General features: G+C 41.2%; 6 protein-coding genes across 10 annotated transcripts; 3 read left to right on the forward strand and 3 right to left on the reverse strand.

Annotated features, from left to right (window-relative positions):
• Positions 1–22,045: 22,045 nt before the first annotated feature.
• TM4SF1 (transmembrane 4 L six family member 1) lies at positions 22,046–26,839 on the forward strand (the record flags this gene model as incomplete). Its single annotated transcript, XM_084212289.1, has 5 exons — positions 22,046–22,222; positions 23,970–24,059; positions 24,149–24,297; positions 25,697–25,877; positions 26,825–26,839. The coding sequence occupies 5 exons, from the start codon at positions 22,046–22,048 to the stop codon at positions 26,837–26,839; spliced, it is 612 nt and encodes a 203-aa protein (XP_084068415.1).
• Positions 26,840–30,863: 4,024 nt separating this feature from the next.
• On the forward strand, positions 30,864–36,171 carry TM4SF18 (transmembrane 4 L six family member 18). The gene is made up of 5 exons (XM_084212143.1): positions 30,864–31,159; positions 32,731–32,820; positions 33,490–33,632; positions 33,729–33,909; positions 34,317–36,171. The coding sequence occupies exons 1-5, from the start codon at positions 30,983–30,985 to the stop codon at positions 34,329–34,331; spliced, it is 606 nt and encodes a 201-aa protein (XP_084068269.1). The 5' UTR covers positions 30,864–30,982; the 3' UTR covers positions 34,332–36,171.
• Positions 36,172–37,376: 1,205 nt separating this feature from the next.
• CP (ceruloplasmin) lies at positions 37,377–55,717 on the forward strand. Its single transcript, XM_084212669.1, has 21 exons — positions 37,377–37,461; positions 37,550–37,610; positions 38,903–39,072; positions 40,378–40,622; positions 41,522–41,734; positions 42,247–42,420; positions 42,978–43,232; positions 44,452–44,617; positions 45,556–45,695; positions 46,249–46,380; positions 46,502–46,713; positions 47,220–47,370; positions 48,987–49,199; positions 49,509–49,716; positions 50,863–51,002; positions 51,471–51,599; positions 52,161–52,267; positions 52,980–53,196; positions 53,854–53,993; positions 54,359–54,521; positions 55,580–55,717. The coding sequence occupies exons 3-21, from the start codon at positions 38,918–38,920 to the stop codon at positions 55,648–55,650; spliced, it is 3,231 nt and encodes a 1,076-aa protein (XP_084068795.1). The 5' UTR covers positions 37,377–37,461; positions 37,550–37,610; positions 38,903–38,917; the 3' UTR covers positions 55,651–55,717.
• HPS3 (HPS3 biogenesis of lysosomal organelles complex 2 subunit 1) lies at positions 54,549–76,256 on the reverse strand. 3 transcript variants are annotated; one of them, XR_014616423.1, is made up of 18 exons: positions 75,976–76,256; positions 74,574–75,068; positions 73,131–73,317; positions 72,103–72,188; positions 70,223–70,415; positions 69,859–69,940; positions 67,933–68,087; positions 66,290–66,398; positions 65,898–66,079; positions 65,348–65,525; positions 64,483–64,713; positions 62,653–62,838; positions 61,283–61,471; positions 60,620–60,727; positions 60,062–60,268; positions 58,681–58,771; positions 57,038–57,592; positions 54,549–55,762 (listed from the first exon to the last, which is right to left on the reverse strand). XR_014616423.1 is itself a non-coding variant. In XM_084212670.1 (17 exons), exons 1-17 carry the CDS (start codon positions 76,196–76,198, stop codon positions 57,465–57,467), a joined length of 3,030 nt encoding a protein of 1,009 aa, XP_084068796.1. In that variant the 5' UTR covers positions 76,199–76,256; the 3' UTR covers positions 54,549–57,464. The 3 variants fall into 3 exon arrangements, 2 of the variants coding, with proteins under 2 accessions (XP_084068796.1, XP_084068797.1); XM_084212670.1 differs by having other exon boundaries at positions 54,549–57,592; XM_084212671.1 differs by lacking the exon at positions 62,653–62,838 and having other exon boundaries at positions 54,549–57,592.
• Positions 76,257–77,110: 854 nt separating this feature from the next.
• On the reverse strand, positions 77,111–80,408 carry LOC311157300 (tubulin alpha-3 chain-like). 3 transcript variants are annotated; one of them, XM_084211921.1, is made up of 5 exons: positions 80,223–80,408; positions 79,401–79,623; positions 78,734–78,882; positions 77,721–78,401; positions 77,111–77,500 (listed from the first exon to the last, which is right to left on the reverse strand). In XM_084211921.1, the coding sequence occupies exons 2-5, from the start codon at positions 79,501–79,503 to the stop codon at positions 77,204–77,206; spliced, it is 1,230 nt and encodes a 409-aa protein (XP_084068047.1). In that variant the 5' UTR covers positions 79,504–79,623; positions 80,223–80,408; the 3' UTR covers positions 77,111–77,203. The 3 variants fall into 3 exon arrangements, with proteins under 3 accessions (XP_084068047.1, XP_084068048.1, XP_084068046.1); XM_084211922.1 differs by having other exon boundaries at positions 80,272–80,369; XM_084211920.1 differs by having other exon boundaries at positions 79,401–80,408.
• An 11,617-nt stretch (positions 80,409–92,025) lies between these two features.
• On the reverse strand, positions 92,026–108,226 carry GYG1 (glycogenin 1). The gene is made up of 7 exons (XM_084212682.1): positions 108,159–108,226; positions 104,746–104,881; positions 102,701–102,875; positions 102,227–102,389; positions 98,663–98,789; positions 95,313–95,532; positions 92,026–94,432 (listed from the first exon to the last, which is right to left on the reverse strand). The coding sequence occupies exons 1-7, from the start codon at positions 108,163–108,165 to the stop codon at positions 94,271–94,273; spliced, it is 990 nt and encodes a 329-aa protein (XP_084068808.1). The 5' UTR covers positions 108,166–108,226; the 3' UTR covers positions 92,026–94,270.
• Between the last annotated feature and the right edge of the window lie 34,582 nt (positions 108,227–142,808).

A 142,808-nucleotide genomic window follows, 5' to 3' on the forward strand; every position in this document is an offset into this window, starting at 1 on the left:
CATTTATGCACGGAGTTTTTGAACTATTGCCAGCTTTTATGTGAGGGACTCTGGTAACTGGGGTGGAACCAGTCTTTGAATGTTGTGTCATCCTGTCCTCTTGAGCAGCATGTTTCTAAAAACTGTAGTATCATAATGGAAGGCACTCCTTTCTGGTGTACTTTGGGAAGGTGTTTCCTTCACTCCTCATCTCCTGAGTCATACAAAGTCCATGCTGTGCAGGAAGGTGAAATGACATAATTTCCTGTGGAAAATTATAGGAATATCAGGCCACTCCGTTTTGGTAGTTTCAGAAGGATGTAAGCAGTGCTGATACCTTTCAGATTTTGTATTTTGATGTATCTAGTAATTTGGAATTGTTGATAGGTTTGTCTTGATCAGTGTTTTGTGTCAATTACTGAACTCATTAGACAGTTATGACCTAAGTCATGAGTCCTTGTTTTTGTGATTTGTGTGACTGCTTCCATATTCTAAATGTAGTTTTGATACCTGGAGCTTGATAAGCTTGTGACAAGTACTGATCCTCCCTTAAACTGAGCCAGGAGGGAGTGGGATGGTACAAATTTATAGGTAGGATGGGATTTACACTAGCCTAGTAGGAAACAAGTCTGCTCAAGCCTCTGCTGTTGCTAGTGAACTTGTGTGTATGCATTTACATATATATACATATAATAATTTATAAAATATATATGATGACACATTGATGTCAAGCAAGAAATACTGAAGGAGGTTCTTGCATCAAATTGCTCTTAACATATGTAACACAATGCATGCTTGGTGTTGTGCAGTTCCATTGAGGGCTGGAGAGAGGCTGGTAAACTGTGCACCAAGTTTCTTTCTTTCAAGAGAGTGCAAAGGAGAATGAGCTGAAAAATGTGTCCCCTCCATGTGACCCAAATCTTCACTGCAGTGAAGGATCACATTAGCCCAAGCTGTTCTTTGGAGAACTCCAGAAAGCCCTCCAGCTCTGACAGCTGTGTAGTAAAGGGGTGCATCCAGTGGGATGTACTGAGGGGGCAGACCCTGCTCTGCTTGCTGGAGATTCAGCCACTCCTTCCCTGTGAAATGCATGGACACACAGTGCATGTCAGTGAGAAGCTGAAAATGGGGCTATGTATGTACAAAAGTAAAAGCAGCCACTCCTTCCCTGTGAAATGCATGGACACACAGTGCATGTCAGTGAGAAGCTGAAAATGGGGCTATGTATGTACAAAAGTAAAAGCCATCGTTGCACCCATAGACACAGCTTAGGCATGGGAGAAATTCATTCCCTTTCCTATTCCCAGGCTCCTCTGTCAGACCTGGGGGCTGTCTGTATGTGAGGCACCCGAGAGCAGAGAGGGGAAGATGCCAAAGGAAAAGCTATCTCTCATGGGTTTCCTTATGACAGGTTTTCCTGTCCCAGCCCCAGCTGCTGGACTCTCCTCAGCTCTGAGGACAGACTGTTGATGTACACAGTATTTCCCTCATATCTTTTTGACCTTTGTCAAAGCTCAGATAAGAGCTTATGGCAAATGTAGCTTGGACTGGGTGGTGTCCTCAGTGACACACAGACATCACATCACCATGAATACAGAAAAGCCAAGTATGCTGATGATGAGTGTCTAGGAGAAGTGGGCTGGAAGGCACATTAGAACTATTGTATTCAACTGTACTGTAACTCAACTTTATACTTTGCTGTTCTGTAGTCATGTTCTGTTTTACATGTCCCCACTGCCCATTCGCCAGCTTTCCTACAAATGCCCTTTTTGACACAGAGCGTGTTCTGGAAGGGTTTTAATTAAATTCCATTCCTTCATTCTCCTGAAGGCATTCTCTGAACATGAATCCAAAAGTAATTGTCAACGAGCAGCAAATGGGCATGTGGGCTCTAAGCAATCTCTAATGCTTCTCTAATTTATATTACTTTAAAGTAAGCTAAAATTACATAACTATATATATGTAATACCTCTCTTTTCCCACTTTACATTTCTTGAATCTTGTGATATTTATTATTGATCATTTGTACGAAAAGTGTGTTGTTATGTATTAATGAAATTGCTTTTTTGTAATCCACAATGTCTGTAAGAGAAAACAAAGGAACTTCAGAATTGCGGTGGACCATCTAAGCACCACTGAAGTACTTTTAATAATGAGGACAAAAATTCCACCTAAGGTATTTTCAAAAATGAGAGAACAAAGGAATTGTTTCCTTTAGGGTTACCTGTTATTTATTTCTCTGTGGGGCTGTGTGATCTGTAGGTCTTGTTACAAGTTTTTGGCAAGTTACACAAATTATTATTTACAGTGATTATATGGCATTTGCAGTTATATATTCTTCTTGTCACTATGCCTGCTGAAGTGCACGACTGTCCATCAGGTACCATCATCCTCTTGCTGTAATTTAGTTTTTCTTCTTCCTCTTGACTTTACAAAAGCAAGCAAAACAAGCAGGAGATACCTGGGAAACTATGTCAGTTGCTTCAAATTTTAGAAACAGATGAATATGCCTCCTATTTTTACCAGATGCATTTATTCTTTCCCTGCTTTGCAGGGAAGTGTCACAGGATGCTATCACTGGCCTTGGTTTTCTGTAACTTCTTTCTCAAAGTGACCATTTGTCAGCTGTATGTCTTCAGAGCCCAGTGTTCATCCCCATTCAGTGTGTTTCAGAGGAGTGCAGCAATATGCAGTGTGTCTCCACGTGTGTTATCCTCACAAAAACCCAGCGCTTTTCAGAAACCAGAAGCTTTGGTCTTCTAGTTTCATTTTCAAGCAGTCGGTGTACCTGATGTTTCAAAAGAAAATTTCAGTTGTAAGTCATATTTGTACAAGGACTCGAAATCTTTGAAAATATGAGAAATTGAAATTACTGTTGCTTGAGTGAAATATTGGCTTCAACTTGAAATACATAATTCCCATCATGTTCAGGGAGGGCAGATTTTAATGATTGTATTATTGGTTTTGACAGACTTTTTATGTCTGTATTTTGAAATTCTCCTATCTCTGTGTCTTTTGCAACAACAAACATCTTTAAGTTTTCATATCACATGCCTGGACCTGGAATTTCCTTCTTTTCTTTTCTTTTATAAGCACTCAGATTCTTATAGTGTGTGACAGGGCCATTCAGCTGGCTTTGTTCTCTCCCACTCTCCTTTTAAGGGCTCTTACAGACAGCCCAGGGTTTTATCACCTGATAGAATGCCAGGAGTGCTGCTGTGGCTACTGTGGCTGTGGTTGCTGCCTTCCTGTTTCCAAACCATCAGTGCTGGTGCAGGTGAAGATTGCTTCTGTCTTTACTGTGGCGCAAACATCAAGTGTACACGTAGCCTTAAGGGAAGGTAGGTGCCAGAGATAAAACCTGTGCATTCTTATCCCTTGCTAGATAGCAGTGTAATTGAGATGAAAATCCTTTTGTGAATTCATTAACTCACCGTAGCTAGGAACCTTATGTGGCCCCAGATGCAGGACAGGAATACTGCTGCAAACTTTCAGCCTGGAAGAGAATACTTACCTCTCATTATTCTTTCTAGTCTTGGAGGAGATGGGAGTAGAGGAGAACCAGCTCTTTCTTCCTACAGCTTGTTAGTGTTGCTGATGAACAGCTTTCCCCACGTGCTGGTTCCTGTGGTAATGAGGAGATGCGAGCTCCACATCCATCAAACCCAGTCTCTCTGCCCGGTTTCATCCTTGCTGCTTTGTTTCATATTCTCCATTTGTGTTGTCCAGCTGAATCGTTCATGTGCTCCATGAAAATCACATGTGTGGCTAATTGGCTCTTTGCTCTCTTGGTTCTGTAAGGGATATGTCTGCCTTAAGGCTTGTGCAGGGAGGCAGAATGAAGAACCAAAGGAAGGAAGGCTATCTTTTCTGTGGAAGTAGAACTGATTCCATTTTGGGTCAAATCTGGAAGACTGTTGCAGTGTTGAGTGTGTTCAAATTTAAGGATTGCTGTGGGTCAGTCCAAGCTGTATGTCTCATGTACTTAGATGCAGTTCAGTACAGCTTTTGATTGACAGTAAGAATGCTGTATACACCATTCTCTTTAATCCATCTGATGAGAGACTGGGGTGCGTAATGCCTCATATTTATCTTACTCATAACTACAAACATGCCTCCAGCTGGCTAGTCCACCTTCTGCGCTGATTTCACCCAGACATTTGTTAAGAGTGGGGTCATAGTCCAGGTTTACAATTCATTTCCTCTTCAGCTGTTTTCCTTGTTGTCCTCGTGCTGTAGTTCTATTACAGAAAGGGATTTTCAAGACTGAATAGTATTTTTTTCCATGCTCCTCTCCTCTGATAGCAAGAATCAAGAAATTCTAAAGGAAGCAGCTGGTTGGGTAATCTGTGGAATGCCTAGAACTCACAGCTGTGACTTTTTCCTTTAATTTTACAAAATAAATAAAGCATTTAGTGTTTAGTCAATACATTAAGAACCTAGTTGCATCCTTGGATGCGCCCATGGCTCCCTCAAACTTCTGTGGGAAGCCTCGCTGTAGAAGAAATGAGGAATTGTCTTACCCAAATCCTTCTTCATCCACAATGAAAATGCTATTATTTTACCCAATATGCTCAGGTTGCTGGTGGCTTGACCTTGGAGCTCCTGGTTATCAGCAATAGGCTCCACAGGCTCGTGGAGGGCAATGTGAGGCTACGTGTTTGTGGCCTTGCCTGCAGTAGTCACTGCAGTAGTGGAGATCTGAGGCTGAGCATTTGCTTTTGCACCACTGTAGTAATTAATTGATTCCTCAGTTAACAAATAAATTTTAAAACTGAGGCAGACCATGCAATGTTAAGTCTAATTTCCAACAAATTTTGTGGAAGTTTGTGTTCTTTTTATGAACTGGTTGAGAAAATGTGTGAGAATTTGGGGGTTTTGTGAATTGTTTGCTGTCTACTGACAGCCTCAAAGACAACTCTCCCAAGAAAAGCCCTCAGAGCAAACACATGCCAGGCTATTCCTGTTATCAGACCCTTAGTGCTTTTTTTTGTCTTGGATTTCTTACTTAGAGTTTCAGAGGGACTATGGGACAGCCTTTACCCCTTCTCCCAGCATCTTTGCCCCTTCAGCTCTTTCTGTGCTGTTGCAGCTTTGGGAAGCTTGCCCTCTCCCTGTGTCTGGAGAATTCACAGGAGTGGGGGTGCCTGTTCCACGCTGCTCCCTCACCCTCCACCACATCTCTGCAATCATGAAATCTACATTAGGTACAGCAACAAAGTGGTTGCTCTGTAAATAGACATCCAGATGGTCTAAGGCGACTGTTCTGTGTTAGACACTGCTTGTGCCTGGTGATTATGGATTAGTTGCTATTAAATTTGCTAGGCTAGGAGTAGAGTTATATTGCTGGTTACAGTATCCACATTAAGCTTCAAATGAACCTTAGCAATGGAAATCTTGCCTCTGGGCATGCCCTGTCCCTTCTTACAGCATAATTCTTGTCATTGTCACCATGCAGTGTCTTTTGGGGATCTGTTGTTGAGTTGTTACTCAACAAAAGGACATTCTACCTCTCCCTTCATTTGATTACACCTTCCTATTTTTTTTTTTGCAGACCAGGTTTGTCCCAGCTTGAAACCAAATTAGATATTACTCCCTCACTGAAAGCCCTTATGGTTTGTAGATGTAGTATGTCGTACACAGAATTGAAACGTGTTAACTTCACAGATGTGTTTTTTATTGCACTCTATAGTTTAAAGTTTCTTTTATTTTCTGAGACTTACATGGACAATTTCATTTTGTCAACATACTGAAGACAGGCATGATACGTGTTTCCAAAAGAATTGGACAGTCTTGATTTCAGAAGTGAAAATAAACTTTAAACCTGTATTTTAAATCAGATCTTTTTGTTTCAAAACAAGTAAAAACCTTTATTGTCAGGAACAAGTTATATTCGGTGACCTTCACTTGGGTTCTCAAAGTTGACACAAATAATTAATTCCTTTTCACCACTTCAGTTTAAACTCTACCATGAACTATAAAAAAGTGGTGCAAGACTGTCTGCTGATACCTTTCTCCCTAAAGCAGGGAATCTACAGAAGAGCACAACAGGTTTTTCTTGTTCGTCACTGAAATAATACCAGCTACACTTATTGAGAGGAAGAATTGCTTTACCATAATACCTTAATTAATGGGAGTCTTTCAGCAGCTTTTGTTAAATTGGTTTTATGTCCATGGCAACTCTTTCTGCTTCACGGACAACTTTGTGTCAGCAAGGCTGAACAGAGAGGAAGATAGGCCTTTTTGTGCGGTTATAAGTGGGCAACTACAATAAATTTCCATACCACGGACAGATTGTTGTGTAGGAAATGTCATGTTACAGATTGCTGAGAATCAAATGTCAGCAAAAAATAAACGGGTAATTGAGAGTGAGCCTGTTGATAATGCAGGTTCATCCAGGCTAAAAGCTCACACAGGATCTCAGCTGCAGGAAACATAATGCAATGGTCTCTTTCTCCCTTTCTCCCTCTCTCTCTCTCCCTTTCTCTCTTGAATTTTTAATGTGTTTAGGAGTGTGATAGAGCCAGGTAACTATTAGTCTATTCTGGAAAATAACCTCTTGCTTCTGTTTCAGTTTGATACTTCTGCATCAAATTTGATGTTGGCTACCATGTAGTTGGAAAACCCAGAGAGACGTTTACCAGAATGCAGTTTATTTTTGAGATTTGTCATGTAGGGGTTAGTGGTTTATTTTGTTTTCTAAAGGCACAAAAGTAATCCAGTTTGAATGCAAAACACTGGGTTTTGTGAAATTGTTAGAACTGTAAACTCAGGGTTGGTTACAAAATTTTTTCTTTTTTTTCAAGCAGCAAAATAAAATTTGGATCTTTTTCACATATGTATTTTCTCACAAAACTATAATGTAGCATGTTTTACAGCAATTTATGTGCTTAGTCTTAATTTATTAAACTTTTTTTTTTCGGTGAATGGTTAAAACCGTGGTCAGAGTTGACTCGCCTTGAGTACATTAGTTATCACTTGTGTTAATATTTAATGGTACGGTACCAGGCTGTACCCTGCTCCTTTCAGAACACTCCCATATTGTTGTGACAGATAATGGATCTCCTGCATTTACACCAGGGATCTGGGATGAAGTGTGCTGTATGACCTCAAAGGTGCAGTGCTTCTGCTTTGTTTATCCTTATGTAAGAGCTGCCATGGATCCTAACAGTGCAAACATTCAGATTCCAAGAGCCTAATTCTAGTCCAACAGTGATTAGCAGGAAATTAGGAATATTTTAGATTTTTTTAAAAAAGAGATAGTTCTAGTTAATTATCTGTATTTCATAGTGAAAAATATGTTGAGCATTTGAAGCTGGCCTGAGGTCAAGGGACTCTGGCAGACCTTAGAATTCACATTTTCTGTTTTTCCTGTCTGTCCCTTAAGCTGTCTATTCTCCCATCTCCTCCTGTCACCATGGCCAGAGATCAGCTGCACCCTGAGATGTGTGTGGTGCTTTCTGCTGCCACTTCCCCGTGGCCATGGCTCTGCCCTCCCAGCTGTCTCCTGGTCATCCCCGTGTCCCCATGCACAGCACCATCACCTCTGCAAGTGAGACACTGATGCAAGGAGTACTGCAGCAGGTGCCTCTGTTCCACAGAAACAGGGATCTGGAAAGATACCACGACTGTACACAGGCTCATCCTCTCTGGCGCTTTGTTAAGACTCTCGAATTTGCTCCTTTGTTGTGCTTTTGGTACTTCACCAATAGCACAGAAAGCACATTTTTGGTAGTGAGGGGTGCCTTGGCCACTCCAGACTGCAGGGCTCCTGTCCTGGCCCCGGCAGCAGAGCGGGGCCTCCTTGGCTGGGAGCACAGCAGCGTCCACCCGAGCTTCCATCAGCTGCAGAGGAGGAGGCATGGTGCCACTGCCCTCTGCAGATGGGCTGGTCTGGCTGAACACAAGTGGAGTGAAAATTTGTAATTTCCACCACTGGGCTAGGTTTCATCCTCATTAGTTCTCTGATCCAGTCCAAGTAAGACCACAGGAATGCTAGGACCAATATCAGGGAATGAGTGTGAACAGGATCTCAGAAGAATGCAGGGAGTTTACTGTTGGGGGCTGCACTGGTGGGCTGGGTTGCATCCAGCTGTTATTGACAAGAGAAGTCCCTGGTTAGATTAGGTGCAAATAGTTTGATTAAACTGTTTTTGAGGTTTCTCTCAGTTTCATTTTTCCCTCTTGGACTTTTAGCAGTCTGGAGTGATTTTAGGACTCCAGAATGAACTTACGTATGTGGTACTAAGGGTCTGTTTTAATAGCATTTCTTTTCAAGTTCAATGTGTAGGATATTGCTATATGTTTGTCAGCTTCTTGGTAGCCAATTCTCACACCATTTAGAGGAGCTGGGAATAACACTACCTTTCTAGCGTGGAGACTAAAATTTTTTAAAACTGTTGAATATGTTTCAAAACCTTAATATACCTTTATAGCCTGGTTGTAGCAAAGTAGGTTCTTTTAGATCATCACCACTATGTGTCATAGTACCACTCCAGGCTGCACTTCAGTAGCCTCTCAGGATTCACCTTGGCTCCTCTGATGGGTTGTTACTGTATGATCTTGTGCAAGGGCTTTAGCTCTTGCCACGCCCTAGCCTTTTTTGAGTAAAGCTATTGTGTACTCTTGAAATGTGTGTATCAATACTAGCTTAAAACTACCTGACTTGCTACATGAATTGTCATCTTAATACAATGAGGTCTTTATTCCCAGCTTCATCTTTGTATTTTGCTGGTTTTACTGACTTATTAGTCTCTTTAATTACAATGTAGAACTCATCCTGTGAATTTGACAACCGCTTTGAAAGTCTTAAGCCCTTTTATATGTTCTTTTGCATGGGATAAAATTGCCATTTCTCTAGCATTGAAGAGCAGAAGAAGCTCTGGCTGAATAGCTGTTTCAGAGCCAGGTTTATGCCCACAGGTAGAGCCAGTTTCTCCCAGACACAGCAGATACACACTTTGATTTTGTCAAAACTCCTGGCTTTTCTTAGTTTTTGTCTGTCTTTAAATGAAAGTCACTAAGCGGCATGGGCTTTTCTATTTCTGATTTCTATTTAGGCAACAAAGTAAGTGACCTGAATTTCAAGATGCTGAAAATCACAATACACTAGTTGAAATCCCCTTGGGATTTGGTGTGTAAACTGCAACCAATTTGCAGCATGAACAACAATTCAGCAGGGACATACAAAGCTGTATGTGTTTCCAGGAAACACATGTAGCCCTCATGCAGAGCTCTTCCTCTGCAATTAGTGGTGATAGTAACTTGGTGCTCAGCCTGGCTCTGTGCTCCTTCACTTTTCTGGGCAGTCCCTGTGCTGTGCTGCTCACACAGGAGCATTGTTTTTCCTCCCTGAAAACAGTGCCCCTTTTGCCTGATGCTCTTTGGAACAAGCTCAGGTGGTGATTTTCTGTCTGAAGCTTTGACTTGACAGATGTATCTGCTCTGCCTTCTCCCTTGTGGAGCCTGTGGAAATCACTGAGGAATTCCCACGCCTGTTCAGCCGTGTTGTGCTGGAAGCACTCACTAAGAACACACTGTGCTTTTTAGATTTAAATGGTGAGAAATCTGCCGCTGGACTTGATGGTGTGCACTGAGTGGGTATTTTCCTCCTGTTCCACTTGAAAATGAGAAATCTTCTGAATAGTGCCGGCAGACCGTAGAAATGATACTTCCTTAGTGGTGGTGCATTTAGGTCATATTTGTAATGATGTGGAAACAGGTGTTTTCAGAACCTCTCTTAGTCTTTAAAAAGTAACAAATATGGGAGTTTTAAGACCAAGGCTTTTTAAAAAATGATCTCTGTTTTCTTGACTGTTCCAATCATTATCCCTGATAACAGGCATTTCTGCTAAATGCATAGCGGGTGTTATAGTAAGAATATTAGGAAAAAACCCACAAAAAATAAAGACCATTATATTTAGTTCTACATAATATTCTAGGGCATTTGATACACAGAGAGTTTGTTCCCAAGTTATTTTTCAGTCGGAATGCTTCTACCCAAAAGGTGTAGATATGATTGAATGTCTAGATATGCCTCATAAGTACTATACTTAGAAAAGCAGAGTTGCATTTTAAAATTTTTTATTAGATATTTATTTCTGATTAGATATTTCAATTTTGCCTGCTTTTTCTTCCTAATATTCCTCATACCTGTGAAAACTTGTGCGTTTCTGTTTTGTAGTGAGGCTATATAATGATAGTTGGGTTGCAAAGTGTGTAGGAAAAGGGAAGGCTTTTATTAGAAGTTATGAGCTGCCTCTTCTCAGCAGGCAGGTCAGCATACTCTGCACACCTGCCTCTTAGACGCAGTACCCTGTAACACCAAGGGAGAGCATTCCATCTAATCCGGGGCTTGCAGGAAAAAGTTCTTAGTCATTCCTTCAGTGGCACACATATTGCCTATTAAGAGGTATTTTTAGAAAGAAGCAGAAGTCCACAGCATGGCTCACAGAGACTATTTTGAAATACCTGGCTACATCCACACCCATGCTTGTAGCCTTTACTTGAGGAAACTTTTTAATTACATCCATGACAGTTGTGTCCAGGTTGAGCAACAGAGGACAGACTCTTAAACATAATGGGCTACCTGTTGGGCAAGTGAATCAACTATTTTCAAAGAAGGAACATTCGTGTGCTGAGCAGTACTGAAACCAAAACATCCAGGTACATAGCATCTTTGAAAGCGGACATAAAACTTCACAAGATTTTTGTAGACTTAGCAAGATAATTTGGGTTAGCTTGAGGTCAGGATGATGAATGCTGGAAGAGGAATGGAAGTGTTTGGTCTGCCATGACGTGGTTTGTAGTGACACCTGCAAAGGCACCTCAGAACTGACACTAATTTCCAGCAGGTGTGGGGATAACTGTCAGAGCCTTGCAGCAGGGAGAGGGAATTCCTTCCATTGGGATGGATTTAGCTGGCTGCTCGAGTTTGTTGTTGGCCAGGAGGAGTGAGTCATGCCTTGATCCTGTCAAAGAAATGAGGTAGATTTTGGAGGCTGGGGAAAATCAGCGTGTGCAGAGGCACATTTTTAAAGTGGAGTGAACATCACTGCTTTTAGAGTACAGATGTAGGAAAAGTTAGGATGCCAATTAAAACGCCTCCTCAACATGAGGAAAGTCCCAGGCCTTCCTCAGCCTCAGGACTTCCTAGACCACATCTTTTTGTCAAACACTTCATCAGTAGGCAGGTGATGCTGCCTTCCTGTGTGCCCCCTCAAGGAGCAAAAGGTTTTGAGAGCAGCAGCAGCCCAGGAGCTGTGTCCCAGAGCTCAGGACTAGAGTAACAGTTTTCCCACAAAGTAAAAGTTCAGGTGTGAACATATTTGGCAGGATTTACAGGGCACCTTGCTTCTACTGATGTCCTCTTGTGAGCAAGCAGACTGGCACTCCAGGCTCTTTATTTTGTTTAGAGATCATGCACTGAAGGTAAAAAAGGGCTTTTCATAACTTTACATATTTCTTATAAACTGTTTTGACTGTTACATATAAGCAAATTTCAAGTGCGTTATGAAAACCACCCTTCTGTAACTCATCTGCAAGGGAAATCTATTCTGTGTGAAGGAACAAGATTTCCCCTCATGTAGGAATAATGACAGTATTAGAACTTTCTTACATTGGATTGGGCAAATTGGGTTGCTACTGCAGAACGCTGTGCTAATTCATAATGCTTACATCTTATTCTAAAAGATTGATTTAGAGAAGTGGGGAAAGACTATCTTGCTTTTGGGAGTTTGTATTATGAAGAAATACATTCACTCTTCTGGTTTTAATATAAATTTCTAATAATGCTTGTTTTGTTTTGTTTAAAGCAGGAAGAAAAAGCTTTTTTTCCTCCCTGTAGTGTGTGAATGCTTGGGAAGTGCCTCCAAATGGAGAAAGAACCATAGCTTTGACTCTAAACATTTTGGAGAGTTCTAATGTTAAAGGTACGTCTTTTATATCCAGTAAGAAATTTCAGAGGCATGTATTTGTTTTTCATGTCTGATCAACTCTGAAAGTATGATTCAGACACAGAAGGATGAATCCATAAAAACTTTCAGCCATTGTTCAAAATGTTCAAAAGAGGTATTCCTTGACACAGGTGAAAGGCAAGGCTCCAGATCAGGTAAACTGTACAATGAATAGTTTTCTACTTCTAATCAAAGTGTGATGTTATTTGAGAGAAGTTCTTAGTATGAGACCGTTTTGAATTCTGTGTTGAAAATATTATGTTTTGCAAGCTACAAAATAAACTTTAAAGAAAATTTCCAGTATGATTTAACTGATTTTTATAAAGACCTTTGTACCTTTTCAGAATTTCTCATAGCTAACTACTGCACAATGCTGTGAGCAATATGATGAAATTAGTACCTAGAGGTATGTGAATAACATCTGGGTACACGGTGTTTTTTGCTGCTCTTTACTGCGCAGTAGCACAGGCTGCGTTACAATGTGTGGTAAATCTATTGCAATTGTAGCTTTGCTGCTGCTCCTTTCAGGTGCTGAGGCTGTGGAGCTCAGCTTCACCTCACTCAGTCTGTGCTGGCAGACGAGGTACCTGGAAAAACAGCCTGCCCAGATCTGGTGCTAAGGGCTGTTCTCAACTGGTTATTTTAGCGATATTTTCTCTTCCCTTACATACTCTGTAGTACGAGGAGAAAATCTGTCACTGGGGATTCTAACCATATCTGTACGTATGGTGGTTGTAGGACTTCCCTCACAAGTATTGAAGTATGTCGCTGTTAAATAATTCAGCTAAAAATGTTGTTCATTTTTTGTAACATTAGTCCTGGGATTTTTATAGCATTAGTCCATGTGCTACTTAAAAAAATTAAAAGTAGTTAGAAAAAAGAAAATAACTATCGTTAAAGTAGTAAAGCAGTAAAGACCTATTAGAAACAAGTAATCTGTGGATTGTAAATCAGCTAAAAAAGTAAAGAAAGGGAAGAGATGCCCTGATATCTTAACCTAATTTTAAGCAAAACCTGGAAAGTGTTCAATTAAAAAAAATACTGTGTAATGACTGCATGATATTTTCCTCTTGCCTAACAGTAACATGAAATAGTCAGAGAATAGTAAAAATGAAAAAGAGTTGGTTTAAACCTTAGATCTCAATCATCATGATCAGAGAAGCAAACGAATGCTTTGGCACAGCTTGGAGCTCCTGAGTCTCTGTCTCTGAGGGTGTTGGTACCTCCTGGCAGCCGTTCTGTTCAGGAGCTGGTCTCTGTCACATGGGGCAGCACGTGCAGTACCAGCACCATCCCAGCCAACCTTTCTTCCTTGGACCAAGGGCAGAAGAGGGAGTCTGTCTTCAGACAAAGAGGATTGCATCTCTCCCAAGAGCTCCTCTGCTTTCTGTGGCACATGTCCAGGCCCAGAGTTTCTGTTCCCAGCTGAGAGCTCAGCACAGCTGCACGGGTGTGTGTGGAGCAGAGCATGGAAAATGACCCTGCAGCGAAGCTCTCCAAACACCCACCACGCCATTCTGCTTCCCAACGAGCTGGCTGCCAGCAGTGATCTTTCTCTTTAAGGGTTTTGTTTCATTAGTGTGTTTGAAGGGCAGAAATGAAATATTGGAGGCTGATGGGGTTTGCAGTCAGGTTAAATTCAATAAGGTCCATGCTTAGTAAGATCTTGTAGCTAAAAATCATCTTAATGCATAATGACAGCTTTATAAAATGAACCGAGAAAAATCCACGATCACAGTGATTACTTATGCAGAGGTAGAATTACCATGTGTGTAAGTAACAGGCTGTGTTAGTCTGGGTTTGTGTACTTTAGATAGATGTGTTTACTTTAATTTATTGTCCGGATTGTATTTGAACCAAACCAATTATTAGTTATAAAGTTGAAATGTCTTATGGATATAGGCATTATATAACTATTAGAGGACTTTGGCTCTATACAACTATTAGAGGACCTTGGCTTCGTGCAGTATTTTGTCTTTCATATGATAACACCTATAATTTCCAAGTGTCTATCTAAACCTTGGTGTGTCTCTATTGCTTCAGATTATCATAGAAGTATGGAATCAGTTTATTAAAGTCCTCTGGGACCGTTGAGTCCAATGATTCCCCCAGCGCTGCCAAGGCCACCCTAACTGTTTCACCCAAGTGCCACATCTACACAGCTTTTTAATTCCTCTGGGGATGGGAACTCTGCCATAGGGCTGGTCAAATCTTTTGGCTAAGAAATTTTTCCACATATCTCATCTAAACCTCCCTTGGCGCAACATGAGGCCACCACCTTATGGCTTATACTATCAATTTGGAATTGCTCTCCTTAAAGTTCTCCAGTGCTGTGCTAGTGTGAGACATTTAGCCTAATACAGTCCCTTGCTTTAAGAAAGTGAATATGGATTAGGATCCTATTTTTGTCATTTGCCTGTTTGAATATATCCTTTGGTTCCAGTAGGACAGTTCACAATACAGGGGTAAGTTTTGTCTTATAGATATATAGTAGTTAATTTTTAACTGACACAGAACTTTTGTGTGTGGTAAGTTTTATTTTCTGTGTTTCAAGCAGTAGGAAATCTAGCTTTGAAAATGTATTGCCATTAGAATTGAGATTAATTACTTTACTGTGGTGGATCCTCAGGCTAATGCCTTGAGGCCTCCACTCTATTCAAATGCAACCGCAGGGGCTTTGGAATAGGACTGGTTCCAGGTAGCTAAGAACTTAGACCAAAAGTGAGAAAGTACTCACCAATAAAACATGTTCTAGTGTCTGTGAACACTGTTTGAGAACATGATCAGAGGGTCCAAACTATACTGCTCTTACATGACAGGATAGTTAATTTTCAAATTTTTAAAAAGATATATTTTCTATTGATGTTAAGCTCTGCCTGACTAAAGGAACTCGTTTTTTTTCCCACAAAGCCTTCTTAATGCAAAAGGAGAACAGGAATGGAGCTCCAGCCTCTTCTGCCTCTTGTCTCATTCTGCAGAGCAGATGTGAAATTCCAGGAGAGGACAGACTGCCAGGTGAGTGCTGGCCGAGGCGAGGAGGTGAGGGTGATGTGCACCTTTACTAGGCTCAGCCTGTCAGCCTTTTGTCTGTAGTTCACAGTCTGAGTTCCACCTTGTGCCATAGTTCCATGCAGAACTATGCAAATGCAATGCTGGTTAAATTACCCTTGCAGTGCTGTGGCTGTAGCTGAGCCTTTTTTCTTTAAGGCAAGGAAAGATAGAAGTGTCTCTCATGGCTTCTAAGGTACTGGAACTCCTTATCATCAAGATAAAATGACTCCATTAGCCGTGCAAAGTTACATAGCCCTGACAACTTTGTACCCTCTAACCAATGGTGATTACTTTTCCTTTTCCTCTTTTTAAGTATAATTTACAATGTTAAGGATGATCTTTGAGATCTTTGCAAGATGAGCTTGTAAATTTTGGGTCTTCATTTTTTTTTGACAGAAAAGTAGAAATGTCTTATGTTTTTCAGATTACCATTTTATAATCTTAAATAATTAAAAACAAAATCCAGATTCTGTCTTGGCAACATTCATTCATTCATTCATTCATGATCCTAATGTTATCAGGATTGAGTTACTAGCAATAAAATTTAATAGAACCTTCTTGTTAGCATTACTTAGGAATGTACTGTTCAGACACTTGTCATGATTTAACCCAGCCAGCTCAGAGCTGCTTGCTGGCTCTGCCCTCGATGGGATGGGGGTTAATAGTGAGAAAACTGATGGGGGAGGGGGTTGAGATAAAAAGAGTTTAATAATTAAAATAATAATAATAAATCATAATGAAAATTGACTGTAAACTAATTTCTGTTGGTATAATCTTTTTATTCATTGCACATTAATCATAGGCTGGATTAATCAGCAACCTACTTTAAAAGTCTGCATATGAAGAATGCTGTAATGACTTTGTAATTGTAATGATTTCACAGGACGCATCTTAATTTTTCTTGAGGCCTTTGTATGTCTCTACGTAGTGCTTCTTTAGCAACCCTGTGTCTTAATCTTAGAGCAGAGTGTAATTTATCAAAATCCTGGGAGTCAATGGCGTATAACACATAAAAGCCCAGGATGTTTTCCCTGACAGGCAAGTACTATTGTTGACATGGTTGCAGTTTCCTCTGCCTGACAGTGCCTGCCTTTTTGGAGGGAAGTTCCATCTGATTCAGGGCAGATGCTGGGGAAGGACTGTGGTATTTTGATTTTTTGAGGGTTTTTTTTCTTCTCACCTTTAGAGGAAACTTATGGTTTGTTTTGTTTCCTTTTTCTTTGGGCTTATGGAGACCAGAGAGCAGGACTACTTTACTGTAAAAGAAAGTCGGTTTAGTTTCTTTTTTAACTTAACATTTATAAGTTATATATATATATATACAAATATATAAAATACATATATTTGGAAGATCTCTCTTTTGGAGCTAACACCTGAACCAAAAGCCAGCGGTGCTGTCAAAGGCTCAGGGTGTTACTCGGTGGGCACGGTCCCTTCGTTCAGTTCCTCTATATTCCCGTATGAGTGCCTTGGGCCGGGCTCCTGGGCCGCCAGGAGCTGGTACTGAGCATTGTTGTCTTCCACCAAAGGCAGATGCCTCTCACCTGGAGTTGGTGTTTCAGGTGCTGCTGTGGGAGACTTGAGAGCTAGAGGCCCCTGCAGGCAAAGGGCCCCGAATGGGCGCAGCAGAGCCTGTCTGGGGCAGTCTGGTTATCACTGGACGGAGCTGGTGGAATTCCTGGGGCAGTCCATCCCTGGGGCAGTCTGGTTATCACTAGAGAGAGCTGGTGGAATTCCTGGGGCAGTCTGGTTCTCACTAGAGAGAGCTGGCAGAATTCCTGGGGCAGTCCATCCCTGGGGCAGTCTGGTTATCACTAAAGGGAGCTGGTGGAATTCCCGGAGCAGTCTGGTTCTCACTAGAGAGATCTGGTGGAATTCCTGGGGCAGTCTGGTTATCACTGGAGGGAGCTGGTGGAGTTCCTGGGGCAGTCTGGTTATCACTGGAGGGAGCTGGTGGAATTCCTGGGGCAGTCTGGTTCTCACTAGAGGGAGCTGGTGGAATTCCTGGGGCAGTCCATCCCTGGGGCAGTCTGGTTCTCACTAGAGGGAGCTGGTGGAATTCCCGGGCAGTCCATCCCTGGGGCAGTCCATCCATGGGGCAGTCCATCCCTGGGGCAGTCCATCCCTGGGGCAGTCTGGTTCTCACTAGAGGGAGCTGGTGGAATTCCTGGGGCTGTCCATCCCCGGAGCGCTGCAGAAAGTCCCATGGGCAGGACCTGACCCCAGGAGTCTGAGGAGATGGCTGCAGGACAGAATGCTGCTCTGGAATAAATACATCTGTATTTCTGAAACACTAAATACTGTGTTTTGGTACACAAATGACACAGCTACTTTTAGCTGTAATTATAGTACAAAGGAATAGAAAAGTTCTAATTCAGGAAATTAGTATTTCCCCATCCTCCAAGCCAATTGCAGTTCATTAGAAAGGCACCATATCTGTGAGTTTAAAAACCCTTGTGAATGGAGCAGCTGCAGTAGAGTGCTGTATCTTTTACCACATGATAGACATGTCTCGTAGATTTACAGAGCATGCAGTCTCAGTTGTGCTGTTCCAGTAGGTTACCTTAAAAAAGACTAAGAATTAATTAAATCACAATCAGCATTAAATGTTATTTTCTTCTTCTTTTTTCCCTTAAATATTGTTTAGATGAAAAAGGATCCTCTGTACATTAATTTGTTTTTTAATCATGTTTTTAATTGTTTCTTTTAAATTGTTTTTTAAAATATTTTTTAAATAATGTTTTGGGAGTTTTCCTAAAAATTCCATCCTACTAAAAATGTGTGCTGTCTTTGTATAACATTTTTGAGACCCCTTGGAGGAACATGACTGTTAAATAGTTGGGTTCATCATTGACAGCCATTTTAAGGAACATCTTGTACCAAAGATTCTGTGTGCTGATTGTATATTGTTAAATGGATTTCAGAATTCCAATTTGAATGATGATAGCAAGGATTGATGGAAGGGTGGGATTGCAGTTTAGGAAATCATCTTTTAAGAATCTTGTGATCATGTCTGATTTGCTTTTCTGGTTGTGATGTCTGATTCAACTGCTACTGATGCTGAAAGATAGGCAAGTAAAGACAACATGCAGGAATATCAGTCATGCTAATGTGAAAGACATATTAAATTTAAACATTCATTTCCCATCCTGCTGCTATGGAATCAATATGTAGACTGTTCCCAGTCAAAACAACAGTTGTAGTATTGTTCAGCAGGTATAATTAAAACATTTAATTGACATGAACTTACTAATGGCTAATTCCAGATGCAAGACTGCATGAGCAATGTATGAAGTATATGCTAAGGAAAAAAACAGGCAAATAATTTGGTGCTTTTCAATTTTCTTTCCTTTTTTTGAGCTTATAGATCTAAAATACATGGTATGATAGAGGTCATCTTTTTGGTTTTTTTCTTCTGGATTAGAAGTTCACTACCGACAGGATCACTTCATGAAAAACACAAATGTAATTAATGACTGGCTTTTGCACCACAAGACCCAAAGCCATAACGCTGGTAATTTTTGTTCCATGTTTCCAATGTCTGTTTTTTGTGGTTGCTGCAGGAGAGGGGAGACATCAGTGGCACACTGCGAGCTGTAAGACCATCTGTTCCTTGTTCTGTGCTATGCAGACTTTGTATGCTCAGCTGATGCCAGTCTTCTGATCCATACAAACACACAATGTAGAAGAGAGGATGCTTATAGTACAGTGATGCTAATGCCTCATGCTTGTTTAACTTTTGCAAGAGCATCACACTTTTAGGGATAGACTAGAAATATAAAATGCAAACCTGTGGGTAAATAGTACAGTCCAAGGGAAAGAAACTTTTGCTGGCCATTTTGCAAGGCCAAGGTTTCACCTACAGGCTGTTGCAGAAATAGAAAAAGGATTTGTTTGTCCTATGTCCTACTTTTATCATAATAACATTGTTGGAAGAATTAATGAATGCAGGCTACAGCATGGTTTTTGTATGTCACCAGAAAACAGTGTTTGAAGTGGTTTATTTGATTGTGGTATTGCAAGTCCAGGGTCAGTAATAGTTGTTCTTAAGTAAGTTTTATGGGTTCTTCTTTAAAGAGAGGGATTTCTGTACACTCATTCAGTGGTAGCTCTGCCCTGATTGTAAGCTTTCCAGGCTCCAAACTGGTAGGTTAAATGGAAAATCTACTTTTGTTGCATAGCTGCTGACTCCTTCTTAGGTCCACATTATTACTAATAAACAAAATGTTCTCTGTATGTGTCAGTGGGTGTTGTTACATAGAAGTGTGAGCACTCACTCCACGCTGACTTCTGTGGTTCAGATCAGTTTTCTGTCTCAGAGTGGTGACAGAGATAGCAAGCAAGCACGTGCATGTGTGTTACAGCTGTGTCAGGAGCAATTGCTCTCATAACAATAGATAGTTGCTTGTACTCATAAGTAACTCATTAGTTCATCTGAGGACTTGTGATCTAATTAATAAAAGTTAATCTGGAGACTTTCTTCTGTCTGTGGCCAGGAGACCATAGGCACCAAGGGCTTCAGGATGAGCAGTTTCCTCTTGTGACTGTCCAGGTCAAGTTTGTCAACCAATGTAGGCTTGAGAGGTGGTGAGGACAGTTACAGCTGCATCACGGTGTTTTTGTGGGTGATTACTGGAAAATATGGGTAATGCACCATTTGAACATTGAGAAATGGATGGCAGCATGGATGGGTCAAAGGGAGCTGGAGTTGTCCTGAGGTCCCCAGGAGCTCTGTCTGCACAGGTGACCACACATTCCCACTGTGTTCCCAACAATTGTCTGAGCCAGCGCTGGCCTCCATGAGCAGCAACCTATTAAACAGTTAAAGACCAAAGGAGAACAGCTTACAGAAGAATACAAGTGGGAAGTAATAACCTGTGTAAATACATACGTTGTGTTGCCCAGTCTTTCCAAATGAGTCTGTGAAGCCCATGCCATTATTTCCTTTGCTGTGTCTCACCTGCAGATGCCATGCAGTTACCACATCCTGTCAGTGCTTCCATGAGAGTCACTTTCCTCCATTAACTTTTTTCTGATGGTGCGTGGGACCACCAGAAATTCTGCAAAGAAAAGTTATATTCTGGTTAAACTTTCTAGTAGAAGTTGTACCATAGGATGTCCAAATGGCGGTGGCATTAGTGAAGCCCCCTTGATTCCCACCTGACCAGATCTTTCAATGTAAAAAAATTGTATTTGCATCAAATACCGTGTTTGTTTTGTTTCTTTCTTTCTTCACACTGTTTTCAAGGTCATTGGAAGATATTTTAAATATAGAATTGATTTTAAATTCAGGGTGTTCTTGATGATGTAATTTTTTAAAAATGAAGTAATTAGAAAACCATTTTATAAGTTGTAAATAGAACAAATTTACAAGTTTTCAAATATATGATTAGGGCTAGGGTTTTAAATCCATGTCCCACAGGCAATATGTTGGTGTGGTTGTTGAGGTGGGGGGAAGGGTATTGGGTTGTGAGTTTTGGGGAAGGAGTGGTTTGGGCTTTTAGCCCAACAAAATAAAGGAAGTTTTCAGTTGAGCATCTGTCTTCTTCTGCAGAGGAAACTTGGAGAATAATGTTTAGGGTTGTTTTAGTCATTAGAGGTGAAGCACACAATAATGGCCAGCCTATGTTTGTACAATTGGAGGATATTTCTCATAATGAAGGAAATCCCAAGGTCAGCATCTACAATACCCGGAGAAGTTACATCACGAAGCCACAGCTGCACCAGCCTGCTCTCTTCCCTTACTTCACCCCTCACCCTTTATTTTTGCACACTCTCAGCATAGGCGTTGCACACATCTCTTGCAAAAATACCATGGTTTTGACTCGGACTTGTGTCTACCGTGTTATTTAGCTATTAAACACAGCCTACCACCTTCAAAAACGAAACCTGAATGGTTTTTTTAAAGTTTCATTATAGTCTTCTAATATCCTGTACATTCCCAAACTCCATTTGCCTAGCTTCTGGTTTTGCAATGAGACTTGCATTGTAGCGCGATGATGGCAGCAGCAGCAGCAGCACCTAGATCCAGTTTGGGCCTGTGCATTTTAGTTACCTCCTGTCGTGTGATGGCAGAAGGCATGGCAGCTCACACCTCTGTGTTGAGCTGTGTCTGAAGAAAAAGGCTCTGGGCTATTTTAGATAAAGGCTAGATCTCAATTTTTATAGTGCACTTTGTGTCTCCATTAACTCTGGAAATTAATGTTACTGGTACATAAAACACAATTTGGAAACCTTGGATATAATTTGTTTCTTTCTTGGCATTTTTCTTTTTGTGTGTGTTTCTATACATGATATTTCAGTGCAAGGACTCTCTTTTATAATCCTTTTTTTAAGCAGTATTTTTCATGAGTGTTTGCTTGGTTTAGCTGTTACCAAACCATTTACTAATTGACTGTTAATCTAAAATCAGCTTGTCTTATAATGGAAAGAACAAGGACAATCCTAAAAAGCTTACCTGTTCCTTTTATTTGTTTTCCAACCTCCTGGTGAGGTTTTCTGTTGTTCCATCAACAGGATAGCAAAGTGGGAGGTTGTTCTACATACTTCTCATTGCCGTAGACCTTTCTGTTCATACCCAAAACTCTGACTCAGTGCTGTTGAAGCCAGCCAAGTCTCTCCCTGGCTTCAGGTTGTTCTGAATCAGCCTATAAACCCGAAATTCAAAGCTGCTTCTAACAAAGAAAACAAAACATTTTTCCTTCACTTCCTAACAGAACTTGTGGTTTAAGCCTGTTGTTCACATCTAATCATGTTCACCAGTGATTAATCCAAGCAGCATATGTTTTTGTGAAATCACCTAGTGTTCACTATTTCCTTCATTGCATTTGGTTCATCTACAATTAATGCATTTTAAAAGGGCGGTGGTGTTCTGCCATCCCTGCCCTCTCACTCTGCAATTGGGAATGGTGGTTAGGAAGGGTTGTAAACGTCATCTAGGTAGTTGGGTAACCCCTGCTATTTAAGGAGGTGAGAATAAACACTGATCTTCTTTTAGGTGTGGACAGGTGTGAGATAGGTTGAATCGGACAAGTAGAAGGAGGATTTTTAAAGTTGAAAACATGTGTTTTGGAAGGTGTGCTAGATGTGTTGGTTATAAGCTGCTCATCCTTGCCCTCCTCTGCATTGTGGCCAACACTTTACTTTATTTTCCCAATGGTGAAACAAGATTTGCTTCAGAGCATCACCTCAGCAGATATGTGGAGTGCCTTCATGGCATTCTAGGCGGAGGCTTTCTGGTAAGTAATAACCTAGTGTCTTCTTTCAAGTTTATTTTGGAGGTACTTGGTACTGCTCTTTCTCTACTGGTTACCTGAATTTATTAATCAAATATCTTTGTCAATAGGTGTCTCTGTAGTTATATTAAAAAAAGAGCTATATTATCCCATAGCTATAATTAATTATTATTGATTGTCTTATCTACGACATTATGTCACTTTAAAGCTGAAAAAATCAAAGGGTCAGGGGCACAAAATCCAAATGCAAAAGTAAAACCAAGCCTCTCAGCAGGTCACAGTTTGCATAAAGGGTTAAATCTTAAATTTTTGTTATATTATTGAACTACTTTCCTTTTAAATGTCCCTAAATAATGAACATTTAGATACAATTACTTAATTTCTGTTATCTGACATGCTGACAGGTATTTCTCTGCCTTAGCTGTTTATTCAGAGGAATTGAGTGGTAGTTGTCAAAGCTTTTGAGTAACAGGATGCAAGGACTAAGTGTGTTCATTACAGGATGAAATTAATCTCAAGCTCTTATTTTCCATCTTTTCAGTTTTGTGGACCACACTGCAGCATACTGTAGGCTTCCTTTTTCATCTTCTTTTAGAAGTCCTCTTAGAAATAGGTTATAGGTCCCTCCCAATTCTTAAGACTCTATGATTTTATGATCTCAGGGTGTCTGCAAATCACAGGTTGAAAACAATTGCATGCTAAGGTGTTTTGTGTTATGAGAGGTGCTTACAGCTGTATTACAGTCCCATTGGGACCTAGAGTGGGATTTGGAAAGACTGGGCTCTACACACAGAATAATACAAATGGAACCAATGGAACTTCTCCTGCAGTGCACTTGAACAACCTCCTCTGGACCTGAAGCATTGGGGTCAGCATCGGGTTTGAGTAAGGGTTTGACAAGTATGAGTCTGTTCAACAGGATACTTATTATTCTAGTTTCATGTTAAGTAGGTCTGTGGCATTCGCAAATAACTCTCTACCCTTTCTTTATTTTTTTTCTGGAGTTCTCTTGGGTGCAGATTCTTAAGTGGACACTGTTAAGTGCTATTATTGCTGGTGGGAGGATCCTCTTTTTAATCAGCTCCTTCTTATTCATTCAGCTCCTTCAGTTCATTCTTGATTTTATGCTAAAAACTCTGGATGGTTTATGCTTTTCATGGATAGCTTCCACTTTGCTACTTTGCATTTCTGTCACTGGGAACTGGTGGTGAAATCTTGGAAAAAAGTAGATGTCTATAATGAGATGTTTGTCTGAATTGAGCAAAATGTTACTAGACTTTCTACTCTAGTCAGACTGGTTTGTCACGCAGGTAACAATGATTGCTCTTAAGTAACAAGTATAATGGCAGCAGCTGTTTATCAAAAACTTTATTTTGTAGTCCTCATTGGAATAAAGTTAATGCCCTTTTTTCTTTTTTTCTCTTTTTGCAAAGCATTTTATTTGCAAATACAGCCTTTAATGAAAAGAGAAATTTTTAAAGCTGAAATACTTTAAATGTAGCAATACCCCAACCGTCTCTTTTCTGTGCTTAAGTAAAATATTGCCACAGTGGCAATAGAAATATACCCATCCTGGGTTTGGTGATGTGAGTAGTGAGATGCCTGCTGTGTTAAATAGGAGTAAAGCTGAATGACCTGCACAGCTGACTGCCAAGAAACAACATAAATGAATGCAGTTTGAAGACTGTATTATATCTGCCCTCTCTGTGCAACCAAAAGGAACAGTGTGGGTTTTTTGCTCCATACCCAGGTACTCATTCCAGCTGCAGTGTTCATTGGGCTTCACGATGACGACTGCTGTGGGTGCTTTGGCCACGAGGGCTGTGGAAAGAGCTGTGCGGTAAGTGAGCCTGTGCATCCCAGTCCCAGGTCATCCCAAAGACAAGGCAATGGCTGTGCTCAAAGTTCATGTTCATGTCTGCTCTGCAGATGCTGTCCTCAGTTCTGGCAGCCTTTGTTGGGATCCTTGGCTCTGGATACTGTATAATCATTTCAGCGCTGGGCTTGTCTCAAGGACCGTATTGCCGTACCCACCTAGAAAGAAACTGGATCTATCCTTTCACTGACTCCTCTGGAGGGTAAGTCACCTGTTCGTGAGGATGTTCTCTCTTCCCAATGTACACATGGACTTTACTCCAGTACCTTTCATCAATGTTCAGTAACCATATACCAAAATCTATTCATAACTATCCATAACAAATCTATCCTTCCCAATTAGAACTTAACAAATGGCATCAATTACCCTTGCTGCCAGAGTATGAAACCAAAGCCATAAAGAAATATATAGGTGATTAAATCTATACATCATATATTGTTCATGTCCATGAACATCTCTAACAAAACATAAAGATTTAGGACTTTGAAGGATTTACAAACCAGGAACAGTGGTTGTTAAGATATTTGTCTTATCATTTATGTAAGAATCTGTTTTGTCAGTCTTGCTTCTGAAGCTGCTTTGCACCAGCATAAAGTGGCACAATGCCTACATGAGTGACAATGGCATAGAATCTCATGAATGAAACTTGAGAAGATTTATAAGAATCTTCGTACACTGCAGGGCAGAGAGGGCAAGAAGCTCCTAAATATCCCTAATTAAGGTTCTCCTGCAAAAAAAGTCTGAGTGTGCTATTCTCCATTAATGCACATAAATCCTGATGTGGTTCATATCACGGCATGCATTTAAAGTGTCAGTATGGCTGGCAACATCAAGGGTGTATCTAGCAACAGCTTATGGCTGATGCCAGACTAGAGACAGTTGGAGTACTAAGAAACCACATAAAACTCTTTGCAGCAGAGTTTGAATTTTATATTTCACTTGTATCTCTTGTATATCTTGTATTTCACTTGTATCATTCCTCCTTCTCCATCCTCCTGACTGTGACTGAGTGTAGAAGAACTAGTTTAAGTCCTTGGTGAAGGCAAGTGCTGATGTTCTCAAGATGTGAGTGGGCAGTAACAGCTGAAATGCTGCAGTACGTCACCAAATTTGTTCTGTGTTTGGCTCATCCAAGGAAGCATATGAGGGCCCAAAGACAGCAACACAGGAGAGAAAGTGAGCCATTTGCCTCAGATCAGTGATGGCTATCTTTAGAAAAAATGCCCAATCCTGCAAAGCTCTTGTGATTGTTTTGAGAAAAACCTTTGCTCTTTCAGCTGTCTTGAGTTTGTGCCTCACTTTAACCAGCAATAGGAAATTCTGCCTTTATAGTTTAGATTATTTTTTTTAAAAAGAAATTAAGACTTAGAAATGTGTGGTTGATATTTCAACATCTTCCGAAACCAAAGAAACCTTGCATGGAGTAAACCATTGCTTTTCCTATTCCCTTAAGAATCTATTTCTAAGGGAACCTAACCTATTAGGACTCCATAGAGTGAATATTCTCAATGCAGTTACAGACTAGACATAATTTGCTTTTAGTATGTGGCAAGTATCCTCCTCTGACACAATGTTAATATGCTCTTAATTGCTGTGTACAGGTACTTGTTTGAGTATAACAAGTGGTCTGAATGCCAGGAACCTCAAAACATCGTGCAGTGGAATGTCACTCTCTTTTCCATCCTCCTTGTTTTGGGAGGAATAGAATTCATTCTGTGCTTCATACAGATAATCAATGGCATTCTTGGAGGACTGTGTGGGTTGCGCTGCAGTCATGAGGAGGTAAGTAGTTTGCAGATATACCCATGCTTCTCAGATGAAGATGTAACTTCTTACTTATACCACTGTGGAGTTTTATCAGCAGTTGCTTTATAGGTATTCTTAAGCAACAGTTCCCTGTACAGCTGTTCCTATAGCCCTGTTGTGATTAGAATTGTCACGTAGTGTTTGATCGCATGCTTTCAGCTGACTCCTCAGCTGCCACAGTAATGTTAATCTGCCTGAGACCTAAGAGCTAGAGGGCTTTTGTCTCTTCAGTGACACATGTGACCCTCATCACACTGCAGAGGTGATATAGCTGAGATACAGATCTCCTGGTGTTTGTGGTCTTTGCCTAAACCATTGTGGCACTGTGTGGTGCTCGTTCTTACTATATTGTATAAGCCTTGGCTCTTCCACAGCAGCTCATCAGCTACTGACAATATGCCGCATATAATGAAAACTGCAGCATCCCAGCCTTGCATAGTGGAAGTAAGATAAGACAAATAATTAAATTGCAAATAGCTAACAAAATCTGCAGGCAGATCTGGAAGGTTTTTGAAGGTGGATTTTTTTTTTTTTTTTTTTTTTTTTTTTGAGTGAGGAAAGGAAATTTTCTCCAAATTCTTTAAAGCCTTGTTAAATAGTTTGGACATATTCCAAAATCAGTATCAGAATGCTAGTGTTGAAATACCCATGGTTTAAAGTGTGAACTAGATATAATTTATCATTTATATCACACACTATAGGTAAGCATGCGTTTCACATTTTTAATTGACACAGTTGAGTGCTGGGGCTCTTTCAAAGCTATTGCAGCTTTCTTCCTCCTGTCTTCCTTGCTCTAACTCCACTATAGAAGAGCTATGCTATGGTTTTCTAAATGTGCTCAGGTTAATTTTTGCATTTTTAGTTGGATACAATATAAGCATTCTTTCCCTTAATATGTTTCTTTCTTTTTGTTCCCCCCACAGACATATGTTTGCTAGAAACCTGACAATGTATGACATCGGTGCATGTGTGTACTGTAATGGATATACTGTGGATTTTTTTTTTTAATATTCCAGGCAAACTGAAATACCCATTGTTGTCAAATTGTGCAAACTGTTGACATGAATTTAAGTGACTTGGGGCCTTTGTTGTTGGAGTCATATGCAGGTTTTCCCCTAACCTGCCTGAACTGAAAGGCAAAATGTATCCTGAATATCTTTTGTTCATTTCATCTTGGTACAGGCAACTGCCTTGACACGTGTCACTAAAGTGGCTTTATTTATTTTTCTCTTTCTACTGACACAACAGCTCTGTACTTTGTCCTGTTTTCCCAATAAAGTTTCTTTTTCATTCCAATCTTGGAATGAACACAAACCAAATCCAGCCTGGCCTGGATAAAAGCTTTTGGTCAGCTGGACCAAAACCAAAGCAGCAGTAAAATGTGGATGATTGAGGGCTTTTCAGGACTTTTCTGAACTTCCCCTGTATTTCACAAATAAAGATTTGTATTAAAAATACCCAGGAGGTGTCAGTGATTCCTTCCCTGCCCATGTTGAAACACTGCTTGCCTGGTCTTGGAGTAAAGGACAGCGATGGCATGAGAACACGGATTTAATGCAGTCAGATTATAACCTGTTTTTCCTCTCCAGCAGGTTCTGCCACAGTGGGAGCTGCTTCCTTGCTTGGTTTGGCTCATTTCACTGACACTGGTGTTTGTTCCTCAATAAGGGTTCAACAACAGCTCTGGGTCAGATACAACAGCACACATGGAGACTTAGTCCAGGGTCAGGGCTGGCAGTTCTCAGCCAGGGAGCCGGGGGGTCCCGGCACATCTGAACCCAGCTTAGTGCCTCCTGCCCTCCCACGGGGGCTCCCCTCCTGATTGCTCCATTACAGGCCTGAGAAAGAACAAGACGTGGGCATGACTCTTGTTTTTTGCCTCAGCTGCCCTCAGGCCTCACTGCGTTCAAGGAATGCAGTCCAAATTCAGGTCAGCAAAGACAGATTAATCTGAAATACCTGACTTTACCAGTTATCAGCCTGAAGGCATTACTGTAAGGTCCTGGGTAAGAGCCTCTGAAGTGTAGCTTATTGCACATTAGAGCGAGTGTTTCATCTGAATAATGTGCTGCCAAGGTAGCATTGCTGCTGTCAATGGCATTTTTCAAGCGAAAATCAAAATGCAACATGCTCCTTATTTTGGAATTTAGCTGTTCATATTGTCTTTGAAAATAAGCAAGTTAGTTTCTATTCATGGGAGAATAAGAAGTTCCAATGGGTGTCAGTGCATCCTTAGACTATTTGTAACTAGGAGGGTGGTCTCTAAAGATACACCTGAAGTTTCTGGCTATCTCAGGCTGTCTGCACATTTAAGACTGCCCTGTACAAATACGCACCTGAAAAAAAAGAAGTGAACTGTGAAAGCAAAATCCTCTATGTGCATCTACACCAGCAAAAGAAATCTCAGATGAAAAGAATTTGTATAAAGAATCTCAGGATACCTGCATTTTGCCAGAGTATTTATTCATACCTAAATACACAGAAGTAGTTGAGGGACTTTAATGCCATTTAATGCCATTTCTTTGTGGTGTCTATCCCTGTCCTGCCCTGCCCTGCTATGGGAGGGAGGAGGAGAATATATGCATGCACATATGTATACACACAAAATACCTCGCAGCTGTGTGATACAGTGTCTTTGTGTGTGAAGATACAGTTTTGAAAAAAAATATCTGCAAGTTTAAATGGGGTGTGGAAGGAGAGAAAGTGGAAAAGAAAGTCCTCAATGGAATAATGTATAATTACCATGCAATTTAAGGATTTTTGCCTGTATTCTTGCATAATGGTTGTTTTTCTGGTACACACAATTACTTAAAGACTGTAACAATTTTGCAATATGTAGAATTCCTACATATAGAAAGATTAGACTAGGGTTTAGACTTCAAACTTCAACACAAATGCATGCAGCACCAATAGATTCCTGTAGCCCTAATGCACAGCATTACTGCTCACTATTTGTATTGTCATGTAAAAAATGACCAGCTGGATTATTTTGTCTGGTGCATAAGACAGTGTTTTGAGAAATTTATCAGTTACATTGTGAAGAAGTGATTGGTTTAGGTTGTATTCATATCAGGCGGCAGAGAAGTCACACAGAGTAAACATGACTTTTCGGTAACAGGCTTGGAATCAGTTCATGAATAATGACAGCAACGGAAAAGCGGTGCTTGCAACACTTGGCAAGATGCTTGAAAAACTGGCTTACAGGTTTGCTTAATTCTTAGTATAAAGTAGTCGTTTCCTGTTCTAGTGGCATTGTGTGCCAGAAAAATAGCGACCCTGAGCTTTGCAGATCTCAGTTTAAAAACAAAGTCATGAAGCAGACTGCTGTACTGCAGACCAAATGCTGCTTCAGTGATCATTTCTCAAGTTTGCTTCTTCTAATCAGAACAGGCTATAATGGAAATGGCATCAAATTTGACTATAAAATAAGATGCTTGCTACTAATTTTGGTCTTTGTTTTTAAGAAAATATTTCAGCCAATTATATGATCTTTGAGTTCTGTACTAAGAAAATCAGTCATGGGGATTGGATGTGCGTGATTTTAATGTAGCTGTTTTCTCTGCTTTCTGTGGCATTGTGTTGATGACATGAGTTCTGTCTCTGCCTATGAGTCTGGAAAGGCAGTTTTGCTACTAATTCTGATTAGAGGAAGACCTGAAAAAAGTGTCCATAGTGGTGAGAGAGTAAAACAGGAAATATGAGAAGATCAAGAATGAGGACTTCAAAATGAAGCCTCTTAGTGAAAGAGGAGAGTCACAGCAGAGAACAAGTAGAAGAATGGTGTAATTGTGTGAGTACCACCCTGCCCATTTCCTTGTGTGATCTCATGTTAAGCGATAGTATGGAATTAGTTACAACATGCAATCCAAACAGTTTTCATGGGAGGATGAGAGAAGCCTCATGTGTGAAGAGCCTGAAACAGCTCACAAGGAAAATACGTTGGGATGTCATTGCTTCTAAAAATAGCCTTCCTGCTTTTGATAGAGGCCCCTTTTTGATTTGTTTTGTGGTGATTTTTTGGTGTTTTTTTTTTTTTTCTTTTTTGGTTCTCTGGCTGCAACTTTGCTTTTGAGTAAAGCAAAAGGTCAATCTTGAGTTGCTTTTTTGGTGATTCACAGGGGCATGAGACTGAAGGCTTGGGTTGTGCTGCAAGTGCTCAAACTGCCCTGGCTCTGTGTTACTGGGATAGCGTTTAGATGCTCAGGGGTTGGGGAATGATGACATGGACTATGGGAAAGCTGTGTGACTTTGGCTTTGCACAGTGCAAACAGCAGGCATTTCAAAACAACAGCCAGACCTTTTGTCCTGCGCAAGAAGTCACGTCTTCATAGGTCAGGCTTGTGGCCGTGCCAGCTCAGCTGTAAGCACAGAATGAAACAACTGGAGAAATAGCAGGGTTTAATTTGCAAAGCACTGGAGCCACATAATGCTGTGGGAAAGAGTAATTGATTAAAAGTGTGAAAATAAGCCTGCCCTGAAGTTTCTAACCAGTGTTATTTGGGCTTCTATAATCTCTGCAAGATGGCCCAGATTCAGCCTGCTGCTCACAGTCAGTAACTCATTGGTTCCCCCTCAGGGTCCTCTTAATAAATCCCTGTAGTATAAGGCAAAGTGTGGTCTTCTGTACAGAGACTGGGCATATTTATCTTCTTACAGCCCCCTTCCCCATGCTGCAGTAAAGTTGGAAAACCTTGCTTTGATCACAAACTATGTTGCAGTTTGTGTTGTGGGGAGGAGGACATTTTTGAGCAGTCACTAGGAAATGAGAGCTTTGAAGTTCCTTCCTGAGTCTGACTCCTAGACATATTTCATTTGGAAGATCACAAAGGAGGATCTTTTAAAAGAAGGGAAATGACCACACAAGGATGTGTTTAACACAGGACAGTGAGTTTGCACAGTGATATTTATCTGTTGTTCTGCTGAATGTTAAGCACTTCTGCGCCTGGAATCACACCCCAGTCACTGGTTCCTGTGAATATGAAATGCTGAATCAAGCTGGGGAGGTTAAAACATTTCTTATATTGAAGGTCTTGTAAACTTTTGTTAGCTTAGAAGAACAAAACTTCCAGAGTTCTCGAGAGATGGCTTTGGAGACATGTGGAAGCTGTTTGAGTTGCCTGCTGGTACCTCTTGCACTTTGGAGTATTGTTGTGAACATCCTCCTATACTTTCCAAACGGGAAAGCTCTGAATCCTGACATTTACCAGCGCCCCAACTATGAGTGGTTTTTTGAAGGCATCTGTTTCTCGGGTGTGATGGTAAGTGCTCAGCCTATGGATTTTTAATGAATTGCATTCTACTGCAAATAATATTGGATTACTCTTCAGTAACGTAATTTCTTTAAAAAAAGAACATATGGATTACTTCAACAAAAGCCACTGCAGGCATAAAACTCAATCAAACTGAAAAAACAGTTAGTATACTGAATGACAAGTTATGTATGTTATTAAGTGCAAATGATATTGCAGGGTGTGGTGGGGTTTCTTTTCTGCTGTCTTTCTGTTTATATGTAATTTATGCTTGTATTATGGATGCAAACAGCATGTTGATTTAATCACCTGCGGATGTTGAATTAGAGCTCTTTTACCCAAATTAAAAAAAAAGAACTTCTGGTTCCGAAGTTTTTAAGAGTTGTCTGCAGTCCACTATTTAGGAGACTGAATAGAATTCACAATGCATCAGGTACTCCTGTTGTCAGACTAAATACAGAGAATTGTCTCATTGTGATTAGCATAGTAGGATTTTCCCTGTTACATTTATAATATGCTCATCTGCAGTAATAAACTACTGTGGAGTTGCCCACTGTTCATGCTCTTTACCATGTTCATAAAGAGCTGTAGCCTCAGGAACAGAAAGCAGTTATGTGATCAAAGTGCATTGCACACAGTCAGTACTTCAAAGGGTCTATCTGCATAAGTGAGTGGTTTATATGAAGGTGCTGAACTGTTGTTAAAACATTAGGCATTCTTTTGAAATTGTGTATTCTCTTTAAAGCAGAAGAAAAACCTTCAGTTCTAGCAGAAGAAAAAAACTACCGGACAGACAATCCAAACAGAAAAACAGTTGCAAATGTATTAAAAACGTTAACTGCAACCATGGCACTGATATTTTGAAGCAGTTTTAGCCTTAAGATTATTACCAATTTATTAAAAATGCACGTATCATTCTGTTACAAACCGGTCAGCAGCATATGATAGTGTTGTGATTCAGAAATATTCTCTTCTCATACTTCCCTTTTCAAACCTATGACTCTCTGGATGGTAGTTTGTGGTTCTGGAGCCCAGATCCTATTTATCAAAGTAATTCTAGGATCAGGCTTAAATAATCCAATAGTCTGAAGAAATCAGTAAGGATACTTGACAAATGGAAGTCCAGGTGAATGTAATCAAAAGTTTGCATTATTGACTTTTTCTAGAGTGAATGTGTTGGCAAGGAAGGCAGTACTCTGTGTGCCTGTGTCAGCAAGAAGGTGTTGAACTGATGTGTTTGTATCAATAAAATATCCTTCTTTTCACTGGTATTGATTCTTTTGTTTGTGACCTTGGTTTTTAGTTTCAGCTTCACTGTTGTAGCTGTGCCCAAGGTCATAGCACTTTGCTGTGCTGGTAGAGGCTGTACTCTTTGTCTTTCAAGTAGAAGACACAAGTACATCAGCAGCCTACTAAAACCGCTCCCGTTCCAGGTGTGCCTCGAGTAATTGTGCTGTCCTATGGATCAGCTTTAAAAATCAAGACAGCAGAAGAGATGCAGTCCCTGCCTTCCAAAGGTGAAGGAGACTTTGGCTTAATATCTGCAGTTATCTCACTGACCTTATGATGCTCTCTTACAGGTCCTTCTTTTGGCAGCAATTCTAATAACACTGGAGTGTAGTGTGTTCTATCGATGCTGCCAGAGTGAGAGCTGTAACAAAACCTACCGGGTGAGGCTGTGTTTTATTTCTGTGCATCACATTAGCATTTGTCTCCAATGCCTTCCTGCTCCTGCCCCAGCACATCCTGCTGCCCCCTCCACTGCTCTGTTTTCACTTCCTTTCACAGAGGATTCTAAATTGGGTTGCAAGGTCACAGAAAGTGTAGCTTCTTACATCTGAAGCATAAGCAGGATGAAAGAAAATTAGACACACGCTTCTCCCAAATCCTTGTAAAATAAAATAAGAGCATAGAATGAAGCACACTAGCTAAATAGCGTCATCCCTTTGCCTGTGTTATTTGGAAGTGTTTTTTTTCAGAAAGTACTCAACACAATCTATCTGGGATGCAGACATATTTAATACACCGCTGCATTCCTCCGGTATTTTGTGAAACAACTTTACAAAAACGCAAGTTTAAAAACCCCACCCAAATAATATATAACTTATAGTTATAGAACTGTATTAAACTCTGTCTTAATCTTTATTTTGTATATGTATTTATTTTGTATATGTATTCTTACTATTCTTTACCTGCTATTTTTCTTTCTGAGTTTTGAAGACTGGGATAATCAAATGTGAAAATCAGCTCCAAGGAAGTAGCTAGACAGACTGAATGATCATATTTGCTGTTGACACTGTCCCCACAAGGTAATAGTTCTCTCTCTCTCTTTCCTTCAGAGTTTTATTTCTATTGTGCTAGCTCTGCTTGGAATTGCTTTCTCGGCATACAGTTGCATCATTTCTACCCTGCATTTGATTCAAGGCCCTTTCTGCAATTCATCAAGTGGATGGAAATATATTTTCAAAGACACTGCTGGGGGGTAAGAAATATTGGTATAACTCTTCTGGAAGAAATTGTTTACCATCTCAGTAGTCAGAAACATTCTTCTTACTTCAGTCTGGTGTTTCTCTAATAGGTACCTCACAGATTACCCTGCCTGGTCTAAGTGCACAGAACCTGCTAACATAGTGGAGTGGAATATTATTTTACTCTCGATTTTGATAGCACTCAGTGGATTGCAGTTGATCATCTGCATTCTCAAAGTAGCTGCTGAGTTGAAACGAACACTCTGTGGGACCTATTCTGTTTTTGTGCAGGTAACAAAACGTCTGAGGTTTATTTATTCAGCATCTCCTTGTCACTGTAGCTTCAGCAATTTCTTTCAGTTGGGGACCTACCCTTTTGATTTATGCATTCTCTATGCTACGGCATATGTTTTCCAGAGAATATGTACTGATAATACATTTGTTTGTTTTGATTCATCCACTAATTTCTTGTGGTATACAGAGGCTGGTGGCTGCTCACTCTGCCCTTTAAGATTAGGACTGAGAAGAAACAAAAGTGGTTAGGAAATTAACATGGATGCCAAGTCCATTACTATTGTATCAGCAGAGGTTGCTGAACACCTTTGTTCTAACATTCAGTTTTACAGATATTCTTACTAATGTGTGGCTTTCACAGCAGCAATGAGAAAGAATAGCACTTTTTTTTTTTTTATTTGCAGGCTGGGATTCTCTGAAAATGACAAGGAAATTGTTGCTTCTTCTCCCCCATCCCCAGAAAAAGAGAGAAATGGCCTCTCCATAATCCATAGCAGTAGATTTGAGTGCTACAGAAAAAATGATACCCTTCTCTTAAATCTCTGTCCGTCAAACCTCTCTGTTTTGGATGAAGTATATTTGAACTGTCTGACATCTACATTTTTCTTCACCTGTCCTGTTGTGCCTGGCAGGGACACTTCATTTTTTTACCTTCCAACTTGTTGTGACAGTAGGAATATTTTAATATAATGGAACTGTTTTTGTATTGAAATCACCTTATTGTTTTTTCTTAATAAGCTGCTGTAGAACTGCTTTTGCACTCCCTTGTCATTGCTTAGACCATATGACCATTTGTTATTTCAAAAGGGCCTGGTTCAAAGCCTAGTACATCAAGAGGGGTTGTTAGTGCACTGGGTGAAGCCATGATTTCTAAATGAATGAATTTAGTTACAGACAGACCATGATGGCAGTCATGGAGGGAGGTAGGCAGAACCTACCTTCTTCCTTCCGTCTTAGAAGTTTGTAACTGCAAAAAGCAATTACTGAAAAAAGTCTATCAAGTCTTTCTGTGGTAAAAAAGGCACCTGGGCCTGACTGACATATTAGACACACAGGTCTGAACTCAGCTGTGCTAATTGGTACATATTAATAGCTGCACGGGTTTCTTTTCACTTTACACTTAGAGGCAATTTTTTTTCTTTTAGTCAAGTATGATGTGACTTGAGGGAACATATGAGGGAACCTTGTGAGCATCCAGTGCTAGCTTATTAATATTCTTCCAAGTACCCTGACCTTGCTACAATGAAAGGCTAATATTCTTGACAATAATGGTCTGATGAAAAAGAATAATCTGTTTGAAATTAGCAGCTAAAAGAGATTTTTACTTTCTCAGAGAATTATTTTTTCATTCTCAGTGAAAATTCAAGGATTCACAATGAAGTGGACATGTGACTCATTTGCAGTTGCATGGGCAGCATTTGGCTGTATTTAGCACTCATGGTTGTTTTGGTTTTTTTAGCTTTTCCTTCTGAACATTATGAGGAAAGAGAAATCAGACTTGCAGTAATGCATGTATGCCTATTACATCAGAACTAGTGCAACTCAGGTACATTCTCATCAAATACTAAACACTGTTAGAAATGCAAACCATACAATAAGTGTACAATAAGCTTAAGTACAATAAGCTTTGGGTAAATTATTTAGAAAAAGCTAGAATATATCAGTAATTTCATTCTGTTTCAAGAAAATATTGAGTTTTTGCCTTCGTATTCCTTTGTCAGGTGGTTTTGAATAGCTGATTTCTTCCTGCGGGATTTCAAGAATGCATCTAAAATTTTAATTGCTTAGTTTCTTTTAAGTTGCAAGAAGTATAAAGTAATTAATAATATTTTAGAATGGGGCTAGTCTTTTGGGAGATGGTTCAAAGTGGCATGGGGTGTCAGGGGTGCATGATACAAAGGCATGATGATAAAATGAGGAGTGTTCCATTGCACACTTGTTTTTCTCTGGGCTTAAATATGTGACATATCATTTATCTTAAATTATAATCCTGTATTTTAATGGATTTGTGGATGTTTTTTGTGAACAGAAGGAAAAGAAAGAAAACTTAAAAATCAGCCTGTGCTCCTACCAAACATCTCAGAGACTCTTGCTGATTTCCTGCCTACAAACTCTGGATCTGTCTATCATTTTTTGTGCGATTGTGCCTGGTGAATTTACATTTCCACTTTATCACAGACATCTCTTAATTTTGGGGTTTAAATTAAATAAAGAGACATGTAATGTAGTTCTTGTTTGGCTTCCTGATCCTGCAACCCTTTTTACCCATAATCCAGAATCTGGCATCTCCATTACCATAGGCAGCTTCAACTGCTTCTTGGTGGTTCTGCTTTTAAAGATGCAGTTTATTGATTTGAAATTGTTAAGAATACTAAAGGCTAACAGCGGGCTGTATTTCCAAATTTAACAGCCAGTTTCACACAGGCCTTTTGGATGTAAGGCACAGTTAACCTTGATCTAATCAATTTAAGTCCTGATTCAATTCTAAGTATTTTATCTTTAAAAAGTGGTGCTATGAGCTGTGTCTGGTAGCAGAACTAAGATTCCTGCAAAGACTTTTATTCACCTGGCTCTAAATCCAGACATAACCAGTGATCCTGATGGTGGTGTTTGAGGCAATGTGACCGTCCAGCTGCAGAACACAGACCTCACTCAGCAACAGGCAGAAGTGGCCCTCGGGGCCAGGACAAGGCTTGCCCCATGTTGGAATGTGGAGAAACCCTTCTTTGCACAAGAATTCCTGGACATAAGATGCTGAAATCCCCACGTAAAACACCCCAGGCACAGGAGGACAAAAGCTGCGGATATGAGTTCATGATCTCCTGGCAGAGAGGAATTAGTCTGAATTTGCAGTAGGAATTCAAGCACTATTTGTCCCCCACAGCCAGTGCATTTTGCCAGAGTATCAGGATTCTGTGTCTGGGACATTAATGCCATTCATTTAAAAGACTGCAGGTGGAAATCACAGTAGACATTCAGTATTGTAGTAAAATACTGTGGAGCCCTACCCACACCTTTGCATTTTAGGGCGTATTACTATTTGTGTAGGTAAAAGTGACTTGCAAAACTACAATTTTCTGATTGTTCCCATTATGGATAGAGGGGTTTTCTACATTGAGCAGCAGAAGACAAATGAAGCTGCACCAGCTCTTTTTAAATGGTGTTTAACTGCAGAGGTTTACAGGCAGCCAGAGCAGCTGCAGGACAGCAGGCAACAGACACACATAATTCAAATGTAAGAGTTGTGAAATGGTGGGGCTTCAATTCAGCCTCACTGTGTGATCTTATGAATGATATATATATATGATATGATATGATATGATATGATATGATTGATATGATATGATATATGATATATATTATATGCATATCTTATTAATATGAATATATATGTGACTTTCTGTCAGAATATGCCATTTGGGGGTTTATTTATTTTTTTTCTTTCAAGGAAAATTTTTGAAGTAAAATATTTGCTTTATCTTTTCAGTGCAATTTTGGGGATTTCAAAACCAGTCAGAATATTTCAGCATCCTCAATATGAGAACTGAGGTACTATGGTTTAAAACAATTAGGGGTATTAATAACACCAAACTGCAGACCCATTATTTAACCAATTAAATAGGGTCTTTTTATTTAGGTCCTGAGAGAAGTTCCTGCTTTTCAGACACCTGAAGATAATACAGACTTCAGAAGCTGAGGTACTTTTGAGCTCCTTAAGAAAAAGATAAGAGGAGTGTGTGTAGGCATACTTTTAGATAATCTGAAAGTTTGGGGGAGGTGTGATTAAAAGCAGGGGTGGAAAATATTACCTGTCAGAAGTGTTTGTTATATTTTTACATTAAAAAACCATTCAGTTCTTTTACAAATCAAGGAAGAGCAATTTAGAATATTCAGAGTGTAAGGCAAAGTAAAGCATGTATTTTTACCCTCAAATAAGTGTGGAGATTTCAAGGGTATTGCTGGTGTTTTTTCTCTTCCTCAATCAAATCAAAATCTGAACAAAAATATATCAAAAACCTACATACTCATGAACAACTTATTTATGAAGAAATAACTTTGAATTAAAGTATTTTAATGGGCAGTAAAAGTTTTCTTGTTTTTACCTCACTTAATTTACAAATGGGGTATGTGGAACCCCAATAGGCTGATCTTTACACTTCTCTACTTATCTTCATCTGTGGCAAAGGAAAAAAAAATCCCTACAGAAATAATTTTGATCATGTGACATCAACCTGTGAAACTCCAGAATTTCATCATAGATTCGGGCAGATTTCAAAATCTCAGCTTTCGCTTTGTCATTTAGAGAGAGGTAGAATCCTTCATTTAATCCAGATGTGTAGAAATATGAAGAAATTAAATATTTTGACAGTGACTGATAGGAATAGTGATTAAAATTTGTGAATTATCTTAGACAATAGTCCTGGTGAATAAGACTTAGATTTTTATGTCATTAAAGGAAAACTGCTATATTTGAGTTATATTTTGAATCTTAGTCTTCTATCCAAAATAATCCTAATTTCTCTGCCCAGTATTAAAATAGCTGCAAAGAATATCCTGCTTATTACAGATAATTTTAAGTTGCCATAAAATGGAAAATTGTAATTTTAGTTTAGAATGAGTGTAATTGTGTCAGTGCTCAGAGCACAGATGATATTTTTTAAGAATTCCCAAGTCTGTAAATCCATTTAAATCTGCTTTCAACTCATGGACAAGATTTGCACTCTACGACAATCTGAATGCTATTTTGTGTGATTGCCGGTTGGCAGAACTAGAAAAAAAAATTCTTTGCTTTTCTGAACTGAAGAAGTTACCAGAATCTTTTGTTTGCTCTTGACACACAGAGACATTGTGCAATTGCTTTTATTGTTTCCACAAAAGCAAACATGAGCAGGGGGGGGGAGGTAAGGATGTGGGGAGTAGGAGAGATAGGGACGTATAAAAGGAAATTGCATGTGCCCATCCTGTGTTTTTATTTCATGTTTTCCACAAGGTCCATGAATGCAAAATGAAGCTATTTCTGCTAATCTGCTTGCTGGTTTCTTGCTGTTGCCACGCTGGGGCAGTGAACCGGGAGTACTATATTGGCATTACAGAGACTGTCTGGAACTATGCACCTGGCAATGCCAGTGCCATCTCCGGGCAGCTTTTTGCAGAAGAAGAGTAAGTAGAGCAGGATTGAGTTCTATTTTACAACTTCATCTGGTTTAGACACCAGGGCTGTACTGAAAACCTGGTGAAGGCAGTGAAGTGAGTCGGTGTCAGTGGATTTTCTGTCAAACATATATGGGAATTTGGATTTTTTTTCCTGGCTTGCTTGAGAATTGCATTCCAATGTTCTGCTAATTCAAAGCATTGGAATATGCAGTAGAGTGTGAATTTGTTGTAATGAAATATTTACTAAGTAGAGACTAGAATAAGCCCCTGAATGTCTAATGGTTTTTAATTTTGAATGTCTAAGGTGCTAGTGCTGAAGAGATGATTTTTGTTTTTAAATGCAGAATTGACAAATTTAAAAACAAATTACAAATTTAAAACTTTCCTGCTGAGGACAGGCTTTCTTTTTAGTTATTGACTGTCAGCAGGGATGGTTTTCAGTGGTGCAGAAGCACAGCTGGGTACTTCCACCCACAGTGGAGGAGTTGGGCTGCTCGTTACAAGGCAAAGAGGGTCCTGTGTAGAGTGAGAGCAGTAAGGAGGCTGAAGATATGTAGGGTGAGGAGGGGGAAAGCATTCTGGAGGTCTGAATAATCAAAAAAGAAAATCCAGATATAAAAGGCATCAGAAAAATATTTGAGAGAGGAAAACTGTTCCTTTCTTCTCTTTTTTCAGTGCCTTTAAAATTATATAGGACTGTATCAAAGCAAAAACAATGATGAGCGAAATCAGACATTAGAAAATCAGAAATCTGAAAAATGAAGTTCCCATTTAGTCTGTGGGTGAAGGATTACAAGATTTCCTGTGGTTTGTTTTCTTTACTGAGAGCCTTTTCAGTTTCAGCTTCTCTGATTCCCCTTCTCCTCCTGGACACTTTTTGAGGGTGTGCTTGTGTAGAGATTGATAGGGGCAGGGGAAAACACAGTGCAGAAGGAATACTCTACAACTAAATGGTGGCTGTTTAAATGGTCCAAGAAGAGCTGTACCATACATGTTTGATTTAGGTTGCAGCTCAAGAGCCTCATGCACCCAGAATTATAGTAACTGAGCCTTTTCTCTCCAAGTGGAGCTCTGGACTAGCATTTTAATTACACCTCAGACCTGCACTTGCCAAGGCACCTACAATTCCTTCCCCATATGCTCAAACAATACTCCACCTTGTAGAAAATGCTTTGCATTTTTGGGCAGTATTAACTTATTTCACCACAAGGCTTGCATGTAGTTTTGCACAGTGCTGCAGAGACCTGGTCTTTATTTGAGACTATTAATTAAAAACCACATGACAGATGCATTTCTGTATTTTCTTTACAGGCAGGCTGAAGTCTTTCTCAAAAGAGGACCACACAGGATAGGAAACACTTACAAGAAGGCTATCTACATTCAGTATACTAATCATTTATATGATGTGATAGTTGACAAACCTTCCTGGCTGGGTTTTTTAGGTCCTATAATTAAGGGAGAAGTTGGAGATTCCATTACTATTCACTTGAAAAACTTTGCTTCCAGAAACTACACACTGCATCCACATGGTGTAAGATACACAAAAGAAAATGAAGGTAAGCTTGATTCCATTCTGGACCAGAATTTATCGAAAGTTAATCGTTCCTCTGAGTGTAAGTGGTATTCTTCCATCAGAGAGAAGACTGGTCAAGTAAAAAGAGATTTAAATTAGGACACAATTTTTCAAGAGTTAAATACAAAGCCAAAAGTGGAATTTGTGAAGGAGGCAATTTTAGATCAACATTTTACCTGAAATAAGAATATTTGTGTTTCAACCAAAATAAGGGTATAAAGGTACATAAGAGATTCAGGTATGGAGGATATATAAAAATTTGATGCTGTGAGGAAAACATTGTTAAAAATAAAAATGTACTCCTCCAAATTCTTAACACTAAATGTATGTATATGGTATATAAGATACACAATAATTTCTTAAAATGGGTAAACAGATACAGCTTAGTAATTTGTTTCCATTACAACCAGTATGTGCCTTGATAGAGACACTCTGTTGGATCAAAACAATGTATTATGTAGCAGTACGTACACTTTTCAGAATTTTTTCTTTTGCTATCATTCCAGCAACTCCTATATTCCTCCAGGGCATATGCAATTTTTTAGAACAGTTTCCAAGATTAATATTTAACAAATGTTTTACAAATATTTGAATTATTATCTTTTTACAGGAAGCACATAGTCCCCTCCAAATAAATTAAGGACTAACTTTAATGGGCCATTAATCAAAGTACTCCTATGGACTTCAAAAGCCAATGAAAAGATTCCTAAAGAGAAAGAAAACATCTACTCATCTGATTTAAAAGTTGTGGGTTTTTAACCTGTATTCAGATGTTCAGTCCATTTTGCTGCAGCACGTAATCAACTTTCAGCATGGCAGGTGCTATCCTAACGCTGCATTGTGAATGTGCTGTGCTGATGTTGACTGTGTGAAATTCTTCAGGTGCTTTTTATCCTGACACCACCAAAGGTTTGCAAAAGCGAGATGATGCTGTGGAGCCTGGTGGCCAGTACACTTACAGATGGGATGTGACAGAAGATCAAGGTCCAGCTAAAGGAGATGCAGACTGCATAACCAGGGCTTACCACTCCCACATAGATGCTCCAAGAGATGTTGCCTCAGGGCTTGTTGGGCCTTTAATAATTTGCAGGAAAGGTAAACCATAAATAAGTAAGTGAGTAAATAAATATATATACAAGGTGATTGATAATTATCATTGATAAATATCAGTGAAATAACTTCCTGGAAGAGGAGAAGATTACAATTGATTTTGAAATAACTGCTTTTGGTCTTCTCTATCAGCCGCCTTCAGTAGTGTAGGAAGTAGTCTGATTTTGTGTATGAGAGTGATTATAATTTGCAGAATACTTTGTTCACAAATCCGTATGAGTGAGACGTGCTATGCTAGCAATGTGCAAGGAATTGTAAATACTAATATAAGAAAGAGATTAACATGCCATATTTATTCTCAGTAATTTTATAGAATCTATCAAAAGGAATTTTTTGTTTCTTAAGTGTGTCTATGAGTTTATGCATAGAGTTGTGCTCAAGGAAAGTGTCAAAACATGAAGTAAACAAGGTCCAGCCCTACTGAGACTAGAGTTAAAACTGACAAAAAATATTAATGTTTGTTACCCAGGTTTTGAATATACCCCTTTATTTTTCAGGTACAATGAATAGGGACACTGATCAACATTTTGATGCTGAATTTATCCTTATGTTTTCTGTGGTGGATGAAAATCTCAGTTGGTACCTAGAGGACAACATCAGAACATACTGTTTTGAGCCTTCCAAAGTGGACAAAGATGATGAGGACTTCCAGGAAAGCAATAAAATGCACTGTGAGAGAATATTATATCAATGTTGCTTGTCACTCATCTCATGAAGTAATATTTTTCTGTCTTGTCTCTTTTAAAGATGAATTGTAGAATTTTATTATTATTTTTTTTAATCAGGGATATTTCTTAGAGGATTCAGACAGATCTTAAAAATTTAAAAGTGATGGTGAGTATTGTACAATCAAATCTTTGGAGTTGTGATATAAAATTCTTAGGGGCATGAAGCTCCTTGCCAGTGTAATTTTCCCAGGCATTCTAAACAGAGTTGTGTTACTTTGTTCTGTTTCTTAGTCCTGAGCTCTGTACTATAATTTCATAGTTTAGAAAAACAGTTCTTACTGTTAGTATAAACAAACAAGATATCTCTGGCTCTGGCATGTATTCCAGAATCATAGCTATGTAGAGGAAGCATACTGGCAGTGATTTTCAAAGGTGTGAAGTTTTCTCTTGAAGCTCTTTTTATTTTGAAGAATAGAGCAATGGTTGTATGATACCTGCATTTGAAGAAAACATCCTAAGGTCTGTGAAGTTAACTGTAATAAATAACAAATTTATTTTAGCAATCAATGGATACATGTATGGATACCTCCCAAACCTCACAATGTGTGTGGAAGACAAGATAAAATGGCATCTTTTTGGCATGGGTAATGAAGCTGATATCCATTCAGCCTACTTTCATGGACAGACTTTAATAGAAAGGCATCATCGAGTTGACACCATCAGCCTCTTCCCCGCCACATTCATTGATGCTGTCATGGTACCGAGGAGCCCGGGGGAATGGCTGCTCAGCTGCCAAGTGAATGACCACATTGAAGGTACAGCACAAGTTTCAGTGATCACAATTTTTTTAGCTTGAGTTAAGAGTTTGCTGAGTCACTTTTGCAGGGCTCTTGACCTGGTGATATGCCAGGCAATATTCTCCTCTAGGTGAAAAAACTCTCAGAGTAATTGAAATGCCTACAAGTGCATTAGATGGGTTTGAGCCTGTAGCCACGGGAATCAAGGGATTCTTTTCCCTAATGGACATCATCATCAGCTGGCAGCAATTAGCCCAGCTGCATTTTTGCAAGCCTCACCTTTGGGAAAAAAACCAGCATCATGTTTGCCTCCTGCTGGAGATAACTAACCACAATTTTCTGTTTGCCAACAAAAAAGTTGGGGCTCATTCTGTCTTTGACAAGGGGCACAGAACAGGCAGGCTGACTTGCCTGCTGACAAATACATGTTCTGGAAAGTGCATTCATGAATAACCAGAGATGTTCTTTTCTCTTCCCTGTATTATCCTGTATTTTCAGTTTCAATAGCCGTATGAAATACTTATAAGTTAATTCCAGGCTTTTGAATGATCTATATTCCTGTAAGAGAGAGAAGTGATATGTCACAGAAGTGGGAAAGAACACAGAACTGAAAATCATCCTCCAAGATCTGAAAACTCAAAAATAAAAAGTGTGTAACCTACAGATTCAATTACACAGAGGTTCCAAGCTTTATCAGATCAAGCAACATCCTGATATGGCTGCGGCATTCTGGCCAAGACTTAAACCCTAAAAATTGGCCTGATTTATAGCTGTAAAAGAGCTCTCTTCACTATATTATTTGTGCCTCCAGCAAGCAGATTTGCTAACTGCTTCCCTCAGGATGCAGACTTGGGAGTTCCACAAGTAAGTTGTTGATTATATTTAGATAGAGGATGGTCAGACTGGTAACACCTTGGCTGAATGGTTCATGGACAGCACTGTGTCCACTCTACCCTAATCTTCTTTGCCATGCCAGAGCAAGAATGCATGCATTTACCAGCAGAATGCCCTTTACCACGCCTGTCTGCCTGCTGTGGATACCACGGCTGCGTTTCTATATCCTAGCTCCACTGACACACCTTCTTTTATAGCATTTATCTATCTTCCACTTTGTGATCTGCATATCCATCAATGGTGTGGGAATTGTCCAGGGAACAGAAGAGCTGTTAGATGCAGGGAAAGAGAAAACAAATTGCAGTTCCTTCTCCCTAAGTTTCTCTACCTCTTTTTCTCCCAGGTGGTATGCAAGCCCTTTTTAAAGTAGAAGATTGTAAGAAATCCACACCAGGTCACAGTGAGAGTACAAAGATAAGACAGTACTTCCTTGCTGCTGAAGAGATCATCTGGAATTATGGCCCATCTGCAGTGAACCATTTTACAGGACAAGAATTAACTGTTGACAGGTAAATGCCTCTAATTAAAGAAGTTTTATTTTCCAAGAAGAATTTATTTAAGCATGCTAAATAAGGTAAGCCATATGGTAGAACTGTCTTTTAAGCATAATTGCTCATTGTCCTCATCTGTGCTTAAATATTAGTGTTAGAATAAATATCAGCCCACATTAGGTCATTTGTTTTCCTTGTAATCTTACCTTAAATTTTGCTGATATGTTAGTAATTTCATTGGGATAAACTATTAAGTCGTATATAGGCTGTGACTCCTGATTATTCAAGATGGTTGATTATTCTGAGTTAGGGAACAAAGCAGGAGATCATGACCATTGCCTTAGATGACGAAACTCATGCTAATGGCATCTCATGTAGGAAACAGATTGCATGAGATAGCTTCGCCCTTTACACTGTGTTTACATATTTACGACCTGGATACACTGAATACATTGATTCCTCAAGTTTTTCATCTGCTTGGTCTTCCACAAGCAATGAGGCACAGTTTGATGTTTGAATAGTGCTTGGAACGGTCCTTTCTTAAAGAGTAGAATTGTTGACTGAATCTTCTTACTTTGTATATAGATGTTACGTATTCTTGGTGTTCATATCTGCTCCTGTTGAATATTTGTAACCTCTAATTAAAAGAAGAGCAAATTCAAGGTTATGAAATGTTGACTAGAAATCATCATTAATGAGTCTCTAAGCATACTGGCTTTGTAAGGGCAGCTCAGCACAGTGGCTTTTTCTCAATGAGAAGTTAGTGAAGGATAATGGATTCCTGCACATCTTCTACGTCACTGTATATAAGTGTGTGACCATACCACTGAAAAGAAACCCAAAAGACAAATTCAGCATGCCATGCCTCTGAAAACAGGGTTGAGGTCCAACTGCATTTTTACAACTGAGCATTTTGACTTGAAGTGTTTGCATCTATTGCAATTTCTTTTACACAGTGAATCTCACACCTTTTTTGAACAAAGTGAGACAAGAATTGGTGGCTCCTACAAAAAAGCAATTTACAAAGAGTACACGGATGGTTCTTTCACTGAACATAAAAAAAGGCTCGCAAAGGAAGCACACCTTGGGCTCCTAGGTAAGAGAGTCTAAATTTTTTTTGTGTCAAAGATTTTATGAGAGTAGATTCACTTCCCCTGGTTAGTGAACAGTGCCCCCACCTCCAAGGAGAAGCCCTTAGCTCCCCCTGCCTCCAGTAGTCGCTAATGCCTGTGGTTTCCCTCAAGGTGTAAAGAAGCTCTTGAGTGCAACACTGTCATGGTACCCAGCTTCCCTGTAGGAGCATGCCATGGTCTCCAAAGGTCAGGCACTTAATTACAAGGCCAGGCTAGGCAGATCTAGTTCTATTGATAACCTTGCTGCTCCTGGCATGGGTTGGTGCTAATGTCTGTAAATCACTTTCCAATGGGAGGGAACCGTCCTGAAAGTCACTGGGCCTCCACGTGAATTGGAATTGGTTGCTGCTGGGCCGTTGTGTGATTCAGGCCATGTGCCAGGGACCTGGTCTGTGGCCGCAGAGGCCCAGGGGCATTCCTCGTGCAAGGGAAAAAGCAGCCAGCCACTGAATGCCATAAATTCAGGGTGCCATTTGATAGAAATATCCCATAATCAGAGCGTGTACACTTTTCCAGGACCTGTGATCAGGGCTGAAGTGGGTGAGCGCATCAGGGTGACCTTCTGGAACAATGCCAGCCGCCCGTTCAGCGTCCAAGCCCACGGCGTGAGCTACCGCAGGAGCGGGGCTGGGGCGCGCTTCGGCGCCGGTGAGCCGCCACGGGCTGCTGCGGCATCTGAGCACCCTCTGTCTGACCTGCCCGTGTGCTACAGGTGAGAAAAGAAAGAATGTGCACTTGGCATAATTCCTAATGCTGATTTCTGTAATAGGTACCGAATCTCCAGCCTCTCATGTGAGTCCCGGCACCACATTTACGTATGAATGGGATGTGCCAGAAGATGTGGGTCCCACAGAGCAAGACCCAGACTGTTTGACCTGGCTTTATTACTCAGCTGTGGATGCAGTCAGAGACACCAGTTCTGGCCTTGTGGGTCCTCTCCTAGTGTGCAGGAAAGGAGCTCTGCTTTCTTCTGGGCAACAGGTCAGTCAAAGAAGAAAAATGGAAACATTTGCATCGTCACAGCTGAATCTGCTTTCTCTTCTCAGACTGCACCACCTCCTCTCCACATTACAGTTTCACCCATGTCCTAAGGGGAATAAACAACATGAAGAAAGTGGGGTTGGTTTTCAATCTGGCTCCAGATAGACAATCACTGCTGTGTGAAAACACCATTGTCATGAGCAGCTGCTGGCATTCAAGTCTCAGCTATGAGGAGAATCTTTAGGAAAATGTAGAGATTTTAAAGATCAAATACAAACTCATTTCCAGAGGGGGTCCCTGCTGATAGAATGAATACTAGCAGTAGATATTTAGTTATCAGATACAGCAATTACAGAGCTTTGAGATTATCAGAATGAAGTATCAATGTATGCATTTACTCTATTTTGTGACTTGTACTCACAAATTATTACAACATAGGATTTTTTTTCCCTGACATTTTCTGTTCATTCATTTCTATTTTCCCTTCTACTATTTCTTCTCAACAGAAAAATGTGAACATGGAGTTCTTTCTACTTGCCACAGTATTTGATGAGAATCTGAGCTGGTATTTGGATGATAATATTTTGATGTTTACACTAAGTCCTGATAAAATTGATAAAGATGATGAAGACTTCCAAGAGTCTAACAAAATGCACTGTAAGAAAATTTATAAGTTAGTGAAATATTCATTTCTTCAGTAAGGTTTTTACTTCAATGGTTTCATGTTTGAGGCGGGAAAGCTGTATAGTGCAGAGATATTTCATTCCTTTCTAGTGGAAAAGAAAAACCCAAACATTTCAGTGCAATTCAGTTTCAACCAAATGTGGTATTCAAAGTGTAATGCCAGCTGTTCAAGGTGTTGTGTTGCAGTAGAGCATTTAGCATGGTTATGTACCACTTCGAGCAGATAGAAGGAGGAATTAGGTCTTCAGCCTGTATGCAACACTCTGAGTGTAACCAGTCAGCATGACAAAAATGGCCACTGCTTTGCAGATGGTGTAGTTGAAAGGAGGTTTTTCATAGAGTTACAGAGAAATTGAGGTTGGATGGGACCTCTGGAGATCATCTGGTCCAACACCCTGCTCAAGCAGGGCCACCCAGAGCCACTTGCACAAGACCATGTCTTTATGACTTTTGAATACCTTCAAGGATGGAGGCTCCACCATCTCTCTGGGCAGCCTCTGCCAGTGCTTGATCAGCCTCACAGTTTCCTGATGTTCAGAGGGAATCTCCCATGTGTCACTTGGTGTCTGTTAGTGTCAGCAGGGCTTCTGTCCCTATCACTGGGTACCACTGGGAAGAGCCTGGCTCCATCCTCTTGGCACTCTCCCTGAAGGTGTTTGTACAGGTGGGTGAGATCCCCCAGGCTGCCCCTTCTTCAGACTGAAGGGACTGAAGGGTCATCACAGCTCCCTCAGCCTTTCCCTGTAGGAAGAGATGGTTTCTCGTCCCTTCATCATCCTTGTGGCCCTTTGTTGCCCTCTCTCCAGTGTGTTCATGTCTTCCATACTGGGGAGCCCAGAACTCAGCGCAGCCCTTCAGGCGTGGCCTCAGCAGGGCTGAGCAGAGGGCAGGGATCCCCTCCCTCCATCTGCCAGCTGGACTTTGCCTCAGAATGGCTCTTTGCTTCTTTAATAGGGCAGAACTCAGTTTCACACTGATTGCGTTTTAGTAGTGCAGAAATGTTTTTCAAGTTTCACATCAAAAAGACGTTTTTACCCTCAGGCCCTAACCCTGACAATAAGTCCTAATCTTTAAGCATATTTGTTTTATGCATTTGGAAAAAATTTCCCCTCAGGGCCATTCCTGTTTACAGACTCTTGGCGCTGAGCATTCAGTGGTACCTGAGAAGCCCAGGATTTGAAAGTTTTGCAAGGGACTATCTAGAAAGGGTTAGTAACTCAAATTAAAAAAACCCTTCTGATTGCCTCCACTGTACAGCTGGAGGGTGTTGCAGAGTATAAAACAGGATCCTTTATGCATCCTGTATACGTGACAAATAGAAAGCAGGGAAAATTCCAGTTGGCCAAGGTAGCAATATGTGCTGTGGACATTGAAAAGGGAAACAGCTGGAAATTAAACTCTGGGGTTTAGAAGTTGTTTTGCTTGAATTGATTCTTTAGCTTTGTTGATGTGACAAAGTATTTTATCATTGATATTTCTGTCAGTCTAAGGCATGACATTACATCTGAAGTCTTTATTAATTAATCTCTATTGCAGAATTAAGTAATATATTAATCAAAGTGGCTTTTGCTTTCTCAAATATTCTATAGCCATTAATGGTTATATGTATGGAAATCAGCCTGGTCTTGAGATGTGTAAAGGAAGTGTGGTTTCCTGGCATTTGATGGGCTTGGGTTCAGAAGTTGATGTCCATGGGATATACTTCTCAGAAAACACATTTGTAACAAAAGGAACAAGAAGGGATACAGCAAATCTGTTTCCACATACAGTTCTTACAGCTATTATGAAGCCTGATTCTGAAGGTAAATGTCTTATTTAAAAATCCTGTTACTAATGCAGAAACTGTTACGCATGAATGCTTTGTGCATAGAGACAAGCTTTAAGTAGCTGGTCTATTGATCCTGCTGCTAAAACTGTGTACAGCTGTGTTTGAAGGGCAGCAAACTGTAAGGACATATGTTCTTAACGCTAAATCCTTGATTTTCCTAGCTCCTTTGTATGCTGAATTTTATTACTACAAGTAGCCATACCGCACAAAAATTTTGGACCTTATATGAGCAATGATCTGTGTCTCGGTCTCCTCAAGTCTTTATTTCTTATATAACCCCCAGGAGTTTTTGAAGTGTCCTGCCTGACAGCAGACCACTACACTGCGGGCATGAAACAGAACTACAAAGTGAAAAAATGCCACCGGTGGAATGTAGATTTATCTATGTATTTGCGTGAAAAGACTTACTACATTGCTGCAGTGGAAGTTGAATGGGACTATTCTCCTAACAGGACATGGGAATTCGAGCGGCACCAATACCATGAGGAAAGGTACTTTGGAATATACACAGGGGAAAAAATTGCAAAAAACGCAAAGGAGCAACTCACTTCTCCTCTGAACCTTTTCCTCTTCCAGACACTTCTAGACACACTTTCTTTTCACAAATATATTTTGGGCTCAGTTGAATTTCTCCTTCCTCAGCAGCGCTGCCATGTAACTGAGCCAGACAGCATAAAGCTTGAGAAATCACACAGATCTTCTGTGGGACAGGTGTAGATTTTAATAGATCCTGGATAATGCATGTGCATTTGTTATTTACTGATGTTGGTAGTCCTTGACATGGAAAGTTTAAAATGTTCATTGTCATTTTATCTATGATGACTATGTCCTGATAAACAAGGTCTTTGTCTCATGTTTACTTGTAGTCTGAGTAAGGCTCTTTTTGACCCCTCTCAGTTTCATGAGCTTACACAAGATACGTTCATGATTGAATTCACTTACCATGAAGCTTGTTGTCTTGGTGGGTTTTTTCCAGTATTTGAATCTCAATGAGAGAGAACTGATTGGATAAACTAATTCATGTCAATTAGCAGAAAAGGATAAACAAGAATGATGAATTTCTGTGCTCCACCTGAATAACATGAGTAGCAGATTATAAGTGTACTTTATTATTAACTTAATTGTATTTTCTTCTTTTTCCCTCAGTTCAAAGTACATCTCCTTGCCCTGTATACCAGTGAACTGTGACATAATTCTAAGAACAAGTAATATGGACTATGCTGTTACCAGACTTTTCCCCCACTATTATGTTCAGTCCCCATGCACTTCAGCTTTACAAGTTTTAGGCTTCATTTCAGACGTACACTGAAGTTGCCAAAGGCTCTGTTTTTCAGCGTGCAAGTTGCTGTGTGTCTTCATGCAATTTGCAGCATTTGCCAGGCCAAGCACTCAGCATTTTTTCAAGTACCATAGACTTGATCTATTTATAGTGGGGTTTTTAACCTTCTAAAGGGGAACCTCCCAGGTCAACAAGAATGTTTTCATGTTGAAGATATTTGCAGTTTATGAGATTACTCTTTCAGTTTATGAGATTACTATTTCTTTTGAGCCAGATTCTTGCTTGATAGTTAATTGACATACCTGCAAAAGATGTCCTAAAATACATGAAGGAATGCTTTTTTTTCTTCTTTTGGCAGCCCTGGAAATCCATTTTTAAATAAAGATGACAAATTCATTGGCTCAAAGTACAAAAAGGTAGTATATCGTGAGTACACCGATCAGACATTCAGTACTCCCAAAAACAGAGCAAAGGAGCAGCAGCACCTGGAAATTCAAGGTAAAGTCATCATGTTCAGTTTTGAAAATGCAAAAAATGGTCACAGAAATCAAAAGATACTATTTGAATAATACTGACTACAGTTCTACTGACAAAAAATTGCCTCAATCTAAAGAGGAAACCTACCTGGAACTGCTACTTTTACTGTAGTGGTTTCACTGTAAGATAAGAGTGCTTGCTCTACAAGGAAAAGAATCCCTTTTGGTTTGCTTGGTCAGGGATTCTAAGTCAACATAAAACTGGGCAGCAACATCCAAACTGACTTCAGGAACACAGTAGGTGCTCAGAACTTGAGATGTAGAGGCCTGTATTTAACATCTCAAGTTGGCATGTCAGAGTGAACATTTTCTTGATACAGTTTCCATCTGACTTACAAGCCAATGCTGTGAATTTGAACACAACAAGCTGGTTCTCTGTCTGTTCTGATGTCTTGTAAAACCAAGTTAATATTTCTCTTCAATCCAACAGGGCCGCTGCTTGTGTCAAATACTGGAGATAAAATTATAATAGTTTTTAAAAACTTAGCATCAAGACCTTATTCTATCCATGCCCATGGAGTGAAAACAGACAGTTCTGTTGTTGCTGTAACTAACCCAGGTATCAAACCACCCTTTTTTATTTCCAGCAGGTAGCATTAAGACTTAGGTAAGATTCAGCAAGCTTTCCTACAGCAGGAAAAATGTAATTTTTGTTTGTCTTGCCTCAAGCTCTTAAATTTTTGAATTGCTGAATATGACAAATATTTCTACAGTTCAAATGCCCCTCCTAATTATTTCTGTGTCCTAGTCCTTGACTGATCAGTAATTTTTTGATACAATGCAGCTGCACCTTTCATGAAAGCAAAAAGATTTGGCTCCATAGGGGAAGCATAAATTATGCTATTATTTCTCAATTTCCTCTGTGATCTTTACAAAATATGCAATCAACTGTTGATTGTGGTGAACTGGATGGTCCAAACACACTCACTCACACAAAACAATTGTCAAGAATAATCAGGGATCTGCAGAAGTGGCCATCAGCTAGCCAGTGCAGTAAATGGGAAGGGGAACTCAAAGACAAATATAAGCTGTAAATGTAAATAACATCTGCTTCATGATGACCCCCTGTAGGTCAGCACATTTAAAACTCCAAAAATTAATTGATACTTATTTAATTCAGGTGATACAAAAATGTATGTCTGGAAAATCCCAGAGAGATCTAGTCCTGGGAGAGGAGATTCACACTGTATTCCATGGGCATACCATTCAACAGTGGACATTGTTAAGGTATATTACTGATATCAGTTTTGTTTGTGTCTCCAATATAGATATAGTCAAAGGAGATGAGTTTGAAACTTTTTCCGTTTTCTCTGCTTAGTTATTTCCCTTATTACCATGCCTTTGAATTTATATGCTTCTTGAAGGCAAGTTGCAAAAATGTCAGGGCAGAAATTCAATGCTACAGACGTTCATGGTTTTGCTTCCTGGTTGTTCTGCTGTTAGTACAGATCATCTCACATTCCCTTCTTAAAGCTAACACTTTATAGCTTGCTCCATATCTAATCAGTCATTTGTGGGAAAACTAAAATGCAACTATGAAACACAACTCTGCCATTTTTTACCAAGCATGAAATAGCTCAACATAGTATTTTTAATGGAAATGAATGCATTCTTGCCATTGTCTCAATAAATACAAACAGTGTCAAGAAGTATATTTTGAATGGAAATCAAGCTCAAATGATAAAAATAGTTTGAAAAAACAGCAGTAAATTATTATGGAAGAAATGTTCATAACAAGAGATGAAAACAAGGTAGTCTTCATTGAACTTGGTTCCTGGGTAGCATATAACAGTGGAGAAATAACTTCGTTTGACAATGGCTTCCCTTCTTCCCACATACTGACAGCTGTGAAGATAGTAAAAGGATTCCTGTATGCCATTGAAAGTACTTCTGTTTAGTTATATCTTGCAATTATGTGGGTTTTCATTTGTCATTTCAGGACACTTACAGTGGATTAATAGGCACACTCGTTGTGTGTCACAGACATTACCTATCATCATTTCATACTAAAAAGAAAGTTCAGTTTGCTCTTCTCTTTATGGTTTTTGATGAAAATGAGTCATGGTACTTGGATGAAAACATTAAAACGTATTCTACCAATCCACACCTTGTTGACAAAGAGGATGAGGGATTCCTTGAAAGTAATAAAATGCACGGTATGTTTCCCAATTTAGTTCATATATCTCTGTGAATTCTACAAAACTATGTATTTGAAAGTACTGCATATAAATTCAACTTTCTCAGCCCCTTCAATTTCCAGTTCCAGGACAAAAGGCCTGAAAAACTTTACTCTGTTTGAAAACACTGTTTGAAAACACTGCTAATGACAGTGAATGGTTTTTTTTTCCACAAGTTAAAAAAACCCCTTAACAACAACAAAATCTCCTGATATATTATTATGTTGAAGTTTTAGTAGAGAAAGAATAAAAGTGAAATTTGAAGTTCTGATTTGATGTCAGTAAACAGCTGCTCTGGATATGTTGGAAAGGCTATGTGCATCCTGAAAGCACGTCTTTGTAAAGCTTACTCTTTTACAAAGATTGACAGGAACTGCAGATCTTGAAAAAATGATCTGCAATTCCCACAGCTCTTTAAAAACTGCAACAATAGCAATGATGTACAGCAAAGAAATTATCTTTATTATGTCTTTCTTTCTAGTTTAATGTGGAATATAGACACAACCATTCATAATGTACCATCCAAAACCATTACTTTTGTTGGGCATTGGCTTTTAAATCATTCAATCTATATTATATTAGAGATAACAATACACAAAATATTTTTTTTCTCTGTCTTACTTTCCTTCTTTTTAGCCATTAATGGAAAGGTGTTTGGAAATTTGCATGGCCTGACTATGCATGTTGGAGATAATGTCAGCTGGTATCTGATGGGAATGGGCAATGAGATAGACATTCACACAGTACACTTCCATGGCCACAGCTTTGACTACAAGGTATCAGGTCTTTTTCTTGCTGTGTAAAGAATGAGAGGTAAGTCAAATATCAAGGAATGTTATCTGTGGTGAAAAGTCATCTTGCAATATTAAGTAGGGCATGTACTTTGACCATACAAGAGCCAGAGAATATCTGCCAGTAGCATTCGTTCACTGGTAACCTCAGAAATTACTTCAACAAGATAGCTGTGAATTTTTCATGGCTGTGGTAAGACAAAAGCTATAGTTTTCCTTCATTTCCACTTAGTTGCTAGTTTATTAAGCTTTGGAGCATGAAGCAGACGTACAAAGTGATGTTTCAGTAGAAATGATACACAGAACATATGTTTAACACAGTTTAACTGTTGCTTCTTTTTGTCTTGAAGCAAACAGGGGTTTACCGGGCAGATGTCTTCGATCTGTTCCCCGGGACATCTCAAACTGTGGAAATGACCCCACAGAACCCTGGCACCTGGCTGTTACACTGTCATGTTACTGACCACATCCACGCAGGCATGGAAGCGACCTACACTGTACTCCAAAAGGAAGGTAAGAGCCACCTAGCTTAGTAATGTTCGTTATGTTTTAAGATGCACAACGGGACTCACAGACAGGCCAGCACACTTAGAACCAGTTCAGGTACCCAGCAATATTCCATGTCTAGAAGCCAAGATGTTTCAGGCAACCTGGTCATACTTCCTTCAGTGCTGCTCAGGAAAATGAAGTAGTTAAAGGACTGGATGATAACTGACTATTACTTCAACTTACCATCCATGAAATCTGAGTGACAGATTTTTTTATTTAAAAAGAATTCTTCATGAGACAGAGTATTTCTGTACCCAGTAGTGACAGACTTCATCTCAATCTTTGTTCAAAACAAGCACTGCTGATAAATACAGCTGAATTCATCATCCCCATACAGCTAAAGTACTGAAAAACTAAAATAGTGTTTACTTTCTCAAGGGCATGTTGTAGCTTTACGGACACTAGTAGCTTGCTCTAGCAATATCACCAGTGAAAAAAACTTGAATTTTGAAGAAAAGTTCTTGTTTCTAAAAAGTTAATACAATTTTAAAACCAACATTTTTCAGTACTCAAAAGACCGAGCACAACACATATTGAGAGAAAGAGAACAGTAGAAATAATTCAAAATATGTGATGCATGTATATATATACAACCATATGATTTACATTTTAGCTATACTAAAAAATACAGAATGCAATGTTAAACAGAAAATCTAATTCTATTTGATAAACCACTAGAATATTAAACAGAACCTAATTCAATTTTATAAACACTAAAACTGATTTACAGAGTATGTTACACCAGATGTCCAGACAATAACAAGGCTAATTTAAGAGTACACAGGAAGACATGTAAAAACAGACTTTCAACTTGGATCAGCAGTACATCAGATTTTTTTATTATTAACCATCCAGACTGCATTAAAATGTAACCTTCATTGCATCTTAAAGTTGTTTTTAAATCTAACTCACAATGTCCCAAACGTACTTGGATGCTCTGTGCTCATTTTGGACTCTGCTGGCCACGTGCACAGACTATTCTTTTGATGAAATGTACAGTAAAGCTATTTTTCTCCTTCTAGACAAGCAGTCTCTGTTCCCAAGATTATTCAATCAGTTCAAGTGTAAAGGCATGCCAGGAACTCAAGAATGATGAAAGCATTTTAACACAGTGATCCTCCAAAGTCTACCTTAATTTCTTGGAAAATATTCTTCTGGACCACTCATCTCTACACAGTTTGGAAGATTTTGCACAGTGGACATGGCTAAGAAAAGAACCACAGACTAAAACAGTGGAATGGATGTAACAGTTTATAAATATATGTTTCTGTAAATGAAAACAGTATCTTGCAAGCAAAACTTATTCTAGGTGTTGGCTAATGCATGCTATTTAGCAGTTGAGGAACATGGAAGAGCTAGTGAAATGTACTTTTTTTAAAAGTTTGCAAATAACCCTGAGTAACAGCAAAATTTGGGGTACCAGTCATCCTACTGTCACATTTTACTAGTATGTCTGTAGTAAATGTTTAGAAAACAGGAATTTGGTTGCACGTTATCCATAGGTTCACTCTGAAAAGATATATAGTATTTTATAATTGAGCAGTTAACAAAATAGTTATATTATTTCTATTTAATTACTTTACAATTTTATTCAGTAGTAACTCTCAAGAAGGTGCATTTAAAAGATTTGGTTTCCTGTTATGAAAATAATTCCAAGGCAAAATTAGGCTGAAATAAGCTTGATGAAATGCAGACAGTGAAGGCCAAAATTTGGTAACTACGGTACTGAAAAGCTTTGCTCTGACAACTCCTGCAGTGGAATCATTTTGCTGTTGCAGCTCTTGGTGAAGGAAAAAGAAAGTGTTTCCTGACAGGTGGAAGCAGCAGTGTTAGAGCATGGCTGATGCTATTCAAAAATAAAAACAGTAAGAGAGAGATGACTGCATTTCAATAACCCAGCTCCTCATGTTAGATTTGTGCCAAATGAGAAGGAAAGATGTATGGGACAGGCAAGGAAAGCAAGATATCTAGGCTTTATGCCTGCAAGAAAGAAATTGCTTCTCTCTAACAAGCCTAAATTGCTTAGGTCTTTTTTAACGGTTACACTGAAACCAGCATAATACCTAAGTTAGATAATTCATTTTACCTGTAGATAATTCACTTTACCTTATGTGAGTAAGTTAAACTACTTTTGATTAATCTTTTTTTTTTTTTTGTTAATGTATTTTAGCTGAAATATAGATGGTCTCTTCTGACTGACTTCTACAGGTTTAAATAACATTGCAACTCCAGTGAAAACATTTTTATAGAGTCACTGTCAGCTAACTAGCCTTTAGATGGTTTAGATGGTTATGGGACCATGGGAGACTTTGTATTTGTGGTAATTGTCAAAAACCCCAAACTACTTTCATGAGGACGTTACAAACATTGTGACAGCTTATTATGACTGAATTCCACCTCTGAAGGAGCAGAAAGATGCTTTCTGCTCACAAGACAGACAAACATCAGTACACACATGCACAAGCACCTGAGATACTTACCAAAAACCCTAGAAGAAATTCAAGGAAATGTCTGTGTTGCGATATCAAGTCAGTTGGGCCCAATTCCACTTGGAAGAGTAAGGTACTCACTTTTACTCATACAGTCGACACATGCCTGAGCCCGAATTCCTCCCTAGGTCCGTGATCCAACTAAAAAAGATTTAAGATTGACTTTCTACTTTACTTTCAGTGAACACTGTATGTTCAGTTGTACTGTAGCGTCTGTATCTCCCAGCTGCTTTGGCACCAGAATTAGCTTCAAAACAGATGCTTTGCCTCAGGTAACAGCTGTCCTTCAGCAGTCGACATAAGATGTATGTGAAGGGAGCCCTGCAGTACCTTATAAGGAGTTCTACTGCTTGCTTCATTTACTTTTTTATTACTGCACACTGTAGTTGAGTGGACAGCAGGTCCACAGGTCATTGTTTTAGGTCAGCAGCTTCCTCTGGCTGCAGTGAAGAAGATGTGGCAGAAAAAATGCTGCAGTTCCATCTTCTGGTAGAAGACTGAGGAAATCCCTTAGCTCCAGTTCCATTGCAACAATTGATAAAGTTTCTGCTCAGAGCAGGGGAGAAAATATTGTTTAGGTATTTTGAGTTTAAAACAAAGAAAAAAATCCAAAGCATTAACAATGCAATTATATTGCACTTGGAATGACATTTGAGACATAGCCATTTGTGCGCAAACACAATTATGGGAAATCTAAAAAGGAAACTGAAGTTATGACTTTGATCAAAAACAAGCCTCTATCTTGACACATCGGGTCTACACATGGCACTAACACTAATGAAGTCTGATCGAGTAGTTCACATGTTTTGTATAAAATGTAAAGCAAACCCTAGAAATCTTATTAATACCCTCACTCAACACTATCTGTAAAACTGGATGCTCTGCAAGAAGCTTCTCAGACCAAGCTGTGTAATTTTAAGTTTTTATGCAATTACAACACAGTTACTGCATGAAAATAAACCCAAAGAAAAACTGCTGGCACCAGAAACTAGGACTTTACAAGAATTGTGCTGCACAATGCAATCCCACAATGCTGTTTTTCTCAGGCATTCCAATGGCATACTTTGAAAAATATATGTGCTTTTTTTAATATTCCTAATTTGGCAAAACCATCACACTGGCCCCTCAGCTATACACAATATTATTAATTTCTTACAAATGTGTAATGATATGACTACAGAACTATTAGGGTGGATTTCTCTACTTTAAGTATTAACATACTGGTTTTAATCATCAATACACACTTAAGCCTCCCCTGTGTTATCAATAACAGCCTATTACCTAAGAACCATATAGTCATTTAGCCTAGGAAAAAACCAATCAGAATTAGTTCTGTTTAGTAGGTTTTTTAATGGCGTCTATTCCTTACCTATACAAAAAGAGTATGATTACAACAATTTACCTGTTTTCAGTACAAAATTTATGCCCTGATTTTTATGAGGCTACACTGCCTACATTGCAGAATTCTGTGCTAATGACCAAAAAGGTTGCTAAACTGTATTAGCTTTAACTGAAGAAAAAAAACCCCTTTTTTTTCAAATTATCATCTCAGTAGTCCTTAGTCTGAACAGTTATTAAGAATGTTAGCTGATGAACAAAGCCTTCTGGAGTCGAGTTACAACCAATTGATTTACCTTGGAGTGATGAAATAAGAACAGGGCAGTCATTTCCAGTAAGTCTAGTTCTCTTGCAAAGTTCAGGAAGCAGCTTGTTCCACCACAAAGCCTAATCCACAAAGTCCAACAGCAAACATATTAATGAACAAGGACTGAAATTAAGAGTATGAAAGATCTGCTAAAAATAACCTGAACTAAGCTCAGATGTGTACAAAAACAGGTCAGTTATTATGAACTCAGTAATTCACATATATAATGCTTTGAAATGCAGTGATTTTGAATATGTTGTGTTTTTCAATCTGCACTGTAACTTTTTTCTGCTTTTTATACAGTGTCTCTCATATCTCCATAGAACACAGAGTTTAGAAGACAAAAACTGTCACCTAATTAGCAATACCAATGCACTTAAGAGAATTTTTCTCTCAAACAGCTTGATGGAAAGTGGTGAATAGCATTGCTCTGTCTCCTGACCCGATCTGTCTCATTCCAACAGCTGCAGTAGTAAATTAGGTTTTGTGCACAATTTTGTAGGTAAGAATGGAGAGAAGTAAAGGGATTTCTTTCCTCCTTTAAAACTGGTAACTATTTTTTTTCACTTGTGTTCAGATGCAGCACTGCAACCTCACATTCTACTCTAATGTGGGAACAATCACAGAAACTATTTTCAGATCTGAATAAAAAGCTCAAATCTGGTTCTGAATAGAGTTCTAGTACATCTGTCTGATAGACGTCACATTTGCTGACTCTGGTCAGCAGACCTCCATACAGTTAACTGAGCTGTGCTGGGAAATGGAAATAAACTCCTGTAGCCCTGGAACACTAGAATAAAACCAGTTCCAAAACTAAAACTGTACAGAGGCGTAATGGGAAAATGGGACACAAAGATACAATCTTTCTGTTCGTGTACTGGTACCGTTCTGATTGCTAGAAGGTCAGAAGATGTCACTAGAACGCAGGAAGAACATATTTAAGTGCGATTTTATTCAAGGGACCATGTTCTCTTGTCAGTTAGCTTATTACTAAGATTTCACATTATAAACATTGACAAACAATTCAGAACATACGCAGTGAGAAACTAGACAGCTTTTCATTTACAGCAGAAAAAGAACATCTCATTCTTTATTCTGAGGCACTGTGCCATCTAAAAAGACTGCTTTCAGTTTACCACAGTGAATAGAGGAAGTGGCAAAAGAAACTGGAGAAAAAATATTCCATTACAATTCCTGAGGACTGAGTTAAGGAATTAAAATGCCAAGGAAGAGGTGGAACGCAAGCTAAGCAATTTACTTTGCCTGAAAGCTAGGCTATGTGATCCATCCAGAGTCCATCTGCACATAGAGCATTTCAGTTTGGGAAAAACCCCAAGTGACAGTGAATAACTGTATCGAAAGTAGCCCACCTGATTGTCACCTTTCAGCTCATGCTGAGCGTAGAACACAACTGCACCAGGACAACTTCTGAGCAGCTGGTCAATGGCTTCCTCGAACTTGCCCAGACGGGTATTGCAGAGAACACGGACAGTGAGGCCGACACTGTCAGCCTCTGTCAGGGGCTCCAAAACAGGCAGAGCTGAAGCTATATTGATTGACTGACTGCATAAAAGAGACTGAAGACAAGAAGTATTGTTTGCATTTAAGACAAACGTTGCAAAAAATGCTAACCATAACCTTAGCAGAAAAGCCCTTACTTGTTTGAATAATCCTGAAATACTTCCTTTAATAAATATTGCTGAAAACTGGGAAAGCAAGTTTAGAGTAGATGCAAATGTAAATACTGTTATCAACAGAACTCTTCAGTATTTTTTTCTTGCATCATTTCAGTCAACCTTTTATTTTGACTTGGATAGCTCAGGGGGGAAGAAGGAGAGTCTTTCTGGCGAAAGTTGTTCACAGAAACGTGAATATTTGCAGAATGGATCTAAGATATAAAGCAGCGAGATGTAATACTTGTTTCATACCTGTAGTCTTGAGATGTCTTCATGGTAATCTTTGTCAGATAAACATCCCACTGACATTATGGAAGCTATCCATGGAACAATCAACCCAAAATGACTACAGGAATTTATCTATACAAGACAGAATTAAGTTGCAATAAAAGAAACATTTCTGTTAGTGACAGTTCCATATGAAACTCATTGCGAGTAAAGAATATTTTAATCTCCAATAGCATAATTTAGAAGAGCACCTACCCCTTCTTTCCTGATTTGTGCATTTTAATAACAAATAAACTGGAAACTTCTATTTATTTTTAACTTCTATTAACATCTGTATTTCAGCTTTCCTGTTCATAATTCTTAGAATTCATCATTCACATGACTTCCTCATTTAGTTAGCTTAGTAAAATTGTAAATAATCCACCTGACAAATTCTCACTGTTTTGTTTTAACCCTTATTTCTATGCACAGCTGACTGCTATTGGAAGTATATTTGCAAATGTCCCCAAAGAGCAAGACTGGCCAAAGACAGAAATACTAATTTGTAATTGCACATCACCTTATTTTATTTCAGTCTTGCTTCTTTTAAGAGATAAACTGTCTAGAATTAAAATATTAAGGATGGTACTTGGATAGATTGAGGAACACTGCAGGCCTAAAACTTCGTCTGTGTGGTTTACAACTTACGAGATCCTCTGTTGTTTTCAATGGCTTAGTCTCAGGAAGTTGCTTCTTTGATATTCTCCAAACATAGTGAGAAGTAACCCTCAATAGGAGCTCCTGAAGTATTTTTTCCTGAGAGGACACTACAAGAAGAGCTTCCCAGAAATCCACCAGGAGCTGGGGAATACTGTTTTCACTGCTATTACACAACATCTAAGAACAAAAACGATAGAGGATAGCGAGTTAGACTATGGTGATTATTAGTAGCAAAAGTTGGAAAAAACAGGAGGAACAGTTATTCACTTTTACTAGAAGCAGAATTTTGATTTCATTTTTGTCCTGTGATTCTATGTAATACACTGCTATGCAAAGTAAAAAGTTCATTAGATGATTTTAAGGTAATCAATTCTGACCAACAGATTTGCTTTCTTTTTCAAGATTTACTCTACTGCCAGAAATGTCACTACAACTGTCAGCAAATATTTACAGACTGCTAACGAGGAACATTTTTACATATGCCAATAGACAAGTAAGTGTCTTGAAAAGTCTATAGTCCATTATACGATCTGCTGCGTAGATCAGCTGAGTATCATGGTAGGATCCACAAGGAAGATGATTTAAGATCTGCTGTGCCAGCAAAAAGAATTTTTACTTGATTTCCAAACGGTTTTAAACAACAACACTTGTTCTAATTGGAACTTCATGACCTGCTTTTTTTGATACAGGTCTTTCACAGTAACATATATAGTCAAGACTGCAACACACGTACATTGAAGAACACATGTTTTAACTCAAGTGTTGCTATTCATTGTAGATAAAGAAAAAAACGTTTGTCTAATCCCAGTTGAAAGAAAGAAAACTTCAGGGACACTCTAGAAAAGCTATTAGCATTTCTTCTTATAAACTGCAGACATGTACTTTTCTTTCGCCGATTTATACAGATCATGAGAACATTATATATCTGTTATGTATTTAAGCCAGATTCTTTAGAAGTATGTTTTAATACTAAAGATTTCTTTAAAAGGAGATTATGGAATTAATTTATCTAAATTCTGAAACATTAACATGGCCTTAGAAAGCTCAATTACTAGGAAGCCACAAAAAGGGTTCTGAGATCAGGGTATTTTCCATTCAAATGACAGGTTAAAAGCAAAGAACTTATGGGGCTGGTTTTTTGCTTTCTTTTTTTGCTTTACTTAACCGGTATTTCATTCCATAAGGTCCAGTTTCTGACTCTGTAACCATCTATCATGACTAGAATATCTCCACCCCTCATCTTGCACTTTCTGAAGAAATGCTGAAATGCGAGTGAAGGAGCAGCTGAGGCTGCTTTTCTTTCCCACAACAATGTCACTATGAAAAAAACAGAAGCAAACACATGATCTCGGGCCAACCTTGAAAAAGGTATCTGCTTCTTCTAGTTCAATTTTACTGTTCTCATGTAAAGCCACAGTGGCAGCCACCAGCAAACCAGGCTGCACCTCCTTGAGGTGAACGGCAAACTCAGTTGGCGCAACAATTCCTTCCTTACGCTGCTGCAGGAGCCGTGGTTGGCCAATGAAGCCGCAAGCCAGTGTTGTCTACAAACATCAATAGATACAAATCAGGTAAAGAATTCAATATATAGATTATTCTACTCAGTAAACTCAGTATTTCCTCTGGCAGTGAAATTTAGATGGAAGCAGTCAGGGAAGAAAGCAAATCCTTTCTGCAATTCACAGAGCAGCTCTCCAGAGACAGAGATCCAAACCACATTCGGGAGCAGCAACTCCTGAAAAATAGGCCTTGTGCCTGAACACTGAAAGTAATATGCAGTTGAAAGATGGAGTTAGCGTGCACATAAAATGGATTTCACTAAGTAATCCAAGACATCTGATATACAGGGTGGTTTGAAAAAATCACTGGCTGACTTTTCAAGAGGCTACTTTGCAGAAGTATGGTTTTTATTTTGATAACACCCCTGAAACAATGATCAAAATGTGCTTCACTTTGTGTAACAAGAAGCTATTTTGAGCTATGCGAGTGCTTCTGAAGGTGAGTACAATATATTATTCCCATTTTAAAGACAGCGGCAAAACAATGCCTAAGTAAAATAAATTAATTACACAAGACATAAGGCAGACCTAGAAGAAATATTAAGATTAGCTTTCTGAAAGTGTTTTTTTCCTACTTTGAAATAAAATGCTTTTTTAAAGGTGAAAAGCAATGGAACATACTTAACAGATCAGATTAGAAAGAAAGAAAATCCAACCAAAAACATTCAAGCCTAAGCCACCTTATTCTCAAAATAACATCCATGCAGCATGTTTGCTCACAACATGGCAATTTCACTTGACCGTGCTGCAAAAGCAGGTGGCGCTGAATATAATTTTTGAAACAGCTCCCCACACTTCTGACCCTGCCACTCAAAACCAGCTAACTTTAAAAAATCTGCAGGACTTTTTCCACCAAAGCACAGTATCTAACTTTGAAACAGCTAACCATTTATTTCAAAAGTGTTTAGACTCCCAATATTCCACTATAAGAAAAAGTCTCTGAAACTGTATTACCTTTTAATATTCCACAGTCTTGATCAAACTCAACAAGAAGTAATTTACAGACCGGTCTCACACAATGTAAACATCTGTGGCAGAGACAGCTCCACTAACAGTTTTGCCCCCAATGATGAGGAATTCTTACTTTCATAGCTCTGAAGTAGGTTCTGATCTGGTCTTAATAAGAGTTAAGTGCTTTGATTCCACATAAGATGTGAAACTGTATACAGAAACTTCAGTTTGGAAGCGCAATGAACAAATATTCTGTTCAAGAAAAATTTTATAATGGCTGTTTGCACACAGATGGTGTTTTGATGGTCATATCACATATTAATTTCCGGTGGAGAGGTGTAGAAATGCTACTATACAATCCTCCCATGCAGCTGAAGAGCACTGGCAGAGTTGGTTACATCCCAGTAAAACAACATCTAATTGATCAAGAATCAAGAGCTTCAAAACTTGTTTATTTTTAAGTCTTCGCCAAGACAAGACTACCCTACCTGTAGGGCAAACTGTACAGACCCAGTGTATGTCAGCCCTCCATTCTACTGTTACTGCAGACATTCAGTGGAGCCTATCAGGAGACAGAGGAGTGACTGGAACTTCTTTTACTGTAAAATGCAATTACAAGTCAAGACATGCCTGGGACTTTGTAAAGCATGAACAGCTCCTGCTCTTGGCATACCTTACCTCCTTATAGGAGTGCATTTCATGTTCATACATTGCCAGGTCTCCCATTTTCAGAGCCAAGAAAGCCTTAGTAAGTGTCAGGACCACTGATGGCATCATCTTTTCTACTTTCTCAAGATACTTCACAGCTGTCAAAGGACATATGTTTCTCATGCTGGGACTGCAAAGGACATCAGGCAGCTGCACAGGGTCCGCAAGATAGAAAATCTGGAGAATTTTATTTCCTGATTCCTATTGAAATAAAAGCAATTTGACAGCTTAGATCTTTTCAGATGTACATTTTTCTATGACATATGAAAGTAGTGCAGTTCTGTTGTTTTGTTTTTTGCGGCAGGTTTGTTTGTATTTTTTAAAAACAGACAAGTTCAGCTTACTATCAAATCACAGCGCATTTCCTGCCTCTCTCTTCTCTACTGGTAAAAGTAAAGGATTTCTAACTGGTAGTGATTCAAACCATACTCTGGCATGCTAGGAGAACATCTACCACCAAAATGAATTGTTTTTAGCTATTGGTACAATTTAGCAATGATCAAAGAAACAGCTTGTTTTGCTACAGATTTGGAAGATGACAGAAATTTGAGGCAGGGCTTTCCTAAAACAGAAGTTACTCTGTGCAAGTGGGAACCAGATCATAGCAACATGCATCATGATAGCCAAACATGTAAGATGTTGCTTGAATGCAGTCCAAAGCATCACAGGTGCTGCTTGCTATTCAACAACAGTGGGAAAATAAAAATAATGTGAAAAAGTGTAAAACTAAAAAAGCAGCTCAGCATTTTCAAAGGGAAAGTGACTAATATTTCATACACAATTCTTAAAATCAGAACAAAATCAGCAGATTACAAATAATCCAACTTATTTCTACCTTACTTAATTCTTCATTTGAGTCTTCATTAAGAGAATGAGTTAAGTAAAATATAAATCCTCTCTCGTATGTCTGTATTTCATCACCTTCTGAAACTAGTCTCTTTAAAACTTCAGCCATGGATAAACCTGACATTCTGTAGTATGGCAAAGCAAGGTGGTAATCCTTTGTGTCAAACCTGAAGGAAATAGAGAGGAAGCAAAAAAATAACAGAACAACTAAGGGCAATGCTTTTACCATCACTCTTCATAAGAACTAAAAGTACATCAAGAACTAAAAGTACATCAAACAGAGTTGCAGGCACATCAGTTAACAGCATATATATTAATCATATTCAACATAATTCTGTTGAATTCAACATAATTCCGAATAATTGAATTCTGTTTAATGACAATAAAGACAACCAGAAGAGAAGACTAGACTAAGCTGGCAGAAAGTTCTGCATGATGTATGCAATACTAATGTAAAACAGCAAAGAATTATGGATTTTCATTTTAACGTTACACCACTGGAAACACATGCCCATGCCACTTTGACATCTATAACATACCTGCTGTAGCAGTCTCCTAAGAAGGCACAACTTTCTCTGAATGCTCTTAGAAGATCTTCTTTCTCATCTGATTTAAGGAAATGAGGGTCCATTATAGCTGCTCTGACCAGTAAGTGAGCCTCACTTAGAAGATGGATGCAGCTCTCGGTTTTAACATTTTCGTAAGTTCTACTATATTCTACCTAGAACAGACACAGCATATGCTTAGGCTGCTGACAAAAATGAAGAATATACAGGAACAATTTTAATGAGGACAGCATCTGTTTGAAATAGGATTATGGACTATTCACAAGAAATATATTATACCATATTCAGCAATGACATGCATCAGAGATTAACTAGCAGTACTTATTTTTAGTTAGCAAATAACAAAAGCAGGAGTTGGGCAATACCATTTCTCTGTAAAGCTGAATTGTTGAAACAGTGTTTATAATATATAAATTCCAACCAGGCTCTGACTCAGAATTTGTTCTGGATTTGATGCTGTCAGCCTTTCTGGAACTAGAGAAAAAAGTTGAGTTGTCAGTGTTGAAATAAACACTATGCAACCAAAAAACCCCCACTCATTTTGTAATTCAAATGCATAAATAGGTATATATGCAGACCAGTAAGTGCTGGAGAGTTAAACTGTGAATTTAAGTAATACTGGCTAATAACAAAACAGGGATAGGCATGTTCACACATAAGAGTCATCATCAGAACTGTCTACTACATCTTCTCCTGGGCTTAACACCAGGGAGTATCAGGAATCATAGAATCATCAAATGGCTTGGCTTGGACCTTAAAGATCATCTAGTTCTAACCCCCCCATCATAGGCATGGGATGGCACCCACTGAACAGGTCAGATTGCCCAGGGCCTTATCTAACCACACCTTCAACAGTTAAGTAATTTGAACCGTTAAGTAATTTAAATTAGCTGTTTAATCTCCTGTAATGACTTAGTGCATGGTTGCCCCTGCAGCTCTATCAAAGTGTTTGCCAACACATGGCATAAATAGGTATCAGAACACTTTTATTCTAAAACTTTGGCTTGGTCTATAAAGCCCTAAGGTTAAACACACTGTAAGAAAACTGACTCTTTTTGTTCTGCTTTTAAATTTTAACTGTACAGATGTAAAGATGTGTACATCTTCATTTTCAAATGATTGTGCTACGTAGCTTACTATTTGTCCATTACATTTTTTACAGAAGGCAAAAAGTGTATCTTCCTCAAATGCCAATTTGATAGAATATTTGAATATTTGAAACAATGCAACTGGCAGAAAATGTGCTTTATACAAGAAAACTACAGTATTTGGAATAGTCATTTTTCCTGACAGGCTTCTCCTTATCTTCTTCTGAATAATGTCTGCTCTAAACTTTATGAAATACTGTGTCAACTACCTCCTCAATCAACTAAAGCCATCCCACTCTTGTTAATTAGCTTAAACTGACTTCAATAAATGTGGTTTCTGAATAACTGCTTAGAATAGCTCCTTAGCTGTTTTATGAAAAGCCTTCAAAAATGGAAAGGGAAGAGCAGTTTTCCTGGAAACTTGTAAAAAGTCACACATACCTCTGGCTACACACAGGCTACAACTGTACCTTGGGGCAAAGTCTGACCAACTTTTGTTGTAGAAAACTACAGTGATGTTCACATCTTACTTGGCAAGAACCGTTAGGCAAAGATAAGACATTCAATTTTGTGCTGCAACATATTTTGTAACCTGTAGCTTTGGCACTACATATTTTTGGTACTCTACATTTTTTCTCAAGACAGATATTTTTTAAATTCTCAGGATCAATTCTTAGTAGTGTTATTTTAACATTTTGTTGATTTCAGGCATTTGTGACTTTATGCTCATTTCTTCTATGTCAGTAACTACAACAGAATTGAAAAAAATAAAAGCTTGATTGCTCTTCTCAGTCACTTAGAAGGAAAGTATTTCTCAAAAGTTTTTCAACGAAGAACCACTCTTAAATTGCAATATCCACAAGTTCAACAATGTAGACAGAGCTGTAAGTACCAGCTCCCTAAAAGACACAAATTCTTACAGCATCCTTCTTGTAGGCTTTCTTCTTTCAGTAATATCTTCTGTGTCTGCCTTAGTCAAAAGAATTATATGGTTTTTGAAATGACAGATAGCTCTTGGTCCTATAAAAAGCTGCATTCTTAATGTACAGACATCCAGTGTGACGGGTGGACAAGCCTACAAAGGAAAGTGACTGTTTTGTAATTTCACTTGTATGTACATTGAGTTTTTAAATAAATCAGGGAAAAAAAGGTAGCTTTTGTACAATGATCTGACATTAAAAACATCCACCGGCTTCCCTAACTTTGAGTGCTTCATTTAAGCAAGAATAGAAATACTCATAAAGGCCTGACAAGAATTATTTAATAATGAGTGGAAAAAAATTATTTCACTCTTCAAAGCAACTGCACAGTTTCAGCTATGTTTCTCAAGATAACTGAACCTGAGGTAGATGCCTAACGCAGAAAACTTTATCCCAGTTAGTTTGATTTTGGCCACTGATTATAAAAGTCTTGATTTCAGTTGCTTATAAAAAGCAATTACAGATAGAAGTATTATATTTGCTTGCCTACTGTTACCTTACATAGCCAGCATTATTTTCCCAATTTGCTCTATATGCACTTTTCATGTAAAACATATGCTATCATCTATACTGGATTAAAAATTGAAAAATGCAGCCTCATTTGCACAGAAATATTCTAAATTTACAGCTTTAAGAAATTAAAATACTACACTTACAAATTAACATACATAGTGAAACAAGACAACACAGCGTTACATGAGTAACCTGCTTTTTGAAGACACCTCAGCATTTCTTGTAAGAGGTGGAGGCCTACAGTGGTGGTCTGGAGGCTCTAGACTGCCCTGGGCTTGTGAGACCCAGAATGAGGCAGCTCTAAACCTGGTTTAAAAAAACAGCAGGAAAAACAGTAATGGCAAATAATAAAAATAACCACCATAACACTTCAAACTCCACACTGGGGCAGGGACACCCATAAGGGAACTGGCCCATGAAGGACTCAGACCAGCGCAGGGACATCCCGGAGGGACTGCAGCCCATGGAGGGACCCACGCCAGAGTGGGCAGACACACTGTGGAAGGCAAGCTGCAGCATGGAAATCTGTGTAGGACTACAGCCTTCACACCTCTCCAAAACTCCTACAGACACAGGAGGCAGCCTGTTGACTAACTGGAGGAACTATGATGGATTTCAATGTAAGCCACAGTAAAAATGCAGAAAGCTGAGACTAGAGAATGGACTGGAGAGACTGCGTCACGTGCTGGTATTAGCTATCCAGAGCAGAGAATACGGGGTTGGCTCTTGAAAATTTTGTAAAACTTCTACTATCCTATGGTTTCTTTATATCTGCTGTCTACATGCTCAGAAGAAATCCTTAAATGCTCCCTTAAAATAAATCTCCATCTATCTTTCCTACTACTTTTATTCATGTGTATCACAATCTTTACATTCAATAGATTTTTACAGGTAAGGAATTGAAGGAAGAGGAAAACTTAAGACCTCCAAGGATCAAAAGACCTCCTCCTAAAAAACATGCCCTAAGTATCTGGTAGCAGACTTGATTGCCTACATGCCTCTTAGAAAAACTGTTTTTTCAAGGACACCTCAGAGAGAGAAACATCATACAATTAAAGAAAACTCTGCACTCTTTGTTCAATTTTATACAGAAAAGCATGGAATTTAGTTTTAAAAATAAGTGATTTTACTGCTTTTCATATTTTTGAAAACATTCTATAATGGTCTAAAATTTTACATGGCAATAGATTGTTTCATTGAGACATCTGTAGACCATCAAAATCCAACATGCCATTTATTTTGGATGTTATTTTATTGGTTCAGCCACCAGAAACGAACAGGATTTCAAACCTTAAGTCAACTAAGCGCCATACCACTACTCCAATTCTATTAGTGAGGTAATGGGAGGTGTACCTTCACAGTTGTGTCAATATATGGATCCTCACCACGAGCTGCTGCTGCACTGCATCGCACTGTGAAGCACTGCAGGTTCTGACTAGAGGAAAATAAGAAAACACAACACAACACAATGAAGAAAAGAAATTAAGATTTGCAAAAGTCAGGTAGCCAAGACTACAGTTAATCAGCTCTTTTTCCTTTGAGGAAATGTGCTTAAAAGCCCAAGGAAGAGGGCATGTTGAAATTGAACTAGCACAGGAGCCTGCCCAGAGATTTCCAGGAGGCTATGAAGGATGTATCAGAGGGGATAAAAAATTTTCAAAGGACAGCAGCACAGAGAAACATAGTAATACTATCAGTAAAACCATAAGCATAGTACCTTGTAATGACGTGTAGGAACTGTGGAGTGAGGACTGCCTGCTCTGACTTCTCTGAATATTGGTAAGTAGAAATTAGTTCTACTAACTTCCCAAGAGAGTAGAGATATCCAACGTGAGGTAAAGAGAAAAAGCAGAAGAGACTCAGAAGTTTTCTCTTGTTCTCAGTTTCCTCATAGGCTGTTGCAGGAATTCCTAAATATAACAATGAGAAAGGCATTTTATGTGCTTCATAAATAAAAACCGGGCAATTCCATTCCAAGCCTGATGCCTAAAAGACAGAATCAAACCTGCCCAAGTTGCAGACTAGTTTCCTTAGTAGCTAGTAAAAAGAAGTTTTATATGAAGCTCAGGGCACATGTCAAAAAACTGTATGACATGTAACCTCATTTGGAAGCATTTTCACAAAAATATTAAAGTATCACCTAGAGAAGAAATTCTATAGATGTAACAGCATTAAAGAGTCCTAAATTCATCAGAACTAAGCATGCATGGACTGAAAGCTTGATCTTAGACAATTACTCTTGAGTTGGAATGAACGCTCATCCAGAGCTGCAGCTCACAAAAAAGCAGGTATGACTTAAGGGAATGAAAGGCTGGAAACTGCAGAATTTACAGGATGCCACTTTAGCAGGCAACAGCTGTGATCATATTCTACAGACCCTCTTATCAAAGCCTGTAAATCACACAAGAGCATAAGACAGCTGGAGTTAAATGGCAAGTAGCTCATTCTTTTCAGTCAGCTGCAAGTTAAATGAGGCACTGTTACTTAGCAGACAGTAAACCACCTCAGACTGAGTGAGGAGTCAGTAAAATTCAAGGGCCAACCATATCCTGGGATGCACCAGGCACAGCATTGCTGGGGGGGCAGGGATGGATTGTCCCGCTCTGCTCTCCACTGGGGCAGCATTAGCTTGAGTCCTGGGGGCAGTTTGGGGCACTATAATACAAGAAACATATAAACCTATTAGACAAGAGACTAAGGGAGGGCTAAAAAGACGGTGAAGAGTCTGGAGGGGAGGCCATAGGAGGAGTGGCTGAGGACACTTGGTTTGTTCAGCCTGAAGGAGATGGAGTAGAGATCTAAGAGCATTCTACATGCAGTTCCTGAGGGAACAAAGCTGTGTCAGGGGAGGTTTAGGTTGGCTATAAGGAAAAGGCTCTTCTCCCAGAGGGTTGTCGGGCACTGAAACAGGCTCCCCAGGGCAATGGTCACGGCCCAAGCCTGCCAGAGCTCAAGGAGCACTTGGAAAATGTTCTCAGGCACTTGGTGGGATTCTTAGGGTTCTCCTGCACAGGCCCAGGAATTGGATTCGATGATCCTTGGGAGTCCCTTCCAACTCAGGACATTCTATGATTCTACAAAATCTGACTGCTAACACACAGCATTAAATTCTTCCATGGATTTTTTGGGGCTTGAGCTAGTGAACCACTAAAATCTGAATTCATCCCTTCCAATTTTAATTAAGGCCCTTCAGAAAGGTAACCAGTATCTTAGTGATTATTAAGGTGGCTGGCTGAGTGGCAGTCTAGTATCCTGAAATACTAAGGAGAATTTTATTAATGCAATGTAAAGAGTAACTGTTTTGCAACACAAAATTTATTGCTAAAGAACCAATAAAAGCTGATTTAGTCACACTTACGGTGCATTGAACTGGGATTTTAGTTCAAGTTTTATGAAGAACTTGGAGGAATTAATACTTTTTTGTTAACAGAAGCTCAGTTTAAATCATTGAAAATGGAGAAAATATCTCAATTTAAACACAAATCAATTTAAAAACAAATCATACACAGTGTATGAAAGAGGATACGCAATGAAGCTCTTTCCTTTCGCAAGCCTTCTGTGACACAGTCCATGGTGTATTCATGCATATCCATTTACCTGTCTGGTATACAGGAAGCAGTTGAACAGAATGCAACTTCGTCTCTTCACAAACCCCAAAAGGCGACTGGTCAGGTGCAAAACGTCTAGGAAAATAGTCCAAAAAATCATGGGAAGTGAAAAATTATGATTATATACTTTGGACAAGTAAACAGCACTGGCTACAAGAGGCAAAGCTCATGTTTTAACACTCAACAACAACGCACGCTCCTAATACCAATGCCATTAATAGCAATGCAAAGAAGCACATGGCACAGTTAGATAGAACTCTATTAATAGAGTTCCTGCAACCTAAATCCTCTCTCTTTGCTTGTCTGCAAGATGCATGTCAAAGTTTGACATCACTGAAGAAATCCCACAACTGATTTTGACCTCAATTTAACCTTTTTTTCTCCTCTTTCTTTTCAGTCCACTGAGCTATACGGAACACCATGCCATGTCCAACACTATTTTTTTCCTACTATGTATCATCCTTTTCCCTGCTTTGCTTTAGAATTCACTGTTGGACCCTGGCATCAATTCTTCCTTAGCTTTTGATAGAAATTTTGGTGAAACAGGAAGACTAAATCAGCTTCCTGAGGAGGGGACCTGGAGACGCAGGTGCTGAACTCTTCTCCATGGGATCCTGGGAAAGGCTCAAAGCTGTGCCAGGGGAGGGTTACACTTGATGTGAGGAACCATTTTCTTACCAAGACTGGTGAAACACTGACCAGTTGATGCCCTAGACCTGTCACTGTTTAAGAGGCATTTGAACTGTGCCCTTAACAATGGCGCACCCCTGACGTGGTCAGGCAACTGCACTACCTGATTGCTGCAGACCCCTTCCAAGTGAAATATTCCAAGATACTAGAAAATGGACTTTCCTTGGTATCCCATGATTTCCTCAGTTCAAAAGAAACACCAAAACTTATAAAACCTCCAGAAGTCAAAACATCAAGAGTCTCCTTTCAAAAAGACAAAACACACAACACAGTTTGTTTTTTTTTGTAGTAAATTAACCCATAAAAGGGATAATACATCAGTAATACCTGAAAAGCAGATACTGCACTTCGAAGTGTTTTGTGTCTTCTGTAGGTAACTCTGTAGATTCCAGTGTGACAGGTATCTCACATAGCTTACTTTCCTCCCCAAGCAGTTCCACTGGCTTCTGACATATGATGAACTCATCTAATTCAAGCTGTAAAGGATGTGTTGAAGGATTTTCATCTTTCACACCTGAGCAATGAAAATGCTATCTTAATTGTTCAAACCATTCCATGCAGCAGTAAGAAAATAGTATGACAATATTGATCAAATACTCCAATTACAGCTACCCTGAAAGCATTGGCTTCCTCAAACCACAAGATTTTGAAAACAGCCATAGTAGAAGATGGGAACAATTCCTATTTAAGCCTTAACAGTCTGAATACTTAAGAGTCAAGATTTCTGGGAAAAAAAAACCCTAACAGGTAAACTGTTCTCTAGAAGGTGAGTCAAAGGCAACCGGTGCCACAAATGACTGGTCATCAAAAAATGCTGACTTTTGGCTGAAGGGGTTTTGAGAAGGCAAAGGCAGCCATCACAGGAAGCTGTGTTATCTTTAGCTCAATTAAGTCCTGGAAAGCAAATCCTAATAACACTCAGAAAGTAACTAGAACTTTTCTAAGTAGTTTTTAGTAAAAAAAAAACAGGGGGAAGGCACCATTATCTGAGAAAAGACCCATCTTCACTCAATGAAGAACATAGCATTTATATTGTCCCTATCAGAAAAGTCTTATTTACCTGTAAATTTTTTCTAGGTACAGTTTCCATTTCTAAATGACCCTCCTTTTAAGTTTCTTCAATTATAAAGAAAGCACCTTCCTAAGGTTTGTTGGAGTTGATCTGATACATACATGTTTGGAAAAGTGGGAATTGATAATTGATTACATATGGATTGATATCCTGCAATATACAGGAATGAAACCTCCTGAGTACATCTATTTCTGTGATTTCTATAATTCTAAGACAAGCCCCTGAATAAGATAAAGGACTGAAAAAGGAGAATTTGCTTGATTATGGCAGGTTCTGACCCTAACAGTTAAAAAAGTATACAGACATCACAACAGAAACATTCTCCATTGTGTAAGCCAGTTACTTAGGCAGTGACACTGACAGAATAATTTTTCTGAACACAGCACACTGAACTACTACTACTTTAACTTGGCCCATTGTGGCACTCTAAATCAGAGACCTAATTCTGTGTCTGCAGAGGCTGTACTATCCTCTAAAGGTGGAGCACGATGGCATATTTGTTTGAAATGTTACCTCCAACTACAGGTTGGTACAACTTTTCATGCTCTAGAATATTCAGCTGATAGTCAGTGATAGAACAATCTGGAAATATTTTCTGAAGGGCAAAGACCTTGTTCGAGACTACTTTCAGAACAACAGGAATCAATTAACAGATTCTTGGAGATTAGAAAAATTTAAAAATTTATTTCAGCACCTACCTCCATCCGCAGCTTTCTTTGGTGCACTGGCTCCCTGAGCACATTGCTCTGTCCTGTCTGCACTTTGCTGGACCAGTTCCAGTTTCAGGATTAGAACATCCAGCTCTGTTGTTATGGCTATATGTCTGGCACAAAATGCAACTTCGGCAGGAATGAGGTTATCAATGTGCAAAATTAAGGAGCGCTCAAAATCTAACACAGTCAAATTCTGGTTTATGACACGGTATTTCAAACAGAATATGACTAGTTTATTCTTGCAGCCCACAAGTAGATCTCCATTCACAGGACAACATGAAATACACAGTGGAGGATCTGAAAGCGGCATTTCAACAACTGACATTTGCTCTTTTAAGGCTTCACTGTATGACTCTTCCATCTTGTGACCAACCATCCGGACACACACGCGAGAACTCCCTGCAGACATGCATCGCCAGTTCATATATGCTCTTAGGAAAGTTGCTTTGCTTTTTTCTTCAATTGTCACCAAATAGTCTCCTAGAAAGAGAGCAGTCATACTGATAATCATTTAAAAATAGATTACAGTTTCTGAGTCCATTATCTGCTGTAGTACGCTACAAAGAACATCTTCAAGTCTCAACTCTTACAAAAAATTCCAAGAAGTTTTCACCAATTTTCCTCTAATTGAATACAAAGCACAAGTTTCTTTGCTGGGGGGCACACACTTCACACACCACTAAAAGTAAAGACTTAGAGATGTAGGTTCAGAGTAACTCCTGAGTGAATCCTCTCTCTAAGTTATGATTGCACACAAGGTTCCTCCCACCTCCCTGGCTTCTGACATCCATTAATGAGGAAATGTTTTTTTCTCTACAGACCATGGAAAGCAATGGACAAATAGACTCACGAAAAGCTGTGGAATGGGTTGGAACGACCACCCCACTCCGTGCTCTAAAACCAAAATACAAAAAACCAAGAAAAAAACCCGAAACAAACAACAACAACAAAACAACAAAAACCAAACAACCCCTCTCCCCCCCAAAAAAACCCACGAACCCTCCACCCCCCGCCCAAAAAAAAGCAAGCAGGGGCAGGAGCACAGACCGCAACCGCGGCGGAGGCAGATGATGAAGGCAGCTGCAGCTCCCACCCTCCCTGCAGGCCCGAGGCGGCCGGCGCCAGGACCGGCCCGCAGGCCAGCCCGCTCCAGCAGGTGCGCCCCACCTCCGGCTCGGAAGTAGCCTGAGAAAGAGCCTGAGGAAAACGCGGCTGGGAAGACCAGGCCCTACTTCCGCGGCAGAGCCCGAGCAGCCCCCCGCCCCCGGCCCTGCTGGCCCTCCATTCCCACCCGGCGGAGCCCCAGGGCCGCTCCACGCACTCAGACCTGACGCGTCCCGGCCTCCCCGGCCGAGCACTCACGGACCCAGCGATGGCCGGGACTGACCTGCCGAGCTGTGCGCCATGCGCAGCACCGGACCCAGTGTGGCGAAGGAGCCCAGGGCCTCGCAGCGGCCCTGTTCGCGCACGGTGAACACCTCCACCCTGCAGCTGGCCGCCGTGCTGGCCACGAACAGCACATCTTGGCCGCAGCAGAAATGCGCCGGTTCTTGCTTGCAGGGCACTACTCGCTGCGACCCGAACGGGTGCAGGTTATAAAGCTGCACCATCGTCCCGAAAAGTTCCGCCGCAGCTGCGGAGAGAGCACCCGCTGGGCGGCGCCCAGCACTTCCGCGGTGGGCAGAGCCGCCTCCCCGCGGCGCTCTGCGGGGCGGGCTCGGGCGGCGGTGCGTGGCTGTCCCGGCACAGTACCCTCGTACGAGGTTTCGTGTGGCCTTGGCGTGACTCAGTTGCTGGGTGAGCACCCTTGGGAATCCTCCGTCATGGCGGAGCAGCTCCGTACACTGGTAGAGCAGCCGAGTGAGAAGAGAAAGTGGGAGTGATCCACGAGGGATGTGTGGCGGAGGACTGGGAACGGTGGCTCATGAATGGAAGACCGTGCTGACGGGTGTTTGGTCCGTGGTTTGTGTGCGGAGCAGCTTTCACTTGGGCACGGCTTGGAGCGGCTACTGGCAGCAGGAGCGTGCCTAATGCCTTAGGCTACTGAAACCTGGGTTCTTTTCCAGTCTCCCAGCCTCAAAAGCAGACTTTTTTCGTACATAAATACAGCAATTCTTTCTAAATAGCCAACGAACTCCCCCGCCCCCCCCCCAACGCCTAGTTATTTCACAGAATATTCTCACAAGGATCACTCTTAGCTAAATGGTCTGTATGAAGATTGAAACCACAACCTCGGTGTTGTTAGCGCCACGTGTAATCGGCTGGGTCAGCACTTTTTGCACAAGCCAAATGTCCTATGATAGAGCTGCTTCCATGTGTCTAAAGCTCTATTCATGTGACCATACTAGTAAAGATTAGAATTTTTTTTTAACTATGCTAATGTAGGAAGCTAAAAATTACTATGTACTTTTAAAGCAGGTAACGGATCTGCTACCAAAACCTGCAATCTCAAATTGTCCTTCCTTCATGAATATGCACGTTAATAGTGAAGAAGAAAAAAAAAGCAGCAGTATAATCTTTGGAACTTTATTTGGAAGCACATTTGAAAACAAACAAACAGGGTTCTGCGATTTTTTTTTTTCCCGGTAAATAGATTTTTCCAGGCTTTCGTTTCCTCAATATTCATCTCCTTCTTCAGCCTCTGCTTCTACTGAGTCTAGGCCAACTTCTTCATAATCCTTCTCAAGGGCAGCCAGGTCTTCCCGGGCTTCAGAAAATTCTCCTTCCTCCATCCCCTCCCCAACATACCAATGCACAAAGGCACGCTTAGTATACATGAGATCAAATTTGTGGTCAAGCCGAGCCCATGCTTCTGCAATAGCAGTTGTGTTACTCAGCATGCACACAGCCCGCTGCACCTTGGCAAGATCAGCACCTGGCACCACAGTTGGAGGCTGGTAGTTAATGCCCACCTTCAAGAAAACAAACGAGAACTTTCCTTAGGAATGCAAAGGCTTAAAGACTCATTGCTGTTAACAAAAATCACCATGATTACAAATAAATAAAAAAGCTTAATTTTCTACTTTATCAAAATATTTTACATTACATTACAACATTGTAGCACGACTGTCATCTCTGAAGACTACACAATTCTTAATCACTTAGATATAGAGTACTTAATAGGCTACCTACCTTGAATCCAGTTGGGCACCAATCCACAAACTGAATGGTACGTTTAGTCTTGATAGTGGCAATGGCTGCATTGACATCTTTGGGCACAACATCGCCTCTGTATAACATGCAGCAGGCCATGTACTTGCCATGGCGAGGGTCACATTTGACCATCTGGTTGGCTGGTTCAAAGCAAGCATGGGTAATTTCAGCCACAGATAACTGCTCATGATATGCTTTTTCAGCAGAGATGATAGGGGCATATGTTACCAAGGGGAAATGGATTCGTGGGTATGGAACCAGGTTAGTTTGAAATTCTGTCAGATCTACATTGAGGGCTCCATCAAAACGCAGTGAAGCTGTGATGGATGAAACAATCTGGCCAATTAATCGGTTTAAATTGGTGTAAGTAGGACGGCCAATGTCCAGGTTACGACGACATATATCATAAATGGCTTCATTATCTACCATAAAGGCACAGTCTGAATGCTCTAATGTTGTGTGGGTAGTTAGAATTGAGTTGTAGGGTTCCACTACAGCAGTGGAAACTTGTGGTGCTGGATAAATTGCAAACTCCAGTTTAGATTTCTTGCCATAGTCAACAGATAGCCTTTCCATGAGCAGTGATGCAAACCCTGAACCAGTGCCTCCACCAAAACTATGAAAGATAAGGAAGCCTTGCAGCCCTGTGCACAGGTCAGCCTATAACAAGGTGGAAAAAACGGGAGAAAAAGTTATTGATGGTTTTGGAGAAATCAGTATTAAAATAATAATTCAAAAGCATTTCTGTCATAAGTTTGCTGGTTTTATGTTGTTATTACTTAAAAAAAAGTGTTCTTGAAAGGTTCTGGTTTAACTGATTGAGTTTGTATTTAAAGGGGGGATGGGGCACACCAGGAAATAAAAAGTTTATTTTGTTTTGAACAAATAACTATGCACAAAATTGTTAACAAAAAACCAGCAAACCATCGATACTGCTTGCTAGAGAGCTGTATCAATTACTTTAAATACTAACTTGCAGCATGAATCCTTACCAGTTTGCGAATGCGGTCTAGCACTAGATCAACAATCTCTTTTCCAATGGTATAATGGCCTCTGGCATAATTATTGGCTGCATCTTCTTTCCCAGTAATGAGCTGCTCAGGATGGAATAACTGCCTATACGTGCCTGTACGTACTTCATCTACAAAAAAACCCAAAATACCACATCATAAATTTGATCTGCTCAGTTGTGTGTGCTGCCTAGTGACTACACACAAAGCACACGTGTCAAAAGAGCGTAGGCAGCATCTCTGACAGCTCATCTGACTAAGTCTAAGAAATTGCCACAACTTCTGTCCCTTTGTTTCAGGGTAAACATCAGGCACACACAAAGCAGTATTTGTACTCAAGGAACACAGAGATCACTCAGAAAACTACATTACAGGTACAATACTGTATAGCACTCAAGCAAAACTCTGTATGCAGTGCAGCAGTCTGGAAAGATGATCCAGATCAAAAAAAAGTTCTCTTGTTTTCCAGATATTGTTACTGGTAGACCATTATTTAATTTCTTTCAAATAACAATAACCACAAATGTCAAAACAGCATCTGGACACAAGTTTTAAAATCTACAGTGTTCTAAGCAAACAAAAAAAGACAGTAGGGAATCTATAAAGGATCCTCACTTTTTCACTAAGATCTTTAATGTTGGGTACATACCAACTACGGTTGGTTCTAGGTCTACGAACACTGCTCTCGGAACATGTTTACCAGCTCCTGTCTCACTGAAGAAAGTGTTAAATGAATCATCTCCACGTCCCATAGTATTATCACTAGGCACTTGACCATCAGGCTGGATCCCATGTTCAAGACAATACAATTCCCAACATGCATTGCCAATCTGAACACCAGCCTGGCCAACGTGGATGGAGATGCATTCACGCTGCAAAGTAAAAAGAGAATCATAATGAGACATGGAGTTACTTGCCCATGGGTTGTATCTTCCATGATCATTCTCTGCTGCAGTATTCCCTGCTTGCCCTTAAGTCACAATTTAAGAGAACAAGTTGTTGGCTGCTGGCAAGACACTACTCACCAATGCTGACCTGCACTGACTTTGTGAATATTGGAAGATCCTAAAGACAACATAGTCCCTATGAACATATGGGTGAATACAAATTCATTATCCCTTACAATGCTGCATATATATTCCATCTTTAATATTCAGCCTAGTCTCTTTTTACCATTCTTTTAGTTTTTGAAAGACCTCTTTATATAATATCCCCCCAATCTCCTTGACTCATTACCACACCATATACTGGGTAACTGTTGCAAGAATCTTTCCTGCACAGGACCATTCAGTACATTTTCCTTCGTAATAAGCATACCAGTATCTAGGCCTTAGCAATTAGTACATCTTTTATTCACACATAGTCCTACGTGAAATCATCTTAAGAGTCCCAATCGAATATAATCTGCCCCCTTTAAGCTAGCTCCTTTGATTCTAAGCAACTCTGCCATGTATGTTTAATCTCCCAATACCTCAACTGCCTTACACCTGAGATGGAAATAAGCTGCTGTTCTAATTTACTGTTAGAGTGTATCTAGAAAAGAGCAGAGATGGAAAAGGCAAGGTGTCTGGGCTGCTCTTTCCCGTTTCCTTGGTAGCTTCATCAAATTCCAATCTCCGCTCCAGTCCCGCAGCTCCGCCACGAGACCCGCGGCGCCCACCGGGCCCCGCGGCGCCCACCGGGCCCCGCGGCGCCCACCGGGCCCCGCGGCGCCCACCGGGCCCCGCGGCGCCCACCGGGCCCCGCGGCGCCCACCGGGCCCCGCGGCGCCCACCGGGCCCCGCGGCGCCCACCGGGCCCCGCGGCGCCCACCGGGCCCCGCGGCGCCCACCGGGCCCCGCGGCGCCCACCGGGCCCCGCGGCGCCCACCGGGCCCCGCGGCGCCCACCGGGCCCCGCGGCGCCGCCGGCCACTCCCCCTCCCCTGATTGGCTACCCCCAGCGACTGGCCCACGGCACGCGCCGCCCGGCCCGCCCCTGACGGCCGTCGGCCACGCCCCCTCCTCTGATTGGCTATGCCCAGGGAGCGGCTCACGGCGCGCGCCGCGCGGCCCAGCCCTAACCGCCGCCGTCCCTCGAGCACGCGCCGTGCCCTCTACGGCTTCACGCGCCAAGGCGGCTCAAAACCGGCATACAGATCCGGCCGGCGGCCACCATGCCCCGTCCCGCTAACTCCCCGCCGCCTGGAGAAAGGTTTCAGTTCGTCCCTCGCCTTTTCGTACGGGAGGTACCTGCTCCGAACAGAGTTACTTTGCACATATCTCGTCTTGCTAGCTATCAGCCGGTTTCTATGCCTCGCCTCCCCTAAAGTTAATAAGGTTTCATACTGATTTCTCTCTTTCTCCCCAACACTTCTGCCTTAGAACTACCACGGGGACTTCAAGCAGGGACTGCCTGCGAGTCCTGCCGCAGCACACGCAGTCATGAACTCCCCTGAAGTGCCGCAACAGAAGCGGTCGCAAACGCCCTTTCTCCCCCCGCAGCCACAAGGATCCCGTCTCCCAAAAGCCCTTTCTCCTCCCGCAGCCACAAGGATCCCGTCTCCCAAAAGCCCTTTCTCCTCCCGCAGCCACAAGGATCCCGTCTCCCAAAAGCCCTTTCTCCTCCCGCATCCACAAGGATCCCGTCTCCCAAAAGCCCTTTCTCCTCCCGCATCCACAAGGATCCCGTCTCCCAAAAGCCCTTTCTCCTCCCGCAGCCACAAGGATCCCGTCTCCCAAACGCCCTTTCTCCCCCCGCAGCCGCAAGGATCCCGTCTCCCACCATGGTGCCTTGTTAAGGTGACGAACTCCGACTGCGCCACAATACGCCCGCCGTCGCGACCGACCAGTACCAACTGCCGACCGTTAACCGCCTCGAACGCCTCGCCTCAGGTGCTGGCTCCTCATTGGCCATTTCCCGCGCGCACGGGGCGCGAGGGAAGGTCTCTGATTGGCCGAGGGTGCTCCTCTCCCGGCGAGGGGAAGGACTCCCACGAGGCCGGGCTGTATCTGGGGGCGGGGCTTGAGCGGCGCGGGGCGGGGCGCGCGGCCTGTCCTCGGGAGGCGGGAAACGGCCGCGGGGTGCCGGGGGTCGCTGCCGAGGCCTGCGAAAAGGTGCGGTGGTGTCACAGTGCTGGGTTGTCTTCGTGTGTGTGGGGATAGACAAGTACTACTTCCCGTAGTCTCTCCTGATAGTAAAAGCATACAGATCTGCTTTCCCAAGGGAGATTTATTCGATAGAAATACAAAACTGAGGTGCTATTGTAATTACAGTGCCATTCCATGAGTAGTGAGCACACTTTCCATTCCCTGCTTTTGACTAGGCAGATTCACTTTGGCACTTCTGGAGATTGTGTCATTAACTCCTCAAACCAGCCGAGGAAGAGGGAGGAGATGGGTGCCTTTTTCCTTATATGCTTAGAATGAAATATTAGTAAGAATGTCAAATGAAGTGCCAAAGAGATTAATTGCTCTTGAAATATAAAAATACCAAGGTATTCCAAAGAAGTAGGTCAAAATATAACATGTTCACCCCTTTGAACATTAGTGTTATTTACAGTGTTTTTAAGACAACAAGGAAGACACCCTTGTTGATTTTCAGGATCCAGAAGACCAATGAGATAGGGTCAGAACCTTTTTTAGAAGGTTGTTGTTTATTTTCTGAAAGAATACAGGATGGAAAAATTATTTGAAAATTGTTGAATAATTATTTAAAGCTTAATTATTAACTAAATATGGCTTGAATTTCTTTACTTAAGATATAAAGCAATCATAACCATAAATAATGTCACATCCATAGTATTATTGCTACTTGAACAGCTGCCACAGGAAAATAGCTTATTCCTGTTAGGCATTGTGTTGCATACATACTTATCACTGCACATACTTAAAGTTCTAAGCACCACTCTTCCAAGTAGGATTACTCTTAATATATTTTGAAATGTTAGGCCAGAATTTTCTGTAATATGGGGCAGCTTGTGTTTTTTTATGTATTCTAGGCTATATCCTCACTGTGTATCAAGTGTTCTGATTGCATTTTGATCAATGGAACTGTTTTGAAATATGAGAGATGAGAATGTTTCCTGTATGGAAATCTCTGGGTTTAAGTATGTTTCTGTATTTGCAAATGATAAAACTCCTAGAGAATTGTGTTAGACATTAGTGAGTGAAATTAAGTTGGTTCTGAGCTCTGGTTCAGATGGAGAGCGCACAGTTTGCTTGGAATCATGACTCTTCTGTGATAACACACTGTGCACGTGTTTTGTAAAGCATGTATTTTTGAAGTCCTCAGAAATGAAGAGGTTCATTGTTCTATGGTTAAAAGCAATTGTAATAGGAATTCGAAAGCAATGAACTGCTGTCACCAGAAGCTATTTTTCGTTTAAATTGTGAAGCATGTAAACCTAGTTATGATCTGGCTTGTAAAAACTATTGGCCTGAAGTCAATCTATGGAAAGAGTAGCTGTCAAACTGAACAGTGGTAAGGTCTATCAGTATTTTCAAAAGCTTGTTCTGTAGTTCTTACCTTACTTTTTCCCTGGGGTAAAAGTGTGCAGCATCGTATGCCTCCACATGGCTGGGTGCCTCTTCACTGCTTGTAGGTGATGTGATGCAAATCATATATATTTATATTATTGCACTTAAAAGAGACCAAAGCTGTGTATTGGAAACTGACTGTTGAATTAAAATCATGTCTACACTCCTTTTTCGAAGCTGATAAACTTGGACAGTGAAATAGCTGTCTTGCTAAAGGGCCATCTTTATGTCCCTTCTCTGGGCTCTCTACAGAAAAAGCTTGTAAATGAGTATACTTGAATTGCTCTTTTGAAAACCATAGTATTTATTTTTCTTGTGTACTTCTAAGATATACTTTTCCTTTTCGTGTGCCCTTTCTAGGGCAATATAATGGCATGGTAGTCTCACCATATGTATCGAGTTCTGCTGCATTTACTCTTGGGAGTTGTTCTGACTCCCCCTCAGAATAGAGCTGCAAATGTTAGCACAAACCTGGCTGGTGCTCTTTATTAGGAACAAGCAGGGAGACACAGGTTAGTCCCTACTTGTGCATAGTCAGTCAGCCTAAGAAGACAGAGATGGAAAGGGTGCTCTGTCTGGCTTCTGGCCATTGTTCCATTGTCAGATACACAAAATTCTGATGCAGCTATCCCACTCTCTAGAGTTTCTGATAAATTTGAGGGAAACTAGTGAAGGAAAGAGCACTTGCAGAGGCCTTTTTCCAGTGCAGACGTTCTTGATACGTTTGTGGCAGAAAATGTCCCTACTGAACCTTCTGGTGCTTTTAACGAGAGAAATAAACTGGGTTATGATGTGATGGAATTATTATATACTACTTGACTGTAAAGTCAAGTTACTTACTATGTTTTGCCAAGAAAGGACCATGGAATCTCCAGAACTACTGCCTTTGTCCAATCCTATGTTGGTCTATAGATTGCTTTCACAGTAGTGAAGTCTGAACAGAGGTGGTATGGATTCTGCTCTTTTGAACTATCGTAAGTTTCTAAAACAGTGAGTGAATAAGCTTTCCTACCTTGAAAATGATTCCTGATTGCCAAGGAACTTTTTGCAGCTTTTAGTCAAAACTCTGACATCTAAAGGTGCATCTATAAATGCCAAAATTGACTCTGACATGCACCTAAATGCATCTAAATTCCAAAGTTGGGGAATTCACTATTTCCACATGATAGGTATTTGTACTAGTACTGCATTTGATCTGGCTACTTTCTGTGCCTGAATAGTTACAATGCAATTCTCTCATAGTAAATAACACGGGAAAGTACTTTAGGTATCACCTTGACAACAAAGCAGACCGACAAACTGCATACCCTCTCCCCAGAGCAGCTTGAGTTCAAGCAGGATTCTTCCAGGCAAGATAATGGTTTCCATTATTAATACAAATGAGATGTGAAGCTGCGAGCACAAAACTGCTGAGTGAAAAGTTTGGCATGTCACAGTGTTGCAAACTCGGAAATTATTTTATCTTTCTAATGTTGACCTAAAAGCATTTATCAAAATTGGAAAAACTTCTTGGTACTTAACAGCTTGAGAGTGAATACTAGCTTCATTTCAGTCTTCTGTTAAGACTAAATTTAGAGTTGCACAAGTAAGTAAAAATCCTATGCAGAAGCCACAATAAAGCTGTAAGATCTCTATAGTAATATCTTTGTGTATCAACTGCATTCTTACAAAAGCTTGCCAGATGTGCATTCAAACATTTTTTTTCTTCTTCTAGCTGTTCATTGTGAGACCTTTTTGTCATTTACATATGCTTTTACCATAAGTCTTCGGTATCTGTGTTGGCAATGTTCAGCTGAGTTTTGTGTTTTGTTTATAATTACAGTACTAAAGTGGAGAAGGGATGCATAAAGATGTGAGCTTTTTATTAAAAAATAATTTTTAAAAAGTATATGAGCGCTGTTAGGAGGTTGTTGGTTTTTTTTTTCCAGAAAGCATTTTTCAGATTTAATAGAATTCATTTATTTTGGCTTGTCACTGGAGGATTTTGGGTTTGCTGCCAAATCAGAAATGGCTCATTCATGCACTATGATTGGAAAACTGTTATTCCAAATTTGTTTGTGTTAAAGAGTCTGCCTCTCAAAAGGATATCTTTATTGCTGCAATAAATTAATGTATCAGACTATGACTGCTAGTCTCTCTAATTGGCTAGCAATTCATTCCAGATTAGCAGCCCCCAGTATTCACGTGCTTTGTGAGGTCTGCTTTGTATCCTCTCTAAAGATGCCTTGGTTCCGTGGCCAGATTTCTAAATAAACAGTGTTACCTAATTTTAAAGGGTTGCTTCATTAGGCAGAAGTTTTTCATGTCTGTTGTTTTTGCCTCACAAAGTTGTCCATTTCTATAGTGCACATAGTCTATTCTTAAATTTTCTGAGTAGTCCTATGAAACTGCTATTGTATAAATTTTGCTTTATCTAGAATGTACTTCAGAGAAAAAGGCTTTTGGTGTTAAATTATGTCTCATTTCATGTGTCTGCTGGGGAAAAAGAGAAGATACCCCATGTCTGGTCCTGACAAAGCATATTTCATCAGACTGTTGTTATTTCTGTGCAGGCTTTGAAGAAAAAGGGTAAAAGGTCATTCTTTTGTTTGTAACTAAGAAAGATATTGTCTTTCAAAGATGGTTTATTTTTCTCATATTTTAAATAATCTTACTCTCATAGCCCAAATATATCCTTGCTTTAAAACCTTAAGATACTTACTTCAATATAAATATGCTCAGAAAGAAGACCTATTCACTTTTAAGGAAGGCTGAGTATTTATAAAATGTGCAGTGCCTAGGTCATGGTAATGTTCTTGCAGATAAAATATTTTGACTGTCACGTCAGAAATGAGAAATGATATTACAAGAATGAATCCTTGAGGATGTTTTCACATCCATATAATAAATGCATAAAAGGTGTTTTTTAAAGGTGGTATTTATCATTCACTATAAAAAACTAGATTTAATACATTTCTTTTAATGTTATTTGCACTTTTGCACAGCTAAATGCCCTCTCTGTGGGAATGATCTTCAAGTAGGCAACTGTGTGGAATGGTCCTCTAGAGGAGGAAATAGACTCCAGTAATGGAATCTAGCTCAAAGGTGCATTCTATTATGTTTTATTTAGCTTTCATTACAGTTTTGTAGAGCATACTCTATAATTGTGTAAATATACTGAACATAATATACATGGATAACATATTTCAAGTTATTATTTAGAAGTCTGTCAAGCATGTCTAGCCAGCACAGAAGAATTTACGTACTAAAATCACACCACAAACAAACTGCAATTCCCTTGCAGCAGGGAAACAAGACAAAAGGAATACCAGGTGTAAATTGATGCTGGTCATTGTTCGGTACGTAGATGTGCGGTAATTAAATAAAACTTCAGGTAAAGAGCTTTGCTTTTTTTTCAGTTTTTGAAGATAGAGCAGTTTTATAACCACTGAAACCTATTCAAATCTTAATTTACATTTGGAAACAAAATCTAAATAAATAATTTCTTAAATCTTACTTAAGCAATATATATTCTGCTTTAGAGGGTAAAACTAAATGGGCATATGTTCAATACAACACTTGTCAGAAAAAACATTGCAGTATTGTTATTTTACTTTGTAGACTTGTTTCTCAAGCCCTGCCACATCATTTTCTTTGTCTCACTTTCATTTGCTGCCAGAATTTGTACTTTTCTGCTTGTACTTTGACCTTTTCATTTTGGGGTTGCTTTTCTGAAACATTAACTTTTAATGAAGAAATTGTTCTTTCAAATGCTGGTTACAAATTTGTTCCTTAAAAATCTTTTTGTGGAGACATAAAAGCTAATTTCAGACATTATGCTTTTGAATAAATCATGATTTTTATTCTTTTCTTTTTAACTGGTGCAGTTACTTTCATTCTCTAGTTAGTGGTTCTTTATGTCATCATGGCTAAACCTTACTGAGAAAACTAGCAGTGTTCTACTGCCTCAAATCCCATTCCTTGTTCTTTATATTCCCATGTCAGTTCCAAGACAGATTCTGGTGCCTCCTTATTCCCTGTCATACCTAGCCATGGGTCTTGCATACCTTATTTGCCTCAGTATATCTGAGGGAAGCCTTTCTCACTTCCTGAATATTGCTATGGTAGATCACTTGCCTTGGGGCTGTCCATAGCTTAAGCCTTATTCTCTGAAGTTCCAGTACTTTGTTCCTATTTTCCATATACCGTGGAGATAGGGGACTTGCAGACTTTTGACAATGTGAAGTACGTCTGGAAAATTGGTTCTGAATTCTCCTTCCCGAAGCACTCTCAATTACCCTGTAGTTTGTGACTATTAAAAATGCTGAGCCCTTAGTTTCATATGGAAATTAGAAGAAAGCCTACTCACAGAATTCAAGATTAGCTCATTTAAAAGGTATTACTGAACAGTGATTTCTCTCAATTGATGTGAACTTTATCAAAGCCATCTGTAGGAATGGACTCTAACCAAGTCAAAATAAGTTTCTTTCATTTCAGATAAATACCTAATTTGATTTCAGATAAACGTTCTTAGGCATGCTTTAGTAGAACTACGGAGGAATAAGTCCAGCTGCTAAATGACTGGTTGTTTGTCAGTTCACAACTTTCTTGTCACCAATAGAAAACTGTTTGAAGTAAGTAGAACTGATGTTATTTTCAATAAACATGTCCTTTTATGGTGTTTTAGAAAGATTTCTCAAAGAAATTGGAATTTTAAATATGCAGAGGTCAGGATTTTAATGTATTTATTTCCTGTTGTCACCCAAAATGGATTGTTAAATTCAACATTTTTACTTTCTCTTTAGAAAATCAGGGTTTGCATTTATTCATTTGGATGGGTCAATGGCACAGAAGAAAAGAATGAAAGCAATTTGTTGTTTCCAAAGCAACCAAGCAGGGTCCTGAACTATAATGCTTTTGTCTCTGAAAGTGGGTGGAGTTGGATTAAATGTGACAGCAGCTTTCCTAGTGTATTTAATTGATCCTGTGGTAATGGGTTGTTCATAATGATATGGCCTAATCTAGGTGAAGCTTCTTTGGTGTTTTTCTAAGAGGCAGAAGAAAAACCCATCTGAGAAAGAATGACACTGATGAGTATCTGTTTAAAAGACAAATAGAACTTTTCTTCATTTATTTCCCTAGCATCTTCTTGTTTTAACACTATATTTTTGTGCTGTCCATTTATTTACTGTAAGTGGAAAGAATGCTAGTAGAATTACTAACAGCGTAGTATGACATCTTACAGCATAGCATATGCTATCTGTTCATTCTTCATATCTCTCTTTCTTTCTGATACTTTTGAATGAGGCATTCTGTTTGTGGTGTATGAACTTCAAAAGCCATAAAGTGGAATTTGAGAAACAGTATTTATTTAATGTAGTACTTGTCTGTTCTAGTCTCTTCTGCTAGATTAAGGGTTTTCTATTCACTTCCTGCCTTCCCCTGTTCGCTCCTCTGCTGTAATTCCCAAGTTTTTGGCAGTTGGAAACTGTAACAAAATCTGCACTTGAAAGAAACAGAGTAAATTAAAACAATCGTTTAGCTTTGGATTTGGGCATCCATCACTGCCAGTCGTAAAGAAAAAGTACTAGCTTGGACATCAGGTCATTTTAATCTTCTGTGAAGATAATGAATGAGGTGTAATGAATTCATCATGTTGTGGCAAGCAGTTGTAAGAAAATAAGGTAAGCATTGCTAACACCAAGTCATCTACAGTCTATAGGTGTATGTAACAACCCAGGGCCAAATATAACTGCTGCCTTTATAGACCACTGAACAGCGACTTCTCATCCTGCTGGTAGCCATCCTGTGATGGTAAGCATCCCAAGTGGCAGTGGTTGACTGCTTGTGTTTGATGGATGAGCAGGGGGCCCACATGATCCTTTATGATCTCACTTTTGAATAAACAGTGCCAAATGAGAGTCATTAATGCATTAGCATTCCTTGAAGTGCACTAGCAGCACTAATAGGATTTAAGAAGCAGAAATACTGGTTGAGTAATCAGTTTTTCAAATTCTATGGATTTATTGTAGAACTGTGGCTTGGAGAGCTGTAGTCCTTCTCTGAGAGGTATAATACCACAGTGCAAGGGAGAAATATTGATCCAACTAGATTACTTTCTCCCTCCCCCTATTTTAAAATTGTTTGTTTGTTTAAATACAATCATAGATGTAGAATTCTCACCTTTAGGAAGAAATATGAACCTTTAATGTGAGAGTATCACAAGTATACAGATGTTTCTCAAAGGCTCAGGTTTTTAAATATTTTCCAATGTAAAATACAGTATCCTTTGTATGAGATACTGCAGAAAGGTACAGAAGTACTGTAATTCACTTTTTCTGTGCTGTACTGATGAAAGAAGAGTGAAAGTAGTACACTTCAGTCTTTCTTGACTACAGCAAAAATAGAATGGAACATATTTCTGCATGTTTGGGCTAGGTCTTTCCTCCAGACATCATGTTGTTCTCATACGGCGTGATTAATGATAGAACAGTTTGCCATATATAGCTTGCAAGGAATGTTCATCTTGCAGTGACAAATACATAATTTGTTGCTCTTTTACTCACTACCATAGGTTGGAGAAACAAGACCTGTTTGGCTTTTATCTTGCAGCTTGATGTCTCTGAGTGTGTGTAGGCATCCAGAGGTTCTTAGAATCTAAAACAAGTCATTAAGAAGAATTCTTAGACAACCTGCAGTATGTGGGTGATATGACAAGGCCCATTGCACGAGACTTGCTTATAAGAAACAGAACATTATTAGAGTTGATGTAGATTTAAGTATCTATTTTCTGAGAACTAGTAGTACTGTACCTGTAGCCAGATGAAACATGCTGGGAAAATGCAGAGCAGAGACCTGGCATTTCACAGATCCTCACATTTGGTGTTACATCCAACGTGTAAGTAGTAACAGCTACACTATCGTTTTGCGTTCAGCAAAATTTCTTGTTTATCTAACACGGTGGTTGTTGTATATACTAATGAAAGCTTGCATGGGCTTTCTTAACAGTCCAGTTCACTCTTAAGTAACTGCCTGTGTCCAGGTGATTTAGATTTTGCCATCAGGAACTGAGGCAGTTAGTATACGCAGTGTTTGTTTCAGAATTAAAATAACAGGGTTGTTTTGATGTCTCTTAGATTCCTGACAAACTCTGTTTTTAAAGCATTTACCTGAAGTTCCTGCTTGTTATGAACATATAACCAGAAGTTCTAAAATCTTTCTTTAAATTGGAATACTTAAAGAGTATTAGGCAGGGAGTAATTCATCTGCAGGCAGCATTTGTTGAAGATGACGTTGATGGTACGATATCTGCTTTGTGGTGCCATGTGCATACTACTATGTTTTGAAGGGAGGTTATTTAACTTATTCATTGCTGCTACTAATAGCTTGGAATCCCACTGCAGAAGACCAGTGTTTTGACAGGTGTCACATGCTGGGTCAGAAGCACAGTGCTGTTATTACTAAGGTCAGTTAAAAGATAATCCTTACAGTTTTCTGGTTATGAATAAATAATTCTTTTCCAAGAAAATAATTCTTTTCCAAGAAGCTTTACAGTATTTTAAAAATAATTGTGCCACCACAGTCTCACCAGTAAAACTAAATTGTGGGGTGACTGTTGAAGTATGCTTTGGATTCTAAGATTTTAATATTAGAAATTAAATGTCTCAAGATACTTGGGAGTGACTCAGATGGGGTAGTACAGCTGTTGGTTAGCCTGGCTATTACAGTTCATTGTCTTGAAGGTATGTAGAATGCTTTTGTCATCGTCATAGCAGCTTGTTTAGCTGTGAAAGAGCAGCTAGCCTGCCTCATTAATATTCCATCACAAAAATACTACTTCAAAAATTGAAGCCAGGTTCTCTTCTAATAAAAGTAGCAAAGAAGATATAGATATCCTTCCAATAAATGCTTAAAACAAAAAAAGCGCAGGACCTCATCTTTTTTTCCAATTGCTTTACAACCTTTTTCTCTGTGTTTACAAATTAATAACTAAATAATGTAACTGTGCTTAGGATACTCAGCCCCCTATCATTTTTTCCCAGAATACCTAAACTTCTCATCCTAAACTTTTATTTACAGAAAAATAACATCTTTATTTCAGTGGTTTGGGTGGGGTTTTGTGGTTTTTCTTTTATTTTTCTTTCTTTTTTTTTTTTTATTTTGGTTCATTGTGAAGGATTAAGTAGAAGAAAATATCCTGAAAATTCAGAACAAGAAGAGGGAACTTGCAGCAGTAGCCTTTGCTACCAAAATGCCTTCAGCAAGTGAAATAAAACAAAAAATATTTAATGAAGTTAAGGCTCTGATTGATTTATAGCTTGATCCTGTAGTATTTTGCATAAATAACATATTTAATATTTTGGATAATACTTCTCTTCAGGTTTCATGTCCCATGCCAATTTTCAGTTTTGCTGTCTTTGTGCTCAAAATATAAATGCTTCAAATAAATTATAAAAACTAATTTGCTCCTAATTGTTAATTTAGAAGCACACAAACTTCTGAAATTTTTCCAGTGTTCATTTCTTCAAAAGGTTGCTTGTTAGTACAGTGCTTAAGAGCACAAAAATCCCCTCAAAACCAAAATTTGTATTCATGCATTCTAACTGATGCCTTACCAAGGCTGACCTAGAACAGAGGCTGGATGGAGTTAAAGAATAAAATAGGAATTTATTAAAAGGCCTCAATAGATACACCTTGGGCAGCCCAAGAGCCCAGCCAGGGCTACATCCAAGATGAACCCAAAATGGTCACAAAAAAATGGACCACCAGTCACAAGGTCTCTCACTTTTAAGTTCTGGTCCATTAGCATACTGGAGTTAATTGTCCAATTATAGCTTTAGGTTATGAAGTCCCATCCTTCTTGTTTTTCTCTCTCCAGTCCATGTTGTTTATGCTCTTGGGCCTGAAATTTGGGTTGGTTGTCCTTGGTTCCAAGCTAGGAAAGGAATTGCCTTGTGTAGCTACTCTGTGAAGAGAGCTTACCATCCCTTAATATGAAGCTCAGAACTACACACTAAAGCAGTACAGAATCTGAAAAATATAAAATCTAAAACCTAAGGCATCATTATCTGCAAGCGTTTCATCTCCTTTTTGAGGTGAAAAGGTAATAAAAGGTAAATAATGTGTCTTCTCCTTTAGACAAAACCTTCAGATTCTTGGTTCTCTCCAGCTAAGCTTAAAAAGAAGTAATGTCCCTACTCTCCAGTATGAATACAGACAAGGGGAGGACAACTTAGACTGTTTGGCTTTAAAAGAGTATTTTACCATTTTCCATAGAGTAGTCTTTGAGTATGCAGAACTCTCCAATATTTGTTTGATAAAGCATAGTTTTTTTCATTACAGACTGTAACTAGTAATCCCTCCTGCTTTCACACAACTTCAAATTTATCTGTTTAAAAAAAACAAAACAAACAAAAAAACACAGCAAAAGAAAAACTCATACAGGAAAGGGCTAGTTACAACTTGGAGTTCAGATACTATGTTCTTTTAAGTAGCTACAAGCTACTTTGGTTTGGACCTTATCTTTTAGCATTTTTTCTAAATGGTGAACAGCTAAATCATAGAGGAATTAAGTAGTGAAAACAAGTTAAAATAGACCAACCCTTATTATGTCTTCTGCTTTACCAGCAAATGGTGAGAGCTTGTTGATCGTTTATTTTATCTCTAGGCTCAAGATCTAAATTCCATCACTAAATTTCAGCCAAAATCCTCCTTTACTAGAAAATAAGGAATTAGTATTTTCTTAGTGTTTCTGGATTTGTGCAGGGTACGGCTGTCAAAAAACACTAATTTTGTTCTGTTTAGACTTTTGACTAAAGGATAGAAAACCTTAGTACAGATGACAGCCAGTCTGTCATCAGCATGCTTCATTTTTACTGCCTTTCCATGTGTCCTGGAGTACATGTAGCCTGAGTGTGGCAGAAAAAGCACTTTCTTTACTGTCTGAATACATGGAAAGAGTAGTTTTCCTTACCAGGGTAGGTACAGTTACTTAAACAGCTACATAATCTTTCTTTGCCAAAGTAGTATCACAGTTGTTTTTATGACTAAGTTCAGTGTATAGGGCTTACATTAGGGATGGTGTTTCTTTAGTCACTTGAAAGAAGGATGCCTTCTTCCCAAAGTTCAAGTTACTAATGTAAACAGCTTCAGCAGGTACTTCCTCATGTGCCCTGTCCTATATTTATGGCAAGTTAATACAGGGATTGGCCCTAAACAACTCCCTAGCAAATGACTAAGTACTTCTAAATAATTACGAACTAAAAGCTGGACATTTGCTAATGAGAGCTTGAGTAGCATCGGCAAAGCTTAAGGGATATTTATACCTGTTGAGTATTTTAGTTAGACTGCTTTAAAGCTCCTTTTTTTAATTGCTCAAGAGTTTAGGGAAGACAGAAATGCATGACAACTTTTTATTTTTGTATCAAGTGCAACATTGCAAGGAACAGATAAAACTCAGTTTACTAGTCCCATAGTATACAGAACTGAAAAACGCATTCTGCCATGCTGCAGGCACTGTGCGTAAGAACCTGGTCAAAATTTCAGTGCAATTGTGACTGGAAGAGCAAAGCAGTGCTATTACTGTTACATGTATGTATCCCAGTGTCATTAATACATTTATGGTAAAGCAGAATGGCTACCACTCCAGTGTATGAGCAATCCCATGAATTAGATTTTACATCTAAAACAGCAAGCAAAGGAATCAATGCTAATCACCTAATGAGGTGAGGTAACAAACCCAGTTTAAAGAATACGTTGAGCCAATTGATCAAAACAGAAGAAATTTTAAGCTGAAAATACCTGGCTTTATCTAGTATGGAGAATTGGAAATTGGGCAGTAATAGGTGGCCCAAGGATTCTGCTTCCTAGCTTTTGCTCAGTCTTCATCTGTAGCACTGCAGAGGCCTTCAGCCAAGAAGTTTTTCCTCAAGCTACTAGCAAGTGTAACTGACCACCATCTATACCGTTCTAGCTGTTAGTTCTGGAACAAGTCCTTGCATCACCACTGTTTGAGACAGGCACTTCTACTGAAGGTAGGTATCGAGTTTCTTCTTGATGTTGTCAAAGGAATCCACTCCCATATAGTCAGCTTGGCCTTGTTCCCACCGTTCCTTGCGTTCTTCTGAAGATTCAGTTGGTAATAGCGGTGATACTGATACGTGGGACACTGCCTCTGTAACTTCTGCCTAAAAGGAAAGGTAGAGTAAAAATCTAGAAATACTTTGCACAGCTAAAGTGAGCAACAGGCCATAGAATGGGACAACAAAGTTGATGCTATCATGCGCAGTAGCAAGCATTGCCAGTGGGTGGGGATTGTGCAGCTTTCCTAGCAAAATAACAAAGCAAGAGTTACAGAAGTTAGCAAGGGGGGAAAAAAGTAAAATTTCAGTTCTTCATACCTCTCTACAGAAGCCACAAGAGAAAGCCAGAGTATAGACCAAGCCCGATAGCTGCAAATAGTTTGTTAGAAAGATGCAAGATTACCAAGAGAAGCACATCTGAAGAGGTCAATAACTTTGGTCTTAGAAAGGCTGAGAACTTAAACTGGTCCACGTACTAAGCTAAGACTAAGAAGTCCGCAGTCAGATGCAGGCCGCTAGACTCTGTGAATGAGAACTAGAGTTAGAAGCATTAGTTTGGTTGTCCTAGGCAATGTGATTCACCATGCAAGATCTGAATGTACTTATTTGCATGCTGAACTGGAGTTCCTCTGCTTGAGAACCTTATTAGCTGCAACACATTAAGACTTAGACCCTTCTCTGTATAAATTAAAGAAGTTACTACATCAAAGAACTTACTACAGTATAAGACCTGGTGCTACATTAACTATGTACATAGTTTGTTTTAGGTGAGCATACAGCCATGTCCAAGACCTGTCTAGCATGCTTCTCTTTTGTAGTATTACTTATTCCAAGCTTAAAAGGACAAAACTAAAATACCCTGCATCCCACAAACTAAACCACACCCATGCTTTGAGATGGACAGAGGGAAGGGAAATTGATGCAATGGTAAATAATCTGTCATCCATACTTAGGTATGGATGCACAAGATTATTAGAGCACGTACCATATTTACCCCTGTAGTGACTTCTTTAACAATTCCATGCTGTTCTAGTAATGGTAAAACATCAGCTATGTAGGTATCCCACCACATGTTGAGGAATTCTGGGTGAACTATTTTAGGGTCATCCGTGTTGCCCTTTATGCTTTTTGTTCTGGAGTCATATGTATAGTTCCACGGCTTTGTGCTTCCCAGGAAATGCACCACCTTAGTATTGGCACCAAACCTGTTGGGCAGAAAAATTTTAGAAGTCAGTTTGTACTTGTGTCTAGAATACAATTTTTGACAGGCAGACATAACTTTTTTTAACCTATTATTTCCGTATTTGTCCAGAAAACAGAAATATGAATATATTTAGGTGGCTAAATGCTAAATGATCAAACTGCCAATGCCTATTGGGACTGAAAGCACTGCGATACAATGGAAAAAATACAAGCTGAATTCTACATTGCACTAGTCAGAATACAGCCAAAACCTAGCGGTCTGGGCTATTTAAATACTTACAGACAACTCAAGTCTTTAGGGTCATGTCCATAGCTCAGGGGAGAGCAGTCTCAAGCAGCCGTTGCAATCGGAACTGGTTTTAAAAGTGAAAAAGGTTCTACTCCAAAGTCAGCAAGCCAGAGAGTTAAGCATTACAAGTATTATGTAGAGAACAGTCAGTGTTAAGAGTTACCCTTTCAGTTTATAGCCCTGTAGAAATGGATCACTGGATGGCTCTGCTGCAAGGAGACCATGCCGCTGCAAAATAGTAAGTTTGTATAACCAAGCCATTTCAGAACACTCCTAATCTTGGTGCAGCAGAGTCTTGCTAGACAACCCTTACTTCCTAAATAACCTTAGGGCAACCATGTGTGGGTTTGGTAGTGGGTAGTTTTTGTTTCTTTTTGAAACCATTTAAACTCTACTTCCAATATGGACTTCTAGCTTTGTCCCAGCTGTTATCAGTATGTTCTTCTCTATTAAAAGTAAAGATGAGATGCACCTCTTTTCAAGTAAAGAACAGCGAAAGAGACCACATTCATGTCATTCTCCTACAGTTCCAGAGCTGGGTTTTAGCTTGATTCAGTTTTGTGAACAAGCAATACTAGTCTGTCTGCTAACAGCGGCTATCTGACCTAGTTCAGTTTGTATCACATTAGGCTTTCTTGTCAACATAATATGACTGAAATGGAGAGTAACATCAAGTAGCTTGCCTAAGGTTTTATTAAGCAGATGCTGGTCATTTTGACCAGGACTCGGGTGTTAAGGAGTTTTGTGTATAGAGACAATACGAGTGTGTTTCAAAAACCACAGAATATTCAAACCAAGTATGCATTTGGATGGGGTTGTAGGTTTCATACTATTTTAAGGTCCTTGACTATATTTCAAGTTCATGTTCAATGTTTTCAATACAACTGATCTTATTGCAGAATGAAGACTTGCGTGTGCATGAAAGGCCAAGTATTTGCTTTAACTGCATGAAAAAAGTGTCCTCAAGAGGTGAGTTACTGGGCTTTAACTTTGAACCCCAAAAGTCAAGATTTAGCGTAAGGGGACTACCTTAGTTTTATTAGCTGTCAGTACTAAACCTAAGTTTTCTTCATCTTAGGCTGCTGCTCTTCTAAGGAAACTTACTGTTCAAAAATCAAGGGAAGTTAAGATAGAGAATAGAATGCCTAAAAAGTATCATGACATTTGTTGCAAATGGAGAAGTATACCCTTGGTATCCTGTCTACTTACAGTCAGAATAATAGATGCCAAGCTTCCACAATGTTTTCAGCATCTGCTTTCTAGATAGTTTCTGGACCTGCAATACTTTATTTGGGCATTTAAGCTCAACTTTTAGGAAGCTTTATGTCCACACTGGCCTCAGCAACTAATCTGTCTTTCCACATCTCCCAGAAAAGTCCTTCATCAATGTTTTGAAGTTAGATAGCATTTGTCATGAATTGGCATTTTCCTTTGGAAAAAGGATTACTGAGACTGCTGTGAAATCTAGTCTCGCTGTACAAAGCTGCAAAAAACTTAGCTATTGCTGTCAGTAGGTTTAAATTTCACTATATTCTAACTGTTGATTATCAGGAGTGTAGCTGCTGATCTAACCAAGGGAACTTGTTCCACCTATTGAGCAGGCAATGTTACTTACAAGGGCTGCACTTCCAGCATTCTATTTTTGAAGGCCTGATGAATTCAGTTAAGCAACTGATTCAGTCAGTTAAAGATAATTTTTGTCAAGAGCTCCCAGATCCAATTAGTGTTCTGTGGCAACAAAGTAATTTGTAAAATTAAGGTCATGTGACTAACAGCCAGCCATGGAAAGAGGGCATACTTTACAATAGATGTTAGTTTATCAAATGCTATCCAGCTACTTAGTCATTCTGAGGCTTGCATATATTTCTTTAAATAAGTGTTCCACTTTTAGCATGACAAGATTCCAAATAGTATCCTGATCACAAGACATAGTTTGATCATGAGCCAGCAAGGCCTGCTTATGCCAGCTGCTGCTTTAGACACTAGTAACCTGATGTCATTCAGAGATCAGATTGTTTTTATGCATTTGGCACTTTCCCTCTTCCTTGCCTCCAACTTCTGTAGCTCATAATAGATAAAGAGTTTCTGTGTAACACTTCAGTTTCCCTTCTTTCCCCCCCTCGCCCCACCCCCTTTCAACTGGATTATTATAACACTTTGAGCAGCCCTGCCTCTGACATACAGTTTACTCACATGCCACACTAACACTGCTAGCTAGGGAGGATACAGGCTTTGTCACAGAGGAAATATGCATTGATATGTGGTTGGCTGTACTCTTTGTTCCATCTTGCTGTCACTTAAGGAACTGACAGAGGTCTAGAAAGACTGTTAGGAGAGAATTCTAGCTTGATACAAATCTTTGTTCACCACACTTATTTGAATGGTATAGGTTCATTAGATGAAACTGTAACTAGTGGTTGTTAAACACCCTAAGTAGCTGGAGTGAAGAAAGGGCAAGTTATCTAAGTGGGAAGGATACCACCAGTGACATGCTGAAGGTCAGCTCAAGTTGATTAAAGAGCCTACTGCCATTGGTTAGAACTGTTCTAGACTGTATCCTATACTGGAGGAGTGGTTTTTCCTTTTGCAATTGACCTGTCAAATGTGCTTACTCAACTTCACTGTTATCACCAGGGATGAGTGGTTCAAGCTGCAGATGCAGCTGAATTTGACTTTCATCAATTAAACCTTTTTCTTTTTAAGAGAAGAAATTGTGATATTTTGAGTGGCAGGAACAGTCTACTTCTAAAAAACCTGTGTAAGCTCACATCATGCCTGTTCATTCTGTTACAAGAAATTAGTTTATATAAGCTCTGAAGGTCTTCTTGAAGTTTTCAACTTACGCTTTAAATGCTGGAAGGTAGGAATATACAGAAGTGCTGCTCAAATTATAAATAAACGGTAGATGTTTGCTCATGTCTGTTGTTGCCCAGCTGCTGAAGAAGGTGTTTAATAACCCCTGATCTGCACCTAAAAGAGAAAGCATTAATAGGCTACAAGCATCAGACAGCTATTTGAGGATCTTTCTCTTACTTTACTAAGTAAGAGTTGGTAATGCAGTTATTGTGTCCTGTAGAAGACTGGCACTGAGCACTACAGTTCTATTTGTGAACAACCCTGTAAACCTTGCAGCCTTTGGATATTCCAAAAATGCAGAGAATGAAATAGTATATATGGGGTTACTTTTGTTAAAAGATAGGAAGCTGCTCACAAACTCTGACATTCAGTTTCTTTTACAGCTTAAGTTCAATCTGTATAATGCAGCAAAAACACCCCACAATAAAACAGTACAACTGAGCACTGCTCAGCTGCAGCTCAGAAAATCAAATGGCAGCAATAAGTTTTATTACTTATGCTTACAGATGCATGACCAACATCATCTCACTGACAGTTAGGGTATCAGTGGCCTGTTAGACCTGCAGTCCCAGATGCATCTATGTCCACACTGATCTGGTAAGAAAAACACATATAGTCTTGCTGACAATTCTAGTAAAACTCCATCAAATTCCTTAGCAGATAATAGGTGTTCCTAATTCTGCACTAAAAGCTCCTGACTAACCACTAAATGAGGATAACAATCTCTGTTCAGAAGGGTCATGTCTTAGTTTGCAAGTAGAGGTTGTTACAAGGTTAAGAGAATCTGAAGTTGTTTGGTAGCTCAGTAGTAGATTAGCTAAAAAAATGAATATAGCCTTCAGGCCAGAGTAGACTAGTTTATAAGCAGTAACTGAGAAGTAAAAACCTATTTATCTACATCCATTCATTCTTTATCACAATGAATACGATTAGTCTTTAAATGGCAATAATCCCTTTAATCAAGGAGATTGAAGGGAGTCCTCTGACTTTCACTTGCTGTATTCTTTCACCTATCACTGCATGCACAAGTAGCATTACTAAGGGGTAAATGGATAGCTTAGTTAGAAGACAATGTTTCATTTTAATCTTTCATTTTCTTAAGCACTCAGTCCCTGCTGATTCAGGAAAAGGTCACTAAAAAGTGGCCTATGATTCGATTTAGGGCAGTATTAAGGTTTATACCATCAGTGCTGTTTGGGCAGAATTTACTTTTTGCAGCTGAAGTATCTAGACGCTGGGCATAAACTTAGATGTACAGACAGTACACTGACAAATATAAATTCTAGGTATCCTGTTACAGCTGTCAGCATACATGCAGATTGCAGAGTGAGAAACAGCCGGAGACTCAGTCCAGCAATTTCAAACCTCTGACTTGCCTCTCAATCCGTAAAGGAAGGAAAGCAATTTTGAAAAACTTGTATCCATCATAAGAGAACTGAAGGAGCAGCAAGAGTGTATTTAACTTACTCTACAGGGCTTTCTCTTGCTCAGATTGGTTTACATCCTTGGCCTTTTTTCAGATTGCGTGCATTTGTGCCAAAGCAGTATCTAGCTGTCCTAATTCAGACTTCAACAGGAGTTTTGTTATATAAATACTCCTGTATTGATCTCACACATACAGTGAAAAACCAGGCAGTACTTAATATTAGCTACATATTTACAGATACATATCAAGGTACAATACAGCAAGACTATTTTGGATCCCAGGCTAGAAGAGCGAGAAGATTGTCTAAGCAATAGCGACATTCTTAAGGTAGCAGTACTACCAGATTTCTTCTAAAACCAAACTTTTCTTTCTTATCTATCCACTACTTTTAGATGGTATCTAGAGTAGTTGCACGACCTATTCTTCACTATCTACAGAGGTAAAGTTCGGACAGACAGAGCAGATGTCTACATAAGTAGCCATCATTTTGCCGTTTCTGGACAACGGTACTACAGAGGAGGCAGCTGTCTGCTGTTACATACAAGAAATATTCTGGAAGGTCTTCTATGCCCTAGTTACTCCTACTGCAGACAAGGCACTTGCAGCTTGACTTCAACTACACATAGTTTGGTAGACGGTTAAGTTTGCATCCCTGTGTGCCGTTAAAAGCAGTGACCCTTCACAGGTTTCTCTTACTAAATTTCCTAGGCCTTTTTATTACTCTCTAGGTCAATTTAATTTTCAATTCCCTTTCTCCCTACCAAGTTCCTGAGCTCAGCAGTAGCTTATACAGATGGTCTAGGTCTCCATGGCATCATTACTCAGATCAGTGCTATCATTTAATAAAAACTAAGATTTTGAGGCTGAAGTACAAATTACAGTTCTAGAAATTTGATAACTAAACAATTAGCCCACTGTTTTTGCTGTTAAGTGCTGCAACAATTGCTTTGCATTTAGGACAGAGGAAGTTCCACCATTGCATGTCTTTAGCATTCAAGTCAGAAAGCATATTATAAAAACAGTACTATTCATTTGGGGGTTTTTTGACTGCTTGCTTTTGAGGGGGGGGTTGGGATTTTTGGGGGGGGGGGGGGGTAGGAGAGGGTGTTTGGTTGGTCTTGGGAGGTTTTGTTTGTTTGTTTTAATGCAACAATTCATAATTATGCTACAGATTTTGCTATAGCTGGTGATCAATTTGCACCTTTGACCTTTATTACATGGCAGTATTAATTTTCATTAGGTAGCATTGAGCATGCAACTGCGACCAATGTTCTTTAGCAGGCCACACACAAGAGTCCCTACAGTAACAAGGATTATTCTGCAGACTAGGAATGACATCTGAATATTTTACTTTTCACAAAGTACTGAGAGGTAATAAGTCAACATTATCTTTTATCTGAGAATTTCATTTTATGGTCTTATTTACATAGTTTTCTATATTTTTGCAGTTAGACTTTGCTTTCTACCACAGTAGTTACATAATGAAATTAAGTGACAGGAGACAGTGATACTCAGAAGTCTTTAACTATAGCTGTCTCCATGGGACATAAGCTTTTACTGCAACAGTAACAAATTTAGTAGACTTCTAGGACAGCACAACTTGGCTTCTGAAGCTTCAACCTGGTACAGTGGTGGATCCCAAGTAACCTATAGTGGGAAGCAGCCAAGGCTACTACATGCACTTGATATTGGGAGACAGTCACTACCCTATAATGACAGGAAGCCATCAAAGAGATAGCTGTATCTTCAAATGTTTGATTCTCTAAAGCCGTGCTCAAGTTGACCAGTAGTATTTTTTCTATAGCAGCTTGAGTTAGTATAGAACATCCAAGCCTTGAGTGTTAAGAATGTCTGAAGCATAGTACTGGAGTTTCATTTCTTGTTATATGATTCTACACCTGTTAGTCTGGAGGCCAAACTCAGTTTTTATTTCATTAAGCCTGAATAAAAGTAATTTTACTACATAATGTAATGATAGCCTGTATTTCGGCGAAGGAATTTTTGCATAGTTACATTGAGAATTCTATAATACAGTCCCCATGAGATGTATGTAGTTATTGAGCCATCCCAAATATTGTTAGACCATTTTAGTCTAACTTACACTGAAATACAAATTAATACATACCATCAAAGCTGCCTTTCTCTGTGGCAAACTGTAACAGCTGACTGTATGTTTCAATGGAAGGTCGGTAAACAAAAACTCCTGAATTAAAACAGTCGGGCCAGCCTGGATCTGGTGCTGCAGATAGCTCTTCTCTCTCAAAAAGCTCATCTATATTTGACAAAACCTAATTGTAAAGGAGTTTTAAAAAAATGCTTTTAGGTTAGGAATTGTGGTATCATGTTTTTCATGGATTTTGGCATCAACATTAAGACATGAAAGGAAGATCTTTTATCAGTGTTCATGTTATAGAAGACAATACTTTACAGAAATAGTCCCCACAGACTTCATAACAGTTAATTTAGTTTAAAAGGCACACACATTCTTACTGTTATTAGTCCATCTATTACCCCTACTCTTAAAAAAAACCCCACAGAAAAAAATCCAACAACCCTGATACTGGGCCTTTGAGAAGTACCATGAGACACAACCACTTACCATTGTGTCTGCATCCATGAAAACACATTTTGAAAACTGTGTCAGTTCCCAGCAGTGAAGCTTTGTTAGTGTGACGCCCAACTCAGGTCTTTTCATTAACGCCAAGTGTGCTGAATCCCCACTATCCAAGACATTTACCAATATGACTTCATCAAAGACTTTTTCCAGCACTCTCCTGGGGAAGAGTCAATTGGCAAGATTTAGTGCTAGTGTTACTCCAACAGCAGACCAAATGACAGATTCCATAAAGAGAAGCATAATAACAGGAAACCTGGCAACACTTCTTGTTGAAAAGCAGTAAAAGTTGACTGCATATTTTGGAACACACAAGTACACCTGTCTGCCATAAAGTTTGTAATGTGCACATTTTCAGGAACAAAAGTTTTTTTTGGTTTTTTTTTTTTTTTCTTCCACAGAGTTTTAGTTAGCATTAATATCAAGCTCAGTAAGTCATACACTAAGCTTTTTTTTCATCCAGACTCTGATATCTAGTAACTTAAAAGCCTGATCTGAGCAGACAGTTAAGAAACGGGAAGCTGTTAGACTAGCTTGAGCAGGACAGTAGCTGAATCTGAAACAGCTGACACACAATTTTATGCAATACTTACACTGTTCTGGAATTGTGACATCTGGGACATTTGAGACACCTGACTAGACCTAGTTGATAAAACTTTATCCTATGAAGTCTTTTAAAGACTGACTTAGTTCTGGCTGTGGGTACAAAATGTTTTGAACCAGTATCATATTCACTAAAGAGTGACAAACTTTCAGGCAGTGTAGTGAAATTTTGTGGCAGATATCCAACCTTTGCTTTACCATCAATAGAGCATTACCATTAGTTCAAGAGATTAAGCGGTTCATGCTGCTTAAAACAGGAAACATCAGTAAAGTGTTACTGTTCTTCAGCATATCTTCAATGCTCGGCAATTGCCAGTACAATTTAAGCCACAGAGCTTTTAAATGAGTTTTGGAACTCTGCCTTGCAAGGCAGCCTTTATACTGACAGTTGGTGGGTCAGTGCTTCTGAACTTCAGGCACACTTTGTTAGAGGAGACAGGGTGAGAAATGCAAGTTCCAGTTACACCACTAGGTACATAAGTGTCACTGGTCTAAGGGCACAGTACTAGGTGGCTTTCACTAGCACATAGGTACATTTAAGGTTCATCTTAGAAGAGCACACTCACCTAGTAGGCTGAAATGGATGATCCTATATGCAACATTTTAATAGTGATACAACCGTTTAGCTGCCAGGAGACTCCAGGGAAAGTCACTGCATTTACTTTATTGAGTCACCTCTCTATTGTGTCTATATATTAATAACTCTTTTCAGAATTACTTTCCCATGCAGAGAATCTGGACCTATCATCTCTAGTTCCCATAGTTATCAACTGTTTTGTGGGTTTTTTTTTTACCCTCTTACATGTGGAAAGAATCCAGTCCACTCCACAGTGAGACTATTCTAAGGAGGCTGTAGGAGGCAGTTGCCTCTTAATTTCAATTGATGTACTGTGGTGACCTTGTTAGATGCCTGTGTTCAGCTGCTGATTTGACATATTTGGTGCTACTTCAGTTCTGCTCGCTTCTCCCATGATAAAATTCGAAGTGTCTGCTAGATTTCAATAGAGCTTGGGTTATATTATGTCAGTTGGAAATATTTCTGCAAAACAAATAAACACTAATTCCCTGCCCCCACCTCCACATGCATACACATAGCACTAACAAATGCACAGGCAATATCACATTGTTGGACAATTCTAAGCAGGACTACAAAAGAGCAAAGATCCAGCAGAAATATCAGTATCAAGTCACGGTTTAGAGCTCTAACTGCAGACTATTTGTTTAACTCATCGTAGAGAAGAAAAAAACCCCCATAAACAGTTTCATGTTTGAAGAACTTACAGAACACCAGATAAGTTGAGTTCTGCTGAAATTAGCTGTTTAGCTTCCAGAGCTTTGAAAGGTTACTATTAAGAAAGTTAACTTCCATTTTTCAACCTGCACATCAGCAGCAACTGTTGCAGTCTGAAGCATGTAAGTGACCTTACCTCATAAGATCTGAGACCTGAGGAGTAATGAGTACAGTCAGCTTCCTTGTTGTTCTATACTGTTGCAAAGATGAACCAAGTACCAGTGCTCCTTTCACATAGGAGTCATTTGTGGCTAGAGTCACAAAAGACTGGTCTGGAAGAAATGAACGTGGTCAAGTTAGCACGATCCGCTACTTTATACTGAGACAGATACATTAGAAACCTGGTATTGTTAGGTAATCTTGCTGTGAAACCTCTAAGATGTGCCCTTTAATTCTGTGTATAGGGCCTTCCTATGTGACTCAATGAAGCAGATTGTTTGCATAGCTATATTTGCTATTGGTAACCCAACATATGGCAAAATGCAGTAAAATGACCCACAACATCAAGACTTTCAAGAGAGCACCAGTTCAAATTTGCCCAGGTTAAATAAGTCATGCCAAAAGTAAAGACAATCAAAAATTCTAAAGAGCTCTACTTGGGCCACTAATATGGTATTACGCAAAAAGTGTTTGGAGTCTGTGGGCTTGCTTTTGGCCTAAAGTTACTGGAGTTTTTTAGAGTTTCTCTAGGTTCAGCTCTCAACCCTGAAGCTAAAGCAGCGTAAAAGATGCAATTAATTTTCAAATGAAAGTAAGCATTGATTTATATCTTAGACAACAGTTTTAAGTTTTGCTAGCTCAGGATTTTTCAGATGAGTTGTTCTGCAACCCATGATTGCAGCTCTGTCACAAGAGTGCAAGATTTAAATGGGAAGTAACTAGTAATGCAAAAAGCAATTTAGAACTTGCAGGAACAAATTTTTTTTCTTTGAGCAAAAAGAGGTACTATAATCTTCTGCTCCAGCTGAATCTTAAATGTAGCTTAAGACAGATTGTTTTACCCTATAGTACTTATAGAAGCCATATTATACAAGCTTTGCCTTCTTTCATGTTGTTTTAAACTGCCAGAGGGGGACTCACAAAAGCAAACAAGTAACTTATAAAAGTTCTTCAGTTCACTGTTAACTATTTTAATGTAGACCTCCTTTCAAAGTTATATCACTTTACAAAGCATGCTCTTTTCTACCAATCCATTTTCACTCTATCAACAAAACAGTTTCTTCCTAAGAATTGCAAGAGTCAAATTTATTTTAGCAACTTTGATTTCTTTTCTTTACAAAAGGTGTTAACTAGGTTAGACCAGAGCGAGAGTTCAGGACACTTAAAGGCTTACTATCAAGCCTAGTAGTAAGATTAAAATATTGACTCCTTTCAGAAAAATTGCTGTTTGGCACAACACCTAAGCTCATGAGGCAGTCATCATCAATATCTTTTTAACTTAATACTCCCTTAACAGTTGACAACAGACAATCATGTACCATAACCTCCTATAAGCTCTGCAAACCTGGTCTGCAAGATCTAGACGAGCTACAAAACCTTCTATTTTGCTTAGCAGCAAAACCAACTAGTCCCAAGGGATTTAGATTATAGTGGTCAATCACAAAGATCAAAAAGGCTTCTATAATGGCAGGAATAAAGATATTTTGTTTCAATTCACTTTTAGCTGCCTATTTGTACTAGTTCATATTCAGCAAATCTGCAGAACAACTTTATGTTTCTTTGAAAGGCAATAGTGTAATATTTTAAGTTGTATAAACAACCTCCTAATAGGACAGGGTTTTTCAATAGGTAATTTGGAAGTCTGACACTATGCTCTCAGCTCACTAAAAATCCAGTGTACACAAAGTGGGATTGTACCCAATATTCAACCGAGTGTTGTCTGGATTTCTTTCTTCCCTAGCAGCGTAGCACTAATTCTTAAAGTGAGCTTGCCACTGAAAGACAGATCTTTTCTTCATCGACCTATACACTTCTACTCTGTCTCATCTTCTTGAAACTGAATAATCACACACACAAAGGTCTTTAGGGAAATAAAGTCAATTTAATGATGGAATAAAGGCTAAGAAGCCCCCAACTGCATCCCAGCTCTAGGAGGAAACTTTACAACTGCTTGACAGGAGGCTAATATTGCCAATATTGAGTCAGCCTAACTTTCCAAAGTTTCGAATAAACTATTTTTTATTCTATATCTAAAGTTTCTGTTGTACCTACTCTATATCATCCTGTTTGTGTTCAATATCATCTATATATTGTACCTAAGTGTTCTATTCTAGATAATTCGTAAGTACATAAGCTCATGCTACAATTTGGGCCAGCCCAGTTGGTGCTTACTATGGAAGTTATATCTGCAAAAGACTAGTCCATTCTACCAAAACATCAAGTATTTCAGCTGTGTGGGTCTCCCTTCTCATCCTTTTCCCCTTCTCTGTAAACACTTTCTTCACAAAATCTTGTGTTTACACAGCAGCCACTGCTAGGCCTGAAACATAATGAACTCTTGGTGAGAGTATGGCCTCAAAACCACATAGAATGAAAGGCAGTTGCACAGCTTCCTAATTGACTTACCCAGACAAAACCATGCTACTTCAGAGAACTCTTTGGCTGCCCAGTTCATAGCCTATAATATCTCTTTGCAAGAGTTTTTGTGCTAGCCCTTACACACCCACTAGCATCCTGGAAGTCTGAGCTAGAAGCAATCTTTCCATTTGATGGCATGCAGAGGTTATTGGAGTGCTTGTCCCAGATAATTTAAAAATTCCCCTAGAAGATTTGTCCTAGGCATAACCAGAGTTCACAGGTGCTTGCCTTTTCTCCTATTCTCTGAGTTAGGTGCTAGTATATCTCATTTGTTTTCTGAGTACAGGATTCCTAGAGAGACAGGAGCATCTTATCAAGACATGCATGCATCGGAGGGCAGACTTCCTGCAGGCTTCCAGACCTGAAAATGAAACCGACTTTGCTGACACCTTTAGGTGAAAATCGGGGAAAAAAAGAAAAACAAAAAACGAACAAAACCACCAAAACCAACAAACAAATAAAAACCCAAACAAACAAAAAACCCCCAAACAACAACAAAAACAAAAAACGGAAGAAAGAAGTGACACGTACGTGTAGAGCCGTAAGGACCTACTCACTGCAAAGTATCAAAATCACAGAAATCGCAAGCTCTCTCCTGCGTTTCAGGAGAGGGCTGGGTTTTCCCCTGTGAGCCGCTGTACCCCTACAGTGGCCTCTCCGGCCCATCCTGCTCCTCGCCACGCCGGCGATATCCGTCCCGTTAGGGGACGAAGCCTGGAGCAGAGCATCGAGCTAGGCGCGGAAAGAGCCGGCACCGAACGCGTCCTCTCAAACCGCACAGCGGTGCCCAGCGGGACGGCTCTGAACCCCCCGCGAGCAGCCCCTGCCCCCACCAGCCGAAGCCAGCTCGCCGCCGGGACGGCTGCCCAAAGAGAGGCGCGGCCGCGGCGATCCCGCGGCGGCGATCCCGCGGCGGCTCCGCGAGCGCGGCCCCCGCGAGGAGCGGCGCGAGCCGGGCGGGCGCGCACTGACCTGCCATGGTGCCCGAGCGCAGGTCGGAGCGGGAGACGCGACAGCCGCGGTCGGGGCCGCGCTGAGGCCGCCCCTTATATAGGGGCGGGGCCAGCAGCGGCGCGTCTGTGGCAGCCGGAGGACGCCCCGCCCCGAGGAATCCCCGCGGCGCCGCGGGCGGGCACCCGCCATGGCCTCCCGCGGCGGCGGCACGTCACCCCCCTCCTTCCGGGGCCGGCACCGCGCCCTCCCCGGGAGGCCTCAGTCTCCCCCGCCCCCCACCCACTCCCCTGTCTCTCGGGTAAAGCGGAGCTTGAAAATGCTTAAAATACTCCGCTGCGCGAATAGAGGACGGGACCGTGTCAAGGTGCTGTGGCTCAGGCTGGGAGCGGCGGTGGTACGCAGGAGGACCGTTGTTTCTGTGGCCGCTAGGCCCTGCGGGAAGAAGAGCCTGGCCCCGTCCTCTTGGCACTCGCCCTGCAGGTGTTAGTACAGGTGGACGGGATCCGCCGAGCTGCCCCTTCTCCAAGGCTGAACGGTCCCAGCTCTCTCAGCCGTTCCTCCTAGGAGAGATGCTTTCTCGTCCCTTCATCATCCTTGTGGCCCGCTGTTGCCCTCTCTCCAGTGTGTTCATGTCTTCCAAACTGGGGAGCCCAGAACTCAGCGCAGCCTGCAGGTGTGACTTCAGCAGTGCTGAGCAGAGGACAGGGATCCCCTCCTTCTATCAGCCTCGTGCAACCTAGGATACCATTCACCTTTTCAGCAACGGCACATTTAGGCTCGTTTTTAATTTTGTATCCCCCAGGATGCCCAGATCCTTTCCGGTGATCCGTTACCTTCTTCAAGATAATGAAACATAACTGCTTTTTGATCATGGGAAGGAAGTCTGTTAGTAAGGGGATTTCTTTCTGACTTGAAATGGCAAATGAGCCATGAACAGATTTAAAAAATAAAAAAAAAAATCTCAAATGCAAACTCACGGACAAAGAGCCCTCCAACTCCTAATTTCCCCAGTATGGGAGATCATATTTGAGTTGAGACAATTTTTGTAGACCTGTTTTTAAAATCAAATTGTGTACTTCTAAAACTACCAAAATCAAGGGAGTGTTCCTTGACCAACCACAAAATAACAACCCCAAACCAAAATATGCATTTGGAGCATACCATTAATTTGTAATTCATGCATCGTATGCATAAAAGCATGTGAATCAGAATTGTAGGCAATGCTGGTAATGTTGTACATGTAAAGGGATTACTAATATTTTCTTTTTTTATGCAACTCTTTTTTCAGGTATCTGTGGCTTTGACAAACTTTCCCCGTGATGGTATTAGGCATGGTTTGTGTCTGTCTCAGATGAAAGTTTTGAGCAATTTTTAGCCGGCACATTTCAGCTGTGTCTAGCTTGTTGCTTTGCCAAGTTTTTGAGAGAAAACAATAGAATAGCCACTGTTGGTGACTGCCCTCCCCCCTTCCCTTGCTTCCTTTGTGTTATGTTAGAGTAGAGCAAAAGAGCATAAGTCCTTCTGGTTTCCATGTTAAACAATCAGAAAAAAAATCCCTAGGATTGCCAGTGTTCAGCTTGATAGTGTGACAGAGAAGTTCAGCATCCACCCCTATGCTAATGCTTGTTTGCACATGCATTTTTGTGATTTTTCTAATGTTCATGGTTGAACAGGCTGTAAATTTTATGGTTCTCTTGTGTGACTCGATTGCATGTACATCTGTGCCTTTGTACTGACTGTTTATATTTCTTTGTCTATAACCTGAAGGGAAAAGTCACAGGAAGAACCTGAGAAATAGGTATCCCATTGGCTTCCAGTACAAATGGAAGAAAAGACCACGTGACATGAGGATAGAAGGAAAAAAGCTCACAGAACTAAGAGAAGAATGCTCAGGGAAAGCTCTCCTGAGATGACGGCTAGAATAGGAATGCATCTACGCCTAGGATAGGCTGAGCAAAAAAAAAAAAAAAACAAACAGCTAGGCCTCAGTTTCTATGGAAGGGAATAAATTTAAGAGTAGGTAAAAGATAAGTAAGATATGAGGGTGGGAACCAACCAGGGAAACTGTTACTTGTCAGCACACAATAAGACTTGATAAAAACCTAGTGAGGAGGGAGAAGCAATGGATTTTGCTGCATTAAGAGACAGCATTCAGAAAGAATGGACAAACTGCTGCATAGCAGCTCATTAGGTGAATACTGGCACACTGAACAAGATGCAAGTCCTATGGAAAATGGTCCTGTCATCATGCAAATAAAAAATTCGATCACTGTGCATGTCACAGAAGTCCAATTACCCTTATACATTATAGAATGTCCTATTTTTAATGACTAATAGAGTTATTTTAATAGGAATTTGTTTATAATGTAATTAAAAAGGCATTTCAAAACACCAAGTATTAAAAAGTAGCTTTGAAATATAGTTAGAATTTACATAGCAGTAACAGAAAATTCTATCCCTGGACTGTTTAGCGTAAACTTCTAAAGTACATGATTAGCCACTTAAATTGATTACAATTATAATTTTGCAAATGTGCACAGTGAGTGCAACCATTAAGTTAATAAAACATTGTAGAGAAGGTTTCAGAATTAAACATTATTTCTGCCTCTGCAAAATCCAGGAGGAAAAATTTTAAAAAGCAACCCCAAAGAGTCAATTTGATATATCCAGTCCAAGTTTAAAGTACTGGAATTGTTTTTACAATCAAAATGGTAATCTGTCTGGTTAGGAAAGAGGCCTCAATGGTGTGAAGTGCATAGATAGGTGAAAAGAATATAGCCCGATTCAAGACTGTATTGGGCTTTGGGTGATTTAATTTTTGTCCAGCCATCTCTGTCTTGCCCTGAAGTTGTCACAAACTTCCCTGATGACAAAAACTGTACTGGGTCATCCCCTCCTCTTTTTGAAGCCCTTCTCACTTTGACCTTACAGTGAAATTAGGCTGAACAGTTATTGAGTAGAGTAGTCTGCATAGAATTTTAAAACGTGGCACAAATTATTCCCAGTGCCAGGATTTCAATGTAATGTAGCTTACTTCAATAGGACTGAAAAGGCTTTCATGTTTCTATTTGAATAATCAAAATATTATATTGTCTCTAACTTATTTCAGCTTTTCACATTCTGCTTTCCTAACAGATATGCTCTTTGCCCATCCCAAAGCCAATTATAGTTCTGGCCATATTTTCTTAAAAAAAATGAAAATCCACCTGCTAGATAAGTGTGATAGTCTTCTAAAAAGCTAGGCTCTGTAATTTGCTTGGTTCATGTTATTTATGCATTTCAGTGAACAGATGTTTAGTGGATTGAGGAATTCTTATGATTTCTTCTACTTAGCACAATAAACATTCCTATAAGCAGGGAAGTGAGTAGATCTCAGTTTCTCTTGTATTGTCTTTTGGGTGGATTCTCAGTGATCTGCAATGCAAGCAAGCTACAGTACAAACTGTTCTCCTGGTTGCATGATTAACTTGGCATCTATTAAGAAGAAAATTGGTGCATTGGAGAAATAGTTACTTCTCTCAGCAGTCTTTACAAGACTGTTAAAAAGTTCTAATGCTGAGACCTCCCACTGCTTTCCTATACTTAATGAAAAGGTTTAAGTATGACTGAGGAAGACAGAACCCCGTACAACTGATTTATAAGCCTCCTTTCCTTTGGCAAATAGGCTAAACAGGGCAGATGTATGTGTGTTTTTCTCCTAACTTGCCCTCTGCTTCATCTTATCTTCTCTCCTTTTCTAGTGATTCTTTTGGGATGGGAGGCCACAAGACCTACTGATCAGAACATGTGGCTGAGAGCAGAAAGCATGGGTTTATTACCAGTTCCATTTGCCATGGTGATAAGTACAGGCAGGACAGCTATGTATTTCTCTTTTTTTGCTCTCTTTACCACTTGACTTAAAACAGTAAAACACTCTCTTGCACTATATTTGTACTGGGGAGTTGCAATCATGTATCTGAATTCTAGCTGTATTCTGCCTCAGTAGGTAACAATAACTCTTATAATTTCTTACCTCCACAGACCAGAGTTTTAAACTCTCTCAAAATAGAAAAATTCTAGTATGTCACCTGAACATGCATGTTCTTCCTTACTACAGGAAGTGCTAAAACTTTTAATACTTAAAAAACTAGCAGATGATAGAATTCCTGGAGATGCAAAGTTCTTGAGAAATTTTAGCAGGGATTTGAGAAGAAGCAGTGGCAATACTTCCACCAAGTTACTCTGACTTACAGCAATGCTTCTGTTCCATGCTAGATTTTTGTTGAATTTCAAGCTAGTACTTCCTCCAGGCTAGGCCAAGCAATTAACTGAAGGGTGAGTCATATTAAAAAAAAAAAAAAAATCAGGGTGATATACTGGAAATGGGATTTATGATTAATAATAAGTGAATACAGTTACTCCCTTTTGAAAAACCTTAGTATCACCAAGTTGAGATGCTTGGACCTCTTTCCTAGCTAAAGTGTAATAGCATCAGGACTAGATTAGACTAGAAGAGTTCGTTTGGAATCTAGTTCAATTGCCTTACCACTTCAGGGCTGAAACATTGTTAAAATATAATATTAAGGGCACAATCCAAGTGCCTCTTAACACGGGCATACCTGGAGCATCAACCATCTTTTAGGAAGCCAGAAGAAATGCTTTCTAATAATGTCTAGTCTGAATGTCCCCTAGAAATGATTTGAGCCATTCTCAGGCACTCTGTCCCCTGCTCCCAGGGAGAAGAGCCCAGCACCATCCCCTTCACACCCCTTCCTCAGGAACCTGCAGGGAGCAATGAGGTTGCTCCTCAGTCTCCTCTTTGAACTAGACAAAGCCAGAGTCTTTGTATAGGATTAGACTATTAATATAGAGATGATGCACTGACAATAATTATAATTATAATGCTCATCAATTCTAGTTGTCAAAAATCTACATAAGTAGTAATTCCCCATCTCTGAGCATTTAATCATTACTACACTCATTTTTTACTGAAGTGATCATAGGTCTCATTTAGATTACATGGGCAGAGAGTTTGCAGTTTCTGATAGCATGAAGCAACAGCAACATTGCTTGGGAGGTCATTTTAATTGACCTCAAAGAAATTGTTTCAGCATGACCCCATCAGTTTGTGTTTCTTGCTCTAATTCCTCAGGACTCCACAGAACATCAGCAGTATGGATCCGTGGTGTAACAAGTTCCGCACCTGTCCCCACCGACATCAGAGCTGAAAGATGTGAACCTAGAGGTACAGATTCCTGGGTTCTTGACCTAAGAATGCCAGTGTGCTCAAGGGTTAGTTAGTAAGGTCTTCTTTAAGTAGAGTTTTATCTTAGAATGTGCAGGTTTGCATCAGAAAAAGAACATTAGACTAGGATATAAGAGGCTAATCCGAAGTGTTTGTTGTCAAAACCATCATAGCACAATATGGTCTGTGGGCATGAAATCCCATCTCTCTGCTAAATCTGAGGTCAGAAGTGCTGAAGGACAGAGGTTTTGTCACAGTACTAAAAAATACTTAGGCTGGGCATAAAAAATGTATTTGGTGAACTGTTAAAGGAGTGCTGAGTCAGTCTTGTGAGTGCCTCAATCCCACTAATTCTGTGCTGTAGTGCTGTAAAGTTCACTTAAGAGATAAAGAATTGTTTTTCTGTTTAAATTCTGTAGAAAACAACTTCTTGCTTTGTCATGTTGGCTGTGCTGGGTATGTTTGATATCTCAGGTGCATCATTCCAAGGAAATGTCCACATGTTAAAAGGTTAATCCTTAATTTTACACTCTCTCATAGTTACAACAGCTGTCAAATATATCTGCCTTGCAGTATGTTAAGTGGGTTTCTTAAAAATATTTTGGGACTATGTTAGGAAGCTGGACATAAGTAGTTTGACAATGCCTTCTCTTATTAATTGATCCATGTGTATCAGGTGTGGTTCAATGATGATTTTCCAGCAGCATAGTTCATACAGGCCATAGCATTATTTATCCTGTGCAAACATTGAAGCAACACTCATGCTTTTCTCACTCTACAGTCCAGTTATTTTTTCATTGTCTTTTATCAGGATTTTCATCAATGTTTCCCTACAGCTTCCAGATTGTTCAAAATGCAGATACAGCAGTTCTGTTCACTGGGCTGGGCAACAGCAGTCACATTACCCATGCCCCGCATTCTTTACATTAGTTGCTCATAGGAAGATAAATTTAATAGTATGAACTGGGGATAGAAGGACACTTTGTTGGTTGTTCTAAAATCCATGACTGACAACACAGTAAGAAGGCCTAAGCTGTTTGCTTTTTTCTGACACTTTTGCCAGTGACTGTATATATTTTGATGCAGCTATTGCCTATGAAGATCAGTTTGGTGTAGCAGTTTACACTCATATAGTTCTTCTGGTTGACACTTAAGATACAAAGCAGGGGGATTTGAGTGCATTTTGAACCTTAGAGTTTTTCAGTACTATTTTTATGGCTGAATTTATATTTTCTATGAATTTATATTTTTAAATTTTTAGAAACCCTGCAATGCTTATGACTATAACGTCTTAGGTATGAGGTAAACTTCAGTGGTTAACTTTAACATTTTGTTAGCACTAAATCAAGGCTACAGAGCTTTCTCATTCTGTATTCCTCAGTATCTTCTGGAGAAGCTCTGATTAAAATGAAATTTTTAGTGTTTCAGGAAAAGTTTAAGGCATAGTTTTTGTTATTTAAGGGATCCCATATAGTCTTCTAATAGCCATTATCAAGAGATGTTCTGAATATTTTAGATCTCATAGGGATGATTGCTATGAAGTTTCTGGATTTTATTCCTGCATTCTCTATTATAAAAGGAATAAAAATTTTGTAGTAGAAATCCCCAGCCAGTAGTTTTCTTTTAAATGCATTTCTGGTGGATTTTTTTTTTTTAAATTCTATAGTACATAATTATTTGTGGCATGATTCTCGCTTTAAAAAAAAATCTACAAACATCCCACTTTGTACATTAGTTGAAAATTGTTTTATTTAAAGGTTTAATGGGTATAATGGTCCAGCTGAGAGACCATTGCATTTAGCTTGTAGTTATTAAGCACTTAACATCAATAAAGGTTATGTTCAAGAAGCCCATTTGGATAAAGCACAGAATCATTTATGTCAATATATGTTGAGAAAGCTTGTTTCATTGAGAAAAAGGTACAGCAAAGAGTCAGCCTCTCTTTATGTAACTAGCAACAATTACAAATAGCATAGTAGAAAATGTTTTGGTTCCATTATCTTCTTCATCCCTGGAATATTTAATGTCTTTAAGTTCACTTAAAATAATGCGTTTCTTCTTTCTAGCATCTTAGGTATATGTGGAGCCACTGGTAGTCTTCAAATATTATATAGAAACTTGTAATGACATCCTTCTGTGATTACTTGTATTGGAGATGACAGAGCTTTGTTCTGAGGTAATAGAAATGAAGGGAAAAGCACTGCATTTTCCTAAAAATTACTATTTATACACTGTTTTTCTGTTTTGTATTGCTTCTTAACTGCACTTGGAGAGTTAAGACAGATCAAAGCTATGCATTGGTCCAGATGAGAAGTGAAAGAAGAGCAAAAGAGCAAGAAATGAGGCCGCAGCAGGAGTAGCAATTGGGGACATCTGTGATTGGTGAAAGGATTGGGAGATGTCAGGTAATCAGTAAGAGTGCTCTTATGCCCTGCAGAGTCATGCTGGAGAATGTGGCCATTAAACTATTAAGATGATAAACGGAGATGGACAGGACCATAAACTATATATTGAAGTAGGGGTCTTCCAATTTTTAATCTAGCTTTTTATGAGCTTCTTATATGAAACAACTCTCATAGGGAAATCTCTATAATCTTGTTTTGTTGCTCATCACATCCTTCAGAGACCTGTGTCCAAGTGTGTCTTCACAGCTCACCATGGCTGGTACAAAGAGAGTTTTAGTGCCGGTTGCAGCGTATGGGAGAGCAAGCCGTGGAATTCCCCTTACTTCAATGTGATGTCTGTGACATAGAAATGTGACCGTGGACAATACAGCAGGACATAAGAAACAGAAATCACAGGTAGAGGTCTTTACTAGATCAGCTGATTTAGTAAAAGAGAGTCCAAGAGACAAGCTATTGGACACAAGACATTCTTTAGTCTCAAATAAAACCATGGACTCAGTAGTAGCCTTACTTGTTTTATGGCATATCACAATAAACCTCCTCCTTCTCTGTTAATAAGGCAAACCGCCTGTTTCTCTTCCCTAACACTGTCTCCAGTGTTACTAACTCCTCCTTTACTTCAAAGCATCTGCTCTCTTTTCTTTCGGAGATGATCTAGCTGATATATACCTAGCTAAACTCTGAGCAATTGTCTTCAAGTTGTCTATAGGTCAGGTAATTTTATTTAGGACTGCCACATCATTTTTGAACCCAATGAAGACCTCTGAATGTTTTAAAAAGCTTGTCTCCTTTTTTTTTTTTTTGTTTTTTTTTTCCAGCTACTGGTTTGATGGCCACGTTGGATGGGGCCCTAAGCAACCTGTTCTAGTGGTTCACATCCCTGCCCATGGTGGAAGCGAGGCACGGGTTGGAACCAGATGATCATTCAGATCCCTTCCACCCAAGCCATTCTATGATTATCTGCAAATCTAACAATTAATTTTTGAGGGATGAGAACATGAATGAAGAAAAACTTGAATGCATACTGGATCCACCCTACTGAAAAGAGCAATGACATGAGTTTTACTGATTTAAGAGCTATTATATTTTATGTTTCTCTTCAAAGCCTTACAATTCCTTACCATATAAGGAAGCAGGTCAGAAATGCTGATCTTCATAGCCCCTAATATAGGAATGTCTTACTCTGCACATTGTGAAGGCAGAAACATTTCCAGGGCCATGTAGCTTTTTTAACAGATCTTGGTATCACTTTCTGGTCTAAGTGCATTTCTCACCTTTTGTCTCCTTACACATATTCATTGATACTCAGACCTTTGGCTGTATGCTGGTGAGCTTAGTGGGACTGAAGCTTGTGTTTTTTGCCTTCCATCATGCAGTCTTCCGAAGTATTCTGGGATATAAGAGGAGTAATTAGTGCAATTTCTACAGCTTTGTTTCTCTCCTTTGCAGCAACAAGGTAATTGACCAACCCAGGTTTTCTAAAGCTCAGTACTGTTTATTCAATCGCACTATTTATAGGAGTAAACCTCCTGTAAAACAACAAACCTTTATTAACATTTGACCAGTCAGGTTCTCAGTATTTGTACAGATCATCTGTCACCAACTCCTGGCAGTAGCTAGGTGACCATAGTTCGGTTCTCAAGTACATTATGAATAAACCTGGGGAAGGAAACACACGCAGTCATGTGGGGGCCCCCACTGAGGTTGTTTCCAGTCCTTTTTGGTTGCCAGACCTTTTGTATCAGATCAAACCAGTAAAGTGGGCATAAGGCGTAAGTCATATAGATTTCCAATTTGGTTTTTCTTCTATCTGCTTTTCTCAACTTTCTGTTGGGACTCCAATGCAGGATTTGTAGTTCTTTGAAAATTCATTTCACTCAACTGAGTCTGCTAAGATTACATTCAGTGGCAAACTTATGATAAATGTATCCTTTATATTATCAAACCAGAAGTGTTTCCTTATTTTGAGGTCTCTCAGAATCTGTTATATTGCTGTGTTGCAGTCTTTGAATGACTCAGGATGTTAGGACATTGCACCTAGGACATTTGAATAACTCAGGATGTTAGGAAAATTTTTGTTACTGGTTTAAAAGTGGCCCCAGTTTTAATCACAGGGAGACATACATACGTCTCGCTCTACCGTTGGCCCTTACAGTTTCAGCTGAAACTCTCAATTTAGATTTCTCAATGTTCCTTTTCAGAGAAGACAGAGAACAAAACCAGCAGATACATCGTTGCTGTAGGCTGTCAGGCTAGCGGCCTGACTTCTTTTATTATGGAATGGAAGAGAGTAGCCAGACCAAATAACGATGTAGCTCAGCTGAACTACATGGGCAGAGACTTGGTTTCTGGGCTTGCAGTGGGGCAAAACCCATTCTCTCTGCATGTATATAGTGAGGGAGAATGCAGGAAAAGCAGTAAAGGAAATGATTGTAAAGGACAGGAAAGCTTGAAAGAAAAAAGGCATAGAATAAATGAGAATAAGTGAAATTTAAAAGCACAAAAGGCTGAAAAGAACTTCAGCTCTGAAGAGTTCTTAGAATTGGAAGAACCCTGCAAAAACAAAAACAATGTTTCTTCTGGGTTCTTGGCAAGGAGATGACAATGATCTCGTGAAGTGGGGACAGAAAATCGGGGACTTTGGCTGAAAATCAGGGACAGTAAGTGAGATGAATTTTTTAAGAGGCTTCAATGCTGAGAGAATAAGAAAGCTACAAATTATTTGGGGGAGAAGTTTGAAGACATGTTAGAGTGCTTTCTTAGGTATGGCTATTTGGCAGTATTTCTTGAAACCTGCCCTGAAGACTTGTGGAAAACAAGAAGAGCATTAGCTGAGCCTTCTTATAGCAAGACTTTGCTAGGAACCCATTGGACTGCAATATGTAAGAGGGAGTTACAGTCAGCAGTTTTGCTTGGACTAAGCCACTAAGGCTGCACGATACTTTACATCCCACTTTGCTTCAATTAGATTTTTCTGCTCCATCTTTCCTTAACAGAGTTACTTCTCATTTTCCAATAAAGGGAATGGAATTAGCTGAAACAATTCTTGGTGGGTCTATATGCAGCACATCTTACATTGCACTTGCTTTTAGGATGATGCTAAAATCCCTCAGTACTTAGATAACATTACCTTTCTTGTGCTAATGGCAGAAATAACAAGAAACAAGTATGCCTCTTATCTGTCTCTAAATCAATCTTTAAACATCTGAAAATTCTTCTTAGATTTTCCTAATTGTTCATTAGCTCAGCCAAGCTATGGGTCTGAAAACTGACATGCACAGAAATAGTCACGTTTAAAATCATACTTTTACTGAGGACTGAATCTTTCCTTTTTCATTTTGGTAAAGAGGCTGTCCTGTGTCAATAACAGTGCTGCCTCTAGAACTGTAAGAATTCAGGAAAAAAGTGCTTTCACGCCACCCTGTAGTTACACACACGGTATAAAATGCATCCCATGCAGAGGGGTAACCTCCGTCCATCTGTGTGGAGGCAAAGGAGGCGATCCAATTCTGGACAGCACATTTGAGCACTCCAGAACTTCCCCAGCCATTGCTCTTTGTAAGAATTGAAACATGTGCTTTGAGAAATTTAGAAGTTGACTCTTTTCTTCAACTTTATTCCTTTTGTAGTGGATTTGGTATGCAACATTGACAGTTTCCATTAGCTGGGTTCAGATGACATTAGTTGTCAAAGCTTCATTTGTGTTTAAAAACAGACTGTAGAACATGAAAATGATGTCACAAGCTCTTACCAGAATCTGTCCTCATGAATCTCATTTCAATGACCAAAGATTCAAGTGCAACTGTGTGTAAGAATGGACAGAGAAAGCACTGTTAATGAAGATTAATTATCTTTGTAACCCTTCTTGTTATGTTGCTGTGTGATGTTTTTGTCAGAAAAAGATTCTGCTTTTGTTTTGAAAAGCATTCAGCTGTTCTTGCTTTTCTTTTAAATACTGACCACTGTCATCTGTTTATTGTGCAAGATTTGGTTAAATTATTTGATACAATTTAAGGATGTTAGATTTGGTTAAAATGTTGCACAGAAGAGTAGCTGTGCTTAAACCATATGCTGTTCTGTATTTTCATTCTTGGCTTTCTGTGCATACTGTTAAGATTTGGGGGGAAAAATGTAACTCAATTCACAGTAATGCGTTTCTCAAACTTTATTCATGATTTATGCAGTTAAGTTGCATATGCTGTATTCAGACTGAGAAGTAGAAGGCAGAAGAGGCTGCCTTAATCCTCAAGAAATCTTGTATGATACAGAAAAAGAGGAGTCAGGTCTCAATTTACCTCACCATGCCCAGGAACTTGCTCTCCTCCTTGATTTGTGGCTGTGGAGGACCAGACCTAAGCATGTTTGGTCTCAAACATTCTGAGTATTGCTCCAGGAAAGGCGATCAGAGGAGAGGGTCCGGCAGAGCTGGGGCAGCGTGTTCTGAGCCAGCTTCCTGCACCACTCTGAGACTCTTGGTGAGTCCCGTTCCCCCGCCCCGCGACTCACTCCCTCGAGGGCTCAAAGGGCTGGCTGCGCAGGTGAGAATTGCCTGAAAAATCCAGTTTGCCTAAGAGGCGCGCATCATTTGAAGCGCATCATTTTAACTATAAAAGAGAGCGGATCTTGCTCCTCTTGTCTCTTTTTTCGTCGCTTCTCTTTTTCTTTCTCTTCCTTTGTCTTGCAATCTCAGCTTCGGACTATTCACACAGCAGGAGCACCGTAGGATCTAAGGACTGATAAAATTCTTTGTTTTGTTCCCATGCTTTGCCTGAGCAAAGTAGAGCTATCAATATTCTATGCTGTACTGAACTCTTGTTGTTCAAGTCCCCCCCAGCACCTTTGCTTAATGGTGTCTTGTGGCTTGCTAATCATCACCTTTGGGTATTAGTGGTGTGAGCCAGCATCTTTGTGGAGTTTGTTGTGGGAGTTGAGAACTTATTGAAGTGAATTCTACAAATTCAGGGGTTTGTTAGCCACACCTTTTGAGTGTAAGCAGTGAGCTGGTTGGCAGAGTTATGGTGACTAAAAAGCAGACTGTAGAACATGAAGATGATGTCACAAGCCACTACCAGAAACATTTCACAGCTGAAATAAATGTGCAATAGCAATTTGAAGTCTAATGTATGGGGATTTATATTAAATTTTGCATTGGTTTTTTTCAGTTGGGCAAATGGGTTAGGTAACCAAGGTCTGTCATGAAGCTTTGGGATGTAAAAAAAGGGAAGAGAACTTGGCTAGCTTGTTGCAAATTTCTGTGGATACCTTTGCAACTTTTGAAGTACTTTCTCTCTGCCTTGTTTCTAGTTATTAACTTGCAAGAACTCTTCTGGCACATATGGAAGATACTGAAAGTAGGTGCTTCCTCTCTTTTCTTCCCCTCCCATTAGATCAACTCAAAACTAAATGAGTACAGTACTCCTTGCCAAGATTCATAATACTGAACATTAGGGTTGAACATGAGAACCTTAACCAGCAGTGCTTTTTCCATCATCAGTAGGATTATTCCGAGGGGGAAGTGATTTTACTTCTCCGTAATTAATTTCCCAACATCACAGAGTTGTTTAGACCACAGAACTGTTATCTGCAATCAATAACAAAATTCCTTACTGGTTACAGTTTAGTTCTGGTAATTTGTAATTATGGGATTAGTGGAGACCTTCAGGTTGTTGCCTTTTACAATAGTCTTAGGAGGAAAGAAACATTTAGGATTGAATTTTACTGCATTTAAATCAGACACTTCTATTGCCATTTTTCTTCCCTTTCTTTTTTTTTTTTTTCCTCTTCTCCCAGTTTTTCCATTCACATGCACATTTTGGTTATGTAGGTTCCTTGATCAGACCTATCAGATCTCGCGAATTAAGCCTAACGGTTGCCAGTTTTGGAGAAGGATTAGCCTAATTGCCATCCAATGGCATTTTTTCAGCATGTTTAAATTCAAAACTATATGCTGATACATTTACATTTCTGGTAAAGATACCCTGGATCTATTTCTGGGCATGATGAATAGGCAGTAGAAGGGTAGCTGATCCACCCTTTTTTTTTTTTTTTTCCTAGTGTGCATGTGAGTGTCTGTCAACTCAATGTGGATTTTCAGTATGCAAGACACATTTGGAGTATTATAGGGAATGGGAGCGTGTGTGTGTCCGTGTCTGTGTCTGTGTGTGTGACAGAGGGAGTTCTGATTCAAGATGATTATTTCTGCATTCAGAGCAGTCAGAGTTGGACTTGAGTTCTGAATTCATTTCTAAGTTATGTGTGTCCTTACTAGAGGAAAAATTAATGAGTAAAATTAATTTTACACCTTCATTAAATCTATATTTGATTCAGCCTATAACTTGCAGGTGAAAAATACTGAGTTCTTATCAATGATAGAGATTTCTTATTGATGCACTTCAGTTACATTTCTCTTTTAAAAACTGAAGAAGCAAGGAGTCAGACTTTTCTTCTTTCTGTGTTCAAGGATGGAACAAGTTACTCCAGTATAATTACTTCCTTTCCTGCAGACCTCACTTAAGAGGACATATTAAATTCCTGTAACAGACAAGCTAATGTTTTACAAACCTAAAGCAGATGTGTGTACTGACTTTTCTACCATAGTTGACAAGTGTGTATTTGTCTTTTAACTCACCTTGTAATGACAAAATCCTATGCATTCGTGGGCTTTTTGTTCATCTTGCATATGCTGAAAGGACAGGAGTGGAGAGAGGAGCTGCTTCCAAGTAGACCCAAGTTGCTTGAAGCAACACGTGTGTGTGTGTGTGTGTATATATATATATATATATATATATATATATATATATAAATAAATTTAAGAGTCTTTTTTAGACTGCTGAATCTTTCTAGGTATCTTAGTATCCAAATTGTTTACTTAGTGAGTAATTTCTTTCCCTTATGTTGGGTGCTGCTGTCATGGATTGCGCATATCCTCCTCTGACTACTGCTGGAATTAGCCAGTCTAAGCACTACATAGAAACTGAATCTCTGGCATAATTTTCTTCCTCTTATTTTGAGAAAAAAGAGTAAGAAGACGCTGCATTTTGTATGTTCTGTTAAGTTTTGATTTGAAAATGCTGTATTTTTCTGACATGAGATGCATTTAAGAATTAAACTATGTGATTACACAAAGTTTGGGGGAGTATAACAGTCTGCTATTTCATATAATAAAATAACCTTTATTTCCTCTACTCGCCCTCAAGTGCTTTAATTTCATACATTTTTGTCAAGGTTTCTGATTACGCTGTGTTGTTCCAACAGCTTCTGAAGATGATTCTGAAGACTGACGCTGGTAGAACTTTCATACTGTAAGAAATGAATGGAATTGCTGCAGAAATGCTGAACTGGGAAGAACAACATCAACGGGCATTTGTTTTTTTCCTCTCCTTATTAAAAACAACATTGAATATTACTGTACTTCTTGAAGCATTGTTGAATTAAAAATCAACTACTGCACAGTGGAACTCAGTGGCATTGAGAACTACTCAGCACGTGTGAGGATTAGATACATAGAAAGCAACTTCCCTTTTTAAATGATGAGGATGTTATGCTTTGTTTTGGAAGACATTGGATTCTGAATATTTAAGGAAGCTCTATCCTCCTTTATGTTTCCTTCTTCCTATAGTCAGACTTCTGGCTTTGTCTTACTGAGTTTTGCTCCTGTACTGGCACTAAGTGGTTATAGGGGGTTTCAGGGGGGTGGTGAGGATGCTCCTGTATACTTATCCAGGTTTTGTTTGGGTGTTCTTAAGTGCCCCTTTTGCTGCTTCATACAGTGGATTGCTTCCATTGTTAATGAATGAACAGGAGGATAAGCAAGATACCGTAGAGACCGTTTGGGTTTAGGCTTATTTGAAGATTATTATTTAACTCAAAAAGCAATAAGAATTTGCAGTTGTCTTTTAATACTTGGTGATGGCTTTTTCATGGCAGTTTGGGAATCTGAGATTATATTTAATATCAAGTGGCTGTTCCACTATGGAATACTGCAGGTGCCAACTCTTGCATTTCAACATTCCTAGCAGATATACAACTTGATAAAGACCTAAGGTTGTTTAGTTTAATCAGACTTTTTTTAGATCCTACCTTCCCTGTTCAAAGCACTGGTTATCAATGTGTTTTCTAGTGTTATCATTTCTTTATAACTCAAGGCAAAAGAAGTATGCATCACTACTGGTATTGTCCATTTCATTTAAACATGGATATCTACCAGAACTTACACCGGAAAACATAGAAAGCTGTAGTCTGTGGTATATCTGTACTAACATTTTTATGATTGTTCTGACCATTTTGGATTTAAATGCTTTCTATAAATGGTGGTCCAACAAATTCTTATAAGTGTATTGGAAATGTATTTCCTACAGATATGTGTTAGTTTTGTAATTACCTCAGTAACAATGTATCTGCAAAGAGTGCAGTATAGTGAAATGCCATGAGTTTAGTTTATTGTTACAGTATGTAAAACTAACTTGTGCAGAGGAAAAGATGTGTCTTGCCAGCTGAAATGAACTCATGATTTGTAGAGTTAACTTGGCTAGCATGACATGAGTTGGCTTGTCATCTGCAAGACTTGAAAGAAAATGGAATGCTAAGGACGTAGCTTATTTCTATGCCCATTCTGGTAACTTTAGGCATTAGGCATTCAGTGTCAACACTTACAAGTATTAGTCCAGTAATTAGTTGAAATACAGCTTTGAGACATTCACCAGATATGTGAAAATGTTTCTAACTCATATGTGAAAATGTGAATTGAAGTTTATAATAAAAGTTAAAAGTTCAATCCTTTCTGAGTTGCTCAATATAGCTTCTTAAAAGGTTATCCAGTGAAGCAGTCAGTATTTTGTATGCACTCAATGCAGTTAGGGTCACAAGCATGGGTTCTGATACCCTAATAAATTGATGACTTGAAGGATATTTTAAAAAATTTTTCCTCAGTCTTTGTAACAAACACCATAGGTGAGCAATGTAAGGAGCTCCACGTACAAATGCGGCTGAAGTTATATGTGTGTTCGATGTTCTGCAGCCTTGTCGAGCTTCATTGCAAATGAAAGAGTGTCATGGGTGAATGCCCAGTGGAATTGGTGAAGAGTAGAGGGTCTGAAAGCACCAATTTAGCAGAATGGTGCCACCAGACCCAGCTGCCTTCTCCGAGGAGAGCTGCCTTGCAGCCCTGGTGCCCCACAGCTTTAGATGGGTGAGCTTGGCAGCAGCCAGATTAGTTGTCATCTATGTAGCTGTGCTGTGAGATCTCTGTCCATGGGCACACCTATCTGTGCAAGCTTTTGTGGGTCCATGCCAGTGGATATTCGTTAGCACGCTGCACCTGTCCATGCAGGTGTCTGTGCAAACATGCATTTTTGTCTTGTCCGCACAGGCATGTGCCCTATTTGTTCCCAGGGTTTCAAGACATAAGGAATAACTGTGGCTTTTTGCTGGTTCTAGCAATTCATAGGCATACCTGATCCTCAGTGGTGGGCCTAGATCTCCCTAACGAGGCCAGTGATGACAGATCCACGTGTCAATGGGTACAAGCTGCAGAATTGAGTGCCTCATCCCATCCTAGGCCAGTTAAGAGCTGTGAGGTTGACAGGATGCAAAGATGTTCGGTGCCACCGTGAGTATTTAGGGCTGTGGCTACTGCAGAGCTCCTTGATGCTCTGTTGGATGTGCTCCAGGACGTCCATCCATCCTGGGCTCCTGTGTTGGGGGTGAGAAGAATAGCATACTTTTCCACATTACAGTTCTGACTTCTATTGTGTGTGCAGTAGCCTTTTGTTCTGTGCCACCCTCGCCTGCCAGGTTATTTGCACTGCACTGACCTGCCTTGCTTGAAACGTCCATCCTGTGCATTGCTGCCCCACTCCCAAACCTCAGCACGGGCTGGGCTCTTCTGCTCGTTAACACTGCTCATAGTGTGCAGCACAGAGGATCCCACCCGTGCACATGAACTCAGCAGCGCCGTGCATGCGCAATTAAAAAGCTGTAATAAAACTCCTCAAACATAAAAACACCCAGCAAAGATGCGTGCACATAAGCGGGAGGACAAAAAACAAAGGGACGAGCGACGACTCGGAGAGCGGCGCACGCGCAGCACAGTGAGTTACTGCGCAGGCGCACGGGACGCGGTGGGGAGGGGGTTGGGGGGAGCTGCGCCTGGGGCAGCTCGCTGTCTCCACCTGCTGGCTGACAGGAGGTGCTGCTGATTCGGGAGCGCCGCGGCGTGCAGGGAGCGGCCGCAGCTGCGCGCGCGCAGTGCTCCGGGACCCCCGCGCACGCGCCGCGGCTTCTTCCGCTCGGTGCCGCCGCCTCATGCTGTAACAAACGTCCCGTACCTCAGGCGGGACCTCACACCTTCCCTGGGTGCCGCCGCCTCATGCTGTAACAAACGTCCCGTACCGCAGGTGGGACCTCACACCTTCCCTGGGTGCCGCCGCCTCGTGCTTGTCCTGCCCTTGTGCGGCCACAGTGCCCAGAGTGCAAATCGTACGGCTGTGGCGCTGCTGCCGCCAGGCATTCGTTGTCTCCTGTTGCTTCTGGGGCCAGAATTGCTTCCAGTCAGCAAGGATTGTTCCCAAACGTCATCCCCTGCCTCTGGAGCTCGATAAAGTTGTGTTCCCCGAAGTCCAGGTGCTGCTTCTTGGTGCTGTGTGCACCTCTTGCCTTTGCCTGCTGTGAGAAGCTTTGTGTTGCAGCTCAGTGAAATCCAGTTCAGTGGTTTCTGTACCAGAAACCCCTGTAGTGAGCAATCAAAAGGGAGGTTACCTGTTCCTGCTATATCTTGGCTTTCTGAAATTGCTATATCATCTTGCATGCTGGTATGCCTGAGAGAATTTATGCCATGATTCCTCCAACTTGGCACTAGTCTGTACCTTGCTTGGGGTACAGAGCATCCTTGAGTGCATTGTTAGGAATCTTAGCATGGAAGATACTTGAGATGTGAAGCTGGAGATCATTAATGTATTTGAAAAGCAGAAACGTTTACTGGACTATTGTCATGTTGTTTTGAATGCAGCAAAGGAAGGCCGTCTATTGGCTGGGCCTGTCATTTGCACTAGCTCAGCTCTACTGTGCAGGAAAAAAACGTTTAGTGCTTTGGGGTTGTGCATTTCAACTGTAATGTGTTGTCAAATTTGTCTAATGGGTCTTGCATGAATTTTATGTGTTAATCTTGTTGCAAAGCTAAAGGGTGAGAGGGGATGCTGTCAGTAATACAGAAAATACTACTGTGGGCAAAGAATGCATCTGAATACCTCTGAAGAGACTGTGCTACCACTTGGCTGGACAATCCCACCCAAATAGTTGACTTTAAAAAGAAAAGCAGACAGCACGTCTTTTGTTTCTCCTGGTTGCTGAGGACTCACCTCCCATTGAGACTCTTGAAACTCTGCAGCTTCTTTTGTATGTGTGCAACTCTGTTGTGGCTTTAATTTGTTCTCTACCCCTGTAAAAAAGATGGAGTATGCATGACTGTACACACCATCTCCTGAACTAGTTGGATGTTATGGGGAATGCTAAGAAGGTGACAGATCAGTTGTTGTTTTAAAAACAAAGGCAATTCTTTGGGATGATTCCAGAGTACAAATCTCACACTCAGTTGTTGCTTTATTGTCGCTGAGGGTGGTTGCTTTCAAGTTAATGAACACTGGTAGACTGTCTTACTTCGTTTGAACAGCCGTGTTTATTTCATCCACCTCCAAAGCTTGGGAAGAAACCAAAACAGTGTTTGGAAATTGTTTAGAATAAAGCTGGTGTTCCAAGAGTGGAGGAGTAAGCACTCAGGAATCATTCAAGGAATCAGCTTTCCTCAGCACAAGAGGAACCAGCCATGGGCACTGCTGTGTAATATGGAGCATATGCAACCACTGCATCTCTCTGAGCAGCTGGGAACATACCCTCCAGTGTTTTGCAAGCCCGTGAGCTGTTTTAATTTTGTGTGTAAATAGGATACCAGGCAATAGAATACCAGGACTCTTATATCTATGTGTGTGGCTGGGTGCCCCTCAGTGCGTATTTAGGTATCTCAAAAGAAACTGCCTGTACTTGTGACTGGGACCATTCTGAGAAGTTCTTTCCTTACTGTCCTTCACAGGAGGCTGTTACTTGAGAAGGAAGCGTTTATGGAGTACTTTCGCTGCTCAAGAAATTCCAGGAAGAACAAGCTGCCCAGCTGTCAGTGCCCTGGGAAAAGCTGAGACCCTTGTGCCTGACCAGTCTGTCAGCATCCTGTTACAGGGACCCTTTGCTGAGCAGTCTTGCTGGATTGGAGGGAAGTCTGACTGACATTCAGGGAAACAGGCCAAGAGCATAAGGGAGGCCCCTCAGCAGGTCTTCCCACTTTATGACCCCTCATTAGGACTTCCTATTTGAATATGCTACCTGCTGCTGGCAACTGCTAGCATCCATGAAGGAGTAACACTTTGGAATTTTATGGAACAGTTTATGGAACTATACTCTTTATAAATATAAAATTGTGCCAGGTTAAGGTTCAGGGATTGTTGGTGATGGTATGTGTCAGGGATAGTATTTGACTGCAAAAGCTTATTCGAAGCAATATCCAGACAAGCTGTAGTCCCCAATAAAACTATTCAGCAGGCAGAGTGCATTTCTAACCCAACAGGTGTTCCTATGGGGGAGAAGACAGGTTCAGCCTATTGACTGATCCCAGCAGTTATGATGGAGCCTTCAGTAACTTTTTCTCTATTCTTGGCTTACTTTTGTAGTATTTCTTTATATTTAGGTGAAGCTTGAGTGACTCATGCATATATTTGCTACTGATTGGTGTAGAATCCTCTCACTTCACTGTCAAAGAAACAGTCAAAAAAAAATGTATAGAGCTCATGCCCAGTGAGAGGTTGTCATAACTTCGAGGCAGTTAACTTTGGCGTGGAGGCGTGCATTAATATTACAATTAGGCTATAATGAACCACGTTCATACGAGGAAAGCGATTTTGCCACGTTGCTGTCTTGGCAGCAAGACATCTCCTCTCTCACAGCTGCTATGCAGTTAATCGGCTTCAAAGTACCATCAAGTTGCTGCCAAGGATTTTGGCAGAGGCTGGTCGTGGTGTCTCCATTCCACTCCCCCCCTCCTTAGCAGGTGCTTATGGTTGTATGGGGAATCATCCTGGAGCATGCCAACCCAGTTCCATCCTGGGAACAGCACCTGTATTTTACCCTAAAATTTCTGTCCCATTATAACTCCTGTTAGGATATAAATGTAACTCAGTTTCCTCTAATTTTACTCCCAGTCATCTTTCCATACAAACATTGCTCCACTCTCCAGAGGATTGTGAGCAGATGTGAGCTCCGCTGTCCCTTTGGACTGAGAAAGACAGAGGTTTTTTTCCCAAGTTCCTTTTGAACCTCTCCTGCACCTGTTACAAGTTGTCGGTCTCCTGCAGTTTTGTGGGTCGGTTGCATGTGGAACAGCACAACTGGCTGGCATGCTCTGCTCATAAGAGAGACAAGAGAAGAATCCCTCTGCTCACACCAGACTTGCAGCTGCCAAACCTCACCAAAGCACCTGAGGAGCCCCCAGGGATTGATGGCACAGAAGGGAGGTGATGGAGGACAGCACGGCAGGCAGCCTGCCTTCCATCCGGGTGTGAAGAAGGCAGGGCTGGGAACTGTCAGCAACATCCCACCAGGTCTGGCTCATGGTGCCACCCTGAGGGCTTCCCCTGCCATTGGGCAGTCCCAGCTGCTGCAGCTCACTTGACAGAGACTCACTGTCTATACTGTGCTTGGCTGCACTGGAGAGGATGAAGCCGAGGACAGCAATGGGTGCCTTCACATCCCCTGACTGCAGACGGGAGGGAGGGTGAGCTCTGTCACCTTGGGAAGGCACCCGCAGACTCACTGCTGCCCATCTCCGGAGCGTGGCTCCATGGGGGATCGTGGTAAGGACAGCAGTGCTCACCTCAGTGCACCTGAGGTCAGCTTCAGGATCTTGTCATACTGTGGGAGAGCAGAGCTTCTCAGTAAACACCAGCTAGCACACTCACTACCAGTGTTAACACTAAATATTAATACTAATAACACTCACTGTGCATATTGCTCATGCTAGTAGAGGCCGGTATCATTCTTAATGCTGAGGCTTGCTTGAAGGACACAAAATTAATTAATGTTGCTGATTATGCTATTGTGGTGTTGAAATACTTGGCCTCCACTGTGGTATCCCCAATGTTACCTCAATGGTCTCCCCCAGCAGGTCCTGAAGCACCTGGATGCAGATCAGCTTAAGCTTCACTGATGTGATAAACAGAATTCACTCTTTAAAATTTTAAAAAGTTTATTAAAGGATAAAAGGACAAAATAATCCGGCACTGGGATGCTTTCAGTGCACGGCCAAAGAGCTCAGAGGTAGCTTAAGATCACATTCACTACATACAGTTACATTCCTGGGGTTACATGCATATTAATTAGCTTATACGTTATTCAAACATTCCTTTGAGTTTTTGGTGTTCCAGGAACTCTCTTGTTTGGCTTTAACCTCTGACTTGTCTGCAGAACATTCTGTAAATTAGGTCTACATATTTTATTTCTTCCTGTAGTTTTATCCCGTTGCTTCACACTCTCTGATAGCGCTGATAGAGTTGGCAAATCCTTCCTGGATGCTTATGCTTTGTTTTTGTCACTGTTATCTTATAACTTGGTAGGGCCAGCCAGTCCACAGACACAAGAAACAGAATAATTGCTTTACACCATTCGCTGAGTTAGTTACATAGGAGTATTTTAGTTTCTATTTTGACTTTTTGTTAAAGCCTATGATATATTTATCACACTACTATTCATATGAAATACACAGTGCATACATAAACTGGCATATTATACTATACAAAAGAGTTAAAAGTTGTACCATATCAAAATACTTGTGATGCAAAAAGCTAATCTATAAATGCGAAAGCCAATATTATTTTATCATCTGTAACATCCGACAACTGTGGGGAAGAAGGAGGGTGAGGAGCAGGCCCTCAGCAGGCGGAGGGCGGGCAGGGGGACGCAGGCACCTAACTTTCGCCGGCGTGCTAATCTCGGCCAGTCGGGGCAGGACAAGTCCCGGCAGAAGCGGAAGCACTGCGGGAGAAGAGGCGCCCAGAGCCCGCAGCGGGCTCTGCATGCCCTCCCCACTCCCCGCTGCGGAGCCCCCTCCTCACCATGTCGCTGCCGCTCCCTGGTCCGCGCTGCTGTCGCAGAGTCCGCCTTTGCGGCCAGTAACCACTCCCGGGCTACGCCCCTCCCTGCCCCCTGCCCCTAGTGCCGATGGGGCGCTCCCGTAGGGACTCTGCGGGGTCTTTTCGCCGGGACCTGGGCACGAGAGAGGGCCGGAGAAGGAGACGGGAGTCTCGCGAACGGGACCCCCGGCGCCCGCCGGCCCTCCGAGCAGCCCGGGCTCCGCTCCACGCTCCCACCGGCCGCAGCCTCACGGCGCCTAAGGCTGCCAATCACGGCCCGCCTTTCTCCGCCCTGTCCAATCACAGCCGCCCTTTCAGTCCGGGCGCGGTCCCGCCAATCTCAGCCCGCTCAGTCGCGACCCGGCCCCTCAGCCTGGCCCCGCTCCCCTCACCGCCGCTTTGGGAGCCGGCGGAGCTATGTCCCCGCTGCCGCAGCCTCGGCAGGCGCTGTTGGGGCCGGGACGGGAGGGCGGGAACTTCCAGTTCAGGTCCCGGCCGGGATTTCTCCCAGGGAAACGGGCAGACGGCGGGGAGCAGGCGGACGCAGCCCCTGCAACGGCGGCGGCGGGAGCAGTACGTGAGGGGACCGCGGGGATCACGGAGCCGAGAGCGGCGGGAATGGGTGGGCTGCGATTGGTGGGGCCGGCGCTGCCTCGGGTTGTGATTGGCTAGATGGCCCGGCCCTGAGGGATAAATAGCGTGCGTTTGGGCGGCGGAGGCGTCAGTTTGTCGGCGGAGCTGGGAGAGGCGGGACGCGTGGATACGCGATATGAGGAGCGGCGCTGCGCCAGGACGGGACCGACGGGACCGCCGCGTCAGCTGATCGGGGGAGCGCCGGTGAGCACGGACGCGACGCCTGCGGCAGCATCTTGGGCCTGGTGCTGTCCGGTTCTTACCGCCACGCCCTGTGCGGCTTGGGTAGCCGGCGGCGGGTGCGGGGCCTGGAGTGGCGCAGGGGGGGACCAGCTGCTCTTACTGAGGGCCGGGAAGTAGACATTCTGCGATACTTGGATTTAAAGTAATTTTCTGAATACTGGGAATAAAGTTGGCTTTTTGTATTTTTATTACTTTATTTTGTGCTTACTTATAATAATAATGATTTCTTATTGCTTTATTTTATCATTTTTGCTTGTTTTATTACATTTTTTTGGCTTAATTTGTTTTCTTTATTAGGTAACTGATGGTAATTCCGTAAGGGTTGTGGGTCTGGGGCTGATACACCAGTTGTGAGATCAGTGAGGACCTAAAGTCCCAGGGTGTAGAATAAGGGCATAGGCGTGAGTCGGGCCCAAAACAATGTGGCGTGGTGGAAATGCTCGGGCTAGATAAATGCCGTGGGAGAAGGGCATGGAGCTGCAGCGCGGGGCCTGCAGGACATGCCTGGGGGTTCCCAGCCCCTGCCCCGTGGTACCAAGCAGAGGCTGAGTGTGTGGGGGCTCAGGGGGTTTAAGGGCCCAAGAACCAGCCCAAGGGTACCTTTTGGTATGGGGGAGCAGGAACCTGGTAGCTATACCCAACCCCTGGAGCTGCCTGGGGGGAGGTGAGGCAGCCTTTTTGCAGGTGCTGGGCTGAGACCCAGGGTGATGGAGAAGGTAGATGTTGGGTTTCAGGCCTCAAGTGTCCCCCAAGTTGGAATCCCATTAGGGTGGGTGGGACATCTAGACACATTGAAATGATGGCAGTAACTGATTTGTGACCTTATCAACAGCCTCAAGCTGCAGTGAGAAGAAGCAGCTTTTAGCTGCAGGCAGTAGGAAGCTGAGGAGCTGGAGCTGAGGCAGCAGAGCTGGAGGAGACAGAAATATGGTAGGGTGTGGGGTAAAACCCCTGTGGGGCTGGGGATATGGAATGTGGAGCTGGGAGGTGAATGGCATGGTCAGACCTAAAATTGCTGTAAGGGCTGCGATCTGAGCTCAAACCAGCCAGAATTAGAGCTAAAACAATGATCCTGCACTGAGAAGCACAAGTAGCATTATGTGGTACTGCTGGGAAGATGTTGAGCAGGAAGAGCAACAAAAGAGCTGGCAGTGAAATAAAGCTTGTGGGACTGGAACTGAAATCACTGGGGCCAGGGTGGGGACTGCAGTGCTGCAGCATCAAACACTGCTCAAAGGGATACTCACTGTAGATTGGGAGAGTAATCATGGAATAGGACAAAAAATGAAAAAGCTGGAATTAGAATAACAATTGCCAGAATGGGGTGAGAATGGTGTTTCTGGACCTGAAGGTGGAACATCACAATTGCGCCCAAACTCAAAACCCTGTTGTCTCAAACGGGAGGAGTTTTACCTGGCACAGTTGGAGAACAGCACAGCAGGAGATGGAAGAAGAGAGCTGGCAGTGAAATAAAGCTTGTGGGTCAGGAGCTGAAAGGGCTGAAATCACTGGGCCTGCAGTTGTCATCATTGCGTTTCTGGGATCGGGGCTGAACAAGGCGGAGCAACGTTAGGGCTAACACAGAGACTGTATAGTTCTTGCGTCGAAACCACTGTAGGCTTGTGGCATGGATGCAGGGGCTGGGTATTGTGACTGAAAGTCGAATAGGTTTTTTTGGAGCGCAAAAGGGGCCTGCAACCTTGTGCCTGAAAACCCCGTCGATGGCAGTATACTGCCTAGGTCTGTGGTGGCACCTCTAGGAAAGTGAAATCATTGTGGGGCAGGGGTTGTAGTTGAAAATGGAAAAGAAACTGTAAGACTGAGAATAAGGCTGTTGGCATTGAGGGGAAATGATGCACAGGCTTCTCAGTGCCGGGGGGCTGTTGGGTGGGAGCTGTCATCATTGCGTCTCTGGGATCGGGGCTGAACACGGCGTGGGAACCACAGGGCTGCCACGGAGACTGTACTGGTTATGCGCCGAAAGCACTGTAGGCCTGTGACATGCATCCAGGGGCTGGGTATTGTGACTAAAAGTAGAACAGGTTGTGTGGAGCTGAAGAGGGCCCTGCAACTTTGCGCCCAAAAACCCCGTCGATGGCAGGATACTGCCTAGGTGTGTGATGGCACCTCTAGGGATGGAGCAGAAATCACTGTGGGGCTGGGAAGTGGACTGTGGGGCTGAAAGTTTGAAATGAAATTGAAAAGGTACTAGACCTGTGAATGGGGCTGCGGGCATTGAGGTGGACTTATGCTGGCCCTGTCACAGTGCCTGGGGAATTTTGGGCGGGACCTGAAATCATGGTGGGACCCTGATATTAATGGTTGGGTGGGCTTAGAGACTCTCGGGTGGGAGCTGCAGTGTTGCAGAGCTGGAGCCAAGACCAAGTTGCTGCCCTTTGAAGCTGGTGAAACAGAGCTGGAGCTGGAAGAAGAGAGCTGGCAGTGAAATAAAGCTTGTGGGTCAGGAGCTGAAAGAGCTGAAATCACTGGGCCTGCTGGTGTCATCCTTGTGTCTCTGGGATCGGGGCTGAACACGGCATAGGAACCACAGGGCTGCCAAAGAGACTGTACTGGTTATGCGCCGAAAGCACTGTAGGCCTGTGACGTGCATCCAGGGGCTGGGTATTGTGACTAAAGGTAGAACAGGTTGTGTGGAGTGGAAAAGGGCCCTGCAACTTTGCGCCCGAAAACCCCGTCGATGGCAGGATACTGCCTAGGTGTGTGATGGCACCTCTAGGGATGGAGCAGAAATCACTGTGGGGCTGGGAAGTGGACTGCGGGGCTGGGACTTTGAATGAAAATGGGAAAGAATCTAAAGGGCTGGAAATCAGGCTCTTGGCATTGTTACAAAATGAGGCAGGGTCAGTCAACGTGCCTGGGGAATTTTGGGCAGGCCCCGATATGATGGTGGGGCGTGTATATTGATGGTTGGGTGGGCTTAGAGACTCTCGGGTGGGAGCTGCAGTGTTGCAGAGCTGGAGCCAAGACCAAGGTGCTGCCCTTTGAAGCTGGTGAAACAGAGCTGGAGCTGGAAGAAGAGAGCTGGCAGTGAAATAAAGCTTGTGGGTCAAGAGCTGAAAGGGCTGAAGTCACTACGCCTCCAGGTGTCATCATTGTGTCTCTGGGATCGGGGCCTAACACGGCATAGGAACCACAGGGCTGCCACAGACACAGTAGTGTTCTTGCACCGAAAGCACTGTAGGCCTGTGACATGCATCCAGGGGCTGGGTATTGTGACTAAAAGTAGAACAGGTTGTGTGGAGCTGAAGAGGGCCCTGCAACTTTGCACCCGAAAACCCCATCGATGGCAGGATACTGCCTAGGTATGTGATGGCACCTCTAGGGATGGAGCAGAAATCACTGTGGGGCTGGGAAGTGGACTGCGAGGCTGAAAGTTTGAAATGAAATTGAAAAGGTACTAGACCTGTGAATGGGGCTGCGGGCATTGAGGTGGACTTATGCTGGCCCTGTCACAGTGCCTGGGGAATTTTGGGCGGGACCTGAAATCATGGTGGGGCCCTGATATTGATGGTTGGGTGGGCTTAGAGACTCTCGGGTGGGAGCTGCAGTGTTGCAGAGGTGGAGCCAAGAACAAGGTGCTGCCCTTTGAAGCTGGAGAAACACAGAGCTGGAGCTGGAAGAAGAGAGCTGGCAGTGAAATAAAGCTTGTGGGTCAGGAGCTGAAAGAGCTGAAATCACTGGGCCTGCTGGTGTCATCCTTGTGTCTCTGGGATCGGGGCTGAACACGGCATAGGAACTACAGGGCTGGCACAGAGACTGTACTGGTTATGCGCTGGTGTCATCCTTGTGTCTCTGGGATCGGGGCTGAACACGGCGTGGGAACCACAGGGCTGGCACAGAGACTGTTCTGGTTATGTGCCGAAAGCACTGTAGGCCTGTGACATGCATCCAGGGGCTGGGTATTGTGACTAAAAGTAGATCAGGTTGTGTGGAGCTGAAAAGGGCCCTGCAACTTTGCGCCCGAAAACCCCGTCGATGGCAGGATACTGCCTAGGTGTGTGATGGCACCTCTAGGGATGGAGCAGAAATCACTGTGGGGCTGGGAAGTGGACTGCGGGGCTGGGACTTTGAATGAAAATGGGAAAGAATCTAAAGGGCTGGAAATCAGGCTCTTGGCATTGTTACAAAATGAGGCAGGGTCAGTCAACGTGCCTGGGGAATTTTGGGCAGGCCCCGATATGATGGTGGGGCGTGTATATTGATGGTTGGGTGGGCTTAGAGACTCTCGGGTGGGAGCTGCAGTGTTGCAGAGCTGGAGCCAAGACCAAGGTGCTGCCCTTTGAAGCTGGTGAAACAGAGCTGGAGCTGGAAGAAGAGAGCTGGCAGTGAAATAAAGCTTGTGGGTCAGGAGCTGAAAGAGCTGAAATCACTGGGCCTGCTGGTGTCATCCTTGTGTCTCTGGGATCGGGGCTGAACACGGCATAGGAACCACAGGGCTGGCACAGAGACTGTACTGGTTATGCGCCGAAAGCACTGTTGGCCTGTGACATGCATCCAGGGGCTGGGTATTGTGACTAAAAGTAGAACAGGTTGTGTGGAGCTGAAGAGGGCCCTGCAACTTTGCACCCGAAAACCCCGTCGATGGCAGGATACTGCCTAGGTGTGTGATGGCACCTCTAGGGATGGAGCAGAAATCACTGTGGGGCTGGGAAGTGGACTGCGAGGCTGAAAGTTTGAAATGAAATTGAAAAGGTACTAGACCTGTGAATGGGGCTGCGGGCATTGAGGTGGACTTATGCTGGCCCTGTCACAGTGCCTGGGGAATTTTGGGCGGGACCTGAAATCATGGTGGGGCCCTGATATTGATGGTTGGGTGGGCTTAGAGACTCTCGGGTGGGAGCTGCAGTGTTGCAGAGCTGGAGCCAAGAACAAGGTGCTGCCCTTTGAAGCTGGAGAAACACAGAGCTGGAGCTGGAAGAAGAGAGCTGGCAGTGAAATAAAGCTTGTGGGTCAGGAACTGAAAGAGCTGAAATCACTGGGCCTGCTGGTGTCATCCTTGTGTCTCTGGGATCGGGGCTGAACACGGCATAGGAACCACAGGGCTGGCACAGAGACTGTACTGGTTATGCGCTGGTGTCATCCTTGTGTCTCTGGGATCGGGGCTGAACACGGCGTGGGAACCACAGGGCTGGCACAGAGACTGTACTGGTTATGTGCCGAAAGCACTGTAGGCCTGTGACATGCATCCAGGGGCTGGGTATTGTGACTAAAAGTAGAACAGGTTGTGTGGAGCTGAAAAGGGCCCTGCAACTTTGCGCCCGAAAACCCCGTCGATGGCAGGATACTGCCTAGGTGTGTGATGGCACCTCTAGGGATGGAGCAGAAATCACTGTGGGGCTGGGAAGTGGACTGCGGGGCTGGGACTTTGAATGAAAATGGGAAAGAATCTAAAGGGCTGGAAATCAGGCTCTTGGCATTGTTACAAAATGAGGCAGGGTCAGTCAACGTGCCTGGGGAATTTTGGGCAGGCCCCGATATGATGGTGGGGCGTGTATATTGATTGTGGGGTGGGCTTAGAGACTCTCGGCTGGGAGCTGCAGTGTTGCAGAGCTGGAGCCAAGACCAAGGTGCTGCCCTTTGAAGCTGGTGAAACAGAGCTGGAGCTGGAAGAAGAGAGCTGGCAGTGAAATAAAGCTTGTGGGTCAGGAGCTGAAAGAGCTGAAATCACTGGGCCTGCTGGTGTCATCCTTGTGTCTCTGGGATCGGGGCTGAACACGGCATAGGAACCACAGGGCTGCCACAGAGACTGTACTGGTTATGCGCCGAAAGCACTGTAGGCCTGTGACGTGCATCCAGGGGCTGGGTATTGTGACTAAAGGTAGAACAGGTTGTGTGGAGCTGAAAAGGGCCCTGCAACTTTGCGCCCGAAAACCCCGTCGATGGCAGGATACTGCCTAGGTGTGTGATGGCACCTCTAGGGATGGAGCAGAAATCACTGTGGGGCTGGGAAGTGGACTGCGGGGCTGGGACTTTGAATGAAAATGGGAAAGAATCTAAAGGGCTGGAAATCAGGCTCTTGGCATTGTTACAAAATGAGGCAGGGTCAGTCAACGTGCCTGGGGAATTTTGGGCAGGCCCCGATATGATGGTGGGGCGTGTATATTGATGGTTGGGTGGGCTTAGAGACTCTCGGGTGGGAGCTGCAGTGTTGCAGAGCTGGAGCCAAGACCAAGGTGCTGCCCTTTGAAGCTGGTGAAACAGAGCTGGAGCTGGAAGAAGAGAGCTGGCAGTGAAATAAAGCTTGTGGGTCAGGAGCTGAAAGAGCTGAAATCACTGGGCCTGCTGGTGTCATCCTCGTGTCTCTGGGATCGGGGCTGAACACGGCATAGGAACCACAGGGCTGGCACAGAGACTGTACTGGTTATGCGCCGAAAGCACTGTTGGCCTGTGACATGCATCCAGGGGCTGGGTATTGTGACTAAAAGTAGAACAGGTTGTGTGGAGCTGAAGAGGGCCCTGCAACTTTGCACCCGAAAACCCCGTCGATGGCAGGATACTGCCTAGGTGTGTGATGGCACCTCTAGGGATGGAGCAGAAATCACTGTGGGGCTGGGAAGTGGACTGCGAGGCTGAAAGTTTGAAATGAAATTGAAAAGGTACTAGACCTGTGAATGGGGCTGCGGGCATTGAGGTGGACTTATGCTGGCCCTGTCACAGTGCCTGGGGAATTTTGGGCGGGACCTGAAATCATGGTGGGGCCCTGATATTGATGGTTGGGTGGGCTTAGAGACTCTCGGGTGGGAGCTGCAGTGTTGCAGAGCTGGAGCCAAGAACAAGGTGCTGCCCTTTGAAGCTGGAGAAACACAGAGCTGGAGCTGGAAGAAGAGAGCTGGCAGTGAAATAAAGCTTGTGGGTCAGGAACTGAAAGAGCTGAAATCACTGGGCCTGCTGGTGTCATCCTTGTGTCTCTGGGATCGGGGCTGAACACGGCATAGGAACCACAGGGCTGGCACAGAGACTGTACTGGTTATGCGCTGGTGTCATCCTTGTGTCTCTGGGATCGGGGCTGAACACGGCGTGGGAACCACAGGGCTGGCACAGAGACTGTACTGGTTATGTGCCGAAAGCACTGTAGGCCTGTGACATGCATCCAGGGGCTGGGTATTGTGACTAAAAGTAGAACAGGTTGTGTGGAGCTGAAAAGGGCCCTGCAACTTTGCGCCCGAAAACCCCGTCGATGGCAGGATACTGCCTAGGTGTGTGATGGCACCTCTAGGGATGGAGCAGAAATCACTGTGGGGCTGGGAAGTGGACTGCGGGGCTGGGACTTTGAATGAAAATGGGAAAGAATCTAAAGGGCTGGAAATCAGGCTCTTGGCATTGTTACAAAATGAGGCAGGGTCAGTCAACGTGCCTGGGGAATTTTGGGCAGGCCCCGATATGATGGTGGGGCGTGTATATTGATGGTTGGGTGGGCTTAGAGACTCTCGGGTGGGAGCTGCAGTGTTGCAGAGCTGGAGCCAAGACCAAGGTGCTGCCCTTTGAAGCTGGTGAAACAGAGCTGGAGCTGGAAGAAGAGAGCTGGCAGTGAAATAAAGCTTGTGGGTCAGGAGCTGAAAGAGCTGAAATCACTGGGCCTGCTGGTGTCATCCTCGTGTCTCTGGGATCGGGGCTGAACACGGCATAGGAACCACAGGGCTGGCACAGAGACTGTACTGGTTATGCGCCGAAAGCACTGTTGGCCTGTGACATGCATCCAGGGGCTGGGTATTGTGACTAAAAGTAGAACAGGTTGTGTGGAGCTGAAGAGGGCCCTGCAACTTTGCACCCGAAAACCCCGTCGATGGCAGGATACTGCCTAGGTGTGTGATGGCACCTCTAGGGATGGAGCAGAAATCACTGTGGGGCTGGGAAGTGGACTGCGAGGCTGAAAGTTTGAAATGAAATTGAAAAGGTACTAGACCTGTGAATGGGGCTGCGGGCATTGAGGTGGACTTATGCTGGCCCTGTCACAGTGCCTGGGGAATTTTGGGCGGGACCTGAAATCATGGTGGGGCCCTGATATTGATGGTTGGGTGGGCTTAGAGACTCTCGGGTGGGAGCTGCAGTGTTGCAGAGCTGGAGCCAAGAACAAGGTGCTGCCCTTTGAAGCTGGAGAAACACAGAGCTGGAGCTGGAAGAAGAGAGCTGGCAGTGAAATAAAGCTTGTGGGTCAGGAACTGAAAGAGCTGAAATCACTGGGCCTGCTGGTGTCATCCTTGTGTCTCTGGGATCGGGGCTGAACACGGCATAGGAACCACAGGGCTGGCACAGAGACTGTACTGGTTATGCGCTGGTGTCATCCTTGTGTCTCTGGGATCGGGGCTGAACACGGCGTGGGAACCACAGGGCTGGCACAGAGACTGTTCTGGTTATGTGCCGAAAGCACTGTAGGCCTGTGACATGCATCCAGGGGCTGGGTATTGTGACTAAAAGTAGAACAGGTTGTGTGGAGCTGAAAAGGGCCCTGCAACTTTGCGCCCGAAAACCCCGTCGATGGCAGGATACTGCCTAGGTGTGTGATGGCACCTCTAGGGATGGAGCAGAAATCACTGTGGGGCTGGGAAGTGGACTGCGGGGCTGGGACTTTGAATGAAAATGGGAAAGAATCTAAAGGGCTGGAAATCAGGCTCTTGGCATTGTTACAAAATGAGGCAGGGTCAGTCAACGTGCCTGGGGAATTTTGGGCAGGCCCCGATATGATGGTGGGGCGTGTATATTGATTGTGGGGTGGGCTTAGAGACTCTCGGCTGGGAGCTGCAGTGTTGCAGAGCTGGAGCCAAGACCAAGGTGCTGCCCTTTGAAGCTGGAGAAACACAGAGCTGGAGCTGGAAGAAGAGAGCTGGCAGTGAAATAAAGCTTGTGGGTCAGGAGCTGAAAGAGCTGAAATCACTGGGCCTGCTGGTGTCATCCTTGTGTCTCTGGGATCGGGGCTGAACACGGCATAGGAACCACAGGGCTGCCACAGAGACTGTACTGGTTATGCGCCGAAAGCACTGTAGGCCTGTGACGTGCATCCAGGGGCTGGGTATTGTGACTAAAAGTAGAACAGGTTGTGTGGAGTGGAAAAGGGCCCTGCAACTTTGCGCCCGAAAACCCCGTCGATGGCAGGATACTGCCTAGGTGTGTGATGGCACCTCTAGGGATGGAGCAGAAATCACTGTGGGGCTGGGAAGTGGACTGCGGGGCTGGGACTTTGAATGAAAATGGGAAAGAATCTAAAGGGCTGGAAAATGGGAAAGAATCTAAAGGGCTGGAAATCAGGCTCTTGTCATTGAGGCAAAATGAGGCAGGGTCAGTCAACTTGCCTGGGGAATTTTGGGCAGGCCCTGATATGATGGTGGGGTGGGCTTAGAGACTCTCGGGTGGGAGCTGCAGTGTTGCAGAGCTGGAGCCAGGACCAAGGTGCTGCCCTTTGAAGCTGGAGAAACACAGAGCTGGAGCTGGAAGAAGAGAGCTGGCAGTGAAATAAAGCTTGTGGGTCAGGAGCTGAAAGGGCTGAAATCACTGGGCCTGCTGGTGTCATCATTGCGTCTCTGGTATCAGGGCTGCACACCCTTTAGGAACGCCAGGGCTGGCACAGGGACTGTAGTGTTCTGGCGTTGAAACCACTTTAGGCCTGTGACATGGATGCAGGGGCTGTGTGTTGTGACTGGAATTAGAATAGTTTTTGTGGAGCTCAAAAGGGGCTGCAACCTTGTGCCCTAAAATCCCCTCGTTTCCAGTATATTTGTCAGCATATGATTGCACCTCCTGATGTGGTGGTGAAATCTCTCTGGAGCTGGGGTTGTGGTTTAAAATGGATAAGAGGCTGTGGGGCTTAGGTTTGGGCTTTTGGCATTGAGAGGAAATGATGCACAGCCTTGCACAGAGAAATGTTTCAGGGACAGATAATGTGACTGGGGACTGTAGGGCAGGCACTGAAATCACGGTGGGTCTGGGATATTGATGGTGGGTTGGGCTTAGAGTCCCTCAGGTCGGAGCTGAATGGTTGTGGAGCTGGGGCCTAGACCAAGGTGTTGCCCTTTTAAGCTGAGGAAACACAGAGCTGAAGCTGGAAGAAGAGAGCTGGCAGTGAAATAAAGCTTGTGCTTTAAGAGCTTAAATTACTGTTCCTGGGAAGGGGCCTCTAGGGCAGGAGCTGTCATCACTTCAGGGCTGGCATTGGGGCTGAGCACAGGATGGGAACTGTCAGGCTTGCCTAAATCCTCCAGTGTTCTTGTTCCAATATAATTTTATGCCCGGGACATCAATGCTGGCACTGGGTATAGTGACAGAAAGTAGATATGTGGAGTGGAAAAGGCGCTGCAACATTGTGCCTCAGAATCCCAGTGATGCCAGGATATTGCCTAGGCTTTGATGGCCAATGTAGGGCTGGAGGTGAAATGACTCTGGGTCTGGGAAGTGGACTGCGGGGCTGGGACTTTGAAGGAAAATGGAAAAGAAACTAGACCCGAGAATGGGCCTGTGAGCATCAAGGTGAACTCATGCAGGAGCTGTCACAGCGACAGGGGATTTTAGGGCAGGATTGGCAGTCACAGTGGGGCTGGGATATTGATGTTGGGGTGGGCCTAGCAGCCCTCAGGGGGGAGCTGAATTGTTTCAGAGCTGGAGCCAAGACCAAGATGCTGCCTTTTGAAGGGCAGCAGAACCTGCCCTGAAGCAGAGCTGGAGAAATCTGCAGCTGGAACTGGAAGAACAGAGCTGGTATTGAAATAAAGTTTGTGGGTTAAGGGCTAAAATAACTCAGGTTCAGAAAGGAGACTTGTAGGGCTGGAGCTGTAAGCACTGCAGGGCTGTGATTGGGGCTGCACACATACTTGAATGTGGCCACGAGGGTAGCTGAGCAGTCCAGATCTGCAAATATGCAGTGCTAATGCCATGTTTTAGATACGTATTATAACACTGGCTTTTCACATATATTAAAATGGATTCTATATGTGTGATGTTAAGGTAACTTTGTTAGAAAGACATAGGTTGCATTTCTACTAAGCTT

The sequence above is a fragment of the Fringilla coelebs genome (assembly GCF_963513975.1).
Source record: "Fringilla coelebs genome assembly, chromosome: 10".
In the NCBI taxonomy this organism is placed as follows: domain Eukaryota; kingdom Metazoa; phylum Chordata; class Aves; order Passeriformes; family Fringillidae; genus Fringilla; species Fringilla coelebs.

Bases quoted from the DNA above. Each gene is read 5' to 3' on its own strand.
- TM4SF18 (XM_084212143.1), top strand. From the start codon at position 30,983: ATGGCTTTGGAGACATGTGGAAGCTGTTTGAGTTGCCTGCTGGTACCT. The intron at 31,160-32,730 runs GTAAGTGCTCAG...GCTCTCTTACAG, and splicing joins TCTGTTTCTCGGGTGTGATG to GTCCTTCTTTTGGCAGCAAT. The intron at 33,633-33,728 runs GTAAGAAATATT...TTTCTCTAATAG, and splicing joins TTCAAAGACACTGCTGGGGG to GTACCTCACAGATTACCCTG.
- CP (XM_084212669.1), top strand. From the start codon at position 38,918: ATGAAGCTATTTCTGCTAATCTGCTTGCTGGTTTCTTGCTGTTGCCAC. The intron at 40,623-41,521 runs GTAAGCTTGATT...GAAATTCTTCAG, and splicing joins ATACACAAAAGAAAATGAAG to GTGCTTTTTATCCTGACACC. The intron at 51,600-52,160 runs GTATCAAACCAC...TATTTAATTCAG, and splicing joins TGTTGCTGTAACTAACCCAG to GTGATACAAAAATGTATGTC.
- HPS3 (XM_084212670.1), bottom strand. From the start codon at position 76,198: ATGGTGCAGCTTTATAACCTGCACCCGTTCGGGTCGCAGCGAGTAGTG. The intron at 73,318-74,573 runs GTAGGTGCTGAA...TTCATTGCTCAG, and splicing joins AAAGAAAGCTGCGGATGGAG to GTGTGAAAGATGAAAATCCT. The intron at 65,526-65,897 runs GTATGTTATAGA...TATTTCCTTCAG, and splicing joins TTAGGAGACTGCTACAGCAG to GTTTGACACAAAGGATTACC.
- LOC311157300 (XM_084211920.1), bottom strand. From the start codon at position 79,656: ATGTCTCATTATGATTCTCTTTTTACTTTGCAGCGTGAATGCATCTCC. The intron at 78,883-79,400 runs GTATGTACCCAA...GTTTTTTTGTAG, and splicing joins CCTAGAACCAACCGTAGTTG to ATGAAGTACGTACAGGCACG. The intron at 77,501-77,720 runs GTAGGTAGCCTA...GTTTTCTTGAAG, and splicing joins GGTGCCCAACTGGATTCAAG to GTGGGCATTAACTACCAGCC.
- GYG1 (XM_084212682.1), bottom strand. The intron at 98,790-102,226 runs GTATGTATTAAT...TTTCTCTTTTAG, and splicing joins AGAGAAAGGCAGCTTTGATG to GTGCAGATCAGGGGTTATTA. The intron at 95,533-98,662 runs GTAAGTTGAAAA...TCTGCCCAACAG, and splicing joins TACCTTCCAGCATTTAAAGC to GTTTGGTGCCAATACTAAGG.